Here is a 144,179-nt window from a genome sequence, read left to right as displayed (position 1 = left end):
ATCCACCTCCTTCGTTTCCTTACAACTCACACCTTCTATTCTTTCTCCCTCAACTCATATTTTAAAGTATTTGTCAATATGCTTTATCCAGTACTGATTCTCGATATACTCCTCACTTTCATATCTGTCGTTCTTCTTTTTCATCTGCCTCCGGAAGAATCTATTTACTTCTACTATACTCTCGATTTTATAGTGTTTTTAGTTCTTCCGTGTCTTTATATTGCTATATGCATCGATATATACGGTTTATAATTTTTGGGTGGTTGTTGAGTTTTATATCTTGACTTATATTTCAAAGCCCCTGCTTTTGTCTTCTATAATCATTGTCATCCACAGTTAATGCTCCCTTCTATTTGCTGCGATTTATACTCCAATTTCTATTTTGGAGTTTTGTCCTTTCGTTTCTTCTTCTTGCGATTAAGCAACGTTTGTAATGGTCCAGTATTCGCAGATATGAATTTCAGAATGAACATAGTTAATGTTCTATGAAGGAAATGGTAATGGCACGATCCTGATTTGTTAATTTACCAGAATACCCTGAAAAGACCGAATCATCAAGAAAATATATTCTTGATATTTTTAGAGATTAAATAGAATACAAGAGTCGTGTAACATGGAACATGATGACGGCATGGTCTGTGAATCGTCATGTCCCATTAGAAACTCAGCATGACTTACTGTAATATAATCACGTTGATCAGGTGTCATTATATTATACTAACTCATGCTTCAGTTCCCAACACTACTTTAAAACATTCATAATTTAAACTCGAAAGTTTATAGAATATAGAAACTAATAGTTTCTTATATGATGTAACACTGATAGCGCAAAGAGATAAATGACTTCAGATAAGATTAGTTGTGAAAATATCTTCAGAAATATCGCGGATATTTATAATGAAAGATAAGATAATATCTTAGAATTTCTAATATTGATGGATGATGATGAAGATTTGTCTGTAAAGGTTTAGAATAAAGAGTAAGGTATTCGTTAATGACTTTAGCAGGTACTGAATCATTTGGATTCTTTGAAGGCAGATTTAGTCTTTGTGATTTGTCCACAGCCTCCTTCATAGTCTGTTCAATCCGTTATCCAGTTCCAAACCTTCTCTTTTTCTCAGCTTTACCACCTTACTATTTTTTGTCATCAAACTTTTTACTGTTAAGATCGTTTACAGTTTTTGATGCTTCGTCAGCATTTCAAGAACTAGTTTGCAGTTCAAAATATTTTTCAGAACTTCACATTCAAAGTATGTAAGTCCAGGAGATAGACGTTTTACGTACACATATAACTGTTGGCGTAGACATGCTGCGAGATTTCAAAATTTTGGTTACTGTTTTTCGATGATTCGTATGACAATTCTCGTTACAAGATGCGAATGAGTAATTGATGTGATTTCAATAAATATAATGATTTTTCGAAAAGTCAAAGATAATTGAAGTTGTTGGTTAGTTTAATACTAAGGTGGCGAGATATGAAAGGTCCCCAGTAACGATGACGAAAGGGCAACGTATCTATCGAGGTTATAATAAGACTAATCCGACTGAAAAGTCGAAGTTGACTTGCTGGAGCTGTGACAAAACTGTCTACTTTGAAAAGGAATTGAAAAGTCATTTTAGCTAATAAATGCCAAAGGGTCTGACACGGATACGCGTCAAACTATTGTAGTGACCCGAACTTTTCCATGTTTATATATATTAATTGAGATTGATATTTACATGATTAAATGTTTCCAACATGTTAAGCAATCAAACTTGTTAAGACTTGATTAATTGAAATATGTTTCATATAGACAATTGACCACCCAAGTTGACCGGCGATTCACGAACGTTAAAACTTGTAAAAACGACATGATGATATATATATGGATATACATATGGTTAACATGAGATTATGATAAGTAAGTATCTCCATAAGTATATTAACAATGAGTTATATACATATAAACAAGACTACTAACTTAAGGATTTCGAAACGAGACATATATGTAACGATTATCGTTGTAACGACATTTAAATGTATATATATCATATTAAGATATATTAAGATATCATAATATCATGATAATATAATAATTTAACATCTCATTAGATATAATAAACAATGGGTTAACAATATTAATTGAGATCGTTAACTTAAAGGTTTCAAAACAACACTTACATGTAACGACTAACGATGACTTAACGACTCCGTTAAAATGTATATACATGTAGTGTATTTAGATGTATTAAAATACTTTTGGAAGACTTCAAGACATATATCAAAACACTCATACTTAACGAAAATGGTTACAGTTACTTTCCCATTCTTTTCTTTCATCAAGAATTCTAGTCGTATTCTTACCCGTATTATACACAGCTTCAAAACGTACTTACTATGGGTATATACCAATAGGAACTAGCATGGGATTCCACTCTTGATTATGTCATGTATGACTAATCAATTTTAACTTCTACCATGAGCTAGTCAACTAACTAGAACTCCTTTTAACCCCACTCACCACTCACCAATTAACACTCATCATTCACTCCATTTCACTTCCAAATCTCTTTCTAATTCTCTCTCAACACACCCACACTATTATGAACGTATTTTTCCAGTAGTTAATCATCATCTTCATCAAAAATCACTTCAAGAATCAAGCTATAATCATCATAGGAAGAACACTTCAAGAATACTTCAAAAATCCCTTCAAGTTTACTAATTTACTTCCAAGCTTTCTAATCCATTCCAAGTAATCATCTAAGATCAAGAAACCTTTGTTATATAGAGTAGGTTATCTTTCTTATTCAAGGTAATATTCATATTCAAACTTTGATTCAATTTCTATAACTATAAACTATCTTAATTCGAGCAAAAATCTTACTTGAACTTGTTTTTGTGTCATGATCCTACTTCAAGAACTTTCAAGCCATCCAAGATCCTTTGAAGCTAGATCATTTCTTGTCACTTCCAGTAGGTTTACCTACTAAACTTGAGGTAGTAATGATGTTCATAACATCATTCGATTCATATATATAAAACTATCTTATTCGAAGGTTTAAACTCGTAATCACTAGAACATAGTTTAGTTAATTCTAAACTTGTTCGCAAACAAAAGTTAATCCTTCTAACTTGACTTTTAAAATTAACTAAACACATGTTCTATATCTATATGATATGCTAACTTAATGATTTAAAACCTGGAAACACGAAAAACACCGTAAAACCGGATTTACGCCGTCGTAGTAACACCGCGGGCTGTTTTGGGTTAGTTAATTAAAAACTATGATAAACTTTGATTTAAAAGTTGTTATTCTGAGAAAATGATTTTTATTATGAACATGAAACTATATCCAAAAATTATGGTTAAACTCAAAGTGGAAGTATGTTTTCTAAAATGGTCATCTAGACGTCGTTCTTTCGACTGAAATGACTACCTTTACAAAAACGACCTGTAACTTATTTTTCCGACTATAAACCTATACTTTTTCTGTTTAGATTCATAAAATACAGTTCAATATGAAACCATAGCAATTTGATTCATTCAAAACGGATTTAAAATGAAGAAGTTATGGGTAAAACAAGATTGGATAATTTTTCTCATTTTAGCTACGTGAAAATTGGTAACAAATCTATTCCAACCATAACTTAATCAACTTGTATTGTATATTATGTAATCTTGAGATACCATAGACACGTATACAATGTTTCGACCTATCATGTCGACACATCTATATATATTTCGGAACAACCATAGACACTCTATATGTGAATGTTGGAGTTAGCTATACAGGGTTGAGGTTGATTCCAAAATACATATAGTTTGAGTTGTGATCAATACTGAGATACGTATACACTGGGTCGTGGATTGATTCAAGATAATATTTATTGATTTATTTCTGTACATCTAACTGTGGACAACTAGTTGTAGGTTACTAACGAGGACAGCTGACTTAATAAACTTAAAACATCAAAATATATTAAAAGTGTTGTAAATATATTTTGAACATACTTTAATATATATGTATATATTGTTATAGGTTCGTGAATCAACGGTGGCCAAGTCTTACTTCTCGACGAAGTAAAAATCTGTGAAAGTGAGTTATAGTCCCACTTTTAAAATCTAATATTTTTGGGATGAGAATACATGCAGGTTTTATAAATGATTTACAAAATAGACACAAGTACGTGAAACTACATTCTATGGTTGAATTATCGAAATCGAATATGCCCCTTTTTATTAAGTCTGGTAATCTAAGAATTAGGGAACAGACACCCTAATTGACGCGAATCCTAAAGATAGATCTATTGGGCCTAACAAACCCCATCCAAAGTACCGGATGCTTTAGTACTTCGAAATTTATATCATATCCGAAGGGTGTCCCGGAATGATGGGGATATTCTTATATATGCATCTTGTTAATGTTGGTTACCAGGTGTTCACCATATGAATGATTTTTATCTCTATGTATGGGATGTGTATTGAAATATGAAATCTTGTAGTCTATTGTTACGATTTGATATATATAGGTTAAACCTATAACTCACCAACATTTTTGTTGATGTTTAAAGCATGTTTATTCTCAGGTGAATATTAAGAGCTTCCGCTGTTGCATACTAAAATAAGGACAAGATTTGGAGTCCATGTTTATACGATATTGTGTAAAAACTGCATTCAAGAAACTGATTTCGATGTAACATATTTGTATTGTAAGCCATTATGTAATGGTCGTGTGTAAACAGGATATTTTAGATTATCATTATTTGATAATCTACGTAAAACTTTTTAAACCTTTATTTATGAAATAAAGGTTATGGCTTGTTTTAAAAATGAATGCAGTATTTGAAAAACGTCTCATATAGAGGTCAAAACCTCGCAACGAAATCAATTAATATGGAACGTTTTTAATCAATAAGAACGGGACATTTCAGTTGGTATCCGAGCGTTGGTCTTAGAGAACCAGAATTTTGCATTAGTGTGTCTTATCTAGTTTGTTAGGATGCATTAGTGAGTCTGGACTTCGACCGTGTTTACTTGAAAAATGATTGCTTAACAAATTTTGTTGGAAACTATATATTTTTAACATGTGAATATTATGTGATATATTAATCTCTTAACGCGTTTGATATTATGTGATAGATGTCTACCTCTAGAACAAGTCCCATTGACTCACCTAATAATAATGAAGAGTCAAATGTAAATTGGAATGATTCGTGGACTGATTCACAAGTTCCCGAAGAGGAACCGGAAGAAGAGTCGGAACCAGAAGAAGAATCGGAACCGGATGAAGAAATAGAACCGGTGGGGGAAATAATAAAATGGTTAAGTAAAAGAAAATCCTCAACCAACCGACCAAGGTTAATTATGGTCAATGGTGTTTCCGCTAAGGAAGCAAAATATTGGGAGGATTACCAATTCTCCGATGAATCGGATTCCGACGAGAATTCCGATGATGTTATAGAAATTACCCCAACTGAATTTAAAAAGGCAAAAGAAAATAATAAGGGAAAGGGCATAAAAATAGAGAAATCTAATTCCAACCCCGATGAACTTTATATGTATCGTCAACCCCCGAAGTCCTTAAGTTGTAACAATGACCCGGGAACCTCTAAACCACCAGGTTTTTCTAAACCAATGTGGAAAATAACGGCTCGTATTAGGGGAACATCATATATCCCTAGAAACTTGGGAAAACGAACCAAAACCAAAGAAGAAGAAACAAGCGAGTCGGAATAAGATAGTTGTATTCGTGTGGTGTAATATATGTAATATAGTGTGCTTATGCTTTATGATATATGTAAAAATTGCTTGTATTAATAAGTATTTTTTTTTATGAATCTAACTCTTGTCTATTTTACAGTATAAAAACACAAAATGGATAGACAACCCAATATTTTAAGAGACCTACCCGGAGACATGATTGATGAAATCTTGTCTAGAGTTGGTCAGATTTCTTCGGCACAACTATTTAAGGCGAGATCAGTTTGTAAGACATTCGAAGAACGTTCCAAGAATACCTTGGTTTATAAAAGGCTTTCGTTCGAAAGATGGGGGATATCACATTGGGAAATCCATAAGTTACGATGTGTTTACTTTGACGCATATATTGCGGGGAACCCAAATGCTATTTTACGCAATGGGTTAAGAAATTATTTTGACTCAATATATCCGAATATTGGACTTCGTGATTTAGAAAAAGCGGCTAACATGCAACATAAAGAAGCATGTTATGCTTACGGATTAGTAATGTTCGCTTCTCACCAAAGTGAGAACAAGAACATCGGGCTACAACTATTAAACAAAACGTTTCCACAAGTGACGGAGTCGGTAATTGGGGTAAGAAATGAGGTTTTTAGATTGTTACGGGACTGTTGGACATTACGTAACCCTCGTCCCTTTGACGACGTTACAACACGCTGTCTTATCAACGGCCATAACGGTTATGTTCCACAAGACCAAGGATGGGAAGTAGTCCTAGTAAAACCAGAATGCATGACTTGTTTCTGGACGTATGAATTACGTGTCTTTATTGCCTTTGCTGAACAACTTGTGTACTAGCTAGAATTATCTTCACAACTATCTTGTATCAAAGTTATTGTCTGCTATATTTCATGCTTTATGTAAAATAAGTGGTATTGTAAGTTTGTAAAATATTGTATAAAAGCTTGAACGCGAAATATAATTATAATCAGTTTTTCATATAGAATTGTAGTAGTTGAATTGTATATTAGCTACTAAGTATGAACTTAACGGGTAGGTACTACCCGAATTTAAACTTATAAAACGCTAATATGAAGAAAAAGCTTTTATAAATGAGTTCATATTATGCTACGAAATACTATTAACTACTCTTAATATTCTGTATGATTAACTTGTTCCATTTGACTATTTTGAAGGAAATGGCACCGACTACTCGACACACCGTGAATATGAATGAAGAGGAATTCCGTACTTTTCTAGCTTCAAACATAGCCGCAGTACAGGCTGCGCTACATACCAACAATAACCTTGGATCTAGCAGTACAGGAAATCGTGTAGGATGCACCTACAAAGAATTCACTGCCTGCAAACCTTTGGAATTTGATGGAACCGAAGGACCGATCGGATTGAAACGGTGGACCGAGAAGGTCGAATCGGTGTTTGCCATAAGTAAGTGTACTGAAGAGGACAAAGTAAAGTACGCTACGCATACCTTCACAGGTTCTGCGTTAACATGGTGGAATACCTATCTAGAGCAAGTGGGACAAGACGATGCGTACGCACTACCGTGGTCAGCATTCAAGCACTTGATGAACGAGAAGTACCGTCCCAGAACCGAGGTCAATAAGCTCAAGACAGAACTTAGAGGGTTACGAACCCAAGGATTTGATATTACCACGTACGAAAGACGATTCACAGAATTGTGCCTATTGTGTCCGGGAGCATTCGAAGATGAGGAAGAGAAGATCGACGCGTTTGTGAAAGGATTACCGGAAAGAATCCAAGAAGATATAAGTTCACACGAGCCCGCCTCCATACAACAGGCATGTAGAATGGCTCACAAACTAGTGAACCAGATTGAAGAAAGAATTAAAGAACAGACTGCTGAAGAGGCCAATGTGAAACAAGTCAAAAGAAAGTGGGAGGAAAACGGTGATAAGAATCACCAATACAACAACAACAGCAAATACAACAATAATCGCAACAATTATCCCAACAATCGCAACATCAATCGCAACTACAACAAACGGCCCAACAACAACAACAACAACAACAACAGCAACTACAACAATCATCCCAACAACAATAATAACCGCAACAACAACAACAATCAGAAGCAGCTATGCCAAAGGTGTGAAAAGTATCACTCGGGGTTCTGCACCAAATTTTGCAACAAGTGTAAAAGAAATGGTCATAGCGCGGCGAAGTGTGAGGTCTACGGACCAGGGGTTAATAGAACGAAAGGAACAAATGGTGTCGGAACGAGTAATGGCGGAGCAAGTAGTGTCGGAGCAAGTTATGCCAATGTAGTTTGTTATAAATGTGGAAAACCGGGCCACATTATTAGAAATTGCCCGAACCAGGAGAACACGAATGGACAAGGCCGCGGAAGAGTTTTCAATATTAATGCGGCAGAGGCACAGGAAGACCCGGAGCTTGTTACGGGTACATTTCTTATTGACAATAAATCTGCTTACGTTTTATTTGATTCGGGTGCGGATAGAAGCTATATGAGTAGAGATTTTTGTGCTAAATTAAGTTGTCCATTGACGCCTTTGGATAGTAAATTTTTACTCGAATTAGCAAATGGTAAATTAATTTCAGCAGATAATATATGTCGGAATCGAGAAATTAAACTGGTTAGCGAAACATTTAAGATTGATTTGATACCAGTAGAGTTAGGGAGTTTTGATGTGATAATCGGTATGGACTGGTTGAAAGAAGTGAAAGCAGAGATCGTTTGTTACAAAAATGCAATTCGCATTATACAAGAAAAAGGAAAACCCTTAATGGTGTACGGAGAAAAGGGCAACACGAAGCTACATCTTATTAGTAATTTGAAGGCACAAAAACTAATAAGAAAAGGTTGCTATGCTGTTCTAGCACACGTCGAGAAAGTACAAACTGAAGAAAAGAGCATCAATGATGTTCCCGTCGCAAAAGAATTTCCCGATGTATTTCCGAAAGAATTACCGGGATTACCCCCACATCGATCCGTTGAATTTCAAATAGATCTTGTACCAGGAGCTGCACCAATAGCTCGTGCTCCTTACAGACTCGCACCCAGCGAGATGAAAGAATTGCAAAGCCAATTACAAGAACTTTTAGAGCATGGTTTCATTCGACCAAGCACATCACCGTGGGGAGCTCCTGTTTTGTTTGTCAAGAAGAAAGATGGTACATTCAGGTTGTGTATCGACTACCGAGAGTTGAACAAACTTACCATCAAGAACCGCTACCCACTACCGAGAATCGACGACTTATTTGATCAACTACAAGGCTCGTCTATTTATTCAAAGATTGACTTACGTTCCGGGTATCATCAAATGGGGGTGAAAGAAGATGATATTCCAAAGACTGCTTTTAGAACACGTTACGGTCATTACGAGTTTATGGTCATGCCGTTTGGTTTAACTAATGCACCAGCTGTGTTCATGGACCTTATGAACCGAGTGTGTGGACCATACCTTGACAAGTTTGTCATTGTTTTCATTGATGACATACTTATTTACTCAAAGAATGACCAAGAACACGGTGAACATTTGAGAAAGGTGTTAGAAGTATTGAGGAAGGAAGAATTGTACGCTAAGTTTTCAAAGTGTGCATTTTTTTTGGAAGAAGTTCATTTCCTCGGTCACATAGTGAACAAAGAAGGTATTAAGGTGGATCCGGCAAAGATAGAAACTGTTGAAAAGTGGGAAACCCTGAAAACTCCGAAACACATACGCCAGTTTTTAGGACTAGCTGGTTACTACAGACGGTTCATCCAAGACTTTTCCAGAATAGCAAAACCCTTGACTGCATTAACGCATAAAGGGAAGAAATTTGAATGGAATGATGAACAAGAGAAAGCGTTTCAATTATTGAAGAAAAAGCTAACTACGGCACCTATATTGTCATTACCTGAAGGGAATGATGATTTTGTGATTTATTGTGACGCTTCAAAGCAAGGTCTCGGTTGTGTATTAATGCAACGAACGAAGGTGATTGCTTATGCGTCTAGACAATTGAAGATTCACGAACAAAATTATACGACGCATGATTTGGAATTAGGCGCGGTTGTTTTTGCATTAAAGACTTGGAGGCACTACTTATATGGGGTCAAAAGTATTATATATACTGACTACAAAAGTCTTCAACACATATTTAATCAGAAACAACTGAATATGAGGCAGCGTAGGTGGATTAAATTATTGAATGATTACGACTTTGAGATTCGTTACCACCCGGGAAAGGCAAATGTGGTAGCCGATGCCTTGAGCAGGAAGGACAGAGAACCCATTCGAGTAAAATCTATGAATATAATGATTCATAATAACCTTACTACTCAAATAAAGGAGGCGCAACAAGGAGTTTTAAAAGAAGGAAATTTAAAGGATGAAATACCCAAAGGATCGGAGAAGCATCTTAATATTCGGGAAGACGGAACCCGGTATAGGGCTGAAAGGATTTGGGTACCAAAATTTGGAGATATGAGAGAAATGGTACTTAGAGAAGCTCATAAAACCAGATACTCAATACATCCTGGAACGGGGAAGATGTACAAGGATCTCAAGAAACATTTTTGGTGGCCGGGTATGAAAGCCGATGTTGCTAAATATGTAGGAGAATGTTTGACGTGTTCTAAGGTCAAAGCTGAGCATCAGAAACCATCAGGTCTACTTCAACAACCCGAAATCCCAGAATGGAAATGGGAAAACATTACCATGGATTTCATCACTAAATTGCTAAGGACTGCAAGTGGTTTTGATACTATTTGGGTAATAGTTGATCGTCTCACCAAATCAGCACACTTTCTGCCAATAAGAGAAGATGACAAGTTGGAGAAGTTAGCACGACTGTATTTGAAGGAAGTCGTCTCCAGACATGGAATACCAATCTCTATTATCTCTGATAGGGATGGCAGATTTATTTCAAGATTCTGGCAGACATTACAGCAAGCATTAGGAACTCGTCTAGACATGAGTACTGCCTATCATCCACAAACTGATGGGCAGAGCGAAAGGACGATACAAACGCTTGAAGACATGCTACGAGCATGTGTTATTGATTTCGGAAACAGTTGGGATCGACATCTACCGTTAGCAGAATTTTCCTACAACAACAGCTACCATTCAAGCATTGAGATGGCGCCGTTTGAAGCACTTTATGGTAGAAAGTGTAGGTCTCCGATTTGTTGGAGTGAAGTGGGGGATAGATAGATTACGGGTCCAGAGATTATACAAGAAACTACCGAGAAGATCATCCAAATTCAACAACGGTTGAAAACCGCCCAAAGTCGACAAAAGAGCTACGCTGACATTTAAAGAAAAGATATAGAATTTGAAATTGGAGAGATGGTCATGCTTAAAGTTGCACCTTGGAAAGGCGTTGTTCGATTTGGTAAACGAGGGAAATTAAATCCAAGGTATATTGGACCATTCAAGATTATTGATCGTGTCGGACCAGTAGCTTACCGACTTGAGTTACCTCAACAACTCGCGGCTGTACATAACACTTTCCACGTCTCGAATTTGAAGAAATGTTTTGCTAAAGAAGATCTCACTATTCCGTTAGATGAAATCCAAATCAATGAAAAACTCCAATTCATCGAAGAACCCGTCGAAATAATGGATCGTGAGGTTAAAAGACTTAAGCAAAACAAGATACCAATTGTTAAGGTTCGATGGAATGCTCGTAGAGGACCCGAGTTCACCTGGGAGTGTGAAGATCAGATGAAGAAGAAATACCCGCATCTATTTCCAGAAGATTCGTCAACACCTTCAACAGCTTAAAATTTCGGGACGAAATTTATTTAACGGGTAGGTACTGTAGTGACCCGAACTTTTCCATGTTTATATATATTAATTGAGATTGATATTTACATGATTAAATGTTTCCAACATGTTAAGCAATCAAACTTGTTAAGAGTTGATTAATTGAAATATGTTTCATATAGACAATTGACCACCCAAGTTGACCGGCGATTCACGAACGTTAAAACTTGTAAAAACGACATGATGATATATATATGGATATACATATGGTTAACATGAGATTATGATAAGTAAGTATCTCCATAAGTATATTAACAATGAGTTATATACATATAAACAAGACTACTAACTTAAGGATTTTAAAACGAGACATATATGTAACGATTATCGTTGTAACGACATTTAAATGTATATATATCATATTAAGATATATTAATATATCATAATATCATGATAATATAATAATTTAACATCTCATTAGATATAATAAACAATGGGTTAACAATATTAATTGAGATCGTTAACTTAAAGGTTTCAAAACAACACTTACATGTAACGACTAACGATGACTTAACGACTCCGTTAAAATGTATATACATGTAGTGTATTTAGATGTATTAAAATACTTTTGGAAGACTTCAAGACATATATCAAAACACTCATACTTAACGAAAATGGTTACAGTTACTTTCCCATTCTTTTCTTTCATCAAGAATTCTAGTCGTATTCTTACCCGTATTATACACAGCTTCAAAACGTACTTACTATGGGTATATACCAATAGGAACTAGCATGGGATTCCACTCTTGATTATGTCATGTATGACTAATCAATTTTAACTTCTACCATGAGCTAGTCAACTAACTAGAACTCCTTTTAACCCCACTCACCACTCACCAATTAACACTCATCATTCACTCCATTTCACTTCCAAATCTCTTTCTAATTCTCTCTCAACACACCCACACTATTATGAACGTATTTTTCCAGTAGTTAATCATCATCTTCATCAAAAATCACTTCAAGAATCAAGCTATAATCATCATAGGAAGAACACTTCAAGAATACTTCAAAAATCCCTTCAAGTTTACTAATTTACTTCCAAGCTTTCTAATCCATTCCAAGTAATCATCTAAGATCAAGAAACCTTTGTTATATAGAGTAGGTTATCTTTCTTATTCAAGGTAATATTCATATTCAAACTTTGATTCAATTTCTATAACTATAAACTATCTTAATTCGAGCAAAAATCTTACTTGAACTTGTTTTTGTGTCATGATCCTACTTCAAGAACTTTCAAGCCATCCAAGATCCTTTGAAGCTAGATCATTTCTTGTCACTTCCAGTAGGTTTACCTACTAAACTTGAGGTAGTAATGATGTTCATAACATCATTCGATTCATATATATAAAACTATCTTATTCGAAGGTTTAAACTCGTAATCACTAGAACATAGTTTAGTTAATTCTAAACTTGTTCGCAAACAAAAGTTAATCCTTCTAACTTGACTTTTAAAATTAACTAAACACATGTTCTATATCTATATGATATGCTAACTTAATGATTTAAAACCTGGAAACACGAAAAACACCGTAAAACCGGATTTACGCCGTCGTAGTAACACCGCGGGCTGTTTTGGGTTAGTTAATTAAAAACTATGATAAACTTTGATTTAAAAGTTGTTATTCTGAGAAAATGATTTTTATTATGAACATGAAACTATATCCAAAAATTATGGTTAAACTCAAAGTGGAAGTATGTTGTCTAAAATGGTCATCTAGACGTCGTTCTTTCGACTGAAATGACTACCTTTACAAAAACGACCTGTAACTTATTTTTCCGACTATAAACCTATACTTTTTCTGTTTAGATTCATAAAATACAGTTCAATATGAAACCATAGCAATTTGATTCATTCAAAATGGATTTAAAATGAAGAAGTTATGGGTAAAACAAGATTGGATAATTTTTCTCATTTTAGCTACGTGAAAATTGGTAACAAATCTATTCCAACCATAACTTAATCAACTTGTATTGTATATTATGTAATCTTGAGATACCATAGACACGTATACAATGTTTCGACCTATCATGTCGACACATCTATATATATTTCGGAACAACCATAGACACTCTATATGTGAATGTTGGAGTTAGCTATACAGGGTTGAGGTTGATTCCAAAATATATATAGTTTGAGTTGTGATCAATACTGAGATACGTATACACTGGGTCGTGGATTGATTCAAGATAATATTTATTGATTTATTTCTGTACATCTAACTGTGGACAACTAGTTGTAGGTTACTAACGAGGACAGCTGACTTAATAAACTTAAAACATCAAAATATATTAAAAGTGTTGTAAATATATTTTGAACATACTTTAATATATATGTATATATTGTTATAGGTTCGTGAATCAACAGTGGCCAAGTCTTACTTCTCGACGAAGTAAAAATCTGTGAAAGTGAGTTATAGTCCCACTTTTAAAATCTAATATTTTTGGGATGAGAATACATGCAGGTTTTATAAATGATTTACAAAATAGACACAAGTACGTGAAACTACATTCTATGGTTGAATTATCGAAATCGAATATGCCCCTTTTTATTAAGTCTGGTAATCTAAGAATTAGGGAACAGACACCCTAATTGACGCGAATCCTAAAGATAGATCTATTGGGCCTAACAAACCCCATCCAAAGTACCGGATGCTTTAGTACTTCGAAATTTATATCATATCCGAAGGGTGTCCCGGAATGATGGGGATATTCTTATATATGCATCTTGTTAATGTTGGTTACCAGGTGTTCACCATATGAATGATTTTTATCTCTATGTATGGGATGTGTATTGAAATATGAAATCTTGTGGTCTATTGTTACGATTTGATATATATAGGTTAAACCTATAACTCACCAACATTTTTGTTGACGTTTAAAGCATGTTTATTCTCAGGTGAATATTAAGAGCTTCCGCTGTTGCATACTAAAATAAGGACAAGATTTGGAGTCCATGTTTATACGATATTTTGTAAAAACTGCATTCAAGAAACTGATTTCGATGTAACATATTTGTATTGTAAGCCATTATGTAATGGTCGTGTGTAAACAGGATATTTTAGATTATCATTATTTGATAATCTACGTAAAACTTTTTAAACCTTTATTTATGAAATAAAGGTTATGGTTTGTTTTAAAAATGAATGCAGTATTTGAAAAACGTCTCATATAGAGGTCAAAACCTCGCAACGAAATCAATTAATATGGAACGTTTTTAATCAATAAGAACGGGACATTTCAACTATGACTTTGGCTTCGAGAGCTTTTTAGGTACATAAATGTGGGTAATATGTGGTTGGATCATCATCTCGATTGTTCATTGTTTGAAGTGTCTTCGAAAACTTTGGAGAGTTTGAACACAGTTTGTAATCGTTAATATACATATGATGTTCTAACACGGTTTTGAAGTCAAAGTATAGCTTTGAAAGATGTAGGAATCTAAGAGTGATGTCTTCTGTTAAATCATGACTTGGATTTTGATTTGTCAAAATCAGAATGCGTAATCAAATTTGGGTGAGAATGGTTGTTTTGATTTCTATACAAGAATGTATATTGTTGTGAGATTTTGGGAGTATAGTTGATGATTTGCTTAATCAGATTCGAAAAATGTAATATATTAATTGTGAATTTATATATCTCTCAGGTATTACCTACCCGTTTAAAAAAAAATTTCACAATTAATATTTTGTACAACAGAATTTTATTACAGTCTTTATGAAAATATATATGTGCATATTTTCTTCAGATGTAACATAGATTTAATGAGTTAATATTAAATTAAACTCATTTGATTTACGGTTGAAACTAGAACTGAATAATCCCTAAAGACTTTAGAAATTACATAACTTTTACGGAGTATTTATTCAATAAAATTGAAATTATGAATTAATACTTCGTTATTTGTTGGTGTTTGTAACCATTGCACCATATTCTCTAAAGCCACTACTCGAGCGCGAAGCTCGTTGACTTCTTCTATTACACCGGGGTGATTGTCGGTTCGGACGAGCGGATAAATAAAATCTAGAATTTGATGTAGTATATAATCGTGACGAGATACTCTGAAAATGAGAGAGAAAATGGTGTTTCGGACCGGTTCGCCGGTAAGTGCTTCAGGTTCATCGCCAAGAGGGCAATGTGGTGGATGGAAGGGATCACCTTCTTCTTGTCTCCAATTATTGAGGAGGCTACGAACCTATCCCCAATTCATCCAGAATAGATGATGGCTAATTGGTTGATCCATTCCGGTCACACTGCTTTCGGAGCTTGAGTGGGATTCCATATCGGAATTAGAGGGACTTGAACTAATGACGAATTCCATTTCGTTCGATTGAATAAAGAATTTTTCGATATGAAATGATTTTCCGGCTATCGGGTGGTATTCTAATTACATAGAATATCTATATATATAGCGCAAAAGATTTCGTAGATTACGGAGGAAATTACGGGATATGTCAGGCAAAGTTTACAGTAACAGATACGCTAAGATATGGATTAGCAGATATGCTAAGATATGAATTTTGTCTATACACTATTCATGCAATCAATGCAGTAAGACGTGTCTAGACTAAGAATGATAAGCAGGCAATTTTCGACAAAAATGATAAGCAAAACTTTTGACATGCAGACACGGTCAAAGTCCAGACTCACTAATGCATCCTAACGACTATCAGTTAGACACACTAATGCAGACCTGGTTCGCTAAGACCACCGCTCTGATACCAACTGAAAGGACCCGTTCATATACATTATAAACGATTCACAATAGTTGATTACATCGCGAGGTATTTTGACCTCTATATGATACATTTTACAAACATTGCATTCGTTTTTAAAAGACAAACTTTCTTTACAACGAAAGTTGACGGCATGCACACCATTTCATAATACATCCAACTATAATTGACATAATAATAATCTTGATGAACTCAATGACTCGAATGCAACGTCTTTCAAAATATGCCATGAATGACTCCAAGTAATATCCTTAAAATGAGCTAATGCACAGCGGAAGATTTCTTTTATACCTGAGAATAAACATGCTTTAAAGTGTCAACCAAAAGGTTGGTGAGTTCATAGGTTTATCATAACAATCATTTCAATATATTAATAGACCACAAGATTTCCTTTTATAAATATATGTACACTCGCAAGTGTATAAGAGTATTCTATAAATTGTAGGCACCCGGTAACAAGCCTTAACGTTCATGTTTTACCCTCTGAAGTACACCAGATCAGGTGTGTTTAAAATAACCTCGAAGTACTAAAGCATCCCATAGTCAGGATGGGGTTTGTCAGGCCCAATAGATCTATCTTTAGGATTCGCGCCTATCGTACATAGACAAGTAGTTTAATGTTACCAAGCTAAGGGTATATTTCTGGTTTAAACCCACGTAGAATTAGTTTTAGTACTTGTGCCTATTTCGTAAAACATTTATAAAACAGCGCATGTATTCTCAGCCCAAAAATATATTGCAAAAGCAATTAAAAATGGAGCAAATGAAACTCACCATACTGTATTTCGTAGTAAAAATACATATAACGTCATTTAACAAGTGCAAGGTTGGCCTTGGATTCACGAACCTATATTAATTATATATATTTATATGTTGGTCAATATTTGTCTAACAATTTTTGGTCAAGTCATAGTGTACCACAATCCTAATGCTCGAGACTAATATGCAAAAGTCAACAAAAGTCAACTTGACCCAAAATGACTTCTAAAATTTATACGTGTTTATTATATAACTTAACTATAGTCGTTTTATATATTTAAATATATTTATTAGATTTTATAATAATAAAAGTCATTTATTAATAAAAATTTATATTAACGTTTATATATGATAAAATATACTTTTATATATCTTAAGTAGAAAAATTTATAAAGTTCACTTAATATCTTAAAACTATAGTGGTAAGTCTTATTAATGTAATTATATTACGCGTGGTAAAAATATCTTTGTATCCCCTATTTATTTGATAAAATAATATTGATCATAATAATAATAAATAAAAATGGTATTATTTTGTAATAATAATTATTATTATTCTATAAAAAAATAACAATATTTATATTTACTAAAAATGTTATTATGATAAAATGATAATACTAACATAATAGTAATAATGATATTTTATAATAACAATGATATTTCTATTAAAATAATAACGACGATAGTAATAATAATCACTTTAACAATAATACTAAAATTCAGTTGACTATAACTTCAAATCCGTTCATCGAAACCATTCGATATCTAAATGAAAAGTTCTTAATTTTTCGCTAGCTTTCCAATGACATGCATATCATATACCCTATCTCAGTATCATATGTATCTAATTCAGGATTCAACAAACCTATCTAAGGACAATATCGAATGTACAAGCATGCATAATCCTCTATACTCGAGCACTAGTCAGGGATACACTATTGATATATAAAAGTTAAGTTATGAGCGCTCACGTATCAATATTGAGATTAAATATTGCAGGAAAGTACGTAGACACAACGGAGATGATAAACACTAGATTGACCTCACGAGCATACCCATGAACCATACCCATCACCTCCATAGCTATAACCCATAATTTCCTTAGCTTCGACTCATTCAAAAAACTATTTTGAAATCACTCGGACATCACTCCGTCGTAATATTTTATGTATACTAATAATATCTTGAAATAATACAGAGCAAATATATATATATATATATATATATATATATATATATATATATATATATATATATATATATATATATATATATATATATATATATATATATATATATATATATATATATATATATATATATATGTAAATCGATTGAGAGAGTTTAGAGAAATATATTTTCAAGTTTCTATGAAATAATGAAATCTATTGAATTCTATTTATAATAGATTTTTGAATTATTAAAGTGAATTATTAAAGTATGAATTATTAAAGTGAATTATTAAAGTATGAATTATTAAAGTGAATTATTAAAGTATGAATTATTAAAGTATGAAATATTAAAGTGAATTATTAAAGTATGAATTATTAAAGTATGAATTATTAAAGTGAATTATTAAAGTTAAAGTAAAGTAAAAGTAAAGTAAAGGTAAAGTTAAAGTATAGTAAAAGTATAAAAAACTATGTATGTATAATAAGCGTATAAATATATATAATATTAATTTAAATCGTTATATATATTTAATGAAATAAAATATAAATATCGTTATATTTATTATACTGGTTAAGTAATGAGTTGTCAAAAGTGATTCTAGATATTTATAAAAGTTATATACGTTTTAATAATAAAGTTCTTTTAAAACTGAAAACGTCTTTGTACGTTTGAAAATAGATTAATAGAATATTATAGAAACCAATTCTCCACTAACTTTTGTCTAACTTTCGTAAATGACACTTTTTGTTTTTATTTATAAATAGCTTTACAAATTATTCTGAATATCGTTAAGAGGAATAGATTTTCTCAAATCATAGTGGACCTCTCAACAGAGACTTGTAATCATAATTCAATGTTTCTGATAATTCAATCATTTAATATATATTTTTTTTCGTCGAAAATCATATTGAAAAAAATACGTTCGTGTAAAGTATTATACGTTTAATACTTTATTAATATTCTCAAGTTATAATATATATATACATATACATATCTATTTATATATAACGGTTCGTGAATCGTCGGAATTTGATCGAGGTTATAATGAATGTATGAACACAGTTTAAAATTCTTGAGATTTAACTTAACAAACTTTGCTTATCGTGTAGGAATAATATAAAGATTAAAGTTTAAATTTAGTCGGAAATTTCCGGGTCGTCACAGTAACACCCCAGCTTAACATGACCACAATATTGTCCGCTTTGCCCGCAGGCGCACGGCTTTTTCTTGGCGACCACATACGAGAAGCACTTTCCCAGGAGGTCACCCATCCCGGTAGTGCTCTCGCCCGAGCACGCTTAACTGCAACGTACTCGCACATCTGCTCTGCCTGTGATCTCAAAACGCGTTGAGAAAAAAAACAAAAAAATCCTACTGCTTGCTCGTAGCCAAGAAAAAAAAAATTTGTTTTCAATTTTGAGTTCGTTTTGGACAATCTTTACAACATGAAACATGTTTCAAATCATTCCTAAAAACTATTGAAATCGTCAATTGAACTTAAAACATCAAAACAAGCTCTAATTTCTCCAAGAACAAAACAGTTGACTTTTGACAATTTAAATTTGACTCGCAAATTCGAATTCGTTATCAAGAATTGGAACTTGAGATTTTGCAGGAAGTTTAAGTAAATGATTCCTAACAACTCTACATTTTTAGTTTTTGAAATTTGTTTCGAATTCACGTTAGTGTATATCACTGTGAAGAACTCAAGAACTCAAAAATTGATTTTTAGATTAAGAGTGTTATAGGTTATGATTACAACATGAATTGTGTTGCAAATCATTCCTATAATCTTTATGGATCATCAAATTAACTGGAGATATCAAAACAAACTCGAATTTGATTCAAGAACACTTGGTTGACTTTGAAAACCAAAACTTTGACTCTCAAATTAGAAATTAATAGAAAGAATTGAGGATTGAAAACTTACAGATAGTTTAGATAGACGATTCCTAACATGACTGCATTATTACATTTTGAAAATTTGTTCTAAATCAAAATATGGTGAAAAAGATGAATGTACCGAGTGTCGAGCTTATTTTCTGGGTTTTCTTTGTTTTCAACTCAAATTGCAGTTTGTAACTTATATAGAGTGATTAGGTACATGATTTAACAGTTAAATTGATTTCCAATTGATTTGTGAAGTAGACTTGTAACAAACTGGAGACATGAAGTACGTAAATTATTTTCACGTGAAGAAAAAGAAAAAAAATTGATAGTTACTTCTAACATAATGGGATTCCCTATTTTTATTTTTAATAAATATTAATAGTAAATACCCTAATAATATTAATAATAATTCTAATAAAATAACTAAATAATATCATAAAAATGATAATAAATAAAAATAAGAATTCGTTTAAATCATAAATAAATTTTAATCTTAATTATCTTGTACATTATTTTACATTTTCAATTCAAATGATTATTTTGTATTTTATTAATACAACTTAATATGCACTCTTATATTTATACATGTATATATATTTACATATTTATTTACACACAATTGTTCATGAATCGTCGGAAATAGTCACAGGTTAAATGAATCTATATAAATAGTTCAAACATTTCGAGACTCAACATTACAGGCTTTGCTTATTGTGTTGGAACATATAAAGATTAAGTTTTAATTTGGTCGGAAATTTCCGGGTAGTCACAGTACCTACCCGTTAAAGAACTTTTGTCCCGAAATTTGAGTGGAATGGTCATGGCTGACAATAAGTATGTTTTCATGACGTATCCGAGCTAGAAATTAGAGTTTTATCATCAGTGAGTAATATACGTAAAAAAAAATTTGATTACGCGAAGAGTATAATCGAAGCTATCGTAAGAGAGGGAACTGATGACGTAGTTATGATTGATTTCCGGAATTCATGGGATTTAAAGAAAATCTTCGTAATAAGATTTGGTTCTTCGGCGATATAGGAAATCAGATCTTCTTTGATTAAATGCAATAATCTGTTTCGATTGCTCTGTCGGATATTTTACTATAAATCCACTCCCTTCGTTTCCTTATTTTCACAGCTCACACCTTCCATTCTTTCTCCCCTAATTCATATTTTTAAAGCATTCATTAATATGCTCCATCCAGTTCTGATCCTTGATATACTCTTAACTTTCATATCTGTCATTCTTCTCTTTCATCTACCACCGGAGGATTATATTTACTTCTACTATTATCTTGGGGTTATAGTGTTTTTAATTTTCCCGTGCCTTTACGTGGCAATACGTATTGATATGCACGGTTTGTAATTTATGTGTTGTTGTCGAGCTTTATATTTTCTTTATATTCAAGAGTTCCATACTTTCGTCTCATCTTCCCGACTTCAAGTCAAACGAATAATGGTCCGGAATTCGTAGATATGGATTTTGAAATGAACATAGTTAATGTTCTAGAAGGAAATCGTAATGGCACGATCTTGATTTTTCAAATTACTAGAATATGTGAAAAGATAGAACTATTAAGAATATATGTTCTTGATATACTTGGAGATTGGGTAGAATGTAAGAGTCGTGTAACATGGCACATGATGACGTTATGATCTGTGAATCATCACGTTCCATTAGAAACTCAGCATGACTTACTGTAATATAATCACTTTGATCAAGTGTCATTATATTATACTAACTCATGCATCAGTTCCCAACATTACTTCAATAACATTCATATTTCAAGCTCGAAAGTTTACAGAATATAGAAACTAACAGTTTCTATATGATGTAACACTGATAGCACGAAGAGATTAATGATTTCTGATAAGAATTGTTATGAAAATATTCTCGGAAATATCAAAGATATTTATGATGATATTTTCAGAATTTCTAAGATCGAATGTTGATGAAGAAAATCCTTTCGCAAGGATTTAGAATAAATAAGGAGCAAGATATTCACTAAAGACTTCATCAGAAACAGAATCATCAGGGTTCTTTATGTACAAGTTTAGTCCTTGTGATTTGCTCAGAGTCTCCTTCATGGTTTGCTCAATTCGTTTTTCAGTACCAAACTTCCTTTTGAGCTTTTCCAACGTATCTTTTTTTTTTATCAAACTTTTGACTGTTAAAATCATCCATAGTTTTTGTTGCTTAATTCAACTTTTCAAAATTTAGAGCATTAATTCACAGACTGGGTGCTTTTCTGAATTTCAGAATGGAAGATCATAGTTCTAAGAGATAAATGTTATATGGATACATATAACTGTTGATGTGGAAACGTTGCGAGACTCAAAATACAAATTTGCTGATTCCCGGTAATTGGTATGGCAGTTCTCGTTACAAGATGCGGATGAGTATATGATAGGGTTTTAATGAATAAATATAATGATTTGTCAGAGAGATTTAAGCCAAAAAAACAACGAGGCTGCTGGTACGTCTTCTGGTAATATGGTGGAATATAAAAGACTTCTCCGTTATAAAAAGGGTAATTGTATATATCAGGATTATAGTAAGGCTACTTCGAATGAAAAGTCGAAGTTGACTTGCTGGAGCTGTGACAAAATTGGCTACTTTGAAAAGGGATCGCAAAGTTATTTTTGCTAATAAATGCCAAAGGATCTGATGCGGCTACGTGTTAAACTTTTACTCAGTTGCCAAGAGTTTCTCAGGTGCATAACTATATGCATAAACCTTTCCTTCCATAGATGAAGTGCGGTTGATTCATCCTATCGATTGAGGTGTTTTCAAGAATCATGAAAGGTTTGAACGCAGATTGTAATCGTCAAGATACAGATGAGGTTTAAGATGAGATCAAGTGGCAAACTTGAAGATATGTTTAGTTTCATATGTTATAATCAATATTTTAATTCATTTTAATTATCCAATGTCGACAGTCCATATTTGATAGTCCACAATTAATAGTCCGATAATACATATATAGCTTAATATATAATATCCGAATTAATTAATACGTATCGGGACCCGTGTACATGTCTCAGACTCGATCACAACTCAAAGTATATATATTATTATAGAATCAACCTCAACCCTGTATAGAGAACTCGATCATTACTGCATATAGAGTGTCTATGGTGATTCCAAATAATATATATAGATGCATCGATATGATATGTCAAAACCTTGTATACGTGTCCCGATATTTAAAGTGCGTAAAATAAATAACAGGAATTAAATAACGATAACTAAAGTGCGTAAAGTAAATAACATAAATTAGATGACAATAAATAAAAGTGCGGGAATGTAAATTGCGATAATTAAATTGCAATAAATAAAATGCGATAAATAGAATGTAATCAGTTAGCTAGGAACAGTTAGCTGGAACAGTTAGCATGGTTTCTTAACAAAATTCCATATTGTTAATTAGTCTGTTTCTAATCAATTTTTATTGTGTCCATTATTTCTTCATTATGCCACTTGTTGGATTCTGGTAAGTAAAAATCCAAATATGAAATTGAATTTGAATGAAAGTGTTTGCATTAGTGTGTCTAACTAGGAGTTGTTAGGATGCATTAGTGAGTCTGGACTTCGACTTAATAGTTGTTAGGTTACTTTAAGGAGTCTGGACTTGAACCTGGTCTGCATGTCAAAAGTTTTGCTTATCATTTCGTGTCGAAAATTACCTACTTATCATTCTTAGAGAATCACTTGCTTATCATTCTTAGTCTAGACACATCTTATTGCATTGAGTGCATGATTAGTGTATAGACAACATTCATATCTTAGCATATCTGTTAATTCATATCTTAGCGTATCTCTTATTGTAAACTTTACCTGACATTTTCCGTAGATTCCTCCGTAACTTATGGGATTTTAGTATTATATATGCATATGTAAATTATGTATTGCAGGGTACTAATCTACATCCTATAATCTAATTCTTATCGAAAATCCTCCATCTGTTCGTACTAGATGAATCCTGCAACCAGTTCGAGTCTCTCAGATTCTGATAGCCATTCCGATAGTTATTCCGACAGCTATTCCGACATAGATGTTCACCTAAGCTCCGAAAACAGCGTCATCGGCATGAATCAACCAATCAGCCATTATCAATTCATCTGATGGGTTCGTAGTCGACTTAATTAAGGGAAACGCGCAGAAGGCAATCCCTTCCACCAACCGAATTCACCTCTTAACAATGAACCTGAAGCGTTTACCGGCGAACCTGTTCGAAACACCATTTTCAGTCTCATTTCCAGGGTAACTCGAAAAGATTATATTCTATCCACAATTCTAAACCTTATTCATCCGCTCATTCTGACCGACAATCATCCTGGAGTAATAAGTCAACGAACGTCGCGCTCGAATAATCAATTCGAAGAATATGGTGCAAAATGTACCAGCTTCAGCAACATCACCGGCACCAACAGTACCATCAGTAACAGCACCAGTACCATCAACAATCCATGCTTCAATATCACTATCTATACTTCGAGTATGATCTTCGTTCTACATATCGTTCTACCTCATTTATCTTCGTTCGACATGGCGAATATGTAATCTCTAAAGTTTTAGGGATTATTTATTCTAGTTCCAACCGAAAAGCAAATGAGTTTAATATCATATTAACTCATTAAATCCATGAATACATCTAAAGAAAATATAGATGTAGATATGTTTTCATAAAGATGTTAATTAAAAATTCTCTTGTACAAACTGTTAATGGTGAAATTATTTTAACGGGTGGGTAATACCCGAGGAATATTTAAATTTCACATTAATAAGTTACATTGTACGTTCTTCGAATCTGTTTCAACAGTCATATACTATCCTACTTACATCCACCGATATACAAATCCGTTCACCACAGAATAACCATATTCATCCAATTTCATAGTTGGATTTTGATTTATTAGAATCCAACAAGTGGCATAATGAAGAAAACATTTGACAAAATAAAATTTGTTAGAAACAAACAAATTAACTATGAGAAATTTTGTTAAGAATCCACGCTAACTATTCCTAACTAATTGTTCCCAGCTAACTGATTACACTTTATTTATCGCAATTTAATTATCACAATTTACATTCTCGCAATTTTATTTATCGTCATTTAATTTCTGTTATTTACTTTACGCACTTTATTTATCGTCATTTAATTTCTGTTATTTATTTTTACGCACTTTAAATATCGGGACACGTATACAAGGTTTTGACATATCATATCGACCCATCTATATATATTATTTGGAATAACCATAGATACTCTATATGCAGTAATGCAGGAGTTAGCTATACAGGGTTGAGGTTGATTCTATAATAATATATATACTTTGAGTTGTGATCGAGTCTGAGATGTATACGGGTCACGGCACATATTAATTAATTCGAATATCATATATTAAACTGTATATGAATTATTGGACTGTCAATGTGGACTATCAACTGTGGACTACCAACATTGGACAATTAAAATAAATTAAAATATTGACTATAACATATGAAACTAAACAATTCTTCAAGTTTGCCACTTGATATCACCTTAAACCTCATTTGTATCTTGACGATTACAATCTGCATCCAAACCTTTCATAATTCTTGAAAACACCTCAATCGAGAGGATGAACCAACCACACTTCATCTACGGAAGGAAAGATTTATGCATATAGTATGCACCTGAGAAACTCTCGGCAACTGAGTAAAAGTTTAACACGTAGCCGCGTCAGATCCTTTGGCATTTATTAGCAAAAATAACTTTGCGATCCCTTTTCAAGGTAACCAATTTTGTCACAACTCCAGCAAATTAACTTCGACTTTTCATTCGAAGTAGCCTTACTATAATCCTGATATTTACGATTACCCTTTTGATACCGGAGAATTCTTTTATATTCCACCATATTACCAGCAGACTTACCAGCAACCTCGTTACTTCTTGGCTTAAATCTCTCTGACAAATCATTATATTTATTCATTGAAACCCTATCATATACTCATCCGCATCTTGTAACGAGAACTGCCATACCAATTACCGGGAATCAGCAATCAGTACTTTGAAAACTCACAACATACCTACATCAACAATTATATGTATGACATTTATCTCATAGAATTATGATCTCTCCTTCTGGAATTTTGAAAAGCACTCAGTCACAAATCAATACTCTTAATATTGAAAAAGCTGAATGAAGCAACAGAAACCATAGACAACCATAAACAACCATAATCATCGAAAGTTTGATGATAAAGAATAGTATGTTGGAAAAGCTCAGAAAAGTTGAAACTGGAAAACGGATTGAGCTAACCACGAAGGAGACAAAGGACAAATACAAGGACCATACCATATATTCAAAGAATCCAGGTAATTCTGGATCCGATGAAACCTTCAACGAATATCTTGCTCCGAAGTCATATTAAAATCTTGCTGAAAATATTTCTCCATCAACCATCGAACTTAGAAATTCAAAAAAAAAAAAAAATATCATCATCAATATCTTCGATATTTCTGAGGATATTTTCATAAATATTCTCGTCCAAAATTATATACCTCCTCATGCTTCCTGTGTATCTTTATATTGGAAACGTTCAATAGAAAATTTAGTACCGAAAAGCAGATTATGCGAAACTAGGAAGAAAGCCGTGGACAAATCATAAAGAATAAGTTTGACTTCAAAGAATCCAATTGATTCAATGTCTGCTAAAGTCTTTAGTGAATATCTTGCTCCTTACTCTAAACCCTTGCAGATAATAGTCTCTATCATCCTCTGATCTTAGATATTCTGAGATATTATCGTACCTTCCATTATAAATATCCTCCATATTCTGGAGATATTTTATAACTATTCTTATCTGAAATCATTAATCTCTTCGTGCTATCAGTATTACCTCATATAGAAACTGTTAGTCTCTATATTCTGTAAACTTTCGAGCTTAAAATATGAACGTTATTGAAGTAATGTTGGGAACTGATGCCTTATTTAGTATAATATAATGACACTTGATCAACGTGATTATATTACAATAAGTCATGCTGAGTTTCTAATAGAACGTGATGATTCACAGATCATATCGTCATCACGTGCCATGTTACATAACTCTTTCATTCAAATTAACTACTGAACAAATCAAGAAAATATATTCTTGATAGTTCTATTCTCAGTGATTCTGGTAATTTGACAGATCAAATCGTGCTATTACGTTCTTTCTTGATTATAACATTAAATTCATTCGAAACTTCGTACTTACAAATTCTAGACCATTACTCGTTTTACTGGAAATCGAGAGGAGATTAAAAGACGAAGAGCTCCGAAACATAAAGGAAGATATAAAACTCGACAACAACACTGAAATTACAATAATTAAAAATTAAAACATCACGACAATTAAAAATTAAAAGATTATAATCAAACTACTCGTCGTCATCAATTGTCATCTGCAAAGTAGCGTTCACCAGTCATTTCACCATCCGTAAGGTACTCTGGAGACATCGGTATTTCTCTTGATGCCTCAACTGCTGCTTCAGCTGATTCATCGAGGTAACAATAACCCAACGTCTCTTCATCTTCAAGAACCGCATACAAAGAAATGCGTTTACCGCGATCTTCAATGGTATCTTTTATAAAGTACCATTGATCATCGGTACACAGAAGACTTGCCCTACAATCCGCATCATAATCGTCTTTATAAAAGAACACAGACGTGAATTCACACGGAACTTTTTCCTTCAGAAAGGATAGCAATTCTTGTAAACCAACATCACGAATGTCGATATCTTCAAACGAAATACTGTCGCCCCACTTATATTCCTTCATTTGATTACGGAAATCACCTCCGTAATGAACATCGAATGAAACAATCATTGAGGGAAGTGTTAACATTTTGCAGTTTGGGAGTGTTTGATTTTGATTTTTGAGAAAGGTGGAAATATAAAAGAAATATATGTTTGAGTGTATAAAATGAAGTATATGGTTGGTGTTTTTATAGTGTAAAAGTGACCGTTGGGATAGCCGTTGAAATTTTTTTTTATTTTATTTTACTAACGGCTAAAAATATGGGCAAGTTTTTGGGCGAAGGTGGACGATGGCCGTTGGGACCTCTCTCATGATAGTTTCATTCGTACTCTTCGAATAATCAAATTATTTTTATCTGTATTATTCAATAATGATAAACTATATTTATCAGCTCGTATTCGTCAGGAAAACATATTTACTGTTAGCCATGATGACCTCACTCAAATTTCGGGACGAAATTTCTTTAACGGGTAGGTACTGTGATGACCCGGGAATTTCTGACCAAATTTAAACTTAATCTTTATATGTTTTTGACACGATAAGCAAAGTCTATCTATTTCATGTATACATTTGACCTTCGACTGCTTCCGACGAATTCACGAACAATTGTTTTATATAAATGTATAAATGTGTATATGTAAATATAAATATAAGTATATATATATAATAAATTGAAAATATAGTTTAAACATTAGGATTGAATAAGCAAAATAAGATACAAAATATTTAAGTGTAATTCAAAATGAATTTTATATATAAATATATATGATTTCGATGTGTAATTATTATATGATTATAAATAATAAATAATCAATGAAAGTTATTATAAATAAATATTACATAATTATAATATACTATTAACAAGTTAAAATATAGATATTATAGTAATAGTAATATTATTATTACTTTCATTACTAACATTAATGATTAATATTAGTTATATTATTAAAGATAATGTATAGATATGGAATTTAATACATGTAATTTGTTATCTTTACTAATAGCCTTATTATTATTATTTTCATTACTAGTATTAGAATAAATATTTATATAAATATCAGTGTTATTATTATTGAATATATATATATATATATATATATATATATATATATATATATATATATATATATATATATATATATATAGAAAATTTGATACAAATGATTTGTTATATAATTATTGTTACTATTAATATTATTATCATTACTTTTATAGATATTAAGAGTTGCATAATTAATATTATTATAACTAATAAGATTGTATTATCATTTTAATATGATTATTAATAAGTAAATTATTTAAAATTACCATTTTTTATATTAGTTATCAATTATTATATTAATTATTTTATTAATATAATTATACTTGTTAAATATCAAAAATTAAAGAATCTAATATATATACATAAATAAATACAGATGTATAAAATAAATATATATATATATATATATATATATATATATATATATATATATATATATATATATATATATATATATATATATATATATATATATATCCTAATATATATACATATACGTTATATTATATAAATTTGTATATTAATAATAATAATATAATTAATTATTAATTAAATTAGAATTTTAATTATAATTAATAATTTATAATATCATACGTACCTGCATAGAATCAAAAAGCAGTTTCATATACCTATCACACTGTAACTAATTGGATTCTTGTCTCTAATCACGAATTCAATCAAGGAACGATCCAAAAATCTGGTACCCATCGGTTTCAAACAAATATTATTTTAATTTTCTGCCTATTTATTTTTGTCGATCACTTTTGCTATAATTGAGTCCAATTCTGTTACTAAACAAAGCATAACGACTTTACACTACCAAATATCAACTATCATTAACAGCATTTTTGTTAAGTAGAAGTATTTTGATAAGTGTATTGAAGTCTTTCAAAAGTGTAGAAATACATATTAAAACACTACATGTATATACATTTTAACTGAGTCGTTAAGTCATCGTTAGTCGTTACATGTAAGTGTTGTTTTGAAACCTTTAGGTTAACGATCTTGTTAAATGTTGTTAACCCAATGTTTATAATATCAAATGAGATTTTAAATTATTATATTATCATGATATTATCATGTATGAATATCTCTTAATATGATATATATACATTAAATGTCTTTACAACGATAATCGTTACATATATGTCTCGTTTAAAAATCATTAAGTTAGTAGTCTTGTTTTTACATATGTAGTTCATTGTTAATATACTTAATGATATGTTTACTTATCATAGTATCATGTTAACTATATATATATCCATATATATGTCATCATATAGTTTTTACAAGTTTTAACGTTCGTGAATCACCGGTCAACTTGGGTGGTCAATTGTCTATATGAAACATATTTCAATTAATCAAGTCTTAACAAGTTTGATTGCTTAACATGTTGGAAATATTTAATCATGTAAATATCAATCTCAATTAATATATATAAACATGGAAAAGTTCGGGTCACTACAGTACCTACCCGTTAAATAAATTTCGTCCCGAAATTTTAAACAGTTGAAGGTGTTGACGAATCTTCTAGAAATAGATGCGGGTATTTCTTCTTCATCTGATCTTCACGCTCCCAGGTGAACTCGGGTCCTCTACGAGCATTCCATCGAACCTTAACAATTGGTATCTTGTTTTGCTTAAGTCTTTTAACCTCACGATCCATTATTTCGATGGGTTCTTCGATGAATTGAAGTTTTTCGTTGATTTGGATTTCATCTAACGGAATAGTGAGATCTTCTTTAGCAAAACATTTCTTCAAATTCGAGACGTGGAAAGTGTTATGTACAGCCGCGAGTTGTTGAGGTAACTCAAGTCGGTAAGCTACTGGTCCGACACGATCAATAATCTTGAATGGTCCAATATACCTTGGATTTAATTTCCCTCGTTTACCAAATCGAACAACGCCTTTCCAAGGTGAAACTTTAAGCATGACCATCTCTCCAATTTCAAATTCTATATCTTTTCTTTTAATGTCAGCGTAGCTCTTTTGTCGACTTTGGGCGGTTTTCAACCGTTGTTGAATTTGGATGATCTTCTTGGTAGTTTCTTGTATAATCTCCGGACCCGTAATCTGTCTATCCCCCACTTCACTCCAACAAATCAGAGACCTGCACTTTCTACCATAAAATGCTTCAAACGGCGCCATCTCAATGCTTGAATGGTAGCTGTTGTTGTAGGAAAATTCTGCTAACGGTAGATGTCGATCCCAACTGTTTCCGAAATCAATAACACATGCTCGTAGCATGTCTTCAAGTGTTTGTATCGTCCTTTCGCTCTGCCCATCAGTTTGTGGATGATAGGCAGTACTCATGTCTAGACGAGTTCCTAATGCTTGCTGTAATGTCTGCCAGAATCTTGAAATAAATCTACCATCCCTATCAGAGATAATAGAGATTGGTATTCCATGTCTGGAGACGACTTCCTTCAAATACAGTCGTGCTAACTTCTCCATCTTGTCATCTTCTCTTATTGGCAGGAAGTGTGCTGATTTGGTGAGACGATCAACTATTACCCAAATAGTATCAAAACCACTTGCAGTCCTTGGCAATTTAGTGATGAAATCCATGGTAATGTTTTCCCATTTCCATTCCGGGATTTCGGGTTGTTGAAGTAGACCTGATGGTTTCTGATGCTCAGCTTTGACCTTAGAACATGTCAAACATTCTCCTACGTATTTAGCAACATCTGCTTTCATACTTGGCCACCAAAAATGTTTCTTGAGATCCTTGTACATCTTCCCCGTTCCAGGATGTATTGAGTATCTGGTTTTATGAGCTTCTCTAAATACCATTTCTCTCATATCTCCAAATTTTGGTACCCAAATCCTTTCAGCCCTATACCGGGTTCCGTCTTCCCGATGTGATGACCCGGGAATTTCCGACCAAATTTAAACATAATCTTATATGATTCGACTCGATAAGCAAAGTCTATTAAACCGAGTCTCATTATGTTTGAACTATTTCATGATAACATTTGACCTTTAACTATTTCCGACGATTCACGAACCTTTAATTGTAACTAAGAATGTAAATATAAATAATTATATATAAAACTAATTATATTAGTATTAATGAACTATTAAGTAATTTTGTTATTATAAAAGATAACATTTAATAACTAAAGATTTTCATTTTGAATATATATAGTATATTGTATATAAATGATTCAAACATATTTTACCAACGTTATCAAAATATTAAATGTACAATGTTATACTTTGTAGTTAATTGTTTAATATACATAATTAATCATCTACTCAACATTTAAAACATGATTTTATATATATGGTAGTATACATATATACATAAATATAACTATATATATATGATTTTATACATAATTATTATATTATGTATATGTAGAAATTTATAATATATCTATGATGAAATAATGTACTATTTTAATAAATATATATAATACTTACATATATAAAACATTTATATTTTTCATAATTACATACATAAGTATAATATAATTAGTATGTAAATAAATATTATAATATATTTATATTAAAATGCATAAATATATAATATTCAGTATATGTTACAATACATATTACATAATTATTAAATATTACATAATAATAGATGATATTAATAAATTAAATTTAAATACAAATATAGTTGTTGTAGTAATGTTATTTGTATCGTCAAATATCAATATTTGTATTCATAATATCACTTTATATCATATAAAGATGAAATTGGATGTATAAATTAGATTATTATTACTAATATTATTATTATCGATAAAATATTAATATTATCATAATTAGTATGGTATTATTATTATTATTATTATTATTATTATTATTATTATCATTTTTACAATTATTATTATCATTAATATTATATTTATCATTATTATTAATTTTATTAATATTATTAGATATTAATAGTATTGTTATTATATATTATTATTATTAATTAAAAAAAACAGTAGGGATCTATATTATACGCTTGACTTCTGTATCCTCTATCTCTATTATTATTATTTTTTTTGTTTCTTTTCTGCTCCAAACTCGTGAACCTGTGTTGACATTTTCTCCATTTTTTATCAACCGATCTCTATTATTACAAAATGATTATGTATAATTGCAAATCAAATAAAAAGGAAATCCAATGGGATTAAAGAGCACAGCGATATTTTTTTTTCCTTCTTCTCTGCACGCTCCAATTTTTTTTTCTCTTAATTCAATTTCGAATAAAGTTTCAAAATCTAAAAATGCAGAAAGGTTAGAAATCTTTCTTTGAATCTATCTGCAAAATCTCAACTCTCAAATCTTTATATCGATCTTGAATTTTGAAGTCAAAGTTTAGTTTAAAAAAAGTCAACAATTGTTCTTGAGACAAATTCGCGTTCGTGTATATGTTTCTGATCAAATTGACGATTCCAGTAGTTTTTATACATGTTTAGAAAACTATTTCGTGTTATAAACATTATCTATAATGTTATCTATTACGAAATCAATTTTTTTTGTTTTGTTCCAAGAACCGACGCTGCAGTAGGCCTTTAGTGTTTTTTTTTTTATTTTAGAACCCAAATTATTTTTTTTTCTGTAATGTTTTGAAGCTTTAAAAGGAACCCTGATTTTTTTTTTTTTTTTTTTGGTTATTGATGTTTTGTTGAATCCATGAGACTTGTGGAGAAGAAGAGGAATAGAAGAAAAACAGTTTATATATAAAATTTAAATTCGATATTAGTACAGAGAATCAGAATTGGTGGGATGGTCGAGAGTGTTTGCGTGTGAGCATGTGGTCACGAGATCGAGTCCAGAGGACGGTAGTTTCTTTTTTTTTTTGAAACTCTTTTCATGTGAGGTAGTTTTCTTTTCTAATTTTATTATTGTTATTATATATTAATTATTATTAGTATTATTATTATTATTGTGATTGTTTTGATTGTTATTGTTATTGTTATTATTAGTATCATACTTGTTATCATATTTGAAAGTATTATAGACATTACTATTATTATTATGATAGGTATTAATAATATTATTATTAGTAATAAACTTATCATTTTAGTATTTTATCATCATTAGGATTATGATTATCATTATTATTATTATGAAGGAAATAAAAATATATTATTATCATCAATATTAGAATTTGTACCGGTTTATAAATAATAGTATCATCAGTACATTTACAATTAATAATATCATATTTATCAGTATCATCATTAATATTTACTAGTATTATTATGATTATCATTTATCATTTTATAAATATTAGAACCCTTATTATTAACATAAGTATGGTATTAGTATTAATATTATTTTAGAGTTATTATTATTAGTATCATTAACAGTTATCATTTTCATTTTTTTTGCTATTAGTATTATCATTATTAATAAAATTATTATTATTATTAGTAAATCATTATTATCTAAATTATTATTTTAACAAATAAATCTTTTGTACACTATATATATACTTATGGTATATACTAGGATTGTATTAATAATTCACATAACAAACTAATAAAATTTCATAAATACAATACTAACCACAAATATATGTATATAAATATATTAATGTCACTATTTATATAAACGTAAATCATTATAGATATATATACATAAAATCGATATATATATATATATATATATAAAATATAACTTAAAATATAATATAAGTATACGTTTTAAAATAAAGGTTAGAATAAATTCTACAAAACTATAATATATAAATAATACATATTAATAAATGAAATTTTGTAACTTACATTATACGTATTAATATATACACAATTGATATAGGTTCGTGAATCCGAGGCCAACCCTGCATTGTTCAATGACGTCATATGTATTTTTACTACAAAATACAGTATCGTGAGTTTCATTTGCCTTTTTGTCCTTTATATTTTTGGGCTGAGAATACATGCGCAACTTTTATAACTGTTTTACGAAATTGACACAAGTACGTGAAACTACATTCTATGGTTGGATTATCGAAGTCGAATATGCCCCTTTTTATTAAGTCTGGTAATCTAAGAATTAGGGAACAGACACCCTAATTGACGCGAATCCTAAAGATAGATCTATCGGGCCCAACAAGCCCCATCCAAAGTACCGGATGTTTTAGTACTTCGAAATTTATATCATGTCCGAAGGAGGATCCCGGAATGATGGGGATATTCTTATATATGCATATTGTTAATGTCGGTTACCAGGTGTTCAATCCATATGAATGATATTTTTGTCTCTATGCATGGGACGTATGTTTATGAGAAATGGAAATCTGAAATCTTGTGGTCTATTAAAATGATGGAAACGATTGTTTAAGTTAAACTAATGAACTCACCAACCTTTTGGTTGACACTTTAAAGCATGTTTATTCTCAGGTACGAAAGAAATCTTCCGCTGTGTATTTGCTCATTTTATAGATATTACTTGGAGTCATTCATGGCATATTTCAAAAGACGTTGCATTCGAGTCGTCGAGTTCATCAAGATTATTATCAAGTCAATTATAGTTGGATATATTATGAAATGGTATGCATGCCTGTCAACTTTCGATGTAATGAAAGTTTGTCTTTTCAAAAACGAATGCAATGTTTGTAAAATGTATCATATAGAGGTCAAGTATCTCGCGATGTAATCAACTGTTGTGAATCGTTTATAATCGATATGGACTTCGTCCGGATGGATTAGGACGGGTCTTCACAGTTGGTATCAGAGCGGTGGTCTTAGCGAACCAGGTCTTGCATTAGTGAGTCTAACTGATAGTCGTTAGACTGCATTAATGAGTCTGGACTTCGACCGTGTTTGCATGTCAAAAGTTTTGCTTATCATTTAGTGTCGAAAAATTATTTACTTATCATCCTTAAAGTCTAAGACACGTCTTACTGCCTTTATTGCATAGACAGTGTATAGTTAAATTCATATCTTAGCGTATCTGTTATTGTTACCTTTGCCTGACAGCTTCCGTAGATTCCTCCGTAGCTTATGGGATTTTAGTATTATATATGTATATGTAAATTATGTATTGCAGGGTACTAATCTACATCCTATAATCTATTTCTTATCGAAAATCCTTCATCTGATCGTACGAGATGAATCCCTCAACCAGTTCGAGTCCATCTGATTTCGATAGCTATTTCGATAGTTATTCCGACAGCTATTTCGATATGGATTTCCACTCGAGCTCCGAAAGCAGAGTAACCGGAATGAATCGATCAATTAGCCATCATCTATTCTGAATGAATTGGAGATGGGTTCGTAGTCGACTTAATCAATGGAAACGCGAAGAAGGCGATCATTTCCACTAACCAAATTCACCTCTTGACAATGGACCTAAAACGTTTACCGGCGAACCTGTTCGAGACACCATTTTCTCTCTCATTTCCAAAGTATCTCATCACGATCATATACTATCTCAGATTCTAAACCTCATTCATCCGCTCGTCCGAACCGACAATCATCCCGGTGTAATAGAAGAAGTTAACGAACTTCGCACATAAGTTGTAGTCTTGGAAAATATGGTGCAAAACGTACCAGCTTCATCCAAATCACCGGCACCAACGGTACCACCAACAACCCAAATTTCAATATCACATGCCTCAACATCTCAATCTATACCTCGAGTATAATCATCATTCTACATGACATTCTACATCAGTTATCTTCGTTCGACATGGTGATTATGTAACCTCTAATGTTTTAGAGATTATTTATTCTAGTTCCAACTGAAAACTAAATGAGTTTAATATCATGTTAACTCATTAAATTCATGATTACATCTGAAGAAAATATATATGTATATATGTTTTCATAAAGATTGTAATTAAAAATTCTTTTGTACAAACTGTTAATAATAAAAATATTTTAACGGGTAGGTAATACCCGAGGAATATTTAAATTTCACATTAATAAGTTACACTGTATATTCTTCGAATCTGATTCAACAGTTATTCACTATCCTATTTACAACCACCGGGATAGTTATCCGTTCACCAAAGAATAACTATTTTCATTCAAATTCAATTTCATATTTGAATTTTGACCTATCAGAATCCAACAAGTGGCATAATGAAGAAATAATGGACACAATAAAAATTGATTAGAAACAGACTAATTAACAATATTAAATTTTATTAAGAAACCACGCTAACAAAATCCTAGCTAACTGTTAATTCCGTATTACATTTTATTTATCGCAATTTATTTATCGCAATTTATTTTATCGCAATTTATATTCTCGCAATTTTATTTATTGTCATTTAATTTCTGTTATTTACTTTACGCACTTTATTTATCGTCATTTAATTTCTGTTATTTATTTTACGCACTTTAAATATCGGGACACGTATACAAGGTTTTGACATATCATATCGACACATCTATATATATTATTTGGAATCACCATAGACACTCTATATGCAGTAATGATCGAGTTCTCTATACAGGGTTGAGGTTGATTCTATAATAATATATATACTTTGAGTTGTGATCGAGTCTGAGACATGTACACGGGTCACGATACGTATTAATTAATTCAAATATTATATATTAAACTATATATGAATGATTGCACTGTCAACTGTGGACTATCGACTGTGGACTAATAACATTGGACAATTAAAATGAATTAAAATATTGAATATAACATATGAAACTAAACAATTCTTCAAGTTTGCCACTTGATTTCGTCTTAAACCTCATTTGTATCTTCACGATTACATTCTGCGTTCAAACCTTTCATGATTCTTGAAAACACCTCAATCGATAGGATGAATCAACCGCACTTCATCTACGGAAGGAAAGATTTATGCATATAGTTATGCACCTGAGAAACTCTCGGCAATTGAGTAAAAGTTCAACACGTAGCCGCGTCAGATCCTTTGGCATTTATTAACAAAAACAACTTTGCGATCCCTTTTCAAAATTAGCCAATTTTGTCACAACTCCAACAAGTCAACTTCGACTTTTCGTACGAAACAACCTTATTATAACGTTTATATATACGCGTGCTCTTTTATTGTTACCAGGTAACCTTTCATATTCCATCATATTACCATCAGCGTTTAATCATCTAAAAACACAATTCTCCTGAAACCACCTCGGATTAATAACCGATGATTCAGATATCATAGCATTAAATGCAGAGGAAACAGAAAAATGGTAGATGGTCTAAACGGACAAAAGTTTGATGATAAAGAAAGGAGTGTTAGGAACGCTCGATAGAAAATTAGGTATTGAAAAATAGATTGAGTTACCCATGAAGGAGACCAAGGACAAATACAAGGACCAAATCCTATATTCAAAGGATTCAGGTAATTCTGGATCCGTTGAAATCTTTAGAGAATATCTTGCTCCGAAGTCATGTTAAAATCTTGCGGAAAATCTTTCTCCATCAACCGTCGAACTTAGAAATTCCAAAATATCATCATCAATATCTTTGATATTTCTGAGGATATTTTCATAAATATTCTCGTCCGAGATTATATACCTCTTCGTACTTCCTGTGTATCAATATATTGGAAACATTCAATAGAAAATATAGTACCGAAAAGCAGATTATGCGAAACTATGAAGAAAGCCGTGGATAAATCACAAAGAATAAGTTTGACTTCAAAGAATCCAAATAATTCAATGTCTGCTAAAGTCTATAGTGAATAACTTGCTCCTTACTCTAAACCCTTGCAGACAATAGTTTCTATCATCCTCTGATCTTAGATATTCTGAGATATTATCGTACCTTTCATTATAAATATCCTCCATATTTCTGGAGATATTTTTATAACTATTCTTATCTGAAATCATTAATCTTTTCGTGCTATCAGTATTACATCATATAGAAACTGTTAGTTTCTATATTCTGTAAATTTTCAAGCTTAAAATATGAATGTTATTGTAGTAATGATGGGAACTGATGCATGAGTTAGTATAATATAATGACACTTGATCAACGTGATTATATTACAGTAAGTCATGCTGAGTTTCTAAATGAAACGTGATGATTCACAGATCATAACGTCATCATGTGCCATGTTACATAACTCTTTCATCCTACTTAACTCCGTAACAAATCAAGAAAATGTATTCTTGATGGTTCTATCTTCCGTGATGTTGATAAATTTGAAAATCAAATCGTGCTATCACGTTCCTTCATGCTTAGAACATTATAATCATTCGAAACTCTATATCTATAAATTCTGGACCATTATTCGCTTGACTTGAAGTCGGGAAGAGAAAACAAAAGCATAGAGCTTTGAAATATAAGGGAGAATATAAAGTCCGATAACAACACATAAATTACAAACCGTGTATATCAATGTTTATCGCAACATAAAGACACGGGAGAATTAAAAACATTATAATCCCGAGGGCGAAGTAGAAGAAAGCAGATTCCTCTGGTGGAAGTTGGAAAAGGAGAATGATTATTGCGATAGTAAGGATGAGGACAAGGATCAGAACTGGATTAATCATTTTCAGAATCTTTTGGATGTATGAACTAAGAAAGAAAGTATAAGAATGGTGAGAATAATGGAAAGGAAGAGCTTAATTTATACTGGAAATATCAGACGTAGTAATCGGGGCAGATCACCGTATTTAATTAAAGAGATCTTAATTTCCATAAATCCCGAAGAATCAGATTTTATAGATCTTCAAGATTTTCTTTAAATCCCTTAAATTCTGGAATTCAACCAAGGCAATGTCAAAAGTTAAGACGCGCCTTATTTTCTAAATTCAAACCTGACTACGTCAAAAGTTAAAAACAAATCTTTGTTTCTCATTTCATCCTTTTGTGAATAGCTTCATTCGCACTCTTCGAATAATTGAATTATTTTTATCCATATTACTCAATGATGATAAAACTCAAGTTATCAACTCATATTCGTCAGGAAAACATATTTATTGTTAGCTATGACGACCTCACTCAAATTTCGGGACGAAATTTCTTTAACGGGTAGGTACTGTGATGACCCGGGAATTTCCGACCAAATTTAAACATAATCTTATATGATTCGACTCGATAAGCAAAGTCTATTAAACCGAGTCTCATTATGTTTGAACTATTTCATGATAACATTTGACCTTTAACTATTTCCGACGATTCACGAACCTTTAATTGTAACTAAGAATGTAAATATAAATAATTATATATAAAACTAATTATATTAGTATTAATGAACTATTAAGTAATTTTGTTATTATAAAAGATAGCATTTAATAACTAAAGATTTTCATTTTGAATATATATAGTATATTGTATATAAATGATTCAAACATATTTTACCAACGTTATCAAAATATTAAATGTACAATGTTATACTTTGTAGTTAATTGTTTAATATACATAATTAATCATCTACTCAACATTTAAAACATGATTTTATATATATGGTAGTATACATATATACATAAATATAACTATATATATATGATTTTATACATAATTATTATATTATGTATATGTAGAAATTTATAATATATCTATGATGAAATAATGTACTATTTTAATAAATATATATAATACTTACATATATAAAACATTTATATTTTTCATAATTACATACATAAGTATAATATAATTAGTATGTAAATAAATATTATAATATATTTATATTAAAATGCATAAATATATAATATTCAGTATATGTTACAATACATATTACATAATTATTAAATATTACATAATAATAGATGATATTAATAAATTAAATTTAAATACAAATATAGTTGTTGTAGTAATGTTATTTGTATCGTCAAATATCAATATTTGTATTCATAATATCACTTTATATCATATAAAGATGAAATTGGATGTATAAATTAGATTATTATTACTAATATTATTATTATAGATAAAATATTAATATTATCATAATTAGTATGGTATTATTATTATTATTATTATTATTATTATTATTATTATTATCATTTTTACAATTATTATTATCATTAATATTATATTTATCATTATTATTAATTTTATTAATATTATTAGATATTAATAGTATTGTTATTATATATTATTATTATTAATTAAAAAAAACAGTAGGGATCTATATTATACGCTTGACTTCTGTATCCTCTATCTCTATTATTATTATTTTTTTTGTTTCTTTCCTGCTCCAAACTCGTGAACCTGTGTTGACATTTTCTCCATTTTTTATCAACCGATCTCTATTATTACAAAATGATTATGTATAATTGCAAATCAAATAAAAAGGAAATCCAATGGGATTAAAGAGCACAGCGATATTTTTTTTTCCTTCTTCTCTGCACGCTCCAATTTTTTTTTCTCTTAATTCAATTTCGAATAAAGTTTCAAAATCTAAAAATGCAGAAAGGTTAGAAATCTTTCTTTGAATCTATCTGCAAAATCTCAACTCTCAAATCTTTATATCGATCTTGAATTTTGAAGTCAAAGTTTAGTTTAAAAAAAGTCAACAATTGTTCTTGAGACAAATTCGCGTTCGTGTATATGTTTCTGATCAAATTGACGATTCCAGTAGTTTTTATACATGTTTAGAAAACTATTTCGTGTTATAAACATTATCTATAATGTTATCTATTACGAAATCAATTTTTTTTGTTTTGTTCCAAGAACCGACGCTGCAGTAGGCCTTTAGTGTTTTTTTTTTTATTTTAGAACCCAAATTATTTTTTTTTCTGTAATGTTTTGAAGCTTTAAAAGGAACCCTGATTTTTTTTTTTTTTTTTTTTTTTGGTTATTGATGTTTTGTTGAATCCATGAGACTTGTGGAGAAGAAGAGGAATAGAAGAAAAACAGTTTATATATAAAATTTAAATTCGATATTAGTACAGAGAATCAGAATTGGTGGGATGGTCGAGAGTGTTTGCGTGTGAGCATGTGGTCACGAGATCGAGTCCAGAGGACGGTAGTTTCTTTTTTTTTTGAAACTCTTTTCATGTGAGGTAGTTTTCTTTTCTAATTTTATTATTGTTATTATATATTAATTATTATTAGTATTATTATTATTATTGTGATTGTTTTGATTGTTATTGTTATTGTTATTATTAGTATCATACTTGTTATCATATTTGAAAGTATTATAGACATTACTATTATTATTATGATAGGTATTAATAATATTATTATTAGTAATAAACTTATCATTTTAGTATTTTATCATCATTAGGATTATGATTATCATTATTATTATTATGAAGGAAATAAAAATATATTATTATCATCAATATTAGAATTTGTACCGGTTTATAAATAATAGTATCATCAGTACATTTACAATTAATAATATCATATTTATCAGTATCATCATTAATATTTACTAGTATTATTATGATTATCATTTATCATTTTATAAATATTAGAACCCTTATTATTAACATAAGTATGGTATTAGTATTAATATTATTTTAGAGTTATTATTATTAGTATCATTAACAGTTATCATTTTCATTTTTTTTGCTATTAGTAATATCATTATTAATAAAATTATTATTATTATTAGTAAATCATTATTATCTAAATTATTATTTTAACAAATAAATCTTTTGTACACTATATATATACTTATGGTATATACTAGGATTGTATTAATAATTCACATAACAAACTAATAAAATTTCATAAATACAATACTAACCACAAATATATGTATATAAATATATTAATGTCACTATTTATATAAACGTAAATCATTATAGATATATATACATAAAATCGATATATATATATATATATAAAATATAACTTAAAATATAATATAAGTATACGTTTTAAAATAAAGGTTAGAATAAATTCTACAAAACTATAATATATAAATAATACATATTAATAAATGAAATTTTGTAACTTACATTATACGTATTAATATATACACAATTGATATAGGTTCGTGAATCCGAGGCCAACCCTGCATTGTTCAATGACGTCATATGTATTTTTACTACAAAATACAGTATCGTGAGTTTCATTTGCCTTTTTACCCTTTATATTTTTGGGCTGAGAATACATGCGCAACTTTTATAACTGTTTTACGAAATTGACACAAGTACGTGAAACTACATTCTATGGTTGGATTATCGAAGTCGAATATGCCCCTTTTTATTAAGTCTGGTAATCTAAGAATTAGGGAACAGACACCCTAATTGACGCGAATCCTAAAGATAGATCTATCGGGCCCAACAAGCCCCATCCAAAGTACCGGATGTTTTAGTACTTCGAAATTTATATCATGTCCGAAGGAGGATCCCGGAATGATGGGGATATTCTTATATATGCATATTGTTAATGTCGGTTACCAGGTGTTCAATCCATATGAATGATATTTTTGTCTCTATGCATGGGACGTATGTTTATGAGAAATGGAAATCTGAAATCTTGTGGTCTATTAAAATGATGGAAACGATTGTTTAAGTTAAACTAATGAACTCACCAACCTTTTGGTTGACACTTTAAAGCATGTTTATTCTCAGGTACGAAAGAAATCTTCCGCTGTGTATTTGCTCATTTTATAGATATTACTTGGAGTCATTCATGGCATATTTCAAAAGACGTTGCATTCGAGTCGTCGAGTTCATCAAGATTATTATCAAGTCAATTATAGTTGGATATATTATGAAATGGTATGCATGCCTGTCAACTTTCGATGTAATGAAAGTTTGTCTTTTCAAAAACGAATGCAATGTTTGTAAAATGTATCATATAGAGGTCAAGTATCTCGCGATGTAATCAACTGTTGTGAATCGTTTATAATCGATATGGACTTCGTCCGGATGGATTAGGACGGGTCTTCACACCCGAATATTAAGATACTTCTCCGATCCTTTGGGTATTTCATCCTTTAAATTTCCCTCTTTTAAAACTCCTTGTTGCGCCTCCTTTATTTGAGTAGTAAGGTTATTATGAATCATTATATTCATAGATTTTACTCGAATGGGTTCTCTGTCCTTCCTGCTCAAGGCATCAGCTACCACATTTGCCTTCCCCGGGTGGTAACGAATCTCAAAGTCATAATCATTCAACAATTCAATCCACCTACGCTGCCTCATATTCAGTTGTTTCTGATTAAATATGTGTTGAAGACTTTTGTGGTCGGTATATATAATACTTTTGACCCCATATAAGTAGTGCCTCCAAGTCTTTAATGCAAAAACAACCGCGCCTAATTCCAAATCATGCGTCATATAATTTTGTTCGTGAATCTTCAATTGTCTAGACGCATAAGCAATCACCTTCGTTCGTTGCATTAATACGCAACCGAGACCTTGCTTTGATGCGTCACAATAAATCACAAAATCATCATTCCCTTCAGGCAATGACAATATAGGTGTCGTAGTTAGCTTTTTCTTCAATAACTGAAACGCTTTCTCTTGTTCATCATTCCATTCAAATTTCTTCCCTTTATGCGTTAATGCAGTCAAGGGTTTTGCTATTCTGGAAAAGTCTTGGATGAACCTTCTGTAGTAACCAGCTAGTCCTAAAAACTGGCGTATGTGTTTCGGAGTTTTCGGGGTTTCCCACTTTTCAACAGTTTCTATCTTTGCCGGATCCACCTTAATACCTTCTTTGTTCACTATGTGACCGAGGAATTGAACTTCTTCCAACCAAAATACACACTTTGAAAACTTAGCGTACAATTCTTCCTTCCTCAATACTTCTAACACCTTTCTCAAATGTTCACCGTGTTCTTGGTCATTCTTTGAGTAAATAAGTATGTCATCAATGAAAACAATGACAAACTTATCAAGGTATGGTCCACACACTCGATTCATAAGGTCCATGAACACAGCTGGTGCATTAGTTAAACCAAACGGCATGACCATAAACTCGTAATGACCGTAACGTGCTCTGAAAGCAGTCTTTGGAATATCATCTTCTTTCACCCGCATTTGATGATACCCGGAACGTAAGTCAATCTTTGAATAAACAGACGAGCCTTGTAGTTGATCAAATAAGTCGTCGATTCTCGGTAGTGGGTAGCGGTTCTTAATGGTAAGTTTGTTCAACTCTCGGTAGTCGATACACAACCTGAATGTACCATCTTTCTTCTTGACAAACAAAACAGGAGCTCCCCACGGTGATGTGCTTGGTCGAATGAAACCACGCTCTAAAAGTTCTTGTAATTGGCTTTGCAGTTCTTTCATCTCGCTAGGTGCGAGTCTGTAAGGAGCACGAGCTATTGGTGCAGCTCCTGGTACAAGATCTATTTGAAATTCAACGGATCGATGTGGGGGTAATCCCGGTAATTCTTTTGGAAATACATCGGGAAATTCTTTTGCGATGGGAACATCATTGATGCTCTTTTCTTCAGTTTGTACTTTCTCGACGTGTGCTAGAACAGCATAGCAACCTTTTCTTATTAGTTTTTGTGCCTTCAAATTACTAATAAGATGTAGCTTCGTGTTGCCCTTTTCTCCGTACACCATTAAGGGTTTTCCTTTTTCTCGTATAATGCGAATTGCATTTTTGTAACAAACGATCTCTGCTTTCACTTCTTTCAACCAGTCCATACCGATTATCACATCAAAACTCCCTAACTCTACTGGTATCAAGTCAATCTTAAATGTTTCGCTAACCAGTTTAATTTCTCGATTCCGACATATATTATCTGCTGAAATTAATTTACCATTTGCTAATTCGAGTAAAAATTTACTATCCAAAGGTGTTAATGGACAACTTAATTTAGCACAAAAATCTCTACTCATATAGCTTCTATCCGCACCCGAATCAAATAAAACGTAAGCAGATTTATTGTCAATAAGAAACGTACCCGTAACAAGCTCCGGGTCTTCCTGTGCCTCTACCGCATTAATATTGAAAACTCTTCCACGGCCTTGTCCATTCGTGTTCTCCTGGTTCGGGCAATTTCTAATAATGTGGCCCGGTTTTCCACATTTATAACAAACTACATTGGCATAACTTGCTCCAACACTACTTGCTCCGCCATTACTCATTTCGACACCATTTGTTCCTTTCGTTCTATTAACCCTTGGTCCGTAGACCTCACACTTCGCCGCGCTATGACCATTTCTTTTACACTTGTTGCAAAATTTGGTGCAGAACCTCGAGTGATACTTTTCACACCTTTGGCATAGCTGCTTCTAATTGTTGTTGTTGTTGCGGTTATTATTGTTGTTGGGATGATTGTTGTAGTTGCTGTTGTTGTTGTTGTTGGGCCGTTTGTTGTAGTTGCGATTGATGTTGCGATTGTTGGGATAATTGTTGCGATTATTGTTGTAATTGCTGCTGTTGTTGTATTGGTGATTCTTATCACCGTTTTCCTCCCACTTTCTTTTGACTTGCTTCACATTGGCCTCTTCAGCAGTCTGTTCTTTAATTCTTTCTTCAATCTGGTTCACTAGTTTGTGAGCCATTCTACATGCCTGTTGTATGGAGGCGGGCTCGTGTGAACTTATATCTTCTTGGATTCTTTCCGGTAATCCTTTCACAAATGCGTCGATCTTCTCTTCCTCATCTTCGAATGCTCCCGGACACAATAGGCACAATTCTGTGAATTGTCTTTCGTACGTGGTAATATCAAATCCTTGGGTTCGTAACCCTCTAAGTTCTGTCTTGAGCTTATTGACCTCGGTTCTGGGACGGTACTTCTCGTTCATCAAGTGCTTGAATGCTGACCACGGTAGTGCGTACGCATCGTCTTGTCCCACTTGCTCTAGATAGGTATTCCACGATGTTAACGCAGAACCTGTGAAGGTATGCGTAGCGTACTTCACTTTGTCCTCTTCAGTACACTTACTTATGGCAAACACCGATTCGACCTTCTCGGTCCACCGTTTCAATCCGATCGGTCCTTCGGTTCCATCAAATTCCAAAGGTTTGCAGGCAGTGAATTCTTTGTAGGTGCATCCTACACGATTTCCTGTACTGCTAGATCCAAGGTTATTATTGGTATGTAGCGCAGCCTGTACTGCGGCTATGTTTGAAGCTAGAAAAGTACGGAATTCCTCTTCATTCACATCCTCGTTCAGTTTCATCAACAATTCTACTCGTATGCACCCGTATTCGTACTCGTACAATACACAGCTTTTAGATGTATGTACTATTGGTATATACACTCTAATGATCAGCTCTTAGCAGCCCATGTGAGTCACCTAACACATGTGGGAACCATCATTTGGCAACTAGCATGAAATATCTCATAAAATTACAAAAATATGAGTAGTCATTCATGACTTATTTACATGAAAACAAAATTACATATCCTTTATATCTAATCCATACACCAACGACCAAAAACACCTACAAACACTTTCATTCTTCAATTTTCTTCATCTAATTGATCTCTCTCAAGTTCTATCTTCAAGTTCTAAGTGTTCTTCATAAATTCCAAAAGTTCTAGTTTCATAAAATCAAGAATACTTTCAAGTTTGCTAGCTCACTTCCAATCTTGTAAGGTGATCATCCAACCTCAAGAAATCTTTGTTTCTTACAGTAGGTTATCATTCTAATACAAGGTAATAATCATATTCAAACTTTGGTTCAATTTCTATAACTATAACAATCTTATTTCAAGTGATGATCTTACTTGAACTTGTTTTCGTGTCATGATTCTGCTTCAAGAACTTCGAGCCATCCAAGGATCCATTGAAGCTAGATCCACTTTTCTCTTTTCCAGTAGGTTTATCCAAGGAACTTAAGGTAGTAATGATGTTCATAACATCATTCGATTCATACATATAAAGCTATCTTATTCGAAGGTTTAAACTTGTAATCACTAGAACATAGTTTAGTTAATTCTAAACTTGTTCGCAAATAAAAGTTAATCCTTCTAACTTGACTTTTAAAATCAACTAAACACATGTTCTATATCTACATGATATGCTAACTTAATGATTTAAAACCTGGAAACACAAAAAACACCGTAAAACTGGATTTACGCCGTCGTAGTAACACCGCGGGCTGTTTTGGGTTAGTTAATTAAAAACTATGATAAACTTTGATTTAAAAGTTGTTATTCTGGGAAAATGATTTTTATTATGAAAATGAAACTATATCCAAAAATTATGGTTAAACTCAAAGTGGAAGTATGTTTTCTAAAATGGTCATCTAGACGTCGTTCTAGGGTGTCTGTTCCCTAATTCTTAGATTACCAGACTTAATAAAAAGGGGCATATTCGATTTCGATAATTCAACCATAGAATGTAGTTTCACGTACTTGTGTCTATTTTGTAAATCATTTATAAAACCTGCATGTATTCTCATCCCAAAAATATTAGATTTTAAAAGTGGGACTATAACTCACTTTCACAGATTTTTACTTCGTCGGGAAGTAAGACTTGGCCACTGGTTGATTCACGAACCTATAACAATATATACATATATATCAAAGTATGTTCAAAATATATTTACAACACTTTTAATATATTTTGATGTTTTAAGTTTATTAAGTCAGCTGTCCTCGTTAGTAACCTACAACTAGTTGTCCACAGTTAGATGTACAAAAATAAATCGATAAATATTATCTTGAATCAATCCACGACCCAGTGTATACGTATCTCAGTATTGATCACAACTCAAACTATATATATTTTGGAATCAACCTCAACCCTGTATAGCTAACTCCAACATTCACATATAGAGTGTCTATGGTTGTTCCGAAATATATATAGATGTGTCGACATGATAGGTCGAAACATTGTATACGTGTCTATGGTATCTCAAGATTACATAATATACAATACAAGTTTATGGTCATGCCATTTGGTTTAACAAATGCACCAGCTGTGTTCATGGATCTTATGAACCGAGTGTGTGGACCATACCTTGACAAGTTTGTCATTGTTTTCATTGATGACATACTTATTTACTCAAAGAATGACCAAGAACACGGTGAACATTTGAGAAAGGTGTTAGAAGTATTGAGGAAGGAAGAATTGTACGCTAAGTTTTCAAAGTGTGCATTTTGGTTGGAAGAAGTTCAATTCCTCGGTCACATAGTGAACAAAGAAGGTATTAAGGTGGATCCGGCAAAGATAGAAACTGTTGAAAAGTGGGAAACCCCGAAAACTCCGAAACACATACGCCAGTTTTTAGGACTAGCTGGTTACTACAGAAGGTTCATCCAAGATTTTTCCGGAATAGCAAAACCCTTGACTGCATTAACGCATAAAGGGAAGAAATTTGAATGGAATGATGAACAAGAGAAAGCGTTTCAGTTATTGAAGAAAAAGCTAACTACGGCATCTATATTGTCATTGCCTGAAGGGAATGATGATTTTGTGATTTATTGTGACGCATCAAAGCAAGGTCTCGGTTGTGTATTAATGCAACGAACGAAGGTGATTGCTTATGCGTCTAGACAATTGAAGATTCACGAACAAAATTATACGACGCATGATTTGGAATTAGGCGCGGTTGTTTTTGCATTAAAGACTTGGAGGCACTACTTATATGGGGTCAAAAGTATTATATATACTGACCACAAAAGTCTTCAACACATATTTAATCAGAAACAACTGAATATGAGGAAGCGTAGATGGATTGAATTATTGAATGATTACGACTTTGAGATTCGTTACCACCCGAGGAAGGCAAATGTGGTAGCCGATGCCTTGAGCAGGAAGGACAGAGAACCCATTCGAGTAAAATCTATGAATATAATGATTCATAATAACCTTACTACTCAAATAAAGGAGGCGCAACAAGGAGTTTTTAAAGAGGGAAATTTAAAGGATGAAATACCCAAAGGATCGGAGAAGCATCTTAATATTCGGGAAGACGGAACCCAGTTTAGGGCTGAAAGGATTTGGGTACCAAAATTTGGAGATATGAGAGAAATGGTACTTAGAGAAGCTCATAAAACCAGATACTCAATACATCCTGGAACGGGGAAGATGTACAAGGATCTCAAGAAACATTTTTGGTGGCCGGGTATGAAAGCCGATGTTGCTAAATACGTAGGAGAATGTTTGACGTGTTCTAAGGTCAAAGCTGAGCATCAGAAACCATCAGGTCTACTTCAACAACCCGAAATCCCGGAATGGAAATGGGAAAACATTACCATGGATTTCATCACTAAATTGCCAAGGACTGCAAGTGTTTTTGATACTATTTGGGTAATAATTGATCGTCTCACCAAATCAGCACATTTCCTGCCAATAAGAGAAGATGACAAGATGGAGAAGTTAGCACGACTGTATTTAAAGGAAGTCGTCTCCAGACATGGAATACCAATCTCTATTATCTCTGATAGGGATGGCAGATTTATTTCAAGATTCTGGCAGACATTACAGCAAGCATTAGGAACTCGTCTAGACATGAGTACTGCCTATCATCCACAAACTGATGGACAGAGCGAAAGGACGATACAAACGCTTAAAGACATGCTACGATCATGTGTTATTGATTTCGGAAACAGTTGGGATCGACATCTACCGTTAGCAGAATTTTCCTACAACAACAGCTACCATTCAAGCATTGAGATGGTGCCGTTTGAAGCACTTTATGGTAGAAAGTGCAGGTCTCCGATTTGTTGGAGTGAAGTGGGGGATAGACAGATTACGGGTCCGGAGATAATACAAGAAACTACCGAGAAAATCATCCAAATTCAACAAAGATTGAAAACCGCCCAGAGTCGACAAAAGAGCTACGCGGACAGTAAAAGAAAAGATATAGAGTTTGAAATTGGAGAAATGGTCATGCTAAAGGTTTCACCTTGGAAAGGCGTTGTTCGATTTGGTAAACGGGGGAAACTAAATCCAAGGTACATTGGACCATTCAAGATTATAGATCGTGTCGGACCAGTAGCTTACCAACTTGAGTTACCTCAACAACTCGAGGCTGTACATAACACTTTCCACGTCTCGAATTTGAATAAATGTTTTGCTAAAGAAGATCTCACTATTCCGTTAGATGAAATCCAAATCAACGAAAAACTCCAATTCATCGAAGAACCCGTCGAAATAATGGATCGTGAGGTTAAAAGACTTAAGCAAAACAAGATACCAATTGTTAAGGTTCGATGGAATGCTCGTAGAGGACCCGAGTTCACCTGGGAGCATGAAGATCAGATGAAGAAGAAATACCCGCATTTATTTCCAGAAGATACGTCAACACCTCCAACTGCTTAAAATTTCGAGACGAAATTTATTTAACGGGTAGGTACTGTAGTGACCCGAACTTTTCCATGTTTATATATATTAATTGAGATTGATATTTACATGATTAAATGTTTCCAACATGTTAAGCAATCAAACTTGTTAAGACTTGATTAATTGAAATATGTTTCATATAGACAATTGACCACCCAAGTTGACCGGTGATTCACGAACGTTAAAATTTGTAAAAACTATATGATGACATATATATGGATATATATATAGTTAACATGATACTATGATAAGTAAACATATCATTAAGTATATTAACAATGAACTACATATGTAAAAACAAGACTACTAACTTAATGATTTTTAAACGAGACATATATGTAACGATTATCGTTGTAAAGACATTTAATGTATATATATCATATTAAGAGATATTCATACATGATAATATCATGATAATATAATAATTTAAAATCTCATTTGATATTATAAACATTGGGTTAACAACATTTAAAAAGATCGTTAACCTAAAGGTTTCAAAACAACACTTACATGTAACGACTAACGATGACTTAACGACTCAGTTAAAATGTATATACATGTAGTGTTTTAATATGTATTTATAAACTTTTGAAAGACTTCAATACACTTATCAAAATACTTCTACTTAACAAAAATGCTTACAATTACATCCTCGTTCAGTTTCATCAACAATTCTACTCGTATGCACCCGTATTCGTACTCGTACAATACACAGCTTTTAGATGTATGTACTATTGGTATATACACTCCAATGATCAGCTCTTAGCAGCCCATGTGAGTCACCTAACACATGTGAGAACCATCATTTGGCAACTAGCATGAAATATCTCATAAAATTACAAAAATATGAGTAGTCATTCATGACTTATTTACATGAAAACAAAATTACATATCCTTTATATCTAATCCATACACCAACGACCAAAAACACCTACAAACACTTTCATTCTTTAATTTTCTTCATCTAATTGATCTCTCTCAAGTTCTATCTTCAAGTTCTAAGTGTTCTTCATAAATTCCAAAAGTTCTAGTTTCATAAAATCAAGAATACTTTCAAGTTTGCTAGCTCACTTCCAATCTTGTAAGGTGATCATCCAACCTCAAGAAATCTTTGTTTCTTACAGTAGGTTATCATTCTAATACAAGGTAATAATCATATTCAAACTTTGGTTCAATTTCTATAACTATAACAATCTTATTTCAAGTGATGATCTTACTTGAACTTGTTTTCGTGTCATGATTCTGCTTCAAGAACTTCGAGCCATCCAAGGATCCATTGAAGCTAGATCCACTTTTCTCTTTTCCAGTAGGTTTATCCAAGGAACTTAAGGTAGTAATGATGTTCATAACATCATTCGATTCATACATATAAAGCTATCTTATTCGAAGGTTTAAACTTGTAATCACTAGAACATAGTTTAGTTAATTCTAAACTTGTTCGCAAATAAAAGTTAATCCTTCTAACTTGACTTTGAAAATCAACTAAACACATGTTCTATATCTATATGATATGCTAACTTAATGATTTAAAACCTGGAAACACGAAAAACACCGTAAAACTGGATTTACGCCGTCGTAGTAACACCGCGGGCTGTTTTGGGTTAGTTAATTAAAAACTATGATAAACTTTGATTTAAAAGTTGTTATTCTAGGAAAATGATTTTTATTATGAACATGAAACTATATCCAAAAATTATGGTTAAACTCAAAGTGGAAGTATGTTTTCTAAAATGGTCATCTAGACGTCGTTCTTTCGACTGAAATGACTACCTTTACAAAAACGACTTGTAACTTATTTTTCCGACAATAAACCTATACTTTTTCTGTTTAGATTCATAAAATAGAGTTCAATATGAAACCATAGCAATTTGATTCACTCAAAACGGATTTAAAATGAAGAAGTTATGGGTAAAACAAGATTGGATAATTTTTCTCATTTTAGCTACGTGAAAATTGGTAACAAATCTATTCCAACCATAACTTAATCAACTTGTATTGTATATTATGTAATCTTGAGATGCCATAGACACGTATACAATGTTTCAACCTATCATGTCGACACATCTAAATATATATTTCGGAACAACCATAGACACTCTATATGTGAATGTTGGAGTTAGCTATACAGGGTTGAGGTTGATTCCAAAATATATATAGTTTGAGTTGTGATCAATACTGAGATACGTATACACTGGGTCGTGGATTGATTCAAGATAATATTTATCGATTTATTTCTGTACATCTAACTGTGGACAACTAGTTGTAGGTTACTAACGAGGACAGCTGACTTAATAAACTTAAAACATCAAAATATATTAAAAGTGTTGTAAATATATTTTGAACATACTTTGATATATATGTATATATTATTATAGGTTCGTGAATCAACCAGTGGCCAAGTCTTACTTCCCGACGAAGTAAAAATCTGTGAAAGTGAGTTATAGTCCCACTTTTAAAATCTAATATTTTTGGGATGAGAATACATGCAGGTTTTATAAATGATTTACAAAATAGACACAAGTACGTGAAACTACATTCTATGGTTGAATTATTGAAATCGAATATGCCCCTTTTTATTAAGTCTGGTAATCTAAGAATTAGGGAACAAACACCCTAATTGACTTGAATCCTAAAGATAGATCTATTGGGCCTAACAAACCCCATCCAAAGTACCGGATGCTTTAGTACTTCGAAATTTATATCATATCCGAAGGGTGTCCCGAAATGATGGGGATATTCTTATATATGCATCTTGTTAATGTCGGTTACCAGGTGTTCACCATATGAATGAATTTTTATCTCTATGTATGGGATGTGTATTGAAATATGAAATCTTGTGGTCTATTGTTACGATTTGATATATATAGGTTAAACCTATAACTCACCAACATTTTTGTTGACGTTTTAAGCATGTTTATTCTCAGGTGATTATTAAGAGCTTCCGCTGTCGCATACTTAAATAAGGACGAGATTTGGAGTCCATGCTTGTATGATATTGTGTAAAAACTGCATTCAAGAAACTTATTTTGTTGTAACATATTTGTATTGTAAACCATTATGTAATGGTCGTGTGTAAACGGGATATTTTAGATTATCATTATTTGATAATCTACGTAAAGCTTTTTAAAACCTTTATCTATGAAATAAAGGTTATGGTTTGTTTTAAAAATAAATGCAGTCTTTGAAAAACGTCTCATATAGAGGTCAAAACCTCGCAACGAAATCAACTAATATGGAACGTTTTTAATCAATAAGAACGGGACATTTCAGTTGATATCAGAGCGGTGGTCTTAGCGAACCAGGTCTTGCATTAGCGTGCCTAACTGATAGTCGTTAGGATGCATTAGTGAGTCTGGACTTCGACCGTGTCTGCATGTCAAAAGTTTTGCTTATCATTTTTATCGGAAAACATCTGCTTATCATCCTTAGGAAATTACCTACTCATTATTCTTAGTCTAGACACATTTTACTGCATTGACTGCATGAATAGTGTATAGACAAAATTCATATCTTAGCGTATCTGACAATTCATATCTTAGTATATCTGTTACTGTAGACCTTGCCTGATATCTCGTAAATTTCTCCTTAATTTAAGGGATCCTGGTACTATATATATCTATGCAAATTATGCATTGAGAATACCATCTAACTATCAATTGATGCCACTAAACTCTTCATACCAAAAATCTTTCCTGAGATCGTTTAAGATGACCTCTACGAATCGACCAAGTTCCTCTGACTCCGAAGACAGCGTGACAGGAGCACACCAACCAATCAACTACCGTGATTACTGGAGAAAATGGGGATGGGTTCGCGACATACTCACCCTATGGAGAAAGGAAGAAGGTACTCCATATCATGAATCAAATCTACCACCTAACCTTGGAGTACTTGACCCGCTCACCGGCGAACCTGTTCGCAATACCGTTTATACCCTATTTGCAAGAATTTTTCATCTTGAAACTACCATTAATGGAACTAGAGAAGATATCCGACCTCTACCTCACATTGATAAACAACTCGGGTTAGTAGAAGAAGTTAGAGAACTCCGAGCTCGAGTATTAACTTTAGAGAGCACGGTATACAATTTGCAATCATCAACAGTATCACCAACACCAGTAACATCACCAGCCTTAGCACCAATGGCACCAGTACCACCAACAACCCAAGTTTCAACAATCATGCCTCAACATCTCATTCTGTACCTCGAGTATAATTATCGTTCCACAAATCATTCTACATCATTTATATTCGTTCGACATGACGATTATGTAAACTCTAATGTTTTAGAGATTATGTATCATAGTTCTAATCGTAAATCTGATGAGTTTAATATCACATTGACTCATTAAATCCATAATTACATCTGAAGAAAATATATATGTAAATATATTTTCATAAAGATTGTGATTAAAAATTCTTTCGTACAAACTCTTAATGGTAAAAATATTTTAACGGGTAGGTAATACCCGAGAAATATTTAAGATTTCACATTAATAAGTTACATTGTACAGTCTTCGAATCTGATTCAACGGTCGATTACCATCCTACCTACATCTATCGATATACGAATCCGTTCACCACAGAATAACCATTTTCATTCAAATTCAATTTCATATTTGGATTTTTACTTACCAGAATCCAACAAGTGGCATAATGAAGAAATAATGGACACAATAAAAATTGATTAGAAACAGACTAATTAACAATATGGAATTTTGTTAAGAAACCATGCTAACTGTTCCAGCTAACTGTTCCTAGCTAACTGATTACATTCTATTTATCGCATTTTATTTATTGCAATTTAATTATCGCAATTTACATTCCCGCAATTTTATTTATTGTCATCTATTTCCTGTTATTTACTTTACGCACTTTAGTTATCGTTATTTAATTCCTGTTATTTATTTTACGCACTTTAAATATCGGGACACGTATACAAGGTTTTGACATATCATATCGATGCATCTATATATATTATTTGGAATCACCATAGACACTCTATATGCAGTAATGATCGAGTTCTATATACAGGGTTAAGGTTGATTATATAATAATATATATACTTTGAGTTGTGATCGAGTCTGAGACATGTACACGGGTCCCGATACGTATTAATTAATTCGGATATTATATATTAAGCTATATATGTATTATCGGACTGTTAATTGTGGACTATCAAATATGGACTGTCGACATTAGATAATTAAAATGAATTAAAATATTGATTATAACATATGAAACTAAACATATCTTCAAGTTTGCCACTTGATCTCATCTTAAACCTCATCTGTATCTTGACGATTACAATCTGCGTTCAAACCTTTCATGATTCTTGAAAACACCTTAATCGATAGGATGAATCAACCGCACTTCATCTACGAAAGGAAAGGTTTATGCATATAGTTATGCACCTGAGAAACTCTCGGCAACTGAGTAAAAGTTTAACACGTAGCCGCATCAGATCCTTTGGCATTTATTAGCAAAAATAACTTTGCGATCCCTTTTCAAAGTAGCCAATTTTGTCACAGCTCCAGCAAGTCAACTTCGACTTTTCATTCGAAGTAGCCTTACTATAATCCTGATATATACAATTACCCTTTTTATAACGGAGAATTCTTTTATATTCCACCATATTACCAGAAGACGTACCAGCAGCCTCGTTGTTTTTTTTTTGCTTAAATCTCTCTGACAAATCATTATATTTATTCATTGAAACCCTATCATATACTCATCCGCATCTTGTAACGAGAACTGCCATACCAATTACCAGGAATTAGCAAATTTGTATTTTGAATCTCGCAACGTTTCTACATCAACAGTTATATGTATCCATATAACATTTATCTCTTAGAACTATGATCTTCCATTCTGAAATTCAGAAAAGCACCCAGTTTGTGAATTAATGCTCTAAATTTTGAAAAGTTGAAAGAAGCAACAAAAACTATGAATGATTTTAACAGTCAAAAGTTTGATAAAAAAAAAAGATACGTTGGAAAAGCTCAAAAGGAAGTTTGGTACTGAAAAACGAATTGAGCAAACCGTGAAGGAGACTCTGAGCAAATCACAAGGACTAAACTTGTACATAAAGAACCCTGATGATTCTGTTTCTGATGAAGTCTTTAGTGAATATCTTACTCCTTATTTATTCTAAATCCACAACGCGTTTTGGGATCACAGGCTGAGTAAAAGTGCGAGTACGTTATGGTTAAGCGTGCTCGGGCGAGAGCACTACCAGGATGGGTGACCTCCTGGGAAAGTGCTTCTCGTGTGTGGTCGCCAAGAAAAAGCCGTGCGCCTGCGGGCAAAGTGGACAATATTGTGGTCATGTTAAGCTGGGGTGTTACAGAATGGTATCAGAGCACATAAGGTAATACTCACGCTTAAATGACACAACGCGTTTTGGGACCACATGCAGAGCAGATGTGCGAGTACGTTATGGTTAAGCGTGCTCGGGCGAGAGCACTACCAGGATGGGTGACCTCCTGGGAAAGTGCTTCTCGTGTGTGGTCGCCAAGAAAAAGCCGTGCGCCTGCGGGCAAAGCGGACAATATTGTGGTCATGTTAAGCTAGGGTGTTACAGAATGGTATCAGAGCCACTCATGTGCCGTTGGGGGTGGTGGGGCAAACCTCATCGAGGATGATGAGTCCCTAAGGGGGGGTGAATGTAACACCCTAGGCAAATCCCACATCGCCAACGAACATGAGTGATCATGGGATTATAAGGTAATACTCACGCTTAAATGACACAACGCGTTTTGGGATCACAGGCTGAGTAGAAGTGCGAGTACATTGTGGTTAAGCGTGCTCGAGCGAGAGCACTACCAGGATGGGTGACCTCCTGGGAAAGTGCTTCTCGCCCACGAACATGAGTGATCATGGGATTATAAGGTAATACTCACGCTTAAATGACACAACGCGTTTTGGGATCACATGCTGAGTAGAAGTGCGAGTACGTTGTGGTTAAGCGTGCTCGGGCGAGAGCACTACCAGGATGGGTGACCTCCTGGGAAAGTGCTTCTCGTGTGTGGTCGCCAAGAAAAAGCCGTGCGCCTGCGGGCAAAGCGGACAATATTGTGGTCATGTTAAGCTGGTAATCTAAGAATTAGGGAACAAACACCCTAATTGACTTGAATCCTAAAGATAGATCTATTGGGCCTAACAAACCCCATCCAAAGTACCGGATACTTTAGTACTTCGAAATTTATATCATATCCGAAGGGTGTCCCGGAATGATGGGGATATTCTTATATATGCATCTTGTTAATGTCGGTTACCAGGTGTTCACCATATGAATGATTTTTATCTCTATGTATGGGATGTGTATTGAAATATGAAATCTTGTGGTCTATTATTATGATTTGATATATATAGGTTAAACCTATAACTCACCAACATTTTTGTTGACGTTTTAAGCATGTTTATTCTCAGGTGATTATTAAGAGCTTCCGCTGTCGTATACTTAAATAAGGACGAGATTTGGAGTCCATGCTTGTATGATATTGTGTAAAAACTGCATTCAAGAAACTTATTTTGTTGTAACATATTTGTATTGTAAACCATTATATAATGGTCGTGTGTAAACATGATATTTTAGATTATCATTATTTGATAATCTACGTAAAGCTTTTTAAACCTTTATTGATGAAATAAAGGTTATGGTTTGTTTTAAAATGAATGCAGTCTTTGAAAAACGTCTCATATAGAGGTCAAAATCTCGCAACGAAATCAATTAATATGGAACGTTTTTAATCAATAAGAATGGGACATTTCAGTTGGTATCCGAGCGTTGGTCTTACAGAACCAGAATTTTGCATTAGTGTGTCTTATCGAGTTTGTTAGGATGCATTAGTGAGTCTGGACTTCGACCATGTTTACTTGAAAAATGATTGCTTAACAAATTTTGTTGGAAACTATATATTTTTAACATGTGAATATTATGTGATATATTAATCTCTTAACGTGTTTGATATTATGTGATAGATGTCTACCTCTAGAACAAGTCCCATTGACTCACCTAATAATAATGAAGAGTCAAATGTAAATTGGAATGATTCGTGGACTGATTCACAAGTTCCCGAAGAGGAACCGGAAGAAGAGTCGGAACCGGAAGAAGAATCGGAACCGGATGAAGAAATAGAACCGGTGGGGGAAATAATAAAACGGTTAAGTAAAAGAAAATCCTCAACCAACCGACCAAGGTTAATTATGGTCAATGGTGTTTCCGCCAAGGAAGCAAAATATTGGGAGGATTACCAATTCTCCGATGAATCGGATTCCGACGAGAATTTCGATGATGTTATAGAAATTACCCCAACTGAATTTAAAAAGGAAAAAGAAAATAATAAGGGAAAGGGCATAAAAATAGAGAAATCTAATTCCAACCCCGATGACTTTATATGTATCGTCAACCCCCGAAGTCCTTAAGTTGTAACAATGACCCGGGAACCTCTAAACCACCAGGTTTTTCTAAACCAATGTGGAAAACGACGGCTCGTATTAGGGGAACATCATATATCCCTAGAAACTTGGCAAAATGAACCAAAACCGAAGAAGAAGAAGAAACAAGCGAGTCGGAATAAGATAGTTGTATTCGTGTGGTGTAATATATGTAATATAGTGTGCTTATGCTTTATGATATATGTAAAAATTGCTCGTATTAATAAGTATTTTTTTTTATGAATCTAACTCTTGTCTATTTTACAGTATAAAAACACAAAATGGATAGACAACCCAATATTTTAAGAGACCTACCCGAGACATGATTGATGAAATATTGTCTAGAGTCGGTCAGAATTCTTCGGCACAACTATTTAAGGCGAGATCAGTTTGTAAGACATTCGAAGAACGTTCCAAGAATGCCTTGGTTTATAAAAGGCTTTCGTTCGAAAGATGGGGGATATCACATTGGGAAATCCATAAGTTACGATGTGTTTACTTTGACGCATATATTGCGGGGAACCCAAATGCTATTTTACGCAATGGGTTAAGAAATTATTTTGACTCAATATATCCGAATATTGGACTTCGTGATTTAGAAAAAGCGGCTAACATGCAACATAAAGAAGCATGTTATGCTTACGGATTAGTAATGTTCGCTTCTCACCAAAGTGAGAACAAGAACATCGGGCTACAACTATTAAACAAAACATTCCCACAAGTGACGGAGTCAGTAATTGGGGTAAGAAATGAGGTTTTTAAATTGTTACGGGACTGTTGGACATTACGTAACCCTCGTCCCTTTGACGACGTTACAACACGCTGTCTTATCAACGGCCATAACGGTTATGTTCCACAAGACCAAGGATGGGAAGTAATCCTAGTAAAACCAGAATGCATGACTTATTTCTGGACGTATGAATTACGTGTCTTTATTGCCTTTGCTGAACGACTTGTGTACTAGCTAGAATTATCTTCACAACCATCTTGTATCAAATTTATTGTGTGCTATATTTCATGCTATATGTAAAATAAGCGGTATTGTAAGTTTGTAAAATATTGTGTAAAAGTTTGAACGCGAAATATTATTATAATCAGTTTTTCATATAGAATTGTAGTAGTTGAATTGTATATTAGCTACTAAGTATGAACTTAACGGGTAGGTACTACCCGAATTTAAACTTATAAAACGCTAATATGAAGAAAAAGCTTTTATAAATGAGTTCATATTATGCTACGAAATACTATTAACTACTCTTAATATTTTGTATGATTAACTTGTTCCATTTGACTATTTTGAAGGAAATGGCACCGACTACTCGACACACCGTGAATATGAACGAAGAGGAATTCCATACTTTTCTAGCTTCAAACATAGCCGCAGTACAGGCTGCGCTACATACCAACAATAACCTTGGATCTAGCAGTACAGGAAATCGTGTAGGATGCACCTACAAAGAATTCACTGCCTGCAAACCTTTGGAATTTGATGGAACCGAAGGACCGATCGGATTGAAACGGTGGACCGAGAAGGTCGAATCGGTGTTTGCTATAAGTAAGTGTACTGAAGAGGACAAAGTGAAGTACGCTACGCATACCTTCACAGGTTCTGCGTTAACATGGTGGAATACCTATCTAGAGCAAGTGGGACAAGACGATGCGTACGCACTACCGTGGTCAGCATTCAAGCACTTGATGAACGATAAGTACCGTCCCAGAACCGAGGTCAATAAGCTCAAGACAGAACTTAGAGGGTTACGAACCCAAGGAGTTGATATTACCACGTACGAAAGACGATTCACAGAATTGTGCCTATTGTGTCCGGGAGCATTCGAAGATGAGGAAGAGAAGATCGACGCGTTTGTGAAAGGATTACCGGAAAGAATCCAAGAAGATATAAGTTCACACGAGCCCGCCTCCATACAACAGGCATGTAGAATGGCTCACAAACTAGTGAACCAGATTGAAAAAAGAATTAAAGAACAGACTGCTGAAGAGGCCAATGTGAAGCAAGTCAAAAGAAAGTGGGAGGAAAACGGTGATAAGAATCACCAATACAACAACAACAGCAATTACAACAATAATCGCAACAATTATCCCAACAATCGCAACATCAATCGCAACTACAACAAATGGCCCAACAACAACAACAACAACAGCAACTACAACAATCATCCCAACAACAATAATAACCGCAACAACAACAACAACAATCAGAAGCAGCTATGCCAAAGGTGTGAAAAGTATCACTCGGAGTTCTGCACCAAATTTTGCAACAAGTGTAAAAGAAATGGTCATAGCGCGGCGAAGTGTGAGGTCTACGGACCAGGGGTTAATAGAACGAAAGGAACAAATGGTGTCGGAACGAGTAATGGCGGAGCAAGTAGTGTCGGAGCAAGTTATGCCAATGTAGTTTGTTATAAATGTGGAAAACCGGGCCACATTATTAGAAATTGCCCGAACCAGGAGAACACGAATGGACAAGGCCGCGGAAGAGTTTTCAATATTAATGCGGCAGAGGCACAGGAAGACCCGGAGCTTGTTACGGGTACGTTTCTTATTGACAATAAATCTGCTTACGTTTTATTTGATTCGGGTGCGGATAGAAGCTATATGAGTAGAGATTTTTGTGCTAAATTAAGTTGTCCATTGACGCCTTTGGATAGTAAATTTTTACTCGAATTAGCAAATGGTAAATTAATTTCAGCAGATAATATATGTCGGAATCGAGAAATTAAACTGGTTAGCGAAACATTTAAGATTGATTTGATACCAGTAGAGTTAGGGAGTTTTGATGTGATAATCGGTATGGACTGGTTGAAAGAAGTGAAAGCAGAGATCGTTTGTTATAAAAATGCAATTCGCATTATACGAGAAAAAGGAAAACCCTTAATGGTGTACGGAGAAAAGGGCAACACGAAGCTACATCTTATTAGTAATTTGAAGGCACAAAAACTAATAAGAAAAGGTTGCTATGCTGTTCTAGCACACGTTGAGAAAGTACAAACTGAAGAAAAGAGCATCAATGATGTTCCCATTGCAAAAGAATTTCCCGATGTATTTCCGAAAGAATTACCGGGATTACCCCCACATCGATCCGTTGAATTTCAAATAGATCTTGTACCAGGAGCTGCACCAATAGCTCGTGCTCCTTATAGACTCGCACCAAGCGAGATGAAAGAACTGCAAAGCCAATTACAAGAACTTTTAGAGCGTGGTTTCATTCGACCAAGCACATCACCGTGGGGAGCTCCTATTTTGTTTGTCAAGAAGAAAGATGGTACATTCAGGTTGTGTATCGACTACCGAGAGTTGAACAAACTTACCATCAAGAACCGCTACCCACTACCGAGAATTGACGACTTATTTGGTCAACTACAAGGCTCGTCTGTTTATTCAAAGATTGACTTACGTTCCGGGTATCATCAAATGCGGGTGAAAGAAGATGATATTCCAAAGACTGCTTTCAGAACACGTTACGGTCATTACGAGTTTATGGTCATGCCGTTTGGTTTAACTAATGCACCAGCTGTGTTCATGGACCTTATGAACCGAGTGTGTGGACCATACCTTGACAAGTTTGTCATTGTTTTCATTGATGACATACTTATTTACTCAAAGAATGACCAAGAACACAGTGAACATTTGAGAAAGGTGTTAGAAGTATTGAGGAAGGAAGAATTATACGCTAAGTTTTCAAAGTGTGCATTTTGGTTGGAAGAAGTTCAATTCCTCGGTCACATAGTGAACAAAGAAGGTATTAAGGTGGATCCGGCAAAGATAGAAACTGTTGAAAAGTGGGAAACCCCGAAAACTCCGAAACACATACGCCAGTTTTTAGGACTAGCTGGTTACTACAGAAGGTTCATCCAAGACTTTTCCAGAATAGCAAAACCCTTGACTGCATTAACGCATAAAGGGAAGAAATTTGAATGGAATGATGAACAAGAGAAAGCGTTTCAGTTATTGAAGAAAAAGCTAACTACGGCACCTATATTGTCATTGCCTGAAGGGAATGATGATTTTGTGATTTATTGTGATGAATCAAAGCAAGGTCTCGGTTGTGTATTAATGCAACGAACGAAGGTGATTGCTTATGCGTCTAGACAATTGAAGATTCACGAACAAAATTATACGACGCATGATTTGGAATTAGGCGCGGTTAGTTTTTCCATTAAAGACTTGGAGGCACTACTTATATGGGGTCAAAAGTATTATATATACTGACCACAAAAGTCTTCAACACATATTTAATCAGAAACAACTGAATATGAGGCAGCGTAGGTGGATTGAATTGTTGAATGATTACGACTTTGAGATTCGTTACCACCCGGGGAAGGCAAATGTGGTAGCCGATGCCTTGAGCAGGAAGGACAGAGAACCCATTCGAGTAAAATCTATGAATATAATGATTCATAATAACCTTACTACTCAAATAAAGGAGGCGCAACAAGGAGTTTTAAAAGAGGGAAATTTAAAGGATGAAATACCCAAGGGATCGGAGAAGCATCTTAATATTCGGGAAGACGGAACCCGGTATAGGGCTGAAAGGATTTGGGTACCAAAATTTGGAGATATAAGAGAAATGGTACTTAGAGAAGCTCATAAAACCAGATACTCAATACATCCTGGAACGGGGAAGATGTACAAGGATCTCAAGAAACATTTTTGGTGGCCGGGTATGAAAGCCGATGTTGCTAAATATGTAGGAGAATGTTTGACGTGTTCTAAGGTCAAAGCTGAGCATCAGAAACCATCAGGTCTACTTCAACAACCCGAAATCCCGGAATGGAAATGGGAAAACATTACCATGGATTTCATCACTAAATTGCCAAGGACTACAAGTGGTTTTGATACTATTTGGGTAATAGTTGATCGTCTCACCAAATCAGCACATTTCTTGCCAATAAGAGAAGATGACAAGATGGAGAAGTTAGCACGACTGTATTTGAAGGAAGTCGTCTCCAGACATGGAATACCAATCTCTATTATCTCTGATAAGGATGGCAGATTTATTTCAAGATTCTGGCAGACATTACAGCAAGCATTAGGAACTCGTCTAGACATGAGTACTACCTATCATCCACAAACTGATGGGCAGAGCGAAAGGACGATACAAATGCTTGAAGAAATGCTACGAGCATGTGTTATTGATTTCGAAAACAGTTGGGATCGACATCTACCGTTAGCAGAATTTTCCTACAACAACAGCTACCATTCAAGCATTGAGATGGCGCTGTTTGAAGCACTTTATGGTAGAAAGTGCAGGTCTCCGATTTGTTGGAGTGAAGTGGGGGATAGACAGATTACGGGTCCGGAGATTATACAAGAAACTACCGAGAAGATCATCCAAATTCAACAACGGTTGAAAACTGCCCAAAGTCGACAAAAGAGCTACGCTGACATTAAAAGAAAAGATATAGAATTTGAAATTGGAGAGATGGTCATGCTTAAAGTTGCACCTTGGAAAGGCGTTGTTCGATTTGGTAAACGAGGGAAATTAAATCCAAGGTATATTGGACCATTCAAGATTATTGATCGTGTCGGACCAGTAGCTTACCGACTTGAGTTACCTCAACAACTCGCGGCTGTACATAACACTTTCCACGTCTCGAATTTGAAGAAATATTTTGCTAAAGAAGATCTCACTATTCCGTTAGATGAAATCCAAATCAACGAAAAACTTCAATACATCGAAGAACTCGAAATAATGGATCGTGAGGTTAAAAGACTTAAGCAAAACAAGATACCAATTGTTAAGGTTCGATGGAATGCTCGTAGAGGATCCGAGTTCACCTGGGAGCATGAAGATCAGATGAAGAAGAAATACCCGCATCTATTTCCAGAAGATTCGTCAACACCTTCAACAGCTTAAAATTTCGGGACGAAATTTATTTAACGGGTAGGTACTGTAGTGACCCGAACTTTTCCATGTTTATATATATTAATTGAGATTGATATTTACACGATTAAATGTTTCCAACATGTTAAGCAATCAAACTTGTTAAGACTTGATTAATTGAAATATGTTTCATATAGACAATTGACCACCCAAGTTGACCGGTGATTCACGAACATTAAAACTTGTAAAAACTATATGATGACATATATATGGATATATATATAGTTAACATGATACTATGATAAGTAAACATATCATTAAGTATATTAACAATGAACTACATATGTAAAAACAAGACTACTAACTTAATGATTTTTAAACGAGACATATCTGTAACGATTATCGTTGTAAAGACATTTAATGTATATATATCATATTAAGAGATATTCATACATGATAATATCATGATAATATAATAATTTAAAATCTCATTTGATATTATAAATATTGGGTTAACAACATTTAACAAGATCGTTAACCTAAAGGTTTCAAAACAACACTTACATGTAACGACTAACGATGACTTAACGACTCAGTTAAAATGTATATACATGTAGTGTTTTAATATGTATTTATACACTTTTGAAAGACTTCAATACACTTATCAAAATACTTCTACTTAACAAAAATGCTTACAATTACATCCTCGTTCAGTTTCATCAACAATTCTACTCGTATGCACCCGTATTCGTACTCGTACAATACACAGCTTTTAGATGTATGTACTATTGGTATATACACTCCAATGATCAGCTCTTAGCAGCCCATGTGAGTCACCTAACACATGTGGGAACCATCATTTGGCAACTAGCATGAAATATCTCATAAAATTACAAAAATATGAGTAATCATTCATGACTTATTTACATGAAAACAAAATTACATATCCTTTATATCTAATCCATACACCAACGACCAAAAACACCTACAAACACTTTCATTCTTCAATTTTCTTCATCTAATTGATCTCTCTCAAGTTCTATCTTCAAGTTCTAAGTGTTTTTCATATATTCTACAAGTTCTAGTTACATAAAATCAAGAATACTTTCAAGTTTGCTAGCTCACTTCCAATCTTGTAAGGTGATCATCCAACCTCAAGAAATCTTTGTTTCTTATAGTAGGTTATCATTCTAATACAAGGTAATAATCATATTCAAACTTTGGTTCAATTTCTATAACTATAACAATCTTATTTCAAGTGATGATCTTACTTGAACTTGTTTTCGTGTCATGATTCTGCTTCAAGAACTTCGAGCCATCCAAGGATCCGTTGAAGCTAGATCCATTTTTCACTTTTCCAGTAGGTTTATCCAAGGAACTTAAGGTAGTAATGATGTTCATAACATCATTCAATTCATACATATAAAGCTATCTTATTCGAAGGTTTAAACTTGTAATCACTAGAACATAGTTTAGTTAATTCTAAACTTGTTCGCAAACAAAAGTTAATCCTTCTAACTTGACTTTTAAAATCAACTAAACACATGTTCTATATCTATATGATATGCTAACTTAATGATTTAAAACCTGGAGACACGAAAAACACCGTAAAATCGGATTTACGCCGTCGTAGTAACACCGCGGGCTGTTTTGGGTTAGTTAATTAAAAACTATGATAAACTTTGATTTAAAAGTAGTTATTCTGAGAAAATGATTTTTATTATGAACATGAAACTATATCCAAAAATTATGGTTAAACTCAAAGTGGAAGTATGTTTTCTAAAATGGTCATCTAGACGTCGTTCTTTCGACTGAAATGACTACCTTTACAAAAACGACTTGTAACTTATTTTTCCGACTATAAACCTATACTTTTTCTGTTTAGATTCATAAAATAGAGTTCAATATGAAACCATAGCAATTTGATTCACTCAAAACGGATTTAAAATGAAGAAGTTATGGGTAAAACAAGATTGGATAATTTTTCTCATTTTAGCTACGTGAAAATTTGTAACAAATCTATTCCAACCATAACTTAATCAACTTGTATTGTATATTATGTAATCTTGAGATACCATAGACACGTATACAATGTTTCGACCTATCATGTCGACACATCTATATATATATATTTCGGAACAACCATAGACACTCTATATGTGAATGTTGGAGTTAGCTATACAGGGTTGAGGTTGATTCCAAAATATATATAGTTTGAGTTGTGATCAATACTGAGATACGTATACACTGGGTCATGGATTGATTCAAGATAATATTTATCAATTTATTTCTGTACATCTAACTGTGGACAACTAGTTGTAGGTTACTAACGAGGACAGCTGACTTAATAAACTTAAAACATCAAAATGTATTAAAAGTGTTGTAAATATATTTTGAACATACTTTGATATATATGTATATATTGTTATAGGTTCGTGAATCAACCAGTGGCCAAGTCTTACTTCCCGACGAAGTAAAAATCTGTGAAAGTGAGTTATAGTCCCACTTTTAAAATCTAATATTTTTGGGATGAGCATACATGCAGGTTTTATAAATGATTTACAAAATAGACACAAGTACGTGAAACTACATTCTATGGTTGAATTATCGAAATCGAATATACCCCTTTTTATTAAGTCTGGTAATCTAAGAATTAGGGAACAGACACCCTAATTGACGCGAATCCTAAAGATAGATCTATTGGGCCTAACAAACCCCATCCAAAGTACCGGATGCTTTAGTACTTCGAAATTTATATCATATCCGAAGGGTGTCCCGGAATGATGGGGATATTCTTATATATGCATCTTGTTAATGTCGGTTACCAGGTGTTCACCATATGAATGATTTTTATCTCTATGTATGGGATGTGTATTGAAATATGAAATCTTGTGGTCTATTATTATGATTTGATATATATAGGTTAAACCTATAACTCACCAACATTTTTGTTGACGTTTTAAGCATGTTTATTCTCAGGTGATTATTAAGAGCTTCCGCTGTCGCATACTTAAATAAGGACGAGATTTGGAGTCCATGCTTGTATGATATTGTGTAAAAACTGCATTCAAGAAACTTATTTTGTTGTAACATATTTGTATTGTAAACCATTATGTAATGGTCGTGTGTAAACATGATATTTTAGATTATCATTATTTGATAATCTACGTAAAGCTTTTTAAACCTTTATTGATGAAATAAAGGTTATGGTTTGTTTTAAAATGAATGCAGTCTTTGAAAAACGTCTCATATAGAGGTCAAAATCTCGCAACGAAATCAATTAATATGGAACGTTTTTAATCAATAAGAACGGGACATTTCAGTCGAAAGAACGACGTCTAGATGACCATTTTAGAAAACATACTTCCGCTTTGAGTTTAACCATAATTTTTAGATATAGTTTCATGTTCATAATAAAAATCATTTTCTCAGAATAACAACTTTTAAATCAAAGTTTATCATAGTTTTTAATTAACTAACCCAAAACAGCCCGCGGTGTTACTACGACGGCGTAAATCCGGTTTTACGGTGTTTTTCGTGTTTCCAGGTTTTAAATCATTAAGTTATCATATCATATAGATATAGAACATGTGTTTAGTTGATTTTAAAAGTCAAGTTAGAAGGATTAACTTTTGTTTGCGAACAAGTTTAGAATTAACTAAACTATGTTCTAGTGATTACAAGTTTAAACCTTCGAATAAGATAGCTTTATATGTATGAATCGAATGATGTTATGAACTTCATTACTACCTTAAGTTCCTTGGATAAACCAACTAGAAAAGAGAAAAATGGATCTAGCTTCAACGGATCCTTGGATGGCTCGAAGTTCTTGAAGCAGAATCATGACACGAAAACAAGTTCAAGTAAGATCATCACTTGAAATAAGATTGTTATAGTTATAGAAATTGAACCAAAGTTTGAATATGATTATTACCTTGTATTAGAATTATAACCTACTGTAAGAAACAAAGATTTCTTGAGGTTGGATGATCACCTTACAAGATTGGAAGTGAGCTAGCAAACTTGAAAGTATTCTTGATTTTATGTAACTAGAACTTGTAGAATATATGAAGAACACTTAGAACTTGAAGATAGAACTTGAGAGAGATCAATTAGATGAATAAAATTGAAGAATGAAAGTGTTTGTAGATGTTTTTGGTCATTGGTGTATGGATTAGATATAAAGGATATGTAATTTTGTTTTCATGTAAATAAGTCATGAATGATTACTCATATTTTTGTAATTTTATGAGATATTTCATGCTAGTTGCCAAATGATGGTTCCCACATGTGTTAGGTGACTCACATGGGCTGCTAAGAGCTGATCATTGGAGTGTATATACCAATAGTACATACATCTAAAAGCTGTGTATTGTACGAGTACAAATACGGGTGCATACGAGTAGAATTGTTGATGTAACTGAACGAGGATGTAATTGTAAGCATTTTTGTTAAGTAGAAGTATTTTGATAAGTGTATTGAAGTCTTTCAAAAGTGTATAAATACATATTAAAACACTACATGTATATACATTTTAACTGAGTCGTTAAGTCATCGTTAGTCGTTACATGTAAGTGTTGTTTTGAAACCTTTAGGTTAACGATCTTGTTAAATGTTGTTAACCCAATATTTATAATATCAAATGAGATTTTAAATTATTATATTATCATGATATTATCATGTATGAATATCTCTTAATATGATATATATACATTAAATGTCTTTACAACGATAATCGTTACAAATATGTCTCGTTTAAAAATCATTAAGTTAGTAGTCTTGTTTTTACATATGTAGTTCATTGTTAATATACTTAATGATATGTTTACTTATCATAGTATCATGTTAACTATATATATATCCATATATATGTCATCATATAGTTTTTACAAGTTTTAACGTTCGTGAATCACCGGTCAACTTGGGTGGTCAATTTTCTATATGAAACATATTTCAATTAATCAAGTCTTAACAAGTTTGATTGCTTAACATGTTGGAAACATTTAATCGTGTAAATATCAATCTCAATTAATATATATAAACATGGAAAAGTTCGGGTCACTACATTTTGGCTATTCGAAACGTGGGCAAAATCAGAAAAGTCTATTGATTGGATAACTTATTATAATTTTTCTTTCCTTTTTAAAACTAATAGGATATTCAGTGAATGCACCGAGCATGACGTTCACCACCTTTTGTACGTTCACCACCTGTAACTAGATCAAGACATTTAGCAAATATTGCTGCCGTTGATTTTTCTTTAGAATCGTCATCCAGTCGACCAAGTACTTCAGTTCAAATTTCCGATAATCCATTTTTTGAACCCGACCTCACAATTGAGAATCCGAAGAATATTCAGGAACGATTCGTAGATCCTGAACCACTAAACTTTCCTCCGGAACCACCAATCATTCAAACAGAGATTGTTGAGGAACGAACCATTAAATCAGAATCCTCTAGTCATTCCGATTCAACAAATTCAATTATGGAGAATCTGGAACCTTTAAGTATGGAAGACCGAATGAGAGCTAAACGCACTGGCCAAGGTCACGCAATTACTCATCCAGACATTAATGCGCCAGATTATGAAATCAAAGGACAAATTCTACACATGGTGACTAATCAATGCCAATTTAGTGGTGCGCCGAAGGAAGATCCAAATGAACATTTACGTACCTTTAATACGATCTGCACACTATTTAAAATCCGAGAAGTGGAGGATGAACAGATATATCTCATGTTATTTCCCTGGACTTTAAAGGGAGAAGCCAAAGATTGGTTGGAATCGTTACCTGAAGGGGCGATTGATACATGGGATGTTTTAGTTGAAAAATTTCTTAAACAATTCTTTCCTGCATCTAAAGCCGTAAGACTTCAAGCAGAAATTGTTACGTTTACACAGAAGCCAAATGAAACTCTATATGAGGCGTGGACAAGATATGGAAAGTTATTAAGAGGATGTCCGCAACATGGTTTAGACACCTGTCAAATAGTACAAATATTCTACCAAGGATGCGACATCACTACAAGGAAAGACATAGATATAGCAGCTGGTGGTTCTATTATGAAGAAAACCAAAACTGATGCTTACAAAATTATTGATAACACTGCTTCCCACTCACATGAGTGGCACCAAGAAAAAGATATCGTTAGGTCATCTAAAGCAGCTAGAGCCGATTCTAGCCATGACTTAGATTCCATTTCCGCAAAGATAGATGCTGTGGAGAGACGAATGGAAAAGATGACTAAAGATATTCACTCAATACGAATTAGTTGTGAGCAGTGTGGAGGACCACATTTGACAAAAGATTGTCTCAGTATTGAATTAACAATGGAACAAAGAGAGAATATTTCATACATAAACCAAAGGCCTGGAAATAATTATCAGAATAATTATCAACCACCAAGACCAATTTACAATCAAAACCAGAATTATAACCGAAATATTCCATACAACAACCAACAAGGTCCTAGCAATCAACAAGTATCCAATAATACTTACAATCAGCAAAGACCTAATTTTCAAAACAAACCACCACAACAAACAGATGAGAAAAAGCCGAATTTAGAAGATATGATGACAAAGCTAGTTGAAACTCAAACGCAGTTTTTCACATCTCAAAAACAAACCAATGAACAAAATGCTCAAGCATTTAGAAATCAACAAGCTTCCATTCAAAATCTGGAACAAGAAGTAAGTAACCTAGCAAGGTTAATAGGTGAAAGAAAATCGGGAAGTCTACCTAGTGATACAAATGCTAATCCCCGAAATGAAATAGCTAAAGCCATTACCACAAGAAGTGGTACAACACTTAAACCACCTGAAATACCTGTAACTTCTGATGAAGCTATTCCTACTCCACAAGAACCACAACCTGATCAAGATAAGGAAAAAGAACCTGTAGTTGAAAAGGTTAATGAAGATAACACAGTTAAGGCTAAACCTTATGTTAAACCATACCAACCACCACTTCCTTACCCGAGTAAAATGAAGAAAGAGAAACTTGAAGCCGAGCAATCCAAATTCTTGGATATGTTTAAACAGATAAATGTAAATCTTCCTTTCATTGATGTGATTTCAGGAATGCCTAGATATGCTAAATTCTTGAAAGATCTAATCTCAAATAGAAAGAAAATGGAAGAACTCTCGGCTGTTACTATGAATGCTAATTTTTCAGCAGTGCTGTTGAATAAGATACCAGAAAAACTATCTGATCCAGGAAGTTTCACAATTCCATGTTTTCTGGGTAGTCTTAGTTCAATAGAAGCATTGGCAGACTTAGGTGCTAGTATAAATCTAATGCCATATTCACTATACGCTAAACTAGACCTTGGAGAATTGAAACCAACCAGAATAAGCATACAACTAGCCGATAGATCAATAAAATATCCTAGAGGGATAATGGAGAACATGCTAGTTAAAGTTGGTACTTTAGTATTTCCAGTAGACTTTGTTGTTCTGGACATGGAAGAAGATTCTCAAGTTCCTCTCATATTAGGAAGACCATTCTTAAACACAGCTAAAGCAATGATAGACGTGTTCGGTAAGAAATTGACCCTAAGTATAGAGGACGAGAGTGTTACCTTTTCAGTTGATAGAGCAATGCAACAACCGCAATCTGCAGATGATACATGTTATTATATTCAAACTATAGATGCACATGCAGAATTATTAGAAGAATTTCCAGAATTACAAGGAACAGGAGAATGTTCTTTAGGAGAAGGTAATGAACCAATTGATGAAGCTGAAATGTTAGCTACACTTATAGCTAATGGATATGAACCAACAACAGAAGAAATTCAAATGCTAAAAGAAGAAGACAGATATCGATACAAATCATCGATAGAAGAACCTCCGAAATTAGAGTTAAAGCTACTTCCAAACCATTTGGAATACGCTTATTTACATGGTGAATCTGAATTACCTGTAATAATATCGTCTTCTCTTACTGAAAATGAGAAATCACAACTCATTTCTGTGTTGAAAGCTCATAAACCAGCCATTGCATGGAAGATTCATGATATTAAAGGAATAAGTCCTTCGTATTGCACACATAAAATCCTTATGGAAGAAGGTCATAAAACGTATGTGCAACGCCAACGAAGACTAAATCCTAATATGCAAGATGTAGTTAAGAAAGAGATTATTAAACTGCTAGATGCAGGTTTAATTTATCCAATTTCTGATAGTCCATGGGTAAGCCCAGTTCAATGCGTGCCTAAGAAGGGTGGCATGACTGTCATTACAAATGAGAAAAATGAGCTTATTCCTACTAGAACTGTAACAGGATGGCGTGTGTGTATTGATTATAGAAAATTAAATGACGCCACCAGAAAAGATCACTTTCCCTTACCTTTTATTGATCAAATGTTGGAAAGATTAGCCGGAAATAGTTACTATTGTTTTCTAGATGGATTTTCCGGATATTTTCAAATTCCAATAGCACCCGAAGATCAAGAGAAAACCACATTCACGTGCCCTTATGGTACTTTTGCTTACAAACGCATGCCATTTGGACTTTGCAACGCCCCTGCAACCTTTCAAAGGTGCATGATGGCGATTTTTCACGACATGATAGAAGAATGCATGGAAGTTTTCATGGATGACTTTTCAGTCTTCGGTGATACATTTGAATCATGTCTAGTTAATCTGGAACGAATGCTTATTAGATGCGAACAATCAAATCTAGTACTTAATTGGGAGAAATGCCATTTCATGGTTAAAGAAGGCATCGTTCTTGGACATAAAATTTCAAAAGAAGGAATTGAAGTGGATAGAGCTAAAGTAGATGTAATTGCTAAACTTCCACATCCCACCAATGTTAGAGGAGTTAGGAGTTTTCTAGGGCATGCCGGTTTTTACCGACGTTTCATAAAAGATTTTTCTAAAATTGCCACTCCTATGAATAAACTCCTAGAAAAGGATGCTCCATTCATCTTTTCAGATGAGTGTATCAAATCTTTTAATATTCTTAAAGAAAAACTCACTAATGCGCCGATCATGATAACACCAAATTGGAATCTACCATTTGAACTAATGTGCGATGCAAGTGATTTTGCAATGGGAGCCGTTTTAGGACAAAGGATTGAAAAACGATTTCAACCTATATATTATGCTAGTAAGACGTTACAAGGAGCACAAACGAACTATACAACTACTGAAAAAGAACTCCTTGCTATTGTCTTTGCTTTTGACAAATTTCGATCATATCTCGTTCTAGCAAAAACGGTGGTCTATACCGACCATTCTGCTCTTAGATACCTATTTTCGAAACAAGATGCTAAACCAAGATTAATCCGTTGGATCTTACTCTTACAAGAGTTTGATATTGAAATCCGAGATAAAAGAGGAGCAGAAAATCTCGCCGCTGATCATCTTTCTCGTCTTGAAAATCCTGAATTAGAAGTTCTAAATGAATCGGCCATACAAGACAACTTTCCTGATGAATATCTATTGAAGATAGATTATAAAGAAATTCCATGGTTTGCAGACTATGCAAACTACTTAGTTTGTGGATTCCTTGAAAAAGGATTATCATACCAAAGACGAAATAAATTCTTCAGTGATATAAAACACTATTTTTGGGAAGATCCACATTTGTTTAAAAGTTGTCCCGATGGAATAATACACCGATGTGTATTTGGAGATGAAGCTAGTAAAATTTTAAACCATTGTCACACAGGACCAACAGGAGGGCATTATGGGCCTCAACTAATAGCAAGAAAAGTTTACGATGCTGGATTCTATTGGCCTACAATTTACAAAGACGCACACCTTCTTTGCAAATCCTGTGATGCTTGTCAAAGGACCGGAAAAATAAGTCAACGTGATGAAATGCCACAAAATGTTATCCAAGTATGTGAAGTATTTGACATTTGGGGTATTGACTTTATGGGTCCATTTCCAAAATCTCATAATAATCTATATATACTCGTAGCCATTGATTATGTATCTAAATGGGCGGAAGCACAAGCTCTCCCAACTAACGATGCACGAGTTGTAGTCAACTTTTTAAAACGTCTTTTTGCAAGGTTTGGAACACCGAAAGCTTTAATAAGTGATCGGGGAACTCATTTCTGTAATAATCAACTTGAGAAAGTTCTTAAAAGATATGGAGTAACTCATAAAATCTCCACCGCATATCATCCACAAACAAGTGGACAAGTTGAAAATACCAACCGAGCTTTAAAACGTATTCTAGAGAAAACCGTAGGATCAAATCCGAAGGAATGGTCCATTAAATTGGAGGATGCACTCTGGGCTTTTAGAACAGCCTACAAAACTCCAATTGGAACCACACCTTTTAGACTTGTTTATGGAAAAGCATGTCATCTTCCAGTAGAAATTGAACACAAAGCATTTTGGGCTTTGAAGACATGTAATCTTGATTTACATGAAGCCGGACGTCTACGATTAAGTCAACTAAACGAATTAGAAGAATTAAGACATGAAGCATACGAAAATTCGTTAATCTATAAAGAAAGAATGAAGAAATGGCATGATAAAAGAATCAGAAGTTCAAAAGAATTTAAAGAAGGAGACAGAGTTCTTCTTTTCAATTCACGATTCAAGCTATTTCCTGGAAAATTGAAATCAAGATGGTCTGGACCATTCATAATCAAAAGAGTTTTCCCATACGGAACGATAGAATTAATAAATTCAAATGGGATTGAATTTAAAGTTAATGGTCACAGAGTTAAACACTACATACATAGTCCGATGGAAGTCGACAACGAATTTAATCACAATTTCGACACCACAGCTAACTAAGTGTGGGGAGAATCAAGTCTTTAAAGGATAATATGTATTTCTGTTAGAGTTAGATTGTCTGTTTTCGTGTAGTTCTCGAAAATGGAACCCGAATGGTCTTTCCCTAGTAGACCCTAAAGAACTAGTCTTCTCCCCCCATTCTGAATTTTTATTTTTTTTAGAAAATGAAGACTGCCTGTGAACTAAACCATGGTCTAATGCTACACGCTTTGATCAATAAACGTAATAATGACACACTACCGAGTGAAATAGTATCAGTAATCAGAGAAAGAATGGACGGAGTTAGAAAAGAATCCAGATGCGAAGATAATAAGTTACAATTTGGTAAAGGAAAATCAAAATCCGCAGCGAAAAGAAGAGCACGACACCTAGAAAGATGTCACAAATGCGGAAAATGGTCACATGGAGGTAAATGTTCAAATAATCAAACCTATTCAAATACCGAATTTGTTACTTTATGCAGAGACGGACCGTTCATATGTTTAGAAGAAAAGACACTGAATGCTCGAGGTTACGCCTATGTAGCTATGGAAAACCAATTAAACCGACTATCTTATGAATGGGATAGATCATATAACTAAGAATACTATCTCACAGGTAAGTCTGCACAGTCTTTATTTTTATTTTTATTTTTAACCTTTTGATAATAAACGCTAATTTGTTCGCTATAAAGTATTAAATTGGTATTGAATAAAATTAGGGTTGGCTACCGAAATTATTGATATCATTCAAAAATTTATTACATCACTGCGAAATTTAACGTTTATTCTTAAGGTATAAATATCTTTAATCAATCAATCCAAAATATTTCAAAAATTTGTCATGAGTTAAATTAGGTCTTGGAACCGAAATTACTTTACCGAAAAGAGGGGCGCATATTTTTGATAATATTTGATTGATTAAAGTGGGATAAAAAGCCAAAAAGATTTTTAATTTTATTTTTACCATGTTTTTAAAATTAATATTTAAATCTTAAATTAATATTGTAAACTTTGTAAAAACAATATATTTAAAATTATAAATATTTAAAAAATTAATATAAGTTTGGTGTGAATTTATAATATGAATTTTTAAATTAAGTTTGGTGTGAATTTTTAATTTTTAAAATATGAATTTTTAATTTTATGCATTTTAAATTTTAAGTTTGGTGTGAATTTTTAATATTAATTTTGAATTTTATATTTAAATTGTGTGAATTTAAAAACAAAAATTTACTTTATCTCATTAAGTTAAAAATATGATTTTTAAAATTCGTCGTAAGTTGAAGACTAGGTCTTTGAACCGAAATTGCTTTACCCGAGGGAGGGACGAGAACTTTTATTATCATTATTTTTAATCTTATTGAATTAAAGTATGCCAAAAACATTAAAAAAACTCAAAAATCTTAGCTTTTAAAACAATCGCTACAAAAAGACAAATTTTAAAATTTTGTCGAATGACGGACTAGGACATCGATCCGAAACGACCTCGTCCTAAATAACAAGGGAAACAAAATTTTAAAATTAATTACTTAATTGTTTTAATTAATATAAGATGTTATAAAAAAAAAAAAAAAACAAACTCCACGACTCGCGGAGTTTGAAGGGGAAATCTCCGCGAGTCGCGGGAGGACCGAAATACAGAAAAAAATAAAACGCAAAGAACAGCTCAGTCCAACCCACAACACAAAACACAGCAAAAAGACTGCGCGAAAAAACCCCAAAAACACCCCCAAAATCACAATTTTTAACCGTTAATCACCAAATCTTTTACTAAAATCATGTTTAGAAGGATGCTATCAAGGAATTACTCAAGAAAAACGGTAAATTTCTACACCTAAACACCATTTAATCCGAAAATTAGTGTTCTTGAGCAATTTTTTCCCCAATTTGATTTTGATGCTTTTTAGTGTAATTAGACTTAAATTGTTTATGTATTATGCTTGTATAACCTAGATTGATGCTGTTTAACATGATTAGAAGCCTTAAACTTCAAATTTTGAGTAATCTAGGGTTTGTGTTCTTGAGCAAATTTGGGGCTTTTTGATATAAACAGGTTATGGCCGATTTTTGTCATGAATTGTTGCTAAATTAAGTAGTGTAACATGTTTAGGTAGTTAAATGATCCAAACTTTGAGCCTAAACATGATTTTGAGAATTAAAGTGGACTTTTTCAAGTCTAAAATTCATGAACTTGATTTTTGAAAGATAATGCCATTTGAAACTTGTTTAATTGCTAGTAATGATTATTTTGACATGTTAATTGAGTTGAATGCTTATGAACTTGGCGAACATTTTTGTATATGCTTATTTGAAAAAGTGTAGATTTGATAAAAATGTGAAAATAAGCTTAAGTTTGATATAAATTGATCATGTCATTGTAATTATTTTGATTGATGATTTTGCTGACACTAATGCATATTTGGATGCACAAAAATTGTGTTTGATGTGTTTTGCAGACTGAAAGGGGTGAATCTTCATCCCAAGCTCGCAATGCTCCTGCTGAGAATGCGGAACAACAGGAGGTGGATAACTACTACAAGCAAGATATACCTCATCCAGTCATGACCTTTTCTGATATGCACTTGGAAGATTTGCACCCGAACCTAAGATTTGACAGACTTTGGATAGATTATCCAAAATACCAAAGGGGTTTGCATACTCTTCATTCTAAGGTTGTTGAGGTACCTAGGGTCATAGAATGGGGACCATTAGAAGCTGTAGAATTGGCCGGGCCAATTAGGGAATTACTTGTACAGAGGTATGGTAATTCTACTTTTAATGACTGGGTACGTTTATTCACCATGCGCAGACCTGTATATAAAGTATGGTGTGAAGAATTGTTGTGTAGTATAGAATTAAATGATCGGGTAGCTAGTTTAACCGATCGATCTTTTATTAGATTTTTGTTAGGAGGTTCGATGCGCCACATGTCTTTACTAGACATGGCTCTGGCTTTACGTATATATACGCCTGAGGAGTTAGCATCTGCCGATTGTAGAGGGTTGATACTAAATGGTAGAAAGATAGATGAAAATTTTGATACACACGGTGTATGGAGTCAAATGACAAGCCATCACCAATTCAAAGGGGGAAATTACTCTTATTTGGATATAGATAGAGCTGAATTAAGAGTGATTCATAGGTTTTTAGCTAATTCGATTACACAAAGAGGTAAGAACAAGGAAAAGGTAAATGAACAGGATTTGTTTTACCATATGTGTATTCGAGACCCACAAAGCGCTGTAAGTATACCTTATTGTGTGGGTTATTATTTATCAGCTATGGTTAGGGGGATGAGACCGCATAGCATAATAGGAGGTGGTATTTTTATTACTTTGATTGCTGAATATCTCGGTGTGAATATAAGTCGGGGGGATTATTAGTCAAAGAACCAGAATCCCGCGATACTATAGGTTTAAATGTATACCATGGTGCCAAAGTTTTGAAGAGGCGAAATAACGCCGCAGTACAATACCATGGTAGACATCCACAGGTTGAGAGAAACCAACAGCAAGGTAATGTAGGAGGGGGAAATGAAATGCAAGAAATGCAAAGGTTTATAGCTTCACAGGAGTACGAAAATGCTAGACAGAGAGCATTTGAAGATTGGCAAGTTCATCAAAACCAAATCATAGCTCATTGCCAACATATAGGTAGAAACTATATTCCTACACCAAAACCCATCTTCCCTCCCTGGTCTATAGAGATGCAACCACCGTATCCTACGTATAACCCTGCTGAAGCATTTTATAGCACCTATGGTTATGCTTGGAACCCCTATTGGTACCAGTATCATCCCTAGTCTACTTAGTTTTATTTATTTTGTAATTTGTAATGTTGATACGTTTAATACTTATGTTAATATTGTAATAGTTTTTATAATTTTCTAACTTTTATTCTTAGATTTTAATAATTTTTGAATGTGGGGTAATATACCAAACTTCAAAAATATGTATATATGTTTGCAGTTTATCTTATGTACACAACAGGGTAAAACAACGCATTTTCAAAGACTGGCATTAAGTTCAGCAAAAGCAACTAATTTTGACGACAAGATGCAAAATATATGTGAAATAACAACAAAGACGGAATGAACAAATGATGTGCACCATTTATCATTCAGCAAACAAACGCCAATATGTTTGGAAACTTTGGTAAAATTTAATCAATTTCACACAAATCACCCTCAATAATTTAAATTGTTACTGATTTCTTGCAAATGAGGGCATTGCAAGATCTTCAGTGTGGGAAGGGGTTAAATTCTTTCTGATTTTAAAATTTTTATCTTAAACACTGGGTTACCATTAAAAATACTAGTAAAGCAGTAGTTGTATTAGAATCTAGTGCTCTCTGATAATAAATAACAGCCCTAGTCTTATATACTGACTACCCAATTCTAGTAAAATTTTTGAAAAATTTTCAATTAAATGAACTCAAAATCATGTTTATACATATTTATGAACAATAAAACTAGGTTTTAACACCGAAATTATTGTTACCTCAGAAAGGACATAAATTGAGAAACAAACCAAAATGTTAAATTCATTTAAAATGGAATAGAGGATGATAAAAAGGAAAATAAAAGCCAAGTGTGGGAAAATTTACCAAGTTATCTTAAACATATGTCACATATATCTGTAACAAATAACTGAAAATACTTTTGCTTTGGACTAAACTAAACTGTTTTACCCGATGAAAGAAAAGAAAAGATGGATCTACACGATGAATCAATTCCATCATTAAAAGGAAGTAAAGTCTTCCGAAAAAGAAACGCGCTTCTTGATTTAGGTCAAGAAGTTGTCGTCCAGACCAGCTGTAGGTTGACAAAAAATCTAGAAAAGTCATCACTAAAATCAGCAGGAAATCCACGGACCTCAGCATCAAACAGGGTCGCCAAGTGGTCAGATTTATCCTAACCATGAGAAGGATTTATCTCGTACAATGGGGGGCACCATGCAAATTAGCTGGATAAGACTAATGAATCAGATCCCCAACAAGGATAATGTGACGACTCCGTCAAAACACTTAACGGCTCCGTCACTTGGTCCCACAGCTTGATCGAAACTCTATATGAATTTAATAAAACAACCTTGCATTCTTTATTTAAAAATGATTTCCTATAAAGGAAATCTACTAAAATGTATAAGTTTAGAAAAACTATACAATAATACTTTAACCAAAAGTTGACCAAAACAAAGTCAACAAACAACCACTATTTAATGTAACAAAATAGAATGCAAGTTAATGTTTAACAAAAGCTGCCATCATAAATATGCAGACTCTCTAAGCACAGCGGAAGCAATCAATCATGAACCTGAGAAAAAAACATGCGAGTAACTGTCAACAAGAATGTTGAGTGAATTATTGGTTTAATATTGCAAACAATATTTAATTTAAACAATAAAAATTTATGTTTGAAAACATAAAAGCCCTTTTTAAACCACCAAATTATATGCTAGAAAACATATAATAAAACATTATTCCATTTTCCGTGAGCCACCTGGTAACCACTTAACCCTTTATTTACCCTTGCCAAACACAATAAATAATATACACCGAACAAGTGTATCTACAACAAAATACGAAGTACTAAACATTCCGATAACAAATTGCTAGCGCGACTAGCTCGAAATGGGGTTGTCAAACCCGATAGATCTATCCATAGGATTCGCGTTCACCAGTAGAAACCAGTGATTACAGTTACCAGACTAGGGAATATTTTTGTTCAACTCACAATGAATAATTTAAACCAACTTCCACTTGTCCAAAATATAAAATAAATTGCATGTATTCTCATCCCAAAAGATTTAAATAGAAAAATGGGACTATAACTCACCTTAAATAGCAACTGAAGAAATCTCACAAACAAGCGAACAGCAAGTAAAGTAAAGTGACCAAGAAAGATCACAACGCCGACCTATAAATAAAGCAGGTCGAAATAAATAACTAACTTAGGTCAAGTCTTAGTATGATAGCTATTGTACATGTTGCAAGTAGACATAGAACATTACTCAGTAAGCATCGGTTTGATTGGAACAGCATAAGGACACACACTTTCTTTTTTTAGAAAGTTTCTATTTTTAGCAGGTTTCCATTTTTGGAAAGTTTCTATTTTAGGAAAGTTTCTATTTTAGGAAAGTTTCTATTTTTGGAAAGTTTCTATTTTAGGAAAGTTTCTATTTTTGGAAAGTTTCTATTTTAGGAAAGTTTCTATTTTAGGAAAGTTTCTATTTTTGGAAAGTTTCTATCTTTGGAAAGTTTCCAAATTTAGAAACTTCTATTTTTAGAAAGTTTTGAAGTTAGGAAAGTTTCCTTATTTAGAAAGTCAACAGAAGTCAACTGAAAGTCAAAGTCAACCGAAAGTCAACTCAAAAGTCAAACTTGGTCAACATAGTCAACATTAATTTGAAAAGTGTAAGTTATAATAATAACATAGGTTATAATGTTTATTAAAGTCAAAAGTGTAAAGTTATGTCATAACATAAGTTTAATTAAATAAAATGAATTATTAAAGTTAATATAAGTTGAAATGTTATAATTAGTATAACATAAGTATTTAATTAATTAAATATTAATCATAATATAAGTTTTATTAATTAATAATGAATTTTAATTAATATCATAAGTATTATAAATTAATAATGAATTATTAATTATATCATAAGTTTCTAATTAAAATTATTAAATCATAAGTATTTAATAATTAAATCATAATTAAATAATAATTAAGTCTTATAATAATTAAATAATTATTTAATCTTTGTTATAAGTCTTATAATAATTTCTCAAAAATAAATTTAATACTTATCATAAGTATTTTCCCTTTAATAATAAAAGTATTATTAATCATAAGTTTAATTAAAAGTTTAATTAAATCATAAGTAATAATTAAATGATATAATAAATATACATATCATAAGTCTTAAATAATAATAATTACTTCTTATATCATAAGTAATTAATTAATAATGAAATTCATTATTTTTATCCTAAGTTTAATAATTAACCATAAGTTTTAATCAAAAGTTCATCGGGTCGTATCTTGAGCCCCGGGTGTCGGTTTCGGGCGAGCCACATATGCATCTCCGCCTACTCAAACCACCCGACACAATTATGTACTCAAGAACACTCCAAGAACAGTCCCTAGGTCATGGATATCAGCCATGACAACACTTGGGAATTCAATTTACTCAAAACAGTGATTTAGGCACAACGGGTGAACCGTGGCTCGGATTTAGGTGACCCGAACATGAAAATTCGTCCCACCATCAGTCCTAACCAAATGAAACACCCTAAAGACACCAAGGATGATCACAAAGTCGGACCATACCTTGTTCTTGCCCATAACACCTTTCAATCTTTACCAAAAATCAAATTAAGCATATCTAGGGCTCCGGGAATCGAAACGACATGAATCCGGAGTCTAAAATTAATGTCTTGCTGAGAGGAACTCATCTAGATACTTTAATTTCATTTTTATATCAGTTACACAACCAGAAATGAACGAATAAGCTGCTGTTCCAAATTAATCAAACCGAAAACATGTATATTCGAGCAATTCTACGCATACAATCATCAATACAACAATACACAAGTGCTATGCTATCATAATAACATCAAAATACAGTAAAATATATGAGAAATTAAAAAGCTAGGGTTAGGGTTTATACCCTAATCAAGAATCAAGTAATAAGAACGCGTAGAGATCGTTGTGTAGAATCCGAATATGTGAAAAGCCCTTTGATCCAAGCTATAATTGATGATTAATTGATGGTGATGATGGTGATAAAAATGGCGGCCAAGAAAGAAAAAAAAAGAAAGAGAGTATTAGAGAGAATTTAGGTTTAGGGAAAAAAAAATAATAATAAGTGAAATATGAAATTGAAATGGAAAATTGGAAAAATGAAAAATGGGGAGGGGGGTCCCATTTGGCCGAAATTTTGAGGGGGTGGGCCCCTTTGTGGCCCAACTTTGATAAAATGACTAATTGCTTGTGGCCCGAACGCTCGATCGAAGCCCGAAACGCGAAAAAGCTACTACGCGATTGATTTTTCGGAGAGATAACAACTACGCGACGGATAAAATATATAAACACTATATATGGTCATATGACATTAAAATATCATATTTAAAATATTTAGGACTTAAAAATCCCAAAAGCTCGACCGTTGGTTGGAAAACTGAAAAGATTCGCCGGATAGAAACCCGCGACACGTAGAAACGTACAACTTGAAATATGAATACAAATATTCATATAACACATAATAATTAATATATTATTACAAGATTAATAATATAGGTCATAGAAATGACGTGGCACGAATAACAGTTAACGGTCGTTAAATACTTAACGGTAAAAGATAACGGAAAAAGTAGGGTCGTTACAGTACCTTCCCGTTACGGAAATTTCGTCCCGAAATTTAAGCAGGTGCAGGGTTGACTCGGCATCTGGGAACAAATGCGGGTACTTCTGCCTCATATGACCTCCACGCTCCCAAGTGAACTTGGGACCGCGTCTGGCGTTCCATCTAACTCGAACAATAGGAATTCTACTCTGCTTAAGAGTCTTAGCCTCTCGATCCATAATCTCAACCGGTTCCTCAAAAATGGAGTTGTTTAACAACATGAAGTTCATCAAAAAGAATGGTTTCATTGGCCTCGGCCAAACACTTCTTCAAGTTCGATACATGAAAACGTTATGAAAAGCGCTAAGCTCTTGTGGCTCCTTCAACGATAAGCCACCGTCCAACTCTCTCAATAATCTCAAATGGTCCAACAAAATGAGAATTCAACTTTCCCCTTTTACCAAAACGTACTACACCTTTCCAAGGTGACTCCTTCAACATAACACGGTCGCCGACCTGAAATTCAATATCGTTCCTTCTCTTATTGGCATAACTCTTTTGCCTACTTCTGGCGGTTCTCAATCTTTCCTTAATCTGTACGATCTTCTCGGTAGTCTCATGAATAATTTCTGGACCTGTGAGATGAGCATCCCCAACCTCATTCCAACAGATAGGAGACCTACACTTTCTACCATACAGAGCTTCAAACGGTGCGGCTTTAATACTTCCATGATAACTATTATTATAAGAAAATTCAGCCAGTGGCAAGTACTTATCCCAACCATTACCAAAATCAATGATGCATGCTCGTAACATGTCTTCCAACGTTTGAATGGTCCTTTCACTATGACCTTTCATCTGAGGATGATAAGCGGTGCTCACATCCAACTTAGTTCCCAAAGCTTCCTGTAAGGATCGCCAAAACCTCGATGTAAATCGACTGTCTCGGTCCGAAATAATAGATACGGGAACACCATGTCTAGAAACAATCTCCTTCAAATACAAACGGGTAAGCTTCTCTATCGAATCTGTTTCCTTAATAGGCAAGAAATGAGTTGACTTAGCGAGTCGGTCAACAATCACCTAAATGGTATCATAACCACCCACAACTCTTGGTAACTTCGTAATGAAGTCCATCGTAATACCTTCCCACTTCCACTCGGGAATTTCAGGTCGCACCAAAAGTCCAAACGGTTTCTGATGTTCAGCTATAATCTTAGCACTGGTCAAACACTTAGCCACATACGTAGCCACATCAGCCTTCAAATGAGGCCACCAATACAGCTCCTTAAGATCATGATGCATCTTTCCTGAACCAGGATGAATAGAGTACCTAGACTTATGAGCCTTATCTAAAACAAGTTGTCGTAGGTCACCAAACTCCGGAACCCAAAGATGTCCCGAAAAATACCGAGTACCATCGGTTCGTACATCTAACTGTTTACTCAAGCCTCGGACCTTCCCGTTACAAAATTCCCATCCTTCAAGGCTTCTTGTTGAGCTGCAAGAATCTGCCTTGCGAGGTTTGTTCGAATGGTCATATTTAAGGCTCTAAACCTACGAGGCTCAGCCCTTTCTTTACGACACAAGGCATCAGCCACAACATTGGCCTTACCCGGATGATATAAAAGTTCACAATCATAATCATTCAACGTCTCAATCCATCTGTGTTGTCTCATGTTCAGCTGTTTCTGATCGAGGATATGTTGAAGACTTTTGTGATCTGTGTACACAGTACTCTTAACCCTATATAAGTAATGTCTCAAATCTTGAGTGCGAACACAACAGCTCCCAATTCTAAATCATGGGTTGTATAATCCTGTTCATGAATCTTTAACCGTCGTGCCGCGTAGGCAATGACTTTCTTTCACTGCATCAAAACACAACCCGAGTCTCGGTACGAAGCATCACTATAGATAACAAAATCATCATTACTCTCAGGTAGTGATAATATCGATGCAGAAGTTAACTTCCTCTTCAGAGTATGGAAAGCAAACTCTTGTTCACTCTTCCACTCGTACTAACAATGTGATCAAGGAATTGAACTTCTCTTAACCAGAAAGCACACTTAGAGAACTTAGCGTACAACTCTTCTTTTCTCAATAGATCAAGCACTAACTTCAAGTGTTCTTCGTGCTCTTCATCACTCTTAGAATAAATAAGGATGTCGTTAATGAAAACAATAATGAACTTGTCTAAATAAGGTCTGCACACATGGTTCATGAGGTCCATGAACACAGCAGATGCATTTGTCAATCCGAACAGCATAACAAGAAACTCAAAGTGACCGTAACGGGTGCGAAAAGCAGTTTTCGAAACATCAGATTCTTTAACACGCAACTGATGATAACCGGAACGAAGATCGATTTCAGAATAAACGGACAAACCTTGAAGTTGATCGAACAGATCATCAATTCTCGGAAGAGGGTAACGGTTCTTAACTGTAAGCTTGTTCAACTCGCGATAATCACTATACCATCGGAACGAACCACCCTTCTTCTTAACAAACAAAACAGGAGCTCCCCAAGGGGACGAACTGGGATGAATGAAATGTAGTTGCAACAATGAGGGAAGAAATATATGAAGTAGTCACTTCGGTGGCATAGATATTTAAGGCAATTCTCTCGAAGGAGATAACGAGGATCATGGACTTCAAAGTAAATTTTCATTACATTCCCGAAAGGAATGCGTACGAAAGGTGTGATATTTCATCGAGAGTGAACTTCCTTGTACAACGAGCGAGGAAATCTAGAATTCATCCATATTCTTAAATTTATGTGAGGATGAAAAGAATGTGAATCATGGGTTATAAGGAATGTCCGACTCCAGGTGAGATGAATCTCCAAAAAATAATTTCATGTACCTCAAAGTATTGAATACTATGATTGATGTTTACGAGGGTGTTGCGGTTGACAGCGAAAATTGAGAGTAGAAACTCCTCAAACGGTCTAGTGTAATATATATCCATGATACCCACTATAAAACAGTTGGGGTAGAAATTCACCTAGCGCCTTTTCTACAATAGGGTAACCACCGAGGGTACCCCAGAAAATTGATTTATCGGCCCGCGTTTCGGCCTTGCCCAACCCTAAGAAATAAAATTTTATAAGCGCAAAGACTCTCCAACAAATTTTATAAAACCGTCATCCAAACTAGTGTAAGAATTTCTATCAATGAACTTAATGGTAAATTTCATCCTTAAACGGAGGATGAGAAGAACTGTGATCCAAACACTCCGAAAATTCTAATGTAATCAATGAAAGAAGTTTTGAAAAAGCTTTAAACGCCTGATGTAACCCCATAAACGGAACGAAGATCTTAGTAAACTTAGAAGTATGTACAAGGTGTACCATTTTACGTAAAACAATTTGAGTTAATTAGACAACTCAATAAGAGTGGTTTTAAAATGTTAACTAGACAACTCAATAAAGGAGTGGTTTTAAAATAATTTTGAAGGTATAATTTAGTATATACTAGCCAAAATAGGTAAGAGTAAATTTATTCATTTGAACCCATACATACATATATGATTTTATAAATTGTATACATGACAAAATATCTCATTACTTCCATTCACCCATAAATCTCATGAGAACCGCCCAATTACACAAATGTGTAAAATTTTTAATGTAAAGCAGGGTATCCGCATTACAGAGGTTACGAGTTGAAGTAAGATCGTTGAAGCTCGGGTGAAGGACTTGAATCGTCTTGCGACATCTAATCAATAAATGCTACGAGGTCATGAAACCCAATGAGTTAAATATTGTTTTGACTTTTATCAGGACACAAGTCCTTGGGTCAAAACTAGTCACGTGCGAAGCTGTCACTAACAAGCGAGTTATGAATGATAAAACATGGGGTAAGTAGTTCGGTTAAGACGAGTCTCTCATATATCAACAAATAGGATAATGAGTATCTTCCTTACTCATGTAACAACGTTAGAATTTCCGAATGAGTGGTGTACAAATTTTCTTTGACTCGCTTTCTATTCCTCATGTCACAATATTGGGACTTTTTATGAATTAACGTAATATAATCACGTTGGCCTGACGCCATTATATTTCACTAACTCATAGTTCCATTCCAATATCACTACATAAGGTCAGGACACGTGGTCAACCTCGAATTTCAACACAATTTCCCGAAAACAATTTCTTAACAATGTGCTAAGGATAGCACAAGAGACAAAGACATCGAAAGTAATGAATATGAGTAACGATGACATAAAAATGTCTTCGATGTACTAAGAATCTCTAAAAGTCAAGAATGACGTTTTTCGTTTCAACAACCAAGGCACATAGGCACAACGGCACAAAGGCACGTAATATAACAAAAATGTTATATACCCAAACACAATAGCTGACATTGAAATGCCGAGCCTTTAGAAGTTAAGAATGACATATCGCGTAATATAACTCAAACGTTATATACATAACCATAATAGATGACATAGAAATGCCTAGAATCCTAGAACACGTAATGTAACTCAAACGTTATATCAATAAAGACAAATTATGACATAGAAATGTCGAAAATTTCAGAAGTCAAGAATGACACCCCCTCGGTTTCACTAACCGAGGCGTTCCTATAAAAGATGAACTCGCATGAGTCGGAGAATACGTTTAAATCAGAATGGGAGTTCCTCCCGGATTCAGAACATAATAGAAATGTATGTATGATAACCATATACATACCAATACGATACAAATAATCACATATAATAATATATAATAGGTCGGGCTGTAGACTAGACTCACTAATGCACCCTATTGACTCGGGTAACGACATCAATGCAGCCTAATTCCCTACAACCAACGCTCTGATACCAACTGTGACGACTCCGTCAAAACACTTAACGGCTCCGTCACTTGGTCCCACAGCTTGATCGAAACTCTATATGAATTTAATAAAACAACCTTGCATTCTTTATTTAAAAATGATTTCCTATAAAGGAAATCTACTAAAATGTATAAGTTTAGAAAAACTATACAATAATACTTTAACCAAAAGTTGACCAAAACAAAGTCAACAAACAACCACTATTTAATGTAACAAAATAGAATGCAAGTTAATGTTTAACAAAAGCTGCCATCATAAATATGCAGACTCTCTAAGCACAGCGGAAGCAATCAATCATGAACCTGAGAATAAAACATGCGAGTAACTGTCAACAAGAATGTTGAGTGAATTATAGGTTTAATATTGCAAACAATATTTAATTTAAACAATAAAAATTTATGTTTGAAAACATAAAAGCCCTTTTTAAACCACCAAATTATATGCTAGAAAACATATAATAAAACATTATTCTATTTTCCGTGAGCCACCTGGTAACCACTTAACCCTTTATTTACCCTTGCCAAACACAATAAATAATATACACCGAACAAGTGTATCTACAACAAAATACGAAGTACTAAACATTCCGATAACAAATTGCTAGCTCGACTAGCTCGAAATGGGGTTGTCAAACCCGATAGATCTATCCATAGGATTCGCGTTCACCAGTAGAAACCAGTGATTACAGTTACCAGACTAGGGAATATTTTTGTTCAACTCACAATGAATAATTTAAACCAACTTCCACTTGTCCAAAATATAAAATAAATTGCATGTATTCTCATCCCAAAAGATTTAAATAGAAAAATGGGACTATAACTCACCTTAAATAGCAACTGAAGAAATCTCACAAACAAGCGAACAGCAAGTAAAGTAAAGTGACCAAGAAAGATCACAACGCCGACCTATAAATAAAGCAGGTCGAAATAAATAACTAACTTAGGTCAAGTCTTAGTATGATAGCTATTGTACATGTTGCAAGTAGACATAGAACATTACTCAGCAAGCATCGGTTTGATTGGAACAGCATAAGGACACACACTTTCTATTTTTAGAAAGTTTCTATTTTTAGCAGGTTTCCATTTTTGGAAAGTTTCTATTTTAGGAAAGTTTCTATTTTAGGAAAGTTTCTATTTTTGGAAAGTTTCTATTTTAGGAAAGTTTCTATTTTTGGAAAGTTTCTATTTTAGGAAAGTTTCTATTTTAGGAAAGTTTCTATTTTTGGAAAGTTTCTATCTTTGGAAAGTTTCCAAATTTAGAAACTTCTATTTTTAGAAAGTTTTGAAGTTAGGAAAGTTTCCTTATTTAGAAAGTCAACTGAAGTCAACTGAAAGTCAAAGTCAACCGAAAGTCAACTCAAAAGTCAAACTTGGTCAACATAGTCAACATTAATTTGAAAAGTGTAAGTTATAATAATAACATAGGTTATAATGTTTATTAAAGTCAAAAGTGTAAAGTTATGTCATAACATAAGTTTAATTAAATAAAATGAATTATTAAAGTTAATATAAGTTGAAATGTTATAATTAGTATAACATAAGTATTTAATTAATTAAATATTAATCATAATATAAGTTTTATTAATTAATAATGAATTTTAATTCATATCATAAGTATTATAAATTAATAATGAATTATTAATTATATCATAAGTTTCTAATTAAAAATTATTAAATCATAAGTATTTAATAATTAAATCATAATTAAATAATAATTAAGTCTTATAATAATTAAATAATTATTTAATCTTTGTTATAAGTCTTATAATAATTTCTCAAAAATAAATTTAATACTTATCATAAGTATTTTCCCTTTAATAATAAAAGTATTATTAATCATAAGTTTAATTAAAAGTTTAATTAAATCATAAGTAATAATTAAATGATATAATAAATATACATATCATAAGTCTTAAATAATAATAATTACTTCTTATATCATAAGTAATTAATTAATAATGAAAGTCATTATTTTTATCCTAAGTTTAATAATTAACCATAAGTTTTAATCAAAAGTTCATCGGGTCGTATCTTGAGCCCCGGGTGTCGGTTTCGGGCGAGCCACATATGCATCTCTGCCTACTCAAACCACCCGACACAATTATGTACTCAAGAACACTCCAAGAACAGTCCCTAGGTCGTGGATATCAGCCATGACAACACTTGGGAATTCAATTTACTCAAAACAGTGATTTAGGCACAACGGGTGAACCGTGGCTCGGATTTAGGTGACCCGAACATGAAAATTCGTCCCACCATCAGTCCTAACCAAATGACACACCCTAAAGACACCAAGGATGATCACAAAGTCGGACCATACCTTGTTCTTGCCCATAACACCTTTCAATCTTTACCAAAAATCAAATTAAGCATATCTAGGGCTCCGGGAATCGAAACGACATGAATCCGGAGTCTAAAATTAATGTCTTGCTGAGAGGAACTCATCTAGATACTTTAATTACACTTTTATATCAGTTACACAACCAGAAATGAATGAATAAGCTGCTGTTCCAAATTAATCAAACCGAAAACATGTATATTCGAGCAATTCTACGCATACAATCATCAATACAACAATACACAAGTGCTATGCTATCATAATAACATCAAAATACAGTAAAATATATGAGAAATTAAAAAGCTACGGTTAGGGTTTATACCCTAATCAAGAATCAAGTAATAAGAACGCGCAGAGATCGTTGTGTAGAATCCGAATATGTGAAAAGCCCTTTGATCCAAGCTATAATTGATGATTAATTGATGGTGATGATGGTGATAAAAATGGCGGCCAAGAAAGAAAAAAAAAGAAAGAGAGTATTAGAGAGAATTTAGGTTTAGGGAAAAAAAAAATAATAAGTGAAATATGAATTGAAATGGAAAATTGGAAAAATGAAAAATGGGGAGGGGGGTCCCATTTGGCTGAAATTTTGAGGGGGTGGGCCCCTTTGTGGCCCAACTTTGATAAAATGACTAATTGCTTGTGGCCCGAACGCCCGATCGAAGCCCGAAACGCGAAAAAGCTACTACGCGATTGATTTTTCGGAGAGATAACAACTACGCGACGGATAAAATATATAAACACTATATATGGTCATATGATATTAAAATATCATATTTAAAATATTTAGGACTTAAAAATCCCAAAAGCTCGACCGTTGGTTGGAAAACTGAAAAGATTCGCCGGATAGAAACCCGCGACACGTAGAAACGTACAACTTGAAATATGAATACAAATATTCATATAACACATAATAATTAATATATTATTACAAGATTAATAATATAGGTCATAGAAATGACGTGGCACGAATAACAGTTAACGGTCGTTAAATACTTAACTGTAAAAGATAACGGAAAAAGTAGGGTCGTTACAGATAATCTCCTTAAAGATTAAAAATCAGCTTTTAAGCTTGATATTACTCAATCCTAGAGATTGACCTTAAAGATTGAGAATTCAAACTCATGGAATTCAATGATATCTAAACTCGAGCTTGAACGAGAAAATATTTTGATCAAAATTACAAACCGATTTGTTTTCTGAAAACCCTATTTTCAATGCGTTCATTACCATTGAACGTAAAATCCTAGGAATTCACCTGGAATTCATTAGGTCACCTGAACCAAATCGGGTGTCAACCGTAAGAACGGTGGTTGCATAGTGGTCAAAGACAGGACCTTGTGCCAGACCGAAAAATTATAAGGGTGAGCTTTACTATTGCTCCTACCAAGGATAGTAATTGCATCCGACACGTTATAGACCATAATTAAAAGCATGTCATGGGACATTGCCTTAACAGTTGCTTGTTCAACGCTTTCCTTTACAACCGGACGGTAGTTTACCGAAAGGTAATATACGGGACAAGTAAACTGGATGTGTTGCTTTCCAAATACAAGGTTAGCAAGTGGGTGACACAAAACCATAAGTTTTGAGCTAAAATTTTCAAATATGAAACCCACCAAACCCACAAAAATATTTTAAAAACACCGGTAAAGGGTTATTCCGGAAAACTTATCTAGGGTAAAAACTAGATTTAATTTTCAAAAGATCAAATGTTTTCATAAAGATCCAATTTCTTTAATGGATCTAAATTTTTATAGTCATGTGGGACTGTAAACCATATCGTTACTACCATTGTTTATACCGCCGTATAGAAATCACTGATGTACAAAGGTGTGAAGAATAAAGAAGTGATTCTAGTATTTCAAGACGATATTGCTTGAGGACAAGCAACGCTCAAGTGTGGGAATATTTGATAATGCTAAAAACGAACATATATTTTATAGCATTATTCCTCAAGAAAGAGAAGCTTTTAGTTGCAATTGTTCTATTTACAAGTAATATTCGTTTAAATAATAAAAGGTGAAGACAAAAGACAGATTCGACGAATTGAAGACGCAAACGACCAAAAAGCTCAAAAGTACAAAATACAATCAAAGAGGTTCCAATTATTGATAAGAAACGTCTCGAAATTACAAGAGTACAAGATTCAAAACGCAAAGTACAAGATATTAAATTGTACGCAAGGACGTTCGAAAATCCGGAACTGGGACCAGAGTCAACTCTCAACGCTCGACGCAACGGACTAAAAATTACAAGTCAACTATGCACATAAATATAATATAATATTTAAATAATTCTTATAATTATTTAATATATTATATCTATTTATAAAACCGTCGGTAAACAAAGAGCCAAACTTGTGTGAGCTGTAAAAGCAAACTCCGCAACTCGCGGAGTTTGAAGGCAAAATGGGCCGCGAGTCGCGGAGGCCCAAATTCTGAAAGTCCCTATAAAGCTCGCACATTCTGATCGTAAAAATCATCCTTTCTCTTCTTCTCTCATAAAACGTATTATATATATATATATATATATATATATATATATATATATATATATATATTATAATTTTAATTTTAATTTTAATTTTAATTCTAATAATAAGGGTATGTTAACGAATATTGTAAGGGTGTAAGTCGAAATTCTGTCCGTGTAACGCTACGCTATTTTTAATCATTGTAAGTTATGTTCAACCTTTTTATATTAATGTCTCGTAGCTAAGTTATTATTATGCTTATTTAATCCGAAGTAATCATGATGTTGGGCTAATTACTAAAATTGGGTAATTGGGCTTTGTACCATAATTGGGGTTTGGACAAAAGAACGACACTTGTGGAAATTAGACTATGGGCTATTAATGGGTTTTATATTAACTAAACAATACCTTGTTAATTTAATATACAAACTTATAAATCGACGTATTTATATATAACCACATACGCTTGACTGGGTACGGTGGGCGGGATATCTATAAATACCAATAATTATTCATTTTACCGGACACGGAACTGGATTAATAGTTAATAGACTTGTTGAAACAGGGGTGAATTACATTCAAGGGTAATTGGTGTAATTGTTAACAAAGTAGTAAAACCTTGGTTTACACGCAGTCGATAACCTGGTGTATTCATTAAACAAAGTATTAAAACCTTGTTACAATTCGAATCCCCAATTAGTTGGAATATTTGACTTCGGGAATAAGAATAATTTGACGAAGGCTTTCGCTCTTTATATTTATGACTGATGAACTATTATGGAAAAATCCGTATGGACATATTAAATAATCCAGGACAAAGGACAATTAACCCATGGGCTTAAAATTAAAATCAACACGTCAAACATCATGATTACGGAAGTTTAAATAAGCATAATTCTTTTATTTCATATTTATTTTCCTTTATTTTATATTTAATTGCACTTCTAATTATCGCATTTTTATTGTTATTTTATTTAATTGCACTTTTAATTATCGTACTTTTTAATTATCGCAAGTTTATTTTATCGCACTTTTATTATTCGAAATTTCATTATCGTTATTTACTTTACGCTTTAAATTAAGTCTTGTATTTATTATTTTACATTTGGTTTTAACTGCGACTAAAGTTTTAAAATCGACAAACCGGTCATTAAACGGTAAAAACCCCCCTTTATAATAATAATATTACCTATATATATATATTTGTATTTTTATAAAAGTAAACTAATATAGCGTTAAGCTTTGTTTAAAAAGATTCCCTGTGGAACGAACCGGACTTACTAAAAACTACACTACTGTACGATTAGGTACACTGCCTATAAGTGTTGTAGCAAGGTTTAAGTATATCTATTCTCTAAATAAATAAATATCTTGTGTAAAATTGTATCGTATTTAATAGTATTTCCTGTAAAAATATAAGCTATTTTGACATGCAGATACGGTCGAAGTCTAGACTCACTAATGCATCCTAACGACTATTAGTTAGGCACACTAATGCAAGACCTGGTTCGCTAAGACCATCGCTCTGATACCAACTGAAAGGACCCGTCCTAATCCATCCGGATGAAGTCCATATCGATTACAAACGATTCACCACAGTTGATTACATCGCGAGGTAATTGACCTCTATATGATAAATTTTACAAACATTGCATTCGTTTTTAAAAGACAAACTTTCGTTACATCGGCAGTTGACAGGCATGTAAAGCATTTCATAATATATCCAAATATAATTGACTTAATAATAATCTTGATGAAGTCAACGACTCGAATGCAACATCTTTTGAAGTATGTCATGAATGACTCCAAGTAATATCTCTAATATGAGCAAATGCACAGCGGAAGATTTCTTTCGTACCTGAGAATAAACATGCTTTAAAGTGTCAACCAAAAGGTTGGTGAGTTCATTAGTTTATCATAAAGAATCATTTCATAATTTTAATAGACCACAAGATTTCATACTTCCATTTCTCATAATCATACGTCCCATGCATAGAGACAAAAATATCATTCATATGGATTGAACACCTGGTAACCGACATTCACAATATGCATATAAGAATATCCCCATCATTCCGGGATACTCCTTCGGACATGATATAAATTTTGAAGTACTAAAGCATCCGGTACTTTGGATGGGGCTTGTTGGGCCCGATAGATCTATCTTTAGAGTTCGCGTCAATTAGGGTGTCTGTTCCCTAATTCTTAGATTACCAGACTTAATAAAAAGGGGCATATTCAGTTTCGATCATTCAACCATAGAACGTAATTTCGATTACTTGTGTCTATTTCGTAAAACAGTTATAAAAGTTGCGCATGTATTCTCAGCCCAAAAATATAAAGGGTAAAAAGGTAAATGAAACTCACGCATATAAATATTGTAAAACAGTTAATAAAGCATTTGCATGTATTCTCAGCCCAAAAATGTAAAGAGTAAAAGGGGCAAATGAAACTCACAATACTGTATTTTGTAGTAAAAATACATATGACGACATTGAACAATGCAGGGTTGGCCTCGAATTCACGAACCTATATCATTTATATATGTATTAACACATATAATGGTAAACGAACAATTTATGTATTATTAGTGTAATAATTGTTACTTTAATTTGGATGTTTCATTAATAACCTAATTAGTTATATTCATTAATATTTATTATAAAAGTATTAATATAATTATGTTATATGTAGCAGATATGATTTTATATATCTAATAGTTATTTGATAAATAATATTGATAATAATAATAAAAATGATGCTTTTAATAAAAATTTTTTTAATAAAAATGATATTAATAATACTTTTACTAAATATGATCTTTTTAATAATAACGATAACAATGATAACAATAATAATAATAATAAATAAAACTTAACTACCTCAAAAGCTTTTTCCCAAAAACAAAATGTCCCAGACAAAGCTCGAACCCGCGACCTCTCGCTAACCACACACACCCCTAAACCATTGCTCTGTCCAATTCTTTCTGCAAATTGTTGTGTTTCTAATTATTTATTTTGTACGTAAACCGTTTAACCTCTTCATCTTTCTACCACCATTTTCGTTAATTACCCTGACCTTTATCACTCTCTTTAACATCATCTTAACAGTAGCAAAATGATACAGCCCAATTATAAAAACAGGTTTACGGTCCAACAAATGAACACGATATCGGCTTTAACATAAAATCACAACATTACTATCCTAATTAATATGGTGTTGGACCCCAAATAGGAGATGAATCAAGACATTCAAAAGTGACTCCCCAAGTCACGGCTCCTTAATAAAAAAAAACAACAGCGACCCATGATTGCCCATCTACGATTCGTGGAGATTAATTCAAGTAGAAAGTTTGAATTGTTCATGAGCTGTATAATTAAATATTCCATCCCATTCTTTCCCTTGGCCATACATTCGTCCCACATGCTATTGACTAATCATTCCATGTAACCTTTTCTTTAATTAAGTGTTGGCCATTTGGTTCCATTAGCTTCCACTTGCATATAATAACATGTGTTGAAATAATAATTTCATATATAACCATGTTGAAAATCTCTAATCTGTGAACCTATACTACCCAATATCTTGTAAAATGGCTCGACAGAAAAAATAGAATACGGTGTAATAGCAGCAGGTATAGTAGTCGTGAGTTATGGTGATACTTGTGTTTGTTCGGTTCGAGTAGGAGACAAGAACACAGAAAAAAAATTACACAACGGCAGGAGCATTTAAATGGGTTTGTTTTAAGGTGATAAGTAAGATGTAGCAAGCAATAGCGATGGTGTTGTGGAGCAAAAGAAAATTGAGTGTATGGGTTACGTAGGTGGTGATATGTGGTGGTTTCAATTATGATACAGGTGGTATTTGGGTTTTCAATGAAGATGATCGATTGTACAAAGAAAAGAATAAAGAAGATATCCAGAAAGGTACGAACAACAATTAAGTTGGTGAGTTTGTGTTGTTTTTAAGTTTATTTCCCTTTACATCTATAATTGTATATGTAATAATATAGATAAGTTGCAATGTTTCATGATGGTATTATTGAGGTGGGTGGTGATGGAGTGGCGGACATGGTGATGTTGGAGTGGTTTAACATCAAAGGTTTGTAGAGAGAGATCGAGGAAGATATGTTGGTGTCCGGTTATGATGATTATAAAGAAAGAGGATGAGATGGTTTCCTTAAGTTTTCTGTTTTAACTCATCATCTTGAGTTCGTTGAAATTGATAAAGATGATAGACAATAGAATGATTGTGTGAGTACAGCTATCATTCCTTTGTTTAAAGCCAAAGGTCGTCGACAGTTTCTATTTCATCATGTACGAATGAAGAATAAAAAATTGAAAGCAGATGTCTACCTTTAACCGATTTTGTTTGATACTGAGACAAGGGAATCGATTAGTAGATGTAAAACAGATTATGGCACAGTTTAATAGCTATTTGTAATTGATTCTGGATTCCAAAATCATGCATATTTATCAGTATTTAAAAGTGTAAATCAGTATTTATACATATTTATATCTGTATATATATTTATATATATACAACTGTATCTTATATATACATATGTGCTTGTTTATATTTCTGTATTCATATAATCGATTATATATATGAAATCTATAGATTTTTATATTTACAAACATAATTATATTACATCTATTAATAATGCAAATTTATAATATAATAGTAATAATAATAATATTATTACTAATGATGATGATAACAATTACTATAATATTTATAACAATATTATTATTAATAGTAATATTACTAACTATAATAATGCTATATCAATTCATATATATATATATATATGAATTTTTTTATATTTATTAATTACACTAGTATTTATATTAATATTAAAAGTAAATACAATTTTACAACAACTATATTTAATGTAATGGTATTACATATAATATATCTTCATAATACATATTATATAATAATGAGTATATAATATCTAATGATAATGAAAATATAACAAATTACATGTTTCTATTTTTATATAATACTATTAATAATATTGAATTTAATATTAATATTACTATGTATAATAATGTTGAAGGTAAAGATAATTATATTCAAACTTGTAATTAGATTTAATATATTACAATTTATTACTATTTATCAATTATACAATATATTGAATCTTTAATATTAATTATCTATGTATATATATTACGAAATATAATATTACAATTTATACTTCCAATTACCATGTTTATATATATATATACACACACATATCTAGTTACAATTAATTGTTCGTGAATCGTCGAGAACAGTCGATGGTCAAAGGGTAAATGCATTCATGTAATCCGTTCCAAAGTTTTCGAGACTTAACATTACAGACTTTGCTTATCGTGTCGGAACCATATAAAAAATTTAAGTTTAAATTTGGTCGGAAATTCCCGGGTCATCACATTAACCACAAACAAATATGGTTTTTCAAGGAGTCCGACAATCCAGCCACTCTTCTTAAAGATGAAGAAGACTGGAATGAGCTTGTTGGTCGAGCAGTGACCCGTAATGAAACAATCAAGGTGTACATCGAATTCTGGGATGACAGCGAATACGTTGTGTATTCTGATGAAGAGGACTATGTACCTTCCGGGCCACAATACGACATGGATGGCAAGTTCTATTCGGATGATTCGGATGACAAGTTCCCTTCGTATGATTCGGATGATTTCTAGATGTTTAAGTTGTATTCTCGTTGTGATTGTGTTAACCATGTTTGTGTTTAGTTAAAAAAATGTAACCGTGTTTGGTGTTTTAATAAAAGTGATGTTAAAGAAAAATTAATCTATCATAATTAGTAAAAATAATAATAATAAAATTAATAATAACAATAATAATTACAATATTAATAATTCAAACAAAAATGAAAAATAAAATAAAAATGTGTGAGCAATTTAACCCATCACACAACCATCACCCCACAAAAACACCTATCACACCCCATTACGCCCATCACCACTAATAATGGTCTAAGCTAACTCCATGAAAGCATAATAAATCTATTTAATAATCAAATACACATTGGAATAACCTGATGCAAGTCTCAAAACATAATGTAGCATATTTGGTTTACAACCACAACTACAACACTGTATCATAAAAATTATGTGAATGTTCCAACCACAACAAAAACTACAGCACTGTATCGGAAAAAAAATTGGTTCGTGCATTAATCGAACAATACAGTCTTTCAAAAATTCTGGATAACCATTTAAATCCATTAGGGTGCTTTCAAAATTAATATAACTTGTATCCTCCACTTCACCACTCCATTGAGATGTACTGACAGAACATAGATTGTGACTCCGAGATGATTCAACAAGCTCAAATTTTGAAGGTTCTCGTGCGACAGAAGTTACCCCCTTTTTCCTTTTTGATTTTGGAGGTCTCCCTTTCGAGCGTTGAATCATCGGGTCAAATACTATATCGGGTAGTGATGTTATGCGAGGTGTATACGAAATAGTTATATTTTTATTGCGACATACTATTAAATACGATACAATTTTACACAAGTTATTTATTTATTTATAGAGTGAATATACCTAAACCTTGCTACAACACTATAGGCAGTGTACCTAATCATATAGTAGTGTAGTTTTTAGTAAGTCCGGTTCGTTCCGCAGGTAGCTAGCCAAGTTTAACGCTATATTTTTTAAAAACTATATTTGTATAAATATATAAATATATATATATATATATATATATATATATATATATATATATATATATATATATATATATATATATGTATGTAGTATTATTATTATTATAAAAAGGGGGTTTTACCGTTTAATGACAGGTTTCTCGAATTTATGTCTTAAGTCACAATTAAAACCTAATGTAAAATATTAATAATAAATATGACTTAATTTAAAGCGTAAAGTAAATGACGATAAATAAAAATTGCGATAATTAAAAAGTGCGATAAATAAAATGACGATAAAGAAAATTGCGATAATTAAAAAGTACGATAATTAAAAGTGCGATAAGATATAAAATAAAGGAATTATGCTTATTTAAACTTCCGTAATCATGATGTTCGACGTGTTGATTTTAATTTATTACCATGGGTTAATTGTCCTTTGTCCTGGATTATTCGATATATCCATACGGTTTTGTCCATAATAGTCCATCAGTCATAAATATAAAGTGCGAGGATCTTCGTCAAATTATCCTTATATCCGAAGTCAAATATTCCAACTAATTGGGGATTCGAACTGTAACAAGGTCTTAATACTTTGTTTAATGAATACACCAGGTTATCGACTGCGTGTAATCCAAGATTTTACTATTTTGTTAACAATTACACCAATTACCCTTGAATGTAATCCACCCATGTTTTAATGAGTCCATTAACTATTAATCCATCCCCGTGTCTGGTCAAATGAATAATAATTTGTATTTATAGATATCCCGCCCACCGTACCCGATTAAGCGTATGTGGTTATTTATAGATACGTCAAATTGTAACCTTTATATTAAATTAACGAGGTATCTTTTAGTTAATATAAAGCCCATTAATAGTCCATAGTCTAATTTCCACAAGTGTCGTTCTTATATCCAAACCCCAATTATGGTACAAAGCCTAATTACCCCGTCTTTAATATTTAGCCCAACATCACGATTACTTCAGCTTAAATAAGCAGAATAATAACTTAGCTACGAGACATTAATTAAAAAGGTTGAACATAACTTACAATGAGTATTAATCGCGTAGTGTTACACGGACAAATTTCGACCTACAAACTTAAAACATTCGCCACTATAACCTTATTATTATTAACTTAAAATTAAAATAAAAATTAAAATTAAAATATAAATATAAATATATATTGAGAGTATGAAGTAGAAAAAGGGGTGCTCAAACTCGGCAGAAAACGTTCCAATTTATAGGACTCGGGCAGCTACAGTGTTCCATGTGACCGCATGGATTTAACACTACCTAGCCAGGCGATCGCATGGCCACCTGGGACAGCTCACATACTTTTGTTTTCTTATTTGCGGACATTTTATTTAATAATATACAATATAATATATATAATTTTATATAATTATATATATATATTATATTATATTCTTGTGCATAGTTGACTCGTAATTTTAGGTCCGTTGCGTCGCGCGTTGATAGTTGGTTCATGTCCCGGTTCCAGATTTTCGAACGTCCTTTCGTACGATTTAATATCTTGTACTTTGCGTTTCGCGGCTCGTACTCTTGTAATTTTGAGACGTTTCTCATCAATAAATTGAACCTTTTGGATTGTACTTTGTACTTTTTAGCGTTTTAGTCATTTGTGTCTTCAATTCGTCGAATCTGTCTTTTGTCTTCACCTTTTATTATTTAAACGAATATCACTTGTAAATAGAACAATTGCAACTAAAAACTTGTCTTTCTTGAAGGATAATGCTATGAAATATATGTTCGTTTTTAGTATTATCAAATATTCTCACACTTGAGCGTTGCTTGTCCTCAAGCAATATAGAACTTGAATATAACTTTACTAGAATCACTTCTTTATTCTTTACACTTTGTACATCAGTGATTTTAATACGGCGGTATGAACAATGGTAGTAACGATGTGGTTTACAGTCCCACATGACTATAAAAATTTAGATCCTTTAGGAAATTGGATCTTTATGAAAACATTTGATCTTTTGAAAATTTAATCTAGCCTTTACCATTGTTCCGGAATAACCCTTCACCGGTGTTTGCAAATTGTTTTTGTGGGTTTTGTGGGTTTCAGATTTTAAAATTTTAGCTTAAAACTTATGGTTTTGTGTCACCCACTTGCTAACCTTGTATTGGGAAAGCAACACGTCCAGTATACTTGCTCCGTATATTACCTTTCGATAAACTACCGTCTGGTTGTAAAGGAAAGCTTTGAACAAGCAACTGTTAAGGCAATGTCCCGTGACATGCTTTTGATTATGGTCTATATCGTGTCGGATGCAATTACTATCCTTTGTACGAGCAATAGTAAAGATCACCCTATAATTTTTTGGTCTGGCACACGGTCCTGTCTTCGACCATGCTATGCAACCACGTTCTTACGGTTGACACCCGATTTGGTTCAGGTGACCTAATGAATTCCGGTGAATTCTTAGGATTTTACGTTCAATGGTAATGAACGCATTAAAAATAGGGTTTCAGAAAACAAATCGGTTTGTAATTTAATCAAAATATTTTCTCGTTCAAGCTCGAGTTTAGATATCATTGAATTCCATGAGTTTGTAATTCTCAATCTTTAAGGTCAATCTCCAGGATTGAGTAATATCAGTCTTAAAAGCTGATTTTTGATCTTTAAGGAGATTATCCTTTCTGGGGATCTGATTCATTAGTCTTATAAGCTAATTTGTACGGTGATCCGCCATTGTACGAGACAGATCCTCTCATGGTTAGGATAAGTCTGACCACTTGGCGACCCTGTTTGATGCCGAGGTCCGTGGATTTCCAGCTGATTTTTGAGAAAACTTTTCAAGGTTTTTCGTAGTCTCTACAACTGGTCTGGACGACAACATTCTGATCGAAATCAAGAAGCGCGTGTCTTTTTCTCAGAAGACTTTACTTCCTTTTAAATTCCATTTATATTACAATAAACTGAGTAAAACTGATTAATATCGTCCAAAACAAAAGTATCTTCAATTATTTGTACAAAAATATGTGATATATGTTCTAAATAACTTGGTAAATTTTTCCCACACTTGGCTTTTATTTTCATTTCTTTGCCTTTTTATTCTCCTCTATTCCATTTTAAATGAATTCAAGCATTTTGGGTTGTTTCTCAATTTATATCCTTTCCGAGGTAACAATAATTTTGGCGTTAACACCTAGTTTTATCGTTCATAAATATGTATAAACATGATTTTGAATTCATTTATTTGAAAAAAAATTTAAAAATTTTACTAGAAGTGGGTAGTCAGTATATAAGACTAGGGCTGTTCTTTATTATCAGAGAGCACTAGATTCTAATACAACTACTACGTTACTAGTATTTTTAATGGTAACCAAGTGTTTAAATTAAAATTTTAAAACCCGAAAGAATTTAACCTCTTCCCACACTTAAGATCTTGCAATGCCCTCATTTGCAAGAAATCAGTAACAATTTAAATTATTGAGGGTGATTAGTGTAAAAAAATGATTTAAGATTTTACCAAAGTTTCCAAACATATTGTTGTTTGTGTTGAATGATAAATGGTGCACATCATTTGTTTATTCCGTCTGTTGTTACATCACACTTGTTTTTCATTTTGTCGTCAAAATTAATAGCTTTTGCTGAACTTAATGTCAGTCTTTGAAAATGCACTGTTTTACCCTGTTGTGTACATGAGATAAAATACATACAATACAAATATAAACATGCATGGTAATTTGAAATGGGACTTAATATCCCACTTTTAAATTACAAAAATGAAATATTAGTACAAAATAATAAAAATATTAAACATTACATAAAAGTATCACAATGTTAAATGTTTAGCATAAATAGATAAAAATAATAAAAGAGAAGACATCACCAATGGAACACTATTGATTTGGATAGGGATTCCAGTTCATATCATCGTTTGAGTTCCATGGTTGGTGATAGGTGTTCTGGTAGGCTTAATTGGGGTCATAAAAGTCATAGGGTGGTCGCATGTCGGGCTGATGTGGTGGATAGTAAGCAGGTCGAGTCGGGATGTAGTTATTTGATACCTGATATGATAGCTGGCTCATGATTTGGTGCTGATGAACTTGCCAGCTATCGTGTTGGCGTCGCCTAGAAGTCTCATACTCATTCGCGGCTTGCCACTGCTCATACTGACGATGCCTATCCTCATTAGTCATTTCTACCTCATCTATACGCTGGAAAACGTCAGTAGCACTATCCTTAATGACATCCCTAATGTCATCCGCTTCCTCCATCTCATCATCCGAACCCCTCTCTACCTGTGGATAGTGGCCCTGATATGGTGTTGCCTGATTGCATCTCCTAGTCAATACCTTTGCACCTTGATAGACTTGCACACCTAAAGTCTCGTCATGTTCCCTACATACCATCATCGGACCCCCTTGATCCTTATCTACACCCAAATACTCTCCAATGAGAGTAACAAAAATACCTCCTCCAATTATTCCCCCTTCCTGTATACCTTCCACCATTTTGGACAGATAAAAACCAACACAGTAGGGGATATTAATAAAGCTTCCAGTGTTTCGAATGCACTTAAGGTAAAATAAATCGTGTAAGGTCATTTTCTCCTTGTTGTTACATCTTTGTGTAATCGAGTTTGCTAAGAATCTATGTATTATACGAAGCTCGGCTTTATTAGTATCTAAATAGGAGTGTCTTCCTCCCCGCGTAAACATATTAAAATTTGACATACGCCTCCAGATGGCATTAGCGTCAAAATTTCTATCTACCCGCTCACCATTATAAATTAAATGTGTACAATCAGGTTATAGTAATTCAGCGGGAGTGTAAATCTGTAAAGCCCTGGCCATGTCCAGCATGGACATCCTGTACATCCTACGGCCAAGTAAAAATCTAAGAAAACTCTTGTCGTCTAACCTATCTACATCCTTATTAAAAGCTATAGTACTCATTAGCTCAACACACCACTCTTTATATACAGGCCTACGAGTGGTAAATAAACATTCCCAATCAGTAAAAGAAGAGCTGTCATACCTTTGGATTAGATGCTGCCTAACTGGGTTAGCTAGGTGGACCCTTTCTAAAGGCTCCCAATCTATTACCCTTGGCACTTCTACATTTTTGGTCCAAAGCTTAAATTTATTACTTTGGTACGTCGGGTAATCTCTCCAACTTCTATCAATCCTTAAATTGGGATGCAACTGTTCTTCATGAATTGTTGGGTGTTCTATTATATGGTGAACGGGAAATACTACGTAGGCAATAAAAAATTGTGGCTCCGGCTCATAGTATGACACGTGTTGATCATAATGTTGTTGTTGTTCATGTTGGTGTTTTGGTTCATGATATTGCATCTCTGGCTGTGGGTCTGGATCAGGTTGCCTAGACGATGATGCACCGTCCGTATCTGTATTTCTCTGCAAAACACATTAAACACAAAATTTGTACATCCAAATATGCATTAGTGTTAGCAAAATAACAAATTAAAACAATTACAATAACATGTTTAATCCATATTAAACTTATACTCATTTTCATATTTTTATTAATTCTACAATTTTTCAAATAAGCATATATGAAAATGTATACAAAGTTCATAAGCATTCAATTCAAATAACATGTTAAAATAATCATTACTAGCAATTAAACAAGTTTCAAATGGGATTTATATCAAATTAATCAAGTTCATGAATTTTAGGCTTAAAAAGTCCACTTTAATTCTCAAAAATCATGTTTATGATCAAAGTTTGGATCATTTAGCAACCTAAACATGCTACACTACTTAATTTAGCGCTAATTCATGACAAAAATCGGTCATGACCTGTTTATATCAAAAAGCCCCAAATTGCTCAAGAACACAAACCCTAGATTTCTAAAAAATTTGAAGTTTTTAGCTTCAAATTATGTTAAATAGCATCAATCTAGGTTATACATGCATAATATACTAACAATTTTACTCTAATTACACTAGAAATTAACAAAATCAAATTATTGCAATTAATTAAAAAAATACAAAAAATAGGAAATTTATGAATTTAGGGGTGGAATTTTTACCTTCCTGCTTCCCCATCTGAGAAAAGACATGTTTGTAGCGGATTATTGCAAGAAATTTGGTGAATTTTGATTGAAAAATGAAGATTTTAGGGGTGTTTTTGTGGTTTTGCTCGTGTATATGTGTGTGTTTTGTGTGGGAGACAGAAGCAGTCGCTGAGTTTTATCATCTGCCCAGTTTTATGGGGTCATGCGACCGCATGGTATTGAAGCACAAACCCCATGCGATCGCATGGGGTGTATTATCCTTTTTTTTTAAAAACTTTTTACTTATAAAACAATTAATTAATTTTAAAAATTTGTTTTCTTTTAGAATTAGGGCGTTTCGGATCTTTGTCCTAGTCCGTCCCTTGACAAAATTTTAAAAAATTGTCATTTCAAAGCGTTGTTTTAAAAGCAAAGATTTTTGGATTTTTTAAATGTTTTTGGCATACTTTAGATCTATAAGATTAAAAATAATGATAATAAAAGTTCTCGTCCCGCCCTCGGGTAAAGCAATTTCGGTTCAACGACCTAGTCTTCAACTCACGACGAATTTTAGAAATCATATTTTTAATTTAATGAAATAAAGTAAATTTTTGTTTTTAAATTCACACCAAACTTAAATTTAAAATGCATAAAATTAAAAATTCATATTAATATTATTAATATTTTTATACATTAATTTTACAAACTTATATTGAAAATATTAATTTTTAAAATATTTAAAAAACTTAAATATATTGATTTTAAAAATTTACAATAATAATTTAATATTAATTTAAAAACAAGGTAAAAATTAAAATAAAAAATCTTTTTGGTCTTTTATCCCACTTTAATCAATCAAATATTATCAAAAATATAAGCCCCTCTTTTGGGTAAAGTAATTTCGGCTATTTTACCTAGTTTTACTCCTGGTGAATTTCTAAAATATTTAGGATTGATTGATTAAAGATATTTATACCTTATGAATAAACGGTAAATTTCGCAGTGATGTAATAAATTTTTATATGATATCAATAATTTCGGTTTCGCATACCTAATTTTATTGAATATCAATTTAATACTTTATAGCGAACGATTCAGCGTTTATTATCAAAAGGTTAAAAGCAATAAAAATAAAATAAAAACTGTACATATCTACCTGTGAGATAGAATTCTCAGAGACCTGCTTTAGCTGACTCATAGGAGAGTCGTGTGATTTGGTTTTCCATAGCTATGTAAGCGTAACCTCGATTCTTCAATAACTTTTCTTCTAAACATATGAACGGTCCTTCTCTACATATAGTAACAAATTCGGTATTTGAATATGTTTGATTGTTCGAACATTTACCTTCGTGTGACCATTTTCCGCATTTATGACATCTTTCAAGGTGTCGTGCTCTTCTTTTTGTTGCGGATTTTGATTTTCCTTTACCAAAATGTGTCTTATGATGATTTTTCCTAAGTTCTTTCCTCACTTCGTCCATTTTGCCTCTTATGAATGATACCAGTTCACTCGGGAAGATGTTATTATTACGTTTAGTAATCAAAGCGTGTAGTAGTAGACCATGGTTCAGATCAAAGGAATTCTTCATCTCGTAAAACCTAAAAGAAATAAAAATTCAGAATGGAGGGAGAAGACTAGTTCTTTAGGGTGTGCTAGGTAAAGACCATTCGGATTCCATTTTCGAGAACTACACGAGAACAGAATATCTAACTCTAGACAGCATTATATTATCCTTAAAAGATTTGATTCTCCCCACACTTAGTTAGCTGTGGTGTCGAAATTGTGATTAACTTCATTGTCAACTTCCATCGGATCATGTATGTAATGTTTCACTCTGTGACCATTTACTTTAAATTCAAACCCATTTGAATTTATTAACTCTATTGTTCCATATGGAAAAACTCTTTTGACTATGAATGGTCCAGACCATCTTGATTTCAATTTTCCAGGAAATAGCTTGAATCTTGAATTGAAAAGAAGAACTCTATCTCCTTCCTTGAATTCTTTTGAACTTCTGATTCTTTTATCATGCCATTTCTTCGTTCTCTCTTTATAGATTAACGAATTTTCGTATTCTTCATGTCTTAATTCTTCTAATTCATTTTGTTGACATATGATTATGTAATAGATTAGTGGCGCGCGGTTTTATTCTTATCATGTAATGTAATTACTATTTTTACCATGGTAACTTTGTATGTTTTGTATCTTAGGAGGTTGTCATATATAAACAACCTCCTCACTCCTTATTGATTTAGTTATCCATTTTACATTAAGTCTTATTATCCTTTCTCTCATGTGTTCTTGATAACTAATACTTCCAACCCACTAATCCACTCACAAAACCGTCAGTCTAGGCTTCTTTAGGGACTAACAATTGGTATCAGAGCGGGACTTGCTATCTTGCTTGTAGATCCAAGGATTGAAGCTTCTAGACTCGTGTTTTTGAAGTATTTGGTGTTCTTCGGTTGAGGTATCACGATTAAAACTCATTTGGTCACGAATTTGTATGTTGTATGTTAAGTATATCCATCTGTCTGCTTGAAATCTGTCTTAAATACTTTAACATGCACTAAAATCTGTATGTTCTATCTCAATTCAACCTGTTCTTAAAAGATTTATGCACGAAAATGTTACTCAGATCCTAATCTATATCATGTTTTTCTTATGATAAACTATGTTTAACATGCTTCTGTCTTATGAAAAGGATTTGTATGTCGAAATGGTATGAATATTGTGTAGTTTTCTGGTAGATTAGTGCTTAACTCATGTACTTTATTCATAGTTCATACTCATATGTTCATATTTCTGCTGCCATGTCTGAAATACAATGACTTTGTCACTTTATTGCATATTTTACTCGATAAGTGCTTGAAATTCTTCACTCCATTCGTGTTAAAACTAATTAAAGGCCTTAAAGTTACATGATTCATGCTGTTTTGTCCTTATTCTCTGCTAAATCTGCTTGAAAATTCATAAAAATTGCTTAAGTTTCTCCCAGAACTTGTGCTCGAAAACCCCTTCTGGGTTTGAAACTGCTCGAAAACCTCTCAGGGTAGTTTCACTACAGTGAAACCCTAAGGTTTTTGCTCGAAAAACCTGTTATTTTTCACACGTGTTGAGTCGGTTTTGGCTCCAAACATTGGACTTGTGGTCAATACCCACCGAATTCTATATTACCCGATAGTTTTAGGTGTGAAAAGGACTTGTCCTTGACATATAACCTTGATTTGTGTCATAAAGGACAAAGGACTTGTCCTTTTGTGCATAAGCTTGTACCTTTGTGTAAGTGTTCACGTGCATAGGCTTTCTCTTTCTTAAAAGTCAAACAAATTGGACTAAATACAAACTGATTCAATTGTTTTCCAGTCAAATTGCTCGAAAAATTGTGAAAAAGTGTGTTCTTTGCTCGAGAACAGTGTGTAATTTGAGTATTGGCTCGAAAAATTGTGTTCAAAATTTGAAAAATTGACTGAAAACAGTGATTTTTACTGCCCAAAAACCTTGCACGAAAATCTCTTGCTGCTCGAAAATCTTAAGTTTTTGTCTCTTTGTGCTCTAAAACTTAGTGTCCAGATAACCTGGTTTTGCTCGAAAACCACCCTGTTTTGAGGGCTTGGTTTTGCTTAAAACCCTAGTTATCTGCTCGAAAACTTTAGGTGCTCTAGAACTAGATAGGTGCTCGAATACCTTAGCTGCTCGAATACAGTGCCTGACTAAAAACTTTACTAGTACTATATTATATTGCCTGCTCGAAAACCTAGGATTTTGATCACAGAACTGTCCTGCTCGAAAATCTCCCTTTCTCAACTACCTTGTTGGTGCTCGAAAACATAATCTGACTTGAAATTTGGCTTTGCTCAAAAACCACTCGATTTATACAAGTGGTTTTACACCAAAACCCTAATTTCAATCTGCTTACACAAGTGTTCCTCCACATTCAAAATCTACACTTAGCAATCTCTTGTTAAAACTTCTGTCTTTTGCACCACTCAGTTTACACTTATAAGTTAAGATGGCTACTGCAAACCGTGATGCTTTGGTCGTGGGCTCGGATACCCATCCTCCCATGCTGTTCGAGGGACTGTTTGACAAATGGAAAGGAAGGTTTGACAACTTCATCGACGGAAAAGGAGAACAAACCAAATACCTCTTGAAATGTCCCGTTCTTATTGATTAAAAACGTTCCATATTAATTGATTTCGTTGCGAGGTTTTGACCTCTATATGAGACGTTTTTCAAAGACTGCATTCATTTTTAAAACAAACCATAACCTTTATTTCATAAATAAAGGTTTAAAAAGCTTTACGTAGATTATCAAATAATGATAATCTAAAATATCCTGTTTACACACGACCATTACATAATGGTTTACAATACAAATATGTTACATCGAAATCAGTTTCTTGAATGCAGTTTTTACACAATATCATACAAACATGGACTCCAAATCTTGTCCTTATTTTAGTATGCAACAGCGGAAGCTCTTAATATTCACCTGAGAATAAACATGCTTTAAACGCCAACAAAAATGTTGGTGAGTTATAGGTTTAACCTATATATATCAAATCGTAACAATAGACCACAAGATTTCATATTTCAATACACATCCCATACATAGAGATAAAAATCATTCATATGGTGAACACCTGGTAACCGACAATAACAAGATGCATATATAAGAATATCCCCATCATTCCGGGACACCCTTCGGATATGATATAAATTTCGAAGTACTAAAGCATCCGGTACTTTGGATGGGGTTTGTTAGGCCCAATAGATCTATCTTTAGGATTCGCGTCAATTAGGGTGTCTGTTCCCTAATTCTTAGATTACCAGACTTAATAAAAAGGGGCATATTCGATTTTGATAATTCAACCATAGAATGTAATTTCACGTACTTGTGTCTATTTTGTAAATCATTTATAAAACCTGCATGTATTCTCATCCCAAAAATATTAGATTTTAAAAGTGGGACTATAACTCACTTTCACAGATTTTTACTTCGTCGGAAAGTAAGACTTGGCCACTGTTGATTCACGAACCTATAACAATATATACATATATATTAAAGTATGTTCAAAATATATTTACAACACTTTTAATATATTTTGATGTTTTAAGTTTATTAAGTCAGCTGTCCTCGTTAGTAACCTATAACTAGTTGTCCACAGTTAGATGTACAGAAATAAATCGATAAATATTATCTTGAATCAATCCACGACCCAGTGTATACGTATCTCAGTATTGATCACAACTCAAACTATATATATTTTGGAATCAACCTCAACCCTGTATAGCTAACTCCAACATTCACATATAGAGTGTCTATGGTTGTTCCGAAATATATATAGATGTGTCGACATGATAGGTCGAAACATTGTATACGTGTCTATGGTATCTCAAGATTACATAATATACAATACAAGTTGATTAAGTTATGGTTGGAATAGATTTGTTACCAATTTTCACGTAGCTAAAATGAGAAAAATTATCAAATCTTGTTTTACCCATAACTTCTTCATTTTAAATCCGTTTTGAGTGAATCAAATTGCTATGATTTCATATTGAACTCTATTTTATGAATCTAAACAGAAAAAGTATAGGTTTATAGTCGGAAAAATAAGTTACAAGTCGTTTTTGTAAAGGTAGTCATTACAGTCGAAAGAACGACGTCTAGATGACCATTTTAGAAAACATACTTCCACTTTGAGTTTAACCATAATTTTTGGATATAGTTTCATGTTCATAATAAAAATCATTTTCTCAGAATAACAACTTTTAAATCAAAGTTTATCATAGTTTTTAATTAACTAACCCAAAACAGCCCGCAGTGTTACTACGACGGCGTAAATCCGGTTTTACGGTGTTTTTCGTGTTTCCAGGTTTTAAATCATTAAGTTAGCATATCATATAGATATAGAACATGTGTTTAGTTGATTTTAAAAGTCAAGTTAGAAGGATTAACTTTTGTTTGCGAACAAGTTTAGAATTAACTAAACTATGTTCTAGTGATTACAAGTTTAAACCTTCGAATAAGATAGCTTTATATGTATGAATCGAATGATGTTATGAACATCATTACTACCTTAATTTCCTTGGATAAACCTACTGGAAAAGAGAAAAATGGATCTAGCTTCAATGGATCCTTGGATGGCTCGAAGTTCTTGAAGCAGAATCATGACACGAAAACAAGTTCAAGTAAGATCATCACTTGAAATAAGATTGTTATAGTTATAGAAATTGAACCAAAGTTTGAATATGATTATTACCTTGTATTAGAATGATAACCTACTGTAAGAAACAAAGATTTCTTGAGGTTGGATGATCACCTTACAAGATTGGAAGTGAGCTAGCAAACTTGAAAGTATTCTTGATTTTATGAAACTAGAACTTTTGGAATTTATGAAGAACACTTAGAACTTGAATATAGAACTTGAGAGAGATCAATTAGATGAATAAAATTGAAGAATGAAAGTGTTTGTAGGTGTTTTTGGTCGTTGGTGTATGGATTAGATATAAAGGATATGTAATTTTGTTTTCATGTAAATAAGTCATGAATGATTACTCATATTTTTGTAATTTTATGAGATATTTCATGCTAGTTGCCAAATGATGGTTCCCACATGTGTTAGGTGACTCACATGGGCTGCTAAGAGCTGATCATTGGAGTGTATATACCAATAGTACATACATCTAAAAGCTGTGTATTGTACGAGTACGAATACGGGTGCATACGAGTAGAATTGTTGATGAAACTGAACGAGGATGTAATTGTAAGCATTTTTGTTAAGTAGAAGTATTTTGATAAGTGTATTGAAGTCTTTCAAAAGTGTATAAATACATATTAAAACACTACATGTATATACATTTTAACTGAGTCGTTAAGTCATCGTTAGTCGTTACATGTAAGTGTTGTTTTGAAACCTTTAGGTTAACGATCTTGTTAAATGTTGTTAACTCAATGTTTATAATATCAAATGAGATTTTAAATTATTATATTATCATGATATTATCATGTATGAATATCTCTTAATATGATATATATACATTAAATGTCTTTACAACGATAATCGTTACATATATGTCTCGTTTAAAAATCATTAAGTTAGTAGTCTTGTTTTTACATATGTAGTTCATTGTTAATATACTTTATGATATGTTTTCTTATCATAGTATCATGTTAACTATATATATATATCCATATATATGTCATCATATAGTTTTTACAAGTTTTAACGTTCGTGAATCACCGATCAACTTGGGTGGTCAATTGTCTATATGAAACATATTTCAATTAATCAAGTCTTAACAACTTTGATTGCTTAACATGTTGGAAACATTTAATCATGTAAATATCAATCTCAATTAATATATATAAACATGGAAAAGTTCGGGTCACTACAGTACCTACCCGTTAAATAAATTTCGTCCCGAAATTTTAAGCTGTTGAAGGTGTTGACGAATCTTCTGGAAATAGATGCGGGTATTTCTTCTTCATCTGATCTTCACGCTCCCAGGTGAACTCGGGTCCTCTACGAGCATTCCATCGAACCTTAACAATTGGTATCTTGTTTTGCTTAAGTCCTTTAACCTCACGATCCATTATTTCGACGGGTTCTTCGATGAATTGAAGTTTTTCGTTGATTTGGATTTCATCTAACGGAATAGTGAGATCTTCTTTAGCAAAACATTTCTTTAAATTCTAGACGTGGAAAGTGTTATGTACAGCCGCGAGTTGTTGAGGTAACTCTAGTCGGTAAGCTACTGGTCCGACACGATCAATAATCTTGAATGGTCCAATATACCTTGGATTTAATTTCCCTCGTTTACCAAATCGAACAACGCCTTTCCAAGGTGCAACTTTAAGCATGACCATCTCTCCAATTTCAAATTCTATATCTTTTCTTTTAATGTCAGCGTAGCTCTTTTGTCGACTTTGGGCGGTTTTCAACCGTTGTTGAATTTGGATGATCTTCTCGGTAGTTTCTTGTATAATCTCCGGACCCGTAATCTGTCTATCCCCCACTTCACTCCAACAAATCAGAGACCTGCACTTTCTACCATAAAGTGCTTCAAACGGCGCCATCTCAATGCTTGAATGGTAGCTGTTGTTGTAGGAAAATTCTGCTAACGGTAGATGTCGATCCCAACTGTTTCCGAAATCAATAACACATGCTCGTAGCATGTCTTCAAGCGTTTGTATCGTCCTTTCGCTCTGCCCATCAGTTTGTGGATGATAGGCAGTACTCATGTCTAGACGAGTTCCTAATGCTTGCTGTAATGTCTGCCAGAATCTTGAAATAAATCTGCCATCCCTATCAGAGATAATAGAGATTGGTATTCCATGTCTGGAGATGACTTCCTTCAAATACAGTCGTGCTAACTTCTCCATCTTGTCATCTTCTCTTATTGGTAGGAAGTGTGCTGATTTGGTGAGACGATCAACTATTACCCAAATAGTATCAAAACCATTTGCAGTCCTTGGCAATTTAGTGATGAAATCCATGGTAATGTTTTCCCATTTCCATTCCGGGATTTCGGGTTGTTGAAGTAGACCTGATGGTTTCTGATGCTCAGCTTTGACCTTAGAACACGTCAAACATTCTCCTACGTATTTAGCAACATCGGCTTTCATACCCGGCCACCAAAAATGTTTCTTGAGATCCTTGTACATCTTCCCCGTTCCAGGATGTATTGAGTATCTGGTTTTATGAGCTTCTCTAAGTACCATTTCTCTCATATCTCCAAATTTTGGTACCCAAATCCTTTCAGCCCTATACCGGGTTCCGTCTTCCCGAATATTAAGATGCTTCTCCAATCCTTTGGGTATTTCATCCTTTAAATTTCCCTCTTTTAAAACTCCTTGTTGCGCCTCCTTTATTTGAGTAGTAATGTTATTATGAATCATTATATTCATAGATTTTACTCGAATGGGTTCTCTGTCCTTCCTGCTCAAGGCATCGGCTACCACATTTGCCTTCCCCGGGTGGTAACGAATCTCAAAGTCGTAATCATTCAATAATTCAATCCACCTACGCTGCCTCATATTCAGTTGTTTCTGATTAAATATGTGTTGAAGACTTTTGTGGTCGGTATATATAATACTTTTGACCCCATATAAGTAGTGCCTCCAAGTCTTTAATGCAAAAACAACCGCGCCTAATTCCAAATCATGCGTCGTATAATTTTGTTCGTGAATCTTCAATTGTCTAGACGCATAAGCAATCACCTTCGTTCGTTGCATTAATACACAACCGAGACCTTGCTTTGATGCATCACAATAAATCACAAAATCATCATTCCCTTCAGGCAATGACAATATAGGTGCCGTAGTTAGCTTTTTCTTCAATAACTGAAACGCTTTCTCTTGTTCATCATTCCATTCAAATTTCTTCCCTTTATGCGTTAATGCAGTCAAGGGTTTTGCTATTCTGGAAAAGTCTTGGATGAACCTTCTGTAGTAACCAGCTAGTCCTAAAAACTGGCGTATGTGTTTCGGAGTTTTCGGGGTTTCCCACTTTTCAACAGTTTCTATCTTTGCCGGATCCACCTTAATACCTTCTTTGTTCACTATGTGACCGAGGAATTGAACTTCTTCCAACCAAAATGCACACTTTGAAAACTTAGCGTACAATTCTTCCTTCCTCAATACTTCTAACACCTTTCTCAAATGTTCACCGTGTTCTTGGTCATTCTTTGAGTAAATAAGTATGTCATCAATGAAAACAATGACAAACTTGTCAAGGTATGGTCCACACACTCGGTTCATAAGGTCCATGAACACAGCTGGTGCATTAGTTAAACCAAACGGCATGACCATAAACTCGTAATGACCGTAACGTGTTCTGAAAGCAGTCTTTGGAATATCATCTTCTTTCACCCGCATTTGATGATACCCGGAACGTAAGTCAATCTTTGAATAAACAGACGAGCCTTGTAGTTGATCAAATAAGTCGTCAATTCTCGGTAGTGGGTAGCGGTTCTTGATGGTAAGTTTGTTCAACTCTCGGTAGTCGATACACAACCTGAATGTACCATCTTTCTTCTTGACAAACAAAACAGGAGCTCCCCACGGTGATGTGCTTGGTCGAATGAAACCACGCTCTAAAAGTTCTTGTAATTGGCTTTGCAGTTCTTTCATCTCGCTGGGTGCAAGTCTGTAAGGAGCACGAGCTATTGGTGCAGCTCCTGGTACAAGATCTATTTGAAATTCAACGGATCGATGTGGGGGTAATCCCGGTAATTCTTTCAGAAATACATCGGGAAATTCTTTTGCAATGGGAACATCATTGATGCTCTTTTCTTCAGTTTGTACTTTCTCGACGTGTGCTAGAACAGCATAGCAACCTTTTCTTATTAGTTTTTGTGCCTTCAAATTACTAATAAGATGTAGCTTCGTGTTGCCCTTTTCTCCGTACACCATTAAGGGTTTTCCTTTTTCTCGTATAATGCGAATTGCATTTTTGTAACAAACGATCTCCGCTTTCACTTCTTTCAACCAGTCCATACCGATTATCACATCAAAACTCCCTAACTCTACTGGTATCAAATCAATCTTAAATGTTTCGCTAACCAGTTTAATTTCTCGATTCCGACATATATTATCTGCTGAAATTAATTTACCATTTGCTAATTCGAGTAAAAATTTACTATCCAAAGGCGTCAATGGACAACTTAATTTAGCACAAAAATCTCTACTCATATAGCTTCTATCCGCACCCGAATCAAATAAAACGTAAGCAGATTTATTGTCAATAAGAAACGTACCCGTAACAAGCTCCGGGTCTTCCTGTGCCTCTATCGCATTAATATTGAAAACTCTTCCACGGCCTTGTCCATTCGTGTTCTCCTGGTTCGGGCAATTTCTAATAATGTGGCCTGGTTTTCCACATTTATAACAAACTACATTGGCATAACTTGCTCCGACACTACTTGCTCCGCCATTACTCGTTCCGACACCATTTGTTCCTTTCGTTCTATTAGCCCCTGGTCCGTAGACCTCACACTTCGCCGCGCTATGACCATTTTTTTTACACTTGTTGCAAAATTTGGTGCAGAACCCCGAGTGATTCTTTTCACACCTTTGGCATAGCTGCTTCTGATTATTGTTGTTGTTGCGGTTATTATTGTTGTTGGGATGATTATTGTAGTTGCTGTTGTTGTTGTTGTTGTTGTTGTTGGGCCGTTTGTTGTAGTTGCGATTGATGTTGCGATTGTTGGGATAATTGTTGCGATTATTGTTGTAATTACTGTTGTTGTTGTATTGGTGATTCTTATCACCGTTTTCCTCCCACTTTCTTTTGACTTGCTTCACATTGGCCTCTTCAGCAGTCTGTTCTTTAATTCTTTCTTCAATCTGGTTCACTAGTTTGTGAGCCATTCTACATGCCTGTTGTATGGAGGCGGGCTCGTGTGAACTTATATCTTCTTGGATTCTTTCCGGTAATCCTTTCACAAACGCGTCGATCTTCTCTTCCTCATCTTCGAATGCTCCCGGACACAATAGGCACAATTCTGTGAATCGTCTTTCGTACGTGGTAATATCAAATCCTTGGGTTCGTAACCCTCTAAGTTCTGTCTTGAGCTTATTGACCTCGGTTCTGGGACGGTACTTCTCGTTCATCAAGTGCTTGAATGCTGACCACGGTAGTGCGTACGCATCATCTTGTCCCACTTGCTCTAGATAGGTATTCCACCATGTTAACGCAGAACCTGTGAAGGTATGCGTAGCGTACTTCACTTTGTCCTCTTCAGTACACTTACTTATGGCAAACACCGATTCAACCTTCTCGGTCCACCGTTTCAATCCGATCGGTCCTTCGGTTCCATCAAATTCCAAAGGTTTGCAGGCAGTGAATTCTTTGTAGGTGCATCCTACACGATTTCCTGTACTGCTAGATCCAAGGTTATTGTTGGTATATAGCGCAGCCTGTACTGCGGCTATGTTTGAAGCTAGAAAAGTACGGAATTCCTCTTCATTCATATTCACGGTGTGTCGAGTAGTCGGTGCCATTTCCTTCAAAATAGTTAAATGGAACAAGTTAATCATACAGAATATTAAGAGTAGTTAATAGTATTTCGTAGCATAATATGAACTCATTTATAAAAGCTTTTTCTTCATATTAGCGTTTTATAAGTTTAAATTCGGGTAGTACCTACCCGTTAAGTTCATACTTAGTAGCTAATATACAATTCAACTACTACAATTCTATATGAAAAACTGATTGTAATAATATTTCGCGTTCAAACTTTTATACAATATTTTACAAACTTACAATACCGCTTATTTTACATAAAGCATGAAATATAGCACACAATAACTTTGATACAAGATAGTTGTGAAGGCAATTCTAGCTAGTACACAAGTCGTTCGGCAAAGGCAATAAAGACACGTAATTCATACGTCCAGAAACAAGTCATGCATTCTGGTTTTACTAGGACTACTTCCCATCCTTGGTCTTGTGCAACATAACCGTTATGGCCGTTGATAAGACAGCGTGTTGTAACGTCATCAAAGGGACGAGGGTTACGTAATGTCCAACAGTCCCGTAATAATCTAAAAACCTCATTTCTTACCCCAATTACCGACTCCGTCACTTGTGGAAACGTTTTGTTTAATAGTTGTAGCCCGATGTTCTTGTTCTCACTTTGGTGAGAAGCGAACATTACTAATCCGTAAGCATAACATGCTTCTTTATGTTGCATGTTAGCCGCTTTTTCTAAATCACGAAGTCCAATATTCGGATATATTGAGTCAAAATAATTTCTTAACCCGTTGCGTAAAATAGCATTTGGGTTCCCCGCAATATATGCGTCAAAGTAAACACATCGTAACTTATGGGTTTCCCAATGTGATATCCCCCATCTTTCAAACGAAAGTCTCTTATAAACCAAGACATTCTTGGAACGTTCTTCGAATGTCTTACAAACTGATCTCGCCTTAAATAGTTGTGCCGAAGAATTCTGACCGACTTTAGACAAGATTTCATCAATCATGTCTCCAGGTAGGTCTCTTAAAATATTGGGTTGTCTATCCATTTTGTGTTTTTATACTGTAAAATAGACAAGAGTTAGATTCATAAAAAAAAATACTTATTAATACAAGCAATTTTTACATATATCATAAAGCATAAGCACACTATATTACATATATTACACCACACGAATACAACTATCTTATTCCGACTCGCTTGTTTCTTCTTCTTCGGTTTTGGTTCGTTTTGCCAAGTTTCTAGGGATATATGATGTTCCCCTAATACGAGCCGTCGTTATCCACATTGGTTTAGAAAAACCTGGTGGTTTAGAGGTTCCCGGGTCATTGTTACAACTTAAGGACTTCGGGGGTTGACGATACATATAAAGTTCATCGGGGTTGGAATTAGATTTCTCTATTTTTATGCCCTTTCCCTTATTATTTTCTTTTGCCTTTTTAAATTCAGTTGGGGTAATTTCTATAACATCATCGGAATTCTCGTCGGAATCCGATTCATCGGAGAATTGGTAATCCTCCCAATATTTTGCTTCCTTGGCGGAAACACCATTGACCATAATTAACTTTGGTCGGTTGGTTGAGGATTCTCTTTTACTTAACCGTTTTATTATTTCCCCCACCGGTTCTATTTCTTCTTCCGGTTCTGATTCTTCTTCCGGTTCCGATTCTTCTTCCGGTTCCGACTCTTCTTCCGGTTCCTCTTCGGGAACTTGTGAATCAGTCCACGAATCATTCCAATTTACATTTGACTCTTCATTATTATTAGGTGAGTCAATGGGACTTGTTCTAGAGGTAGACATCTATCACATAATATCAAACACGTTAAGAGATTAATATATCACATAATATTCATATGTTAAAAATATATAGTTTCCAACAAAAATGTTAAGCAATCATTTTTAAAGAAAACACGGTCGAAGTCCAGACTCACTAATGCATCCTAACAAACTCGATAAGACACACTAATGCAAAATTCTGGTTCTCTAAGACCAACGCTCGGATACCAACTGAAATGTCCCGTTCTTATTGATTAAAAACGTTCCATATTAATTGATTTCGTTGCGAGGTTTTGACCTCTATATGAGACGTTTTTCAAAGACCGCATTCATTTTTAAAACAAACCATAACCTTTATTTCATAAATAAAGGTTTAAAAAGCTTTACGTAGATTATCAAATAATGATAATCTAAAATATCCTGTTTACACACGACCATTACATAATGGTTTACAATACAAATATGTTACATCGAAATCAGTTTCTTGAATGCAGTTTTTACACAATATCATACAAATATGGACTCCAAATCTTGTCCTTATTTTAGTATGCAACAGCGGAAGCTCTTAATATTCACCTGAGAATAAACATGCTTTAAACGTCAACAAAAATGTTGGTGAGTTATAGGTTTAACCTATATATATCAAATCGTAACAATAGACCACAAGATTTCATATTTCAATACACATCCCATACATAGAGATAAAAATCATTCATATGGTGAACACCTGGTAACCGACAATAACAAGATGCATATATAAGAATATCCCCATCATTCCGGGACACCCTTCGGATATGATATAAATTTCGAAGTACTAAAGCATCCAGTACTTTGGATGGGGTTTGTTAGGCCCAATAGATCTATCTTTAGGATTCGCGTCAATTAGGGTGTCTGTTCCCTAATTCTTAGATTACCAGACTTAATAAAAAGGGGCATATTCGATTTTGATAATTCAACCATAGAATGTAATTTCACGTCCTTGTGTCTATTTTGTAAATCATTTATAAAACCTGCATGTATTCTCATCCCAAAAATATTAGATTTTAAAAGTGGGACTATAACTCACTTTCACAGATTTTTACTTCGTCGGAAAGTAAGACTTGGCCACTGTTGATTCACGAACCTATAACAATATATACATATATATTAAAGTATGTTCAAAATATATTTACAACACTTTTAATATATTTTGATGTTTTAAGTTTATTAAGTCAGCTGTCCTCGTTAGTAACCTATAACTAGTTGTCCACAGTTAGATGTACAGAAATAAATCGATAAATATTATCTTGAATCAATCCACGACCCAGTGTATACGTATCTCAGTATTGATCACAACTCAAACTATATATATTTTGGAATCAACCTCAACCCTGTATAGCTAACTCCAACATTCACATATAGAGTGTCTATGGTTGTTCCGAAATATATATAGATGTGTCGACATGATGGGTCGAAACATTGTATACGTGTCTATGGTATCTCAAGATTACATAATATACAATACAAGTTGATTAAGTTATGGTTGGAATAGATTTGTTACCAATTTTCACGTAGCTAAAATGAGAAAAATTATCAAATCTTGTTTTACCCATAACTTCTTCATTTTAAATCCGTTTTGAGTGAATCAAATTGCTATGATTTCATATTGAACTCTATTTTATGAATCTAAACAGAAAAAGTATAGGTTTATAGTCGGAAAAATAAGTTACAAGTCGTTTTTGTAAAGGTAGTCATTTCAGTCGAAAGAACGACGTCTAGATGACCATTTTAGAAAACATACTTCCACTTTGAGTTTAACCATAATTTTTGGATATAGTTTCATTTTCATAATAAAAATCATTTTCTCATAATAACAACTTTTAAATCAAAGTTTATCATAGTTTTTAATTAACTAACCCAAAACAGCCCGCGGTGTTACTACGACGGCGTAAATCCGGTTTTACGGTGTTTTTCGTGTTTCCAGGTTTTAAATCATTAAGTTAGCATATCATATAGATATAGAACATGTGTTTAGTTGATTTTAAAAGTCAAGTTAGAAGGATTAACTTTTGTTTGTGAACAAGTTTAGAATTAACTAAACTATGTTCTAGTGATTACAAGTTTAAACCTTCGAATAAGATAGCTTTATATGTATGAATCGAATGATGTTATGAACATCATTACTACCTTAATTTCCTTAGATAAACCTACTGGAAAAGAGAAAAATTGATCTAGCTTCAATGGATCCTTGGATGGCTCGAAGTTCTTGAAGCAGAATCATGACACGAAAACAAGTTCAAGTAAGATCATCACTTGAAATAAGATTGTTATAGTTATAGAAATTGAACCAAAGTTTGAATATGATTATTACCTTGTATTAGAATGATAACCTACTGTAAGAAACAAAGATTTCTTGAGGTTGGATGATCACCTTACAAGATTGGAAGTGAGCTAGCAAACTTGAAAGTATTCTTGATTTTATGAAACTAGAACTTTTGGAATTTATGAAGAACACTTAGAACTTGAAGATAGAACTTGAGAGAGATCAATTAGATGAAGAAAATTGAAGAATGAAAGTGTTTGTAGGTGTTTTTGGTCGTTGGTGTATGGATTAGATATAAAGGATATGTAATTTTGTTTTCATGTAAATAAGTCATGAATGATTACTCATATTTTTGTAATTTTATGAGATATTTCATGCTAGTTGCCAAATGATGGTTCCCACATGTGTTAGGTGACTCACATGGGCTGCTAAGAGCTGATCATTGGAGTGTATATACCAATAGTACATACATCTAAAAGCTGTGTATTGTACGAGTACGAATACGGGTGCATACGAGTAGAATTGTTGATGAAACTGAATGAGGATGTAATTGTAAGCATTTTTGTTAAGTAGAAGTATTTTGATAAGTGTATTGAAGTCTTTCAAAAGTGTATAAATACATATTAAAACACTACATGTATATACATTTTAACTGAGTCGTTAAGTCATCGTTAGTCGTTACATGTAAGTGTTGTTTTGAAACCTTTAGGTTAACGATCTTGTTAAATGTTGTTAACTCAATGTTTATAATATCAAATGAGATTTTAAATTATTATATTATCATGATATTATCATGTATGAATATCTCTTAATATGATATATATACATTAAATGTCTTTACAACGATAATCGTTACATATATGTCTCGTTTAAAAATCATTAAGTTAGTAGTCTTGTTTTTACATATGTAGTTCATTGTTAATATACTTTATAATATGTTTTCTTATCATAGTATCATGTTAACTATATATATATATCCATATATATGTCATCATATAGTTTTTACAAGTTTTAACGTTCGTGAATCACCGATCAACTTGGGTGGTCAATTGTCTATATGAAACATATTTCAATTAATCAAGTCTTAACAACTTTGATTGCTTAACATGTTGGAAACATTTAATCATGTAAATATCAATCTCAATTAATATATATAAACATGGAAAAGTTCGGGTCACTACACCTCTGGGAATCATTTCTCAATGGACCTAAGTTCTCACTTCACCCTGACACCGGCGCGGTTCTAAAACCTTATGAACTTCAGGGTGAAGAAGCTAAGAGAGCTCAAGCCGATATCAATTCCAGGTCTATTATCATGCAAGCCCTTCCTCATGACATGTACAAATCCGTCAGCTCTCTGAAATCCAGAAAAGAACTTCTAGATAAAATCACCCGTCAACAGGAAGGATACAGTCAATCCGATCAGACAAAACTCGACATAGTGCTCGCAATGCATGAGGACTACTTTAAGAAACCTGATGAACCTCTAAAGGACTGCTACAGACGTTTCTGTGAAGTCATTAATGAGCTAAAGAAGGTTGGAGTGAAAAAGGAAAATCAAGAGCTGAACATGAAATTTTTGAAGAAACTAAATGCCACCTGGACACCATATGGAAACAGCTTCCATGCCTCCAAAAACACCAAGAAGTACAACATCCATGAAGTTGTAGGGAAGCTAATGAATCATCAACCTGATGTTCTAACCGCCCAAAACCCTAAATCCAACCTCGCTGAAACCAGTGATCCAATGGCTTTGTTTGTTAACAAAAGCTCTACCAAAACCCCTTCCAACCGCTCCAACTCACTCAAAGCAAAACAAACCATTTCCTCTGATGAGGACACATACTCTGATGTTGATGAAGAACATCGAGATCTCGTCAAGGCTGCCGCAATGTTCAGCAAGCAACTGAATCTCAGGAGATCATCTGGAGGCTTTAGCAAAAACAACAACAATCGAACCTCATCCATCTCTTCTTACTACAAAAAACCCGAAACCTCTACCACTCAATACCGGGCCCCTGACAGCAAGGACCCCGATAATGTTTGTTTCAACTATGGTAAAACAGGTCACTTTGCACGAGAATGCAGACTACCTAAACGAAAGTATGCCGAGTACTACAAGAAAAAGATGTTGCTCGCCCAAGATGCCGAAAAGGGGAAGGTCCTCAAAGCCTCAGATGATGTTTGGCTAAACTGGTCAGACAGTGTACAGGTGAAACGACCCGTCCATATTACTATAAAAGCGGTACGTTCTCATTGGTCCCATAGCGAGGTATTTGACCTCTATATGATACGTTTTAGAAAATATTGCATTCGTTTCATAAAAAGCACATCATTATTATACATAATGCATGTTTTAAACAAGTGGGCGATTATTTAAGAAATAATCCCCAAAATACATCAGTTTCCAAATACTACACACGTAACGTAACAGTCGAATATAATACATGACAAAGGGTTTATTGAATGCAACACTTTATTTAAATAAAAGTATGAGACTCCATGCACAGCTTGCTCAGATAATGCAACAGCGGAAGACTTTCTTAAGGACCTGAGAATAAACATGCATAAACAGTCAACACAAAGGTTGGTGAGATATATAGGTTTATCATCGATATAAATATAGACCACAAGATTTTATAGTTATAAATATATGTACACTCGCAAGTGTATAAAAGTATTCTATAAGTTGTTGAGCGCTTCGGTAACCATACTTAACCATTAATGTAGCATATTCCCTTTATTATGAAATCTCCCTACACTGTACCAAGTGTAGTAAAAACGAAGTACTATGCAACCATTTACGATACTAGAGCGACTAGCCCGGTTGGGGTTGTCAAACCCGATAGATCTATCAATAGGATTCGCGTATACATGTTCTTACAACATGTAAATAATAGTTACCAAGCTATTAGGGAAGATATGCAAAGTGGTACAACTCAACGTAGAATATATTTTAAGTACTTGTGTCTATGGCGTAAAACATAAAATGCATGTATTCTCATCCCAAAATATTTGTAGAGTTTAAAAATGGGACTATATACTCACAGTAGTAAAAGTATATTAATAATAAGTTTTCAACTTATTAAAAATATGACCGTCGACCTTGCATTCACGAACCTATAACAATAATAACGATTCAGATAATAATACGACATATGAATAAAATAAAGCAAGTTAATAGAATACTTATATAATAATTTTTAACATTTTATGTTAGTAGTCCATTGTTAGTAGTCCTTTGTTAGTAGTCAACAGTCCAATAATCGGTATATATATATATATATATATATATATATATATATATATATAATCTTAGAATTACCCCCACGACGTATTGTATACGTATTGTCTTAGAATTATCTATGACGTATTGTGCACGTATTTTCTTAGGATTTATCAAAACGTATTGTATACTTATTGTGTTAGGACGTACCAAGAATATTATTATACATATATACAATCACAGAATTAACCAAGATTATAATATTTTATTATACTACTGATAACATGTCCAAATATATATAGGATATAGGAAAAGTTAACAAGGATATGGTTAATATAGTTTTTATAATATAAATTTCGTCCATACAATGTTAATTTTAGCAGATTTTATTTTGCTCGCCAAATATTCATTACAACTCCGTTTAAAGTGAATCAAATTGCTATGGATTCATTAAGAAGTAAATTTTACAAAAAAAATTCGAAAAGTTCATCCCAAGTAGTAATTTTTAGAGCTTTACCCTATTTTTGTGTCGGTGGACAGATTTGGAAAAATCACGGCATCCACCCAATATATGATTTTTGATAAAATAATTCCACTTTGTCTAAAATCATGAAAAAATATGGGAAGTATTATTTACATATATTAACATATTTTTAAAGTCTTAGCCTCAAACTCAAATTCTAAGATAGGTTTTTAATTCCCAACCCAAAACAGCCCGCTTTTTACCGAATGGAGATTAAAGGATAAATGTTAAGTTTCAAGGTGTTCTTCATATGTACAAGTTATAAGTTCTTATATTAACTTAATATAACATCATAATACATATAAATAAGTGTTATTAGAGTTAAGTTATATAAAGATTAGATTAGTTTTTCAAACAAGCTTAGTGTTCAACAAAACAAGTTCTAGTTTTTATAAGTTTTATAAGTATAATAAGATAGCAACTTTACAAGGAATTGAACAAGGATTTTGAGAAGTGTTTTACCTTGATTATGAAGAGGAAAGTTTCTGAGATTAAAGTATGATATGAGAGCATTCAAGTGTGTGTTTTTAGTTTAAGAAAATGTGGAGTAAAAATGAGTTAAAATGGTCCTTATTTATAAGCTTATAATTTTGGCTTTTAGTGAAAATATCTAAGATAAGTTAAATTGTATTAATTCATGCATGATATATTAAATTGATTAGGTCATGGATGACATATTACACAAATAATTGATGATTTCTATTGGTATATACCAATAGTAAATACTTCTAGAAGCTGTGTATAATACGGGTAAAAATATCGTATGGATGCGAGTAGAATTCTTTGAGGAAATTGAACGGAAATACGAGTATAGCTATCCTTTATATGTATTGGTATATTATAAAGTGTATTCAATACTTATAAGGATGTATTTACACTCGTAATACATTATATGTAAATACATTTTAACATAAGTTAATTACGTCGTTTAAATAGTAATATATATATATATATATATATATATATATATATATTGTTTGAAAACTCTTTAAATTAGTAGTATAAAAATATATATATAATACTTTGTTAATATACTTAATGAGATATTTAATTATCATATTTTCAAGTTAAATATATATAAATCCATATATATACACAATAATTAAACAATTAAATCAAGTTATGACGTTCGTGAATCGTCGGAATAAAAGGGTGACCAAAAGCTTGTGTAAAACTCTTTCCGGAGGTTCAAGATTTATTAAAATTCATTGCTTATCAAGTTGGAATTATATAAAGATTAAGTTTAAATTTGGTCGGAAATTTTCGGGTCGTCACAGTACCTACCCGTTAAAGAAATTTCGTCCCGAAATTTGATCGAGGTCGTCATGGCTAACAATAAGAATGTTATTATGACGAATATAAGTTGATTCATAGGGTTTTATCATGATTGAGAAATATGGATAAAATAATTCGATTACTCTAAACGTATGAGTGAAGCTATCGTAAAAGAGTGAAATGAGAAAATAGGGATTCGTCTTATCTTTTGACGTCATCACGGTTGATCTCCGAATTAAAGAAAATCTTTATAATCTATATAAGATTTGATTCTTCGGTGATTAAGGAAATTATGATCCTCTTCGATTTAATGCAATAATCTGTCTCGATTTATGTGTCGGATATTTTACTATAAATCAACCTCCTACGTTTCCTTATTTCCACATCTCCCATCTTTTATACTTTCTTCCTTCCTTCGTACTTCCAAAACATTCGTCAATATGCTCCATCCAGTTTTAATTCTTGATATATTCTTGACTATCACATATGTCATTCTTCTTTTTCATCTTCCACCGGAGGAATCCGTTAATTTCTACTATGCTCTTGGGTTTATAGTGTTCTTAGTTTTCCCGTGTCTTTATATTACTATACGCATCGATATACACGGTTTGTAATTTCTGCGTTGTCTTCGTGCTTATATTTTTCCTTATATTTTGAAGTTTCATGCTTCCGTCTTCTTTTTCCGACTTCAAGTCAAGCAAATAATGGTCTAGAATTCATAGATATGAAATTCGGAATGAACATAGCTAATGCTCTAAGAGAGAAATTGTAATAGCACAATTTGACTTGTGAAATTACCAGAATCCAAAGGAAAAGATAGAACTGTCAATATAATATGTTCTTGATATGTTTAGAGATTAGATTGAATGTAAGAGTATGTAACATGGCACATGATGACGTTATGGTCTGTGAATCATTACGTTCCATTTAGAAACTCAGCATGACTTACTATAATATAATAACGTTGATCAAGTGTCATTATATTATACTAACTCATGCTTCAGTTCCCAACATTACTTCAAAAACATTCATACTTTACACTCAGAGGTTTCAGATATTTAGAAACTAAAATAGTTTTCTTTATGATATGATACAGATAACGCGAAGGAATAAATGATTTCAGATAAGAATGGTTATGAAAATATCTTCAAAAATATGAAGGATATTTATAATGGAAGATACGCTGATATCTTAGAATATTTAAGATAAGAAGATGATGAAGAATATTGTCCGCAAGAGTTTTAGAGTAAGGAGCAAGGTATTTGCTAAGGATTTTAGCAGACACTGAATCATTTGGATTCTTTGAAGGTAGATTTCGTCCTTGTGATTTGTCCACAGCCTCCTTCAGGGTTTTCTCAATCCGTTTTCCAGTTCCAAACCTTCTCTTTTTCTGTGCTTTGCTAACACAATATTCTTTATCATCAACTTTTGACTGTTACGGTTGTCTACAGTTTCTGCTGCTTCATTCAGTTTTTTCAAAACTTCATAGTACTGATTCGTAGGCTGAAGTGCTATTCTGGATTTCAGAATTATAATTCCAGGAAATAACGTTATATGTATATGCAGAAATGATGTGAGATTCAAGAATAATTATTAATGCTTCCTGGGGTTTGGTATGACAATTATTGTTACAAGATGTAGATGGGTACATGACAAGGTTTTATAGTGATCTTTCAGAGAGATTTAAGTCAAAGAGCAATAAAGTTGCTGGTAAGCTTACTACTAATGTTGTGGAATATAAAAGGTTCCCCAATAACGATGGCGAAAAGACAACGTATATATCAAGGTTATAATAAGGCTACTTCGGATGAAAAGTCGAAGTTGTCTTTTTGGAGCTGTGACAAAATTTGCTATTTTGAAAAGGGACTGTAAAGTTATTTTGGGTAATAATAATGCTAAAGGATCTGACACGGATATGTGTTAAACCTTTGCTTAGGTTCAAGTGTCCTCCGAATGCATATCTATATGCATATATTCTTCGTATGTATCGTGCGATTGGTTCATTCTCTCGATTGTTCCTTAGTTGAGATGTTTTCAAGAATTTTGAAGGGTTTTGACGCAGGTTGTCATCGTCAATATCCGTATAATGAATTCGTCGTGAATCTTGAATGATACGAATATCTTTATGAGTTCTGTGAATGAAAGTGATGTTCTAGTATAGTTTGAATTTAAAGTATGATTTTGAAGGATGTAGGAATTTAAGATTGATGGCACTTTTTAAATCTTGACTTAGATTTTGATCTGTCAAAATCAGAATATGTAATTGAATTGGTATGGAAAATGGTTGTCTTGAATTTTGTGAAATGATGTATATTGCTATGAAAGGAGAGAGTATAATTAACGATTGTCGAAACATCATTGAAAATGTACAGGGTAACATATTAATGTGAACTTAAGTATTTCTCGGGTATTACCTACCCGTTAAAATAAAATTTCACAAGTAATATTTTGTAGAAAAGAATTTTTATTACAGTCTTTATGAAAATATATGTATGTATATTTTCTTCAGATGTAATATGAATTTAATGAGTTAATATTATATTAATCTCATTTGGTTTACGGTTGGAATTAGAAATGAATAATCCCTAAAACTTTAGAGATTACATAATCGCAGCGGAATATTTCTTCAACGTAAATGAAATAATGAATTAATACTTCATCACTCATTATTGTTGGTATCCCTCAGTGCCTGCGGTGCGTATGATGTTGATGCTCGTAATGCGGCTTGCGATGTTGAGGCTTGTGATGTTGTTGGTAATGCTGGTGCTGATGCTGGTAGTGGTTTGATGTGAGCATAGATGATGAGAATTGGTTTTGTTTTGTATTGTAAAAGAAGATGTTTAAAGTTTGTTGAATAAAAAGAGAGGTCAAGAGCTTTATAAAGGGAATGAAATGATGTAGGATGTACTTGCTAATGAAGTTTTGCTTTTCATGACAGTAATTTTTTTTTTTTTTTACTAAATAATTCACCATGCAAGATACGGAGTAAAGGTCGGATAGCCTCAATAATATTAGTAATATTATACTCGTTGCGGCATATCCTGAAAAGGAGAGAGAAAATGGTGTTACGAACGGGTTCGCCGGTAAGTGCCTCATGTTCTTCACCAAGAGGGCAATGTGGTGGATGGAAGGGATCACCTTCTTCTTATCTCCAATGATTAAGTAGACTACGAACTCATCCCCAATTCATCCAAAATAGATGATGGCTAATTGGTTGATCCATTCCGGTCACACTGCTTTCGGAGCTCGAGTGAAATTCCATATCTAAATTTGGGGGACTTGAACTAGTGGAGAGTTCCATTTCGTACGATTGAATAAAGGATTTTTCGATATGAAATGATTTCCGGCTATCGGATGGTATTCTAATTACATAGAATATCTATATATATAGAGCAAAAGATTTCATAGATTACGGAGGAATTTACGGAATATGTTAGGCAAAGTTTACAGTAACAGATACGCTAAGATATGAATTAGCATATACGCTAAAATATGAACTTTGTCTATACACTATTTATGCAATCAATACAGTAAGATGTGTCTAGACTAAGAATGATAAGCATGTAATTTTCTAAGGGTGATAAGCAGATGATTTCCAACTAGAAATGATAAGCAAAACTTTTAACATGCAGTTAAGGTCGAAGTCCAGGCTCACTAATGCATCTTAATAACTATCCGTTAGACACACTAATGCAAAGACATGGTTCGCTAAGACCACCGCTCTGATACCAACTGAAATGACCAGTCCATATTACTATAAACGCGGTACGTTCTCATTGGTCCCATAGCGAGGTATTTGACCTCTATATGATACGTTTTAGAAAATATTGCATTCGTTTCATAAAAAGCACATCATTATTATACATAATGCATGTTTTAAACAAGTGGGCGATTATTTAAGAAATAATCCCCAAAATACATCGGTTTCCAAATACTACACACGTGACGTAACAGTCGAATATAATACATGACAAAGGTTTTATTGAATGCAACACTTTATTTAAATAAAAGTATGAGACTCCATGCACAGCTTGCTCAGATAATGCAACAGCGGAAGACTTTCTTAAGGACCTGAGAATAAACATGCGTAAACAGTCAACACAAAGGTTGGTGAGATATATAGGTTTATCATCGATATAAATATAGACCACAAGATTTCATAGTTATAAATATATGTACACTCGCAAGTGTATAAAAGTATTCTATAAGTTGTTGAGCGCTTCGGTAACCATACTTAACCATTAATGTGGCATATTCCTTTTATTATGAAATCTCCCTACATTGTACCAAGTGTAGTAAAAACGAAGTACTATGCAACCGTTTACGATACTAGAGCGACTAGCCCGGTTGGGGTTGTCAAACCCGATAGATCTATCAATAGGATTCGCGTATACATGTTCTTACAACATCTAAATATTAGTTACCAAGCTATTAGGGAAGATATGCAAAGTGGTACAACTCAACGTAGAATATATTTTAAGTACTTGTGTCTATGGCGTAAAACATAAAATGCATGTATTCTCATCCCAAAATATTTGTAGAGTTTAAAAATGGGACTATATACTCACAGTAGTAAAAGTATATTAATAATAAGTTTTCAACTTATTAAAAATATGACCGTCGTCCTTGCATTCACGAACCTATAACAATAATAACGATTCAGATAATAATACGACATATGAATAAAATAAAGCAAGTTCATAGAATACTTATATAATAATTTTTAACATTTTATGTTAGTAGTCCATTGTTAGTAGTCCTTTGTTAGTAGTCCAAAATAATCCGAAAAGTCCAATAATCGGTATATATATATAATCTTAGAATTACCCCATATTGTATACGTATTATATTTGCATCAACCCAGAGACGTATTGTATACGTATTGTCTTAGAATTAACTAAGACGTATTGTGTACGTATTGTCTTAGGATTTATCGAAACGTATTGTATACTTATTGTGTTAGGACGTACCAAGAATATAATTATACATATATACAATCACAGAATTAACTAAGATTATAATATTTTGTTATACTACTGATAACATGTCCAAATATATATAGGATATAGGAAAAGTTAACAAGAATATGGTTAATATAGTTTTTATAATATAAATTTCGTCCATACAACGTTAATTTTAGTAGATTTTGTTTTGCTCGCCAAATATTTATTACAACTCCGTTTAAAGTGAATCAAATTGCTATGGATTCATTGAGAAGTAAATTTTACAAAACCAATTCGAAAAGTTCATCACAAGTAGTAATTTTTAGAGCTTTACCCTCATTTTGTGTCGGTGGACAGATTTGGAAAAATCCCAGCATCCACCCAATATATGATTTTTGATAAAATACTTCCACTTTGTCTAAAATCATGAAAAAAATACTGGAAGTCTTATTTACATATATTAACATATTTCCAAAGTCTTAGCCTCGAACTCAAAGTCTAAGATAGGTTTTTAATTCCCAACCCAAAACAGCCCGCTTTTTACCGAATGGAGATTAAAGGATAAATGTTAAGTTTCAAGGTGTTCTTCATATGTACAAGTTATAAGTTATTATATTAACTTAATATAACATCATAATACATATAAATAAGTGTTATTAGAGTTAAGTTATAAAGATTAGATTAGTTTTTCAAACAAGCTTGGTGTTCAACAAAACAAGTTCTAGTTTTTACAAGTTTTATAAGTATAATAAGATAGCAACTATACAAGGAATTGAACAAGGATTTTGTGAAGTATTTTACCTTGATTATGAAGAGAAAAGTTTCTGAGATTAAAGTATGATATGAGAGCATTCAAGTGTGTATTTTTAGTTTAAGAAAATGTGGAGTAAAAATGAGTTAAAATGGTCCTTATTTATAAGCTTATAATTTTGGCTTTTAGTAAAAATATCTAAGATAAGTTAAATTGTATTAAGTCATGCATGACATATTAAATTGATTAGGTCATGGATGACATATTACACAAATAATTGCGGATTTCTATTGGTATATACCAATAGTAAATACTTCTAGAAGCTGTGAATAATACGGGTAAAAATACCGTATGGATGCGAGTAGAATTCTTTGAGGAAATTGAACGGAAATACGAGTATAGCTATCCTATATATGTATTGTTATATTATAAAGTGTATTCAATACTTGTAAGGATGTATTTACACTCGTAATACATTATATGTAAATACATTTTAACATAAGTTAATTACGTCGTTTAAATAGTAATATATATATATATATATATATATATATATATATATATATATATATATATATACATATATATATATATATATAAAAATATATATTTGTATGTATATATATATATTGTTTGAAAACTCTTTAAATTAGTAGTATGAAAATATATATATATATATATATATATATATATATATATATATATATATATATATATATATATATATATATATATATATATATATATATATAATACTTTGTTAATATACTTAATGAGATATTTAATTATCATATTTTCAAGTTAAATATATATAAATCCATATATATACACAATAATTAAACAATTAAACAATTAAATCAAGTTATGACGTTCGTGAATCGTCGGAATAAAAGGGTGACCAAAAGCTTGTGTAAAACTCTTTCCGGAGGTTCAAGATTTATTAAAATTCATTGCTTATCAAGTCGGAATTATATAAAGATTAAGTTTAAATTTGGTCAGAAATTTCCGGGTCGTCACAACAGGAGCCCGAACGTGCTAATGTAGTGAAACTCACCAACATGAACCATGATTCTAACAGTGTTTCTTCCGATGATGAGGAAGAGGTACAACTTTACACCTACATAATTCATGAATATTATAACGCTGTAAATAATAGTTCTGAATGTGTTTCTGATGTATTGCAAGCAACCTCTAAGAGACCCAATGACCCTTCTATCCAAATTAATGTGCCCATTAAAGATGAACCTGCTTCCCATAATCATGATAAAATGCTCCTTGAATTGCCTGATATGTATGTTGACAACTTTGCTAAAATGAGTAAGGACCTTAGATCACTTGCTAGTCAAGTTAGTGGACTACAAAATGAGAACCATAGGTTAAAAGCTGAATTGAAAATAAAAGTGTCAAACAATGCATACCTAACACTTTAGAAGGATCTAGCTGATAAAGTAACACAATTGAAGGAGCTAGAATCTAGTGTGAGACCGTTACGAATAGAAAGGACAGACTTTAGGTTAAGAAATGAAGTTCTTAGTGAGAAAGTAGACAATGCTGAGAAAGAAATTAAGAAACTCACTGCTTCTAAGAAAACTCTCCTAGATACCTTAGAAGTAAAGATAAGAGAACCCCTCTTCGATCTTGCTAAGAAAACCTCTGAATGTTCTAAACTTACTGCACATAATCTAGAGCTTCAAACTCGTCTAGGACAATTTGAAGAAAAGCTCTACAGGACCGAACAGTCTAAGGTTGTTTTAGCAGGACACATCTCTAATCAAACCCTTTTCATGAATCGACCAAAGGACTCCTTCCGTGAGAACAAAGGCCTAGGCTTTGAAAATCCTCTCACCTTGTCCAATATGGCCAAAGCTGAGCCCTGTCTGTATGATAGTAGATACTTGATTATTGGCCTACCTGCATGACTCACATTTGCATCCAACAGTGAGGTTGAGGAAGCATTGGCTAAAAGATCAACTAAAATGAAACGAGAAATTGCTCTAATCTATGATAAAATCAACGCTCTTTATTTGAAAAAGAAAAACTCATTTTCATATGAAAGCTTACCTGATTTGTTTAATGAAAGTGAGAATTCGGAAGGTCAAAAACGTGTTGTCTATTTACCAACTCTGGTATTAGAAAAATACATCATCAGTTTAGAAAAGGAACTTTTCAAAAATAAAATGAATTCTTTTGACAATGAACGAAAATTTCTGATGATCATAAAAGCCATGCAACACCAAATCTCACTCCATGTGACCACAAATGATCAACTTACTCATGATGTGCATGAACTTCAAAAACAGATTGCTAGTCAAGTGACTACTTTCTGTGAAATGATTTCAAAGTCCAAAGCCCCTCAGGAACCGTCACCCTGCCACCTTATCGAACCCTCAAATGTTCTTGCTGATTCTCTCGGGAAAGAAATCGTTGACTTAAAACTTGAACTAAAAGGATATAAGAAACATGTTGCTCTTATTGAAAAGGACAACATCGATTTGCAAGTAAAAGTTTTAATGAATCGTGATTTTGAAAAAGCCGAAAAGAATTTTGGTCCAACATCACAAAAGGAATCAAATTCAACGAAAGAGAAATTTGTACCATGGGTACCCACCTATTCTCAACGAGTTCTCTCCCCACATCACCAAGGCTTTCCTTACACTACTGTAGTGAACTCAAGAAAACCTGTCATTCCAGCTGTCACCGTCCTAAAAAACCCTATTCATGGCTCTCGTTTGGAGATGATTGTCACTAAAAGGGGTGCTGATCCCAAACCACCACATTCCGCAACCTTGATAGGAAGGCGAAACAACCCTGTTCGAAGAATAATCCAAGAACATGGTGTGTATGACCACTCGGCAAGAAAAGCCCATAACCACCCTGCACCGCCTATTCTAGACAGGAGGGGTGGTCCAAGCAGCCATCACTTCTACCAAAATATCAACCACTCTAACTCCTTCCAGAGCAACAGTGGTAGATCATTGAAACACAACCCCGAATCCATCAAACATACGCAACTACCAAATCTCAACCATGCTGCAAAGCGGATATCTGATGGATTAACCAAGACTCAAAAGCAAAATTGTCGCAAAAGAGCACAAAGGGCTAGACAGTCATTACTTAAAGACATGAATCATTTTCAAACTAGGTCTAAATTTGGTGTTTTAAATTTCACAGGACCTAAACTAAAACAAAGCATTTTGAAAGCATGGAAACCCAAGACTGAAACAGTCCAAGCATCCTCAAGTCTTGCTTCTTAGTTCGGGTCATTAATGTGTAATAGATGTAAAAGACGTCTGTATTTTGGTCATCAAAACCATGATTCTTGTGTTGTAATGAATGTTCAGACCTTGTTGAATGTTTCATCTAATGAACCTAATGCTCTAAATTCTCTGAATGTATCTGCTTACAAGGAACCCGAGATAACTGGGGTCCCTAAAACTTATGCATAACTCTGTTTTGCAGGTTATCCCAGCATGTGTTTGGTATCTGGATTCTGGTTGTTCCAGACACATGACTGGTGATAAATCAATGTTAACAAACTATGTCAACAAGTTCCTAGGTACTGTTCGCTTTGGAAATGACAAAATTGCAACAATCGAGGGGTATGGAGATTATGTGTTCAACGGTGTGACCATCAAACGTGTGTCCTATGTTCGTGGACTTGGGTGCTGTCTCTTCAGTGTCAGCCAATTCTGTGACAGTGATCTCCGCGTGATCTTTGAAAGATCTATGTGCTGTGTTCAAACCATGGAGGGAGACAACCTACTCGAAGGAAAAAGTGAATCCACTCTTTACTCTCTTACCATGAAAAACATGTCTTCAAAATTACAACCACTCTGCCTGGTTTCCAAAGCTTCCTCTGAAACCTCATGGTTGTGGCATCACCGGATGTCACATCTTCACTCTCAGAACCTCAACAAACTTGTCTCCAACAACCTTGTTGACGGTGTTCCACTCATCTCATTCGATACTTCACACGTTTGCCCTTCATGTGCTATGGGAAAGATTCATAAATCCTCCCACAAATCAAAAACCGAATTCAACACCTCCAGTCCACTTCATATGCTTCACATGGACCTTTGTGGACCAATGCGTGTTTCCAGTCTTGGTGGAAGAAAGTACACCCTGGTGATAGTTGATGACTATTCACGATACACATGGGTCAGATTTCTGAAAAATAAGTCTGAAACTCCGAAAATAATCATTGATTTTATGAAAAGAATCCAATTATCCACCAATATGCTTGTACGTACTCTCAGAACTGATAACGGCACAAAATTTCAAAACTCTGTTCTTAACTCTTATCTAGATCATGCCAGTATCACCCATCAAACTCTGCCGCTCGTACTCCACAACAAAATGGAGTTGTTGAAAGACGTAATCGCACCCTTGTTGAAGCAGCAAGAACAATGCTTGTTTATTCCAAGCTACCCCCGTCCCTCTGGGCTGAAGCTGTTAACACTGCGTGCTTCACCCAAAATCGGTCCATTATTAATCGTCGGTTCGACAAAACTCCATATGAACTTCTTTTCAAACGTCGACCCAACGTGAAGTACTTTTGCATATTTAGATGCGTGTGCTATGTTTTAAACGACGAGGACAACCTTGGAAAGTTTGATGTTCGCGGTGATGAAGCAATATTTATTGGCTAGTCTCAAGATCGTGTGGCATATCGTGTTTATAATCGTCTAACTCGAATCATTAAAGAAAGCACCAATGTCAAGTTTGATGAGATGTCTGGAATGGTTCTTGGTCATAACGGCTCTCGCCCTGGACTCAATTCTGATCCTCACTTCCGACATGTTCCACTGGTGTGACGACCCGAAAATTTTCGACTAAATTTAAACTTTATTTTTATATTATTCTGACATGATAAGCAATGTTTGTTAAGTTAAATCTCAATGATTTTAAACTATGTTTATACATTCATTTAAACCTTGACCAAATTCTAATGATTCACGAACCATTAAATGAACATATATGAATATGTATGTATATGTGTATATATTATAAATTGAAAATGTCAACAAAGTATTTAAACGTATAATGCTTTACATGAATGTATTTGTTTCAATATGATTATCGACGAAATTAAAATATATATATATATATATATATATATATATATATATATATATATATATATATATATATATATATATATATATATATATATTAAATGATTGGATTATCAGAAACATTGAATTATGATTACAAGTCTCTGTTGAGAGGTCCACTATGATTTGGGAAAATCTATTCCTCTTAACGATATTCGGAATAATTTGTAAAGCTATTTATAAATAAAAATAAAAAGTGTTATTTACGAAAGTTAGACAAAAGCTAGTGGAGAATTGGTTTCCATAATATTCTATTAATCTATTTTCAAATGTACAAAAACGTTTTCAGTTTAAAAAGAACTTTATTATTAAAACGTATATAACTTTTCTAAATATCTAGAATCACTTTTAACAACTCATTACTTAACCAGTATAATAAATATAACGATATTTATATTTTATTTCATTAAATATATATAACGATTTAAATTAATATTATATATATTTATACGCGTATTATACATACATAGTTTTTATACTTTTACTATACTTTAACTTTACCTTTACTTTACTTTTACTTTACTTTAACTTTAATAATTCACTTTAATAATTCATACTTTAATAATTCACTTTAATAATTCATACTTTAATAATTGACTTTAATAATTCATACTTTAATAATTCACTTTAATAATTCATACTTTAATAATTCACTTTAATAATTCATACTTTAATAATTTACTTTAATAATTCATACTTTAATAATTCAAAAATCTATTATAAATATAATTCAATAGATTTCATTATTTCATAGAAACTTGAAAATATATTTCTCTAAACTCTCTCAATCGATTTATGTATATATATATATATATATATATATATATATATATATATATATATATATATATATATATATATATATATATATATTTGCTCTGTATTATTTCAAGATATTATTAGTATACATAAAATATTACGACGGAGTGATGTCCGAGTGATTTCAAAATAGTTTTTTTGAATGAGTCGAAGCTAAGGAAATTATGGGTTATAGTTATGGAGGTGATGGGTATGGTTCATAGGTATGCTTGTGAGGTCAATCTAGTATTTATCATCTCCGTTGCGTCTACGTACTTTTCCTGCAATATTGAATCTCAATATTGATACGTTCGTGAATCCGAGGCCAACCTTGCACTTGTTAAATGACGTTATATGTATTTTTACTACGAAATACAGTATGGTGAGTTTCATTTGCTCCCTTTTATATATATTTTTGGGACTGAGAATACATGCGCTGTTTTTATAAATGTTTTACGAAATAGGCACAAGTACTAAAACTAATTCTACGTGGGTTTAAACCAGAAATATACCCTTAGCTTGGTAACATTAAACTACTTGTCTATGTACGGTAGGCGTGAATCCTAAAGATAGATCTATTGGGCCTGACAAACCCCATCCTGACTATGGGATGCTTTAGTACTTCGAGGTTATTTTAAACACACCTGATCTGGTGTACTTCAGAGGGTAAAACATGAATGTTAAGGCTTGTTACCGGGTGCCTACAACTTATAGAATACTTTTATACACTTGCGAGTGTACATATATTTATAAACGAAAATCTTGTGGTCTATTAATATATTGAAATGATTGTTATGATAAACCTATGAACTCACCAACCTTTTGGTTGACACTTTAAAGCATGTTTATTCTCAGGTATTAAAGAAATCTTCCGCTGTGCATTAGCTTATTTTAAGGATATTACTTGGAGTCATTCATGGCATATTTTGAAAGACGTTGCATTCGAGTCATTGAGTTCATCAAGATTATTATTATGTCAATTATAGTTGGATGTATTATGAAATGGTGTGCATGCCGTCAACTTTCATTATAAAGAAAGTTTGTCTTTTAAAAACGAATGCAATGTTTGTAAAATGTATCATATAGAGGTCAAATACCTCGCGATGTAATCAACTATTGTGAATCGTTTATAATGTATATGAACGGGTCCTTTCAGTTGGTATCAGAGCGATGGTCTTAGCGAACCAGGTCTTGCTTTAGTGTGTCTAACTGATAGTTGTTAAGATGCATTAGTGAGTCTGGACTTCGACCGTGTCTGCATGTCAAAAGTTTTGCTTATCATTTTTGTCAGAAATTGCCTGCTTATCATTCTTAGTCTAGACACGTCTTACTGCATTGATTGCATGAATAGTGTATAGACAAAATTCATATCTTAGCGTATCTGCTAATCCATATCTTAGCGTATCTGTTACTGTAAACTTTGCCTGACATATCCCATAATTTCCTCCGTAATCTACGAAATCTTTTGCGCTATATATATAGATATTCTATGTAATTAGAATACCACCCGATAGCCGAAAAATCATTTCATATCGAAAAATCCTTTATTCAATCGAACGAAATGGAATTCATCATTAGTTCAAGTCCCTCGAATTCCGATATGGAATCCCACTCAAGCTCCGAAAGCAGTGTGACCGGAATGGATCAACCAATTAGCCATCATCTATTCTGGATGAATTGGGGATAGGTTCATAGCCTCCTCAATAATTGGAGACAAGAAGAAGGTGATCCCTTCCATCCACCACATTGCCCTCTTGGCGATGAACCTGAAGCACTTACCAGCGAACCGGTGCGAAACACCATTTTCTCTCTCATTTCTAGAGTATCTCGTCACGATTATATACTACATCAAATTCTAGATTTTATTTATCCGCTCGTCCGAACCGACAATCACTCCGGTGTAATAGAAGAAGTCAACGAGCCTCGTGCTCGAGTAGTGGCTTTAGAGAATTTGGTGCAAGGGTTACAAATGTAGTGACCCGAACTTTTCCATGTTTATATATATTAATTGAGATTGATATTTACATGATTAAATGTTTCCAACATGTTTAGCAATCAAACTTGTTAAGACTTGATTAATTGAAATATGTTTCATATAGACAATTGACCACCCAAGTTGACCGGCGATTCACGAACGTTAAAACTTGTAAAAACGACATGACGATATATATATATGGATATACATATGGTTAACATGAGATTATGATAAGTAAGTATCTCCATAAGTATATTAACAATGAGTTATATACATATAAACAAGACTACTAATTTAAGGATTTCGAAACGAGACATATATGTAACGATTATCGTTGTAACGACATTTAAATGTATATATATCATATTAAGATATATTAATATATCATAATATCATGATAATATAATAATTTAACATCTCATTAGATATAATAAACAATGGGTTAACAACATTAATTGAGATCGTTAACTTAAAGGTTTCAAAACAACACTTACATGTAACGACTAACGATGACTTAACGACTCAGTTAAAATGTATATACATGTAGTGTATTTAGATGTATTAAAATACTTTTGAAAGACTTCAATACATACTTCTACTTAACAAAAATGCTTACAATTACATCCTCGTTCAGTTTCATCAACAATTCTACTCGTATGCACCCGTATTCGTACTCGTACAATACACAGCTTTTAGATGTATGTACTATTGGTATATACACTCCAATGATCAGCTCTTAGAAGCCCATGTGAGTCACCTAACACATGTGGGAACCATCATTTGGCAATTAGCATGAAATATCTCATAAAATTACAAAAATATGAGTAATCATTCATGACTTATTTACATGAAAACAAAATTACATATCCTTTATATCTAATCCATACACCAACGACCAAAAACACCTACAACCACTTTCATTCTTCAATTTTCTTCATCTAATTGATCTCTCTCAAGTTCTATCTTCAAGTTCTAAGTGTTCTTCATATATTCTACAAGTTCTAGTTACATAAAATCAAGAATACTTTCAAGTTTGCTAGCTCACTTCCAATCTTGTAAGGTGATCATCCAACCTCAAGAAATCTTTGTTTCTTACAGTAGGTTATCATTCTAATACAAGGTAATAATCATATTCAAACTTTGGTTCAATTTCTATAACTATAACAATCTTATTTCAAGTGATGATCTTACTTGAACTTGTTTTCGTGTCATGATTCTGCTTCAAGAACTTCGAGCCATCCAAGGATCCTTTGAAGCTAGATCCATTTTTCTCTTTTCCAGTAGGTTTATCCAAGGAACTTAAGGTAGTAATGATGTTCATAACATCATTCGATTCATACATATAAAGCTATCTTATTCGAAGGTTTAAACTTGTAATCACTAGAACATAATTTAGTTAATTCTAAACTTGTTCGCAAACAAAAGTTAATCCTTCTAACTTGACTTTTAAAATCAACTAAACACATGTTCTATATCTATATGATATGCTAACGTAATGATTTAAAACCTGGAAACACGAAAAACACCGTAAAACCGGATTTACGCCGTCGTAGTAACACCGCGGGCTGTTTTGGGTTAGTTAATTAAAAACTATGATAAACTTTGATTTAAAAGTTGTTATTCTGAGAAAATGATTTTTATTATGAACATGAAACTATATCCAAAAATTATGGTTAAACTCAAAGTGGAAGTATGTTTTCTAAAATGGTCATCTAGACGTCGTTCTTTCGACTGAAATGACTACCTTTACAAAAATGACTTGTAACTTATTTTTTAGACTATAAACCTATACTTTTTCTGTTTAGATTCATAAAATAGAGTTCAATATGAAACCATAGCAATTTGATTCACTCAAAACGGATTTAAAATGAAGAAGTTATGGGTAAAACAAGATTGGATAATTTTTCTCATTTTAGCTACGTGAAAATTGGTAACAAATCTATTCCAACCATAACTTAATCAACTTGTATTTTATATTATGTAATCTTGAGATACCATAGACACGTATACAATGTTTCGACCTATCATGTCGACACATCTATATATATTTCGGAACAACCATAGACACTCTATATGTGAATGTTGGAGTTAGCTATACAGGGTTGAGGTTGATTCCAAATTATATATAGTTTGAGTTGTGATCAATACTGAAATACGTATACACTGGGTCGTGGATTGATTCAAGATAATATTTATCGATTTATTTCTGTACATCTAACTGTGGACAACTAGTTGTAGGTTACTAACGAGGACAGCTGACTTAATAAACTTAAAATATCAAAATATATTAAAAGTATTGTAAATATATTTTGAACATACTTTGATATATATGTATATATTGTTATAGGTTTGTGAATCAACCAGTGGTCAAGTCTTACTTCCCGACGAAGTAAAAATCTGTGAAAGTGAGTTATAGTCCCACTTTTAAAATCTAATATTTTTGGGATGAGAATACATGCAGGTTTTATAAATGATTTACAAAATAGACACAAGTACGTGAAACTACATTCTATGGTTGAATTATCGAAATCGAATATGCCCCTTTTTTATTAAGTCTGGTAATCTAAGAATTAGGGAACAGACACCCTAATTGACGCGAATCCTAAAGATAGATCTATTGGGCTTAACAAACCCCATCCAAAGTACCGGATGCTTTAGTACTTCGAAATTTATATCATATCCGAAGGGTGTCCCGGAATGATGGGGATATTCTTATATATGCATCTTGTTAATGTCGGTTACCAGGTGTTCACCATATGAATGATTTTTATCTCTATGTATGGGATGTATATTGAAATACGAAATCTTGTGGTCTATTGTTACGATTTGATATATATAGGTTAAACCTATAACTCACCAACAT

This window comes from Rutidosis leptorrhynchoides, chromosome 3 (genome assembly GCF_046630445.1).
Source record: "Rutidosis leptorrhynchoides isolate AG116_Rl617_1_P2 chromosome 3, CSIRO_AGI_Rlap_v1, whole genome shotgun sequence".
Classification (NCBI taxonomy): domain Eukaryota; kingdom Viridiplantae; phylum Streptophyta; class Magnoliopsida; order Asterales; family Asteraceae; genus Rutidosis; species Rutidosis leptorrhynchoides.
The sequence above is the reverse complement of the archived record's forward strand: the minus strand, read 5'-3'. Positions refer to the sequence as shown.